General features: G+C 37.8%; 6 protein-coding genes across 9 annotated transcripts; 3 read left to right on the forward strand and 3 right to left on the reverse strand.

Moving 5' to 3' along the window:
• The first annotated feature begins 2,247 nt into the window (after window positions 1-2,247).
• Window positions 2,248-4,279, forward strand: LOC122667581 (ribosomal RNA processing protein 1 homolog). 2 transcript variants are annotated; one of them, XM_043863912.1, is made up of 2 exons: window positions 2,249-3,487; window positions 3,548-4,279. In XM_043863912.1, the coding sequence occupies exons 1-2, from the start codon at window positions 2,314-2,316 to the stop codon at window positions 4,087-4,089; spliced, it is 1,716 nt and encodes a 571-aa protein (XP_043719847.1). In that variant the 5' UTR covers window positions 2,249-2,313; the 3' UTR covers window positions 4,090-4,279. The 2 variants fall into 2 exon arrangements, with proteins under 2 accessions (XP_043719846.1, XP_043719847.1); XM_043863911.1 differs by having other exon boundaries at window positions 2,248-4,279.
• Window positions 4,280-11,655: 7,376 nt separating this feature from the next.
• Window positions 11,656-64,792, reverse strand: LOC122667190 (villin-4). Of its 3 annotated transcripts, XM_043863420.1 has the most exons (24): window positions 64,670-64,792; window positions 62,933-63,054; window positions 61,227-61,326; window positions 59,796-59,864; window positions 59,438-59,674; window positions 59,164-59,341; window positions 58,948-59,080; window positions 45,448-45,610; window positions 45,187-45,334; window positions 44,982-45,082; window positions 44,700-44,855; window positions 42,357-42,425; window positions 42,178-42,246; window positions 41,920-42,057; window positions 35,539-35,667; window positions 27,342-27,489; window positions 27,207-27,217; window positions 22,892-23,032; window positions 22,449-22,574; window positions 22,310-22,375; window positions 12,760-13,084; window positions 12,452-12,672; window positions 12,188-12,377; window positions 11,656-12,084 (listed from the first exon to the last, which is right to left on the reverse strand). In XM_043863420.1, exons 2-23 carry the CDS (start codon window positions 62,986-62,988, stop codon window positions 12,264-12,266), a joined length of 2,898 nt encoding a protein of 965 aa, XP_043719355.1. In that variant the 5' UTR covers window positions 62,989-63,054; window positions 64,670-64,792; the 3' UTR covers window positions 11,656-12,084; window positions 12,188-12,263. The 3 variants fall into 3 exon arrangements, with proteins under 3 accessions (XP_043719355.1, XP_043719354.1, XP_043719356.1); XM_043863419.1 differs by lacking the exon at window positions 64,670-64,792 and having other exon boundaries at window positions 12,213-12,377; XM_043863421.1 differs by lacking the exons at window positions 12,188-12,377; window positions 64,670-64,792.
• Window positions 64,793-75,824: 11,032 nt separating this feature from the next.
• On the reverse strand, window positions 75,825-89,497 carry LOC122666681 (ABC transporter I family member 17-like). The gene is made up of 4 exons (XM_043862725.1): window positions 89,482-89,497; window positions 77,858-78,190; window positions 76,221-76,408; window positions 75,825-76,127 (listed from the first exon to the last, which is right to left on the reverse strand). The coding sequence occupies exons 1-4, from the start codon at window positions 89,492-89,494 to the stop codon at window positions 75,873-75,875; spliced, it is 789 nt and encodes a 262-aa protein (XP_043718660.1). The 5' UTR covers window positions 89,495-89,497; the 3' UTR covers window positions 75,825-75,872.
• On the reverse strand, window positions 84,799-89,401 carry LOC122667227 (ABC transporter I family member 17-like; the record flags this gene model as incomplete). The annotated part of the gene is made up of 3 exons (XM_043863473.1): window positions 84,799-85,133; window positions 85,224-85,411; window positions 89,068-89,401. Coding segments are annotated over 3 exons (777 nt in total), but the record flags the coding sequence as incomplete, so codon positions are not given.
• Window positions 89,498-109,039: 19,542 nt separating the features above from the next.
• Window positions 109,040-110,497, forward strand: LOC122668247 (zinc finger BED domain-containing protein RICESLEEPER 2-like). Its single transcript, XM_043864837.1, has one exon. The coding sequence runs from the start codon at window positions 109,040-109,042 to the stop codon at window positions 110,495-110,497; it is 1,458 nt and encodes a 485-aa protein (XP_043720772.1).
• A 16,022-nt stretch (window positions 110,498-126,519) lies between these two features.
• Window positions 126,520-129,585, forward strand: LOC122668248 (1-phosphatidylinositol 3-phosphate 5-kinase-like). Its single transcript, XM_043864838.1, has 3 exons — window positions 126,520-126,610; window positions 127,682-129,056; window positions 129,168-129,585. Exons 2-3 carry the CDS (start codon window positions 127,717-127,719, stop codon window positions 129,583-129,585), a joined length of 1,758 nt encoding a protein of 585 aa, XP_043720773.1. The 5' UTR covers window positions 126,520-126,610; window positions 127,682-127,716.
• The last annotated feature ends 1,080 nt before the right edge of the window (window positions 129,586-130,665 follow it).

The following is a 130,665-nucleotide window of genomic DNA, read 5'->3' on the forward strand; positions in this document are numbered from 1 at the left end:
ATTGCCTTTCTTCTATTATTCTCTCGTAGGGCCCCATGGTGGGCGCCAATCTGCTGCGATCGAAAAGTCTCCTGGTGACGTGTACGACCTGCAAGGGGAGAAAAGACAAAAAAGAGGCCCGGAGCGGACTCCGAGGGGGTCTCTCCGATGCACAAAATATTTGTCAGAGAAGGGGTACAGAGAGGAGTAAGTGAGTGAAGTTGAGAATATCATACCTAGGTCCCTCTCTTCTCTTTTTATACCTGGCATGGTTATCGAGGCGATTGATAGCTTCCCAGTCTTCCACCTTCTGACACGTACGATAGTGGGGTTGGTTACTTGCCTCAAAGAGGGGAACGACTCTTTGGCTCGTGCTCTGAGTAGTTGCTTGCCCCCCAAGCCAAGCTCTGTTACACGTGTCGCACGATCCGTCTTGTTGGCTGCCGACTAGGATCCTACCATGTGTCGACCACTTGTTGGTCGGATGTTTTTTGGTGTATCACTACCCCACGTATCATGGAAGTCAAATGAGAGGTATTATTGTAAAAATATTACAAGAGGCATAGTCTCATGTCAAGTATAGGTTTAAGAAAAAACTAGAAACGGAGACGCAACTTCAGAGTTGATTCATTGCTTTCGATGCAATCACATCATCATTCAATTGGAGGTTACAAGTTGTTTAGAAATTTTTTTATTATTATGAATAGTTGATCATACTAAAAAAACCCAGGGAAGATGTACAAAAGATTAGTAACGAATCTCCCAAATATGGGTTTAGTAATAGGTATTAAGTGCGGTATCGGTCTCGGCTAAATAATAATAGCACCACCAAAGAACCACCTCAAAAATTAAAAGTAGCTAATTCTAAAAGGTTTGATACAAAAGTGTCACTACGAGCAAACTAGTCACTTCCCATCATGCGATCTTTTGAAAACAATATCGGATTAAATTCTTCAATGTTAGGTGGGTTTTCAAGGGTGATAAAATTTCAATGTTTACATTATGGCGCAAGGATCAAGATATAGTCAAAGAATAGGAATAAACAAGTCATCATGAATTTAACAAATCAAAAAGAATAAGAAAAGAAAATGTTATGAAACGAAACAATGAGTGTCAGTTAACTAATTGATATCGAAAAATAGGATTTACGTGTAAAAAAAAATAGAATGAAATGTGAAGAACCACGAGATGTCGAAAATAGCACATGTTCGATTATCGATTATCGGTGTAATGAGATTAAAAAAAGACAAATTAAAACAAAATAAACAAGAGAAATAGCTTGGAAACAACACTATTGCTTACCTCAAACCACCATCACAGCCCCCGGCTAGAGTTATGTGAAGAAGATGGGGAGTTCTATAGTAAGTTGTGTTCAACCCAAACAGAGCCACTCTAGCTACTAAAACTCTTAAATGGTAGATGCTGTTATCTTTCTCTTTGGGTGAATTGGAGGTGGATGGAGGCTAAATTGGTAGGGGCGAAACAATTTCAGGGAGTTTGCATGTCTTCTTCCTCTATTCTTTTGACGACTTCGTTATAATATTGACCATAATCATCTTAATGGTGTAACCTTGTCCCTCTTTTTGAATTATATTGTCCAATCTCTTTGTTGCATTCACACATGTGAAAAGGGAAATCAGGATTTTTAGAGACAATTGAATGAACATACATTGCCCATCTCGTAAACATGAGGTATGACAAGCGCTATCTTGGTTAGATTTGTAATATACCTTCTTAATTAGAGAAAGTTTTCCTTCACCACATGATCAACTTTCACCACATTATCCTAGGATTCACAAATCCCTATAGAGATTTAGTATCTTCTCCAAAATACCCTCTCGATTGCCTCCGGTGTGGTGAATGAATTCCCATTCATATAAACTTTTTTTTTTTTTTTTGGTAGACCCATTCATATAAACATAAAGTGGGTAGTTTTGTAAACTCAAACCCAGTATTAGGTAATCCTGTAATATCCCCTAACTTTGGTACTCTAAAATCTAAATGAACCTTTTTGATTCCTACCCGTGGCGTACGTCGTGGGGAAGTGGGGAATCCTCTCCCTAAGGCCTAAACGAAAAGCGTCATTACTCGTTACGCGCCCACGCCTAGGGTTTCAAAAAGAGGGACCCTCTTTTGTTTTCAGAGATTATTAGTTTTTAGTGGAAAGTAAGAAAAGCAGGAAACAAACGTCTTTTCTCCTTCTACCGTTGCAGTTCGCTAGTATCCATCAACAACGTCTTCTATCTCATTAGCTTGCTTTTAACTCTCTTGAAATCTAGGGTGTTTTTTTGTCTTCTTTTACCAGTTGCAGACATCTAGGGTTTCTCTTTGTCAATGGACTGTGCCCTAACCGGCTCGTTCATAGCGAAGCAACTCGCCTCATGCGACAAAAAAACCAGAGACAGGGCTCTCCAAACCCTAAAAACATGGCTTCCTTCGCAGCACCAAGTGCCCGAAGAAGAGATGAAGAAGATCTGGAAAGGGCTCTTCTACTGTGTCTGGCACGCGGACAAGCAACCCGTACAGCTCGAGCTCATCAATCGTCTCACTTCGTTGCTCGTAAGTCTAGATCTCGTTGTTTCTTTTCAATACATTGAGGTTTTTTTGACTACAATGGGTCGTGAGTGGAGTGGTATCGATTTTCTGAGGTTGGATAAGTTTTACCTTTTGTTTAGGAGGTTTATCCACAATTTGTTCTTTCTGTTGAAGAAGAATTCATGGGATATTGAGCTTTTGAGTCGTTTTATGGGTGTTTTGGAGGAGAAGACTTTGTTGGCTAATGATAAGTATCCAGCTCAGGGTGTTAATTACCATATCTCTGAGATTTTCTTGGATGAACTCAAGCCTTTTCTTCCAATTAGGAGGGAAGCACTAGATGCCTTGTTGAGTCCTTTCTTTTCTGTGATGATGAAATCTGCAGACAAGGTTCAGTTGAATAAGATTAAATCCAGCATGTTTGGGTGCTTGCTTAGAAATGGAAGAAAGCTTTTGGATCTCAGAAAATCAGGGGATGATGTTGATTCCAGTGATGAAGTGGTGTTATTTGGGACAATAGCTTTGAATTTGGGACTTTCCTCAAAGTTCTTTGATATGGGTTCTTCTTCAGACTGTCTTCAAGGCAATAGGAAAGTGTTGTTTGCTTTGCATAAGGAGTTTCTCAAGTTAGCGAAGGATTTGGAAAATGCTGGGATAGAGATTCCGTATCCGCAGGTTGAAGATGGCAATGCAGATGAGGTGCCTGATTTGATTCCTATTATCGGGCAGGATGTTCAAGCAGCTGAAGTCTCCTCAGAGCCAGTTGAGGTGGCTGCTGTAGTTGCTAATGGTTCAGCTGACAAACCTTCGAAGAAGAATAAGAAGGCCAAGAAGGCATTGGTTGGAAATGGGAAAAAAGCTAAAAAAGTTAAAAAGAATAAGAATGTTGTTCCTGACTCCATGGTGTTAGAAAATGGCACCACCTCTGATGACCAGAATGAGGTTGTAAATGTAAACAATGGCGAGAATTCAAATGATGATGGTGAAGTGAAGGATAAGGATAACAGCGACATTGCAGATATTGATATTTCAAATGGAAACCTGACACATGATGGAAATTTGATTGCATTCAGTGAATCTGTGATATCAAATCTACAGATGCAGTTTGAGAAAGTTGCTGCTGAGGTTGGCATGGGTGTGGATGGTATGAGCTCACTTGATTCACCTACATCAGTGATTAATCGCTCTGTATCAAAAAAGAGAAAGAGATCAAAGAGTACAGATGGGCAGGTTTCTCATACTCTGGGTTTGTGTAATCCGGGAGTTGTCGGAGGTAGTGCAGCTGGAAAGAGTGGGGAAAATAGTGCCAAGAAGGTCAGGTTTTCCATGAAAAATAATTTGGTGTGGAAACCCCACAGTCCCTTACCTCCACAAAGTTTGAGGTTACCACCATCTGCGACTCCTAGAGGTAGTGCACTTAAGAAAGGGATTCCTGCAGGCCCTATTAGAGAGATTCCACCCACAACAAAAAGGGTGAAGCTGAAGACAAGTTCTGTCAAGAAGGGGCGGAAGGCTAAAAAGAGTGTTTTGCCAGCCATCAAACAATTAAGGAAGTTGCGATCCCTTTCTGTTTAATCCAATTGTGGTATCAGGATTGTATTGTATCACTTCGAGTGTCAGTGCTGTTATGTTTTAATTTATCAAAGTTTAAACCTCTGGCAACAGGTGCTCTGCTGTTCCTTATTCTACATTTCAGTGGAATAAGAAATATTGATGTGATTTCATGAATGATTCTTTTGTCAAAACAGTAAATGTTGGCTTTAGTAAAACACGCTTTCTGGTTGGACATGATAAATTTTTTTCCTAAAATGTTTTTGATAAATAAGATGAGAGATATGTTATTGCTTGTATGCCTTGCTTCTCCTTGCTCTGCATATCATGTTTTTTACAATGATTACTGCATGATGCTGAATATCCAAAAATAAATGGTGTGCTAGTGTATAAATATTGAAATGGTACTAATGTGTTCTATCGTTTCTGTGCCTCTTGATGCATTCTTCTGGAATTTTTTTCTTCCTTGAATCACTTCAAAAGGATTCACAATTTAATAATATCTCGGATTTTTTAGTTATTGAATGACATAATTTCTGATATCTGTATGTACTAATATGACTAGATTTTTCAGGGCATGGTTTAAAATAAAATTACAGCACTCTGTGCTACCTGTTTCCTAAAAATAGGCAATCTGCCTGTGTCTGGCAATTCATTTAAGTAAAAAAAATGAGTTTTACTTCCGTACCTGATTAATATACATAACCTAGAGGGAGCAGAGGATGCTGTCATGTTACCTACTCGAAAATTTCACTATTTGCTTTTCTTTGTCAGGTCTTTTCTATCTTGTTCTCGTGGTCTTTGCTTTTCTTGATTGACTTCTATTTAGTATTGGACAAGATTCTTTTGTGACTCATGAATACTTACGTACTCTCATTAGGTCTAATGTCTTCAAACCAGAGCTATAGCTTGGTGCATCCCAAGAAACCCTAACCTTAAACATAGAACTTAGAGCTAAATTGCAAATGGACTAAAGTCTGAATTGGGATAGATCAAGTAGGAAAAAATTAGGGGAAATGGGGGATATTCTGTATCTCAAAAACCAGATATCCGAATAGGCTGAAACTCAAGTCGAGTAGCCCTTCTAGACTGTCAAACTAAACCCCAAAATTTAATTGGAATCCAATGACAATTGAAGGGTGCGATTGGCTAAGTTTTGGATCTCGGGTACAGCAGGGTAGGGGGTTACCCGCTGTTAGAGAAGGATTTTAAACTGAGGTTCATTTGTTGGTAATGATGGGTTTAGATGCTGGTGACTGATTCCAAGTTTGGGAGCAGTTGGAAATGAAAATTTGAAGTTATGAAGAAAATAAATGATCCAGATAGCTCACATAATGGGCTTATTTTATTAGTAATAAGCCTTGGGTTGGTTATGTATGTGTTGGGCTTTTGATTCCATGTGTTTTCATTGTAATAGGCCACTTTAATGGGCGTAATATATGGGTAGAAGGTAGGCATACAGGATTTACAGTATCACTTTAGTTAGTCTTTTATTTTAAGCTGTTTTCCAAGTTATTTAGACTTTAGATACCTTGGAACACTCTCACCTATGTGTGGGATGTTTCTTGTTAGGATTATGTTTCCTTTTTTAGCTATGTTTGCTATTAGCTATTTGGATTTTAATATCCTAGTCCAATTAGGATTGTCTTCAATTTCTCTATAGATAGATTGTAAGAGCCAAGGCCCATTCACGATTTGATGAATAATAGACTTGAGCTTTTGGTTCAATGGAGTGTTGTGCAATTCAGTAGAGGGTGAGAGATCCTTGGAGGGCAGTGAGACGCTGTTCCTTGTTCGTAGTGGAAAGCCATAGTTATCGATTTTTCTTCTTTACGCTGTTTTCTATCATTCAAGTAAGCTTTAATGCATCTGTTTTTATTCAAACTTGCTGTTAACTATTTAATCTGATTTTTGATAAGATTATCGTCTCTTCTATTTGCTGATTACCTATTGTTTATATTGATAATAACATCACAGTCATAACCCTCTCAAATTGATCTAGCGGCTATTCTTTTTTTTTAGTCCTTTTGATCAGAATCGGGATTCCTTATAGTGAGGAATCTGATGGTCAGATTCCTCCCTAAACCCTCAAGAGGCACCTTTGAACAAGGATTGGTGCTGATCTGATTTAATTAAATTTCTCATGATTCTGCTTATTTTCTGAACTAGATCTGATTCTTGTCTAATTACCTTAAATCCAAGCCATTAGTTTTGAATCATATTTTGGAGATTGAAATAGCCTACTAAGAGTAACACTTGATCAGCTGTTTAGGCTGATCTGATTTTCTGATTTCGAGTACTTTAATTTCTCATGTTTCCTGAATTTTTGTTTCAGATTTACTCATTCTCTAATTACTCTTAACCTGACACTTGGATCATTGCTCAATTTTGGGAATCATCTGTTCTAATTGTGTGAGTGATCGTCAGACTTTGACCTGTATCTGAGAAGGTTGGCTTTCCTATTTGGGTTTTCTATTTTTTGGTGAACTATTTGGGTTTATTTGGGATCTTGTAAGGTGTTTAGCTTGAACCTAGGGTTCATCCTACCTTCTCCCCCACCAATAAAGGTGGCTGAAGTGAGGGGAAACCGTGGCTATGTAGAAGTAAGAAGGAAAGAATATAGAAAAGAGAATGAAGAAGATGGCAGGGAAATACAAAAACTAACTATAGATTGAAGAGATGAACCAGAAGAAGAAATCGGTTATGATGAAGAAGATATCAGTACATCACAATGCTTACAAGTAGCTATCAAAGCCAAAAAGAAAATCAACTTTCATTAATTCAAAATTCACTCTAACCTTCTTGGTACAATGCTATGGTGACCTTCTTGGTACATTGCTATGGTGAGTGATATGATTAGATACAATAACTGTCATGTACATATTCTATTTTTCGGAGAGCCACTAAGAATCATATATCTACTATGCATGCTATTTTTAACTTGTTTCAAGATTTATTTGATCAACAAATCAATTTTAAGCAAAGTGGTATTCTTTTTTGTAGAAATGTATATATTGAAGTTAGGAATATGGTGAATTGTAGCTTGGAGCGAGCTATTTATTAGGTACCCCATGTTTTCCATATTTTTTCAATGTAACAGATCTCACACTTGGATCTGGAAGATTCCTTTACTTTCTCTGTCTTCACACTTAAATTTGTCTTTAATTCTATTCCAACTTATTGAATGTCCTATTTTTTATTTTTCTACTAAAATATGTAATATATTAGATTCTATTAATTTCTGATTTTGGAAAGGGATTGATAATTCTGATAAAAAATGGTTTATTTCTTGGAGTTCTATAAAATGTCATAAATCTCATGGTTTGGGTTTTTGCAGTACTCATTTATAATAGAAAAAATTACACTGCCACCTCCTGAGGTTTGTACCAAATATAGAGTGACCCCATGTATTTCTAAATTATACAGTCGCACACCCTGAGTTCCCAATCTGTTAGGTTGGTGTTACGGTGTTGATTAAATTTGCCGGCAAATGATTAATATACCCCTTTCAGGGTGAGTTTACCATTTCGCTCATAAGGCATCCCTAACTTCACACCCCTTTCCCCTGTTACTCGAATCAGAAAGATAACCATGTCGACAGCTTCCTTCAAGTTTCCAGTAGACTTGGATTTAGCCATAATAATCTGCAAATCGATATGAGAAAGAAAAAAAAAAAGAAAGAAGCAAACACTTTCAAATCGATACCTGCCAATAATCTTCCAAAGAGGATCAATCAATGCCGTAAAAAAGACTGGAATTTGAAACTGATTCTGCCAGCAACCTTCAATTGATTCTGCCAATAACTATCAAAAAAGCAAAGTACCACTGGCCTATTGGGAGATTTTCATTTGCAGAAACTCAGGCAGAGAATTGCAGCAAAACCCAGGTCGAAGGACCAATATAGAAGTGTCTTCAATACCCCAAAATTTCAGTCAAATCCAACGGAAAGATCTGAATTAATAGCAAGAACAGAATCTGCCAGAAATTTCAGAGATAAAAATTGCAGCCAAGAGGAGAACAGAAATTACTTCGCATCAGATACTTGGATCAATAGCACACATAGGTTGAAGGACCTATCTAAAGTAACCTTCAATGCCCCAGATTATTGGGCTGGTCTGTTGCAACAGAGAAGTGTGTTTTTCTGGATCAAGCAGAAAACTAGACAGAAGTATCTTATTTACGCTTCTCGATCGGAAATTTCGCCGAAATGAGGGGGTTTTCCTTCATCGGCCGAGCTTCCAGAGCTCTTCACGACCACCTTTCTTTGTCGAAGCTGCTGGTTCTTGTCACTGTCAGGTTCCGATCTCATTTTCCCCTGGATTTTCTTGAAGTTTTTCTTTTCCTCACTTTAGTATGACTGACCATTTTAATCTATCCTATTTCATGTTTGTGGATCTTACGAATTATTTTCATCTGTTAAGTGAGTGTTGAAGCTCACTCTTGCTACTGCTTGATTCTTCTAAGTCTAAAATTTGATTTTGCTCGTCTTGATTAGCTCTGTGCTATGCGACATTGTTGTTCTCTCATCATCGTAAACACACAGTATCCCATGGCTAACCTCACGGACTGGGTCGTAGAAGAATTCAGGAGAGAAGACGCAACCTCAAAACCAGCAGCTTCTGTTGCTGCTCATCCCCCATCGTCGTTGCCGCTGAACCACCTCAACATAACCCTAAACCCTCTTTCCAATTCGAGTAAAGGGGAAGGGGGGTTGTGAAGTTTGGGATGCCCTATGGGCAAAATAGTAAACTCACATCTTGAAAGGGGTATATTAGTCATTTGAAGGCAAACTTAACCAACACCATATCACCTAATGAATGGATTGAGAACTTAGGGGGTGCGACTGTATAATTTAGAAACACAAGGGGGTTGCTCTGTATTAAATACAAATTTCAGGGGATGACAGTGTAATTTTCCCTTTATAATAGTAAGGCTTTGTTATTACAACTTGTTTGGTGTCTCCTCGCGAACTCATCTTAGTTATGGATTAGAATTTTTAAATGCCATTACTTCAATAATAATGAATTTGCTGGATTCTTTTACTTTGTTTAAGAAATGTTCTTTAATTTGGAATAATTTACTTAAGGGATTTTCTTATTGACAACTCTCAAGGTGTTAAATAAATTATAATCTTATTTTTTGCCCTTTTGGTATGACATACAATTTTTTTTTTTTCCATTGAGGGTTAAGTGTCATTTCACGTGTGCACTTAAAAAATGTGCATGATAATGACACCGACATTCACATTCAATTTATTTTTAAAATCTCTTTTATACCCATATCTTAAAAACCTTTTGAGAAAAAGACGACGATTCAAAGGTGTTAATTTCTAAATGCACCTATAGAGAGGTGTCATTTAGACATTCCCTTTAGTTAAAGTGTTACTTTTAAAACAAAAGGAAAATCTTGTTATAACCAAGGTAGGTTACAAGAAGATTGTAACCTTATTTCTATGTCACAGTCTTATTTTCAAAAGTTATTTTAATCATGCATAAAAAAATAATTTTAAAATAAGAAGAACGTGACTTATCATTAATTTTTTTTCTTTCAAAAATTGTCATTGTCCATGTGAAATGGCAAGATTACTCGTACATTAAATAACTTTTGAGAATAAGATAAGGAGTAAAAATTGAGGTTACAACTTCTTAGTTCACCTACTTGGGGACAACAAGATACACCCTAAAGCAAATGGTATGTTAGAGGGTTAGAGATGGATCCTAATATATCTCCGTGGCATGATCCTTGAATCCCATACCTTGATAATTTTTGTGCTTCTATACAGTTATCTATTAATCCATTATTCTAAGGTGAGCGAGCTTATTCATAATGGTAGTTGCCTAGTTGGTATTATAATCTAATTCCTTCTCTCTTCCCAAATCAAATTGCTAATGCTATCTTACTTATTCCTTTTAAGTAGACAACCTTTTATGGAAAGTTCTTATTGATGCTCTTAATCCTAGGACGAAGTTCTTCGTTTTTTTAAATTTGGATTCAATGAGTGTTTTTTTGCAATAGGAAATTAGAATTAGATTGACATTTATTGTTATCTTGTGAGTTTTTTAAAAGGATTTAGACTGCAGGACCATTAAGCATATGAAGAGAGTATTTCCATTCTTCTTCCATTTCAATCTAGTTGAGTCACTTTCACTTGATTCATCTATATTCTGTAGATGGGCTTATGATCTGAATGTTTTTAACCCTGTTTGTCCTTGAATCAATTCCCAATAATGAGTATATCTCAACTATGGTTGATCACCAGAGACTATCATATATAGGCAAGAGATCTCTACTTAGTCGCCTAGTCTCTATACAAGCGCCTGGACCAATGGGGGGAGCACGCCCGAGTATCTACCCAGGAGGTAGAGGCGTCATTTCATGGTGCCCTGTGAGAGGGCGTAGGAAACACCATCAACTAGGGATCTTTTTCCAATCATATATGTATCAACTTATTCTCATATGTAATGGCAGCTTTGATCCTCTAAGAAGAGAGGCATGATAGACCTCTATATCTTACTATTTAACTCTCAATTTTTTTAGTTTATGGTTTTCTAAGAGGCACCAAGGATACGAAAATTAAAGGATTGCAGGGAACGAAGAAGAAGAAGCAAGGTTGAAACAGCTTAAAAGTCTAGACCCATTGTCAAAATCTGGTGACTTGATTGTATCAGGGAAATTGAGAAGGCTGACATTGAGAACTTTTTGTTGTACTTTGTTTCTTGTTTAATTACTGAAGTTGGAACAATTTGAATTAAGAAGAATGATAGACAGGTTATTTTGATTGTGCATAGACTAGTTAACAAGGTCAAATCTAACAAACTTAAAAACAAAAATCCCCTTAATATAAGACATTATCAAGTTTCGGGGACTGAGCAGCAATCCACAGATCCTACAACTGCAAACCCTGCTTCTGCTTCCTGATTTGTAAATAAATAGTGAAAAAGAATAATTTAAAGAGAAACCAGCAAGAAAAAAAGGTTTTTATTTTTCAGCTGTTCCAATTTTTTAAGGAGGGGGGGGGGGGGGGTGTGTCTGCTGGATGTCTCAAGTTTTTTTTTTTTTTTTTTTCAGCTCTTCTTGTTAATGAATCAGGATGTCCAATAGAGTTCTATCTCATCTTTCAGAAGAGTATTGGATGCCATGACTCATTGAGCCTGAAAACAAATAGAGTTCTAACTGTATTTGATGTTGACACGGAGATTTTGAAATTTTCAACCACCATCAAGCTCCCATGAAAATACAATGGAAGTATATGCATTTTATTAGATCTCATCTGAACCATTGCAAACATGGAGAAAAGAAAAATTCCAATAACACCATAGCGAGAGAAGCTTTGGCTCTCCAAAGATTGAGAAGTAAAAGATCTGAATTTCTGATACTGTCTCAAATATTAGTGCTACAATTCCAAAGTAGAAGAGATGAGGAAAGACTTTTTTTTTTTTTTTAACTCTTGTTACCAGACTCACCAACCTATGCCAAACTACAAATGTGAAACTAACCGGTTTCTGACAAACCCCATGAGGAGGAAAGTGATAAAGAAGAAATGAACACAAAGGGAAAACCGGACTACGGGAGATGAAAATTAGAGGGAAAAAAAACCACAACTTTATTATCAAAACAAATAACCGGGCGAGTATTTGGAACAAATGCTTTTTTACACTCTGCTGTACACACTTTTGCATCCTCGATTATACAATACAATCTAAGTACTCTGCAGCAACAAGCCCATTAATCTCTGGTAGAAACAAATGTTAAATGAGGAGAAAAATAGAAAACAAAAAAGCAAGCTCACAACCAACCTGTGCCCATAAAGAATAAAACTGGCTAACTCGGACAAAACCAAAAGGGGAAAAAAGTGAAAAAATGGAAAAAAGAGACAAAGTTGGACATGCAATCAAAAGAAAAAAATTGACAAGAGAAACCTGGTCCTGTCCATCAACCATGAAAACCAGCTTCTGGGGAGCAGAAGCAGCTAAAAATGCACTGATGCTGTCCCCTTAACCCCTAGGAGTTTTTGAGTCCCTGCAGAAAGCAAGCAAGCATTTAAATTAAGCACAAAAAAATCTACATATATATTGAACAGCAACTGAAAGGTCAACTGAAATGGGGGGGAAATAAACCATACAGATCTATAACCATGGTTTCTCAACCTGCAAGTATATTACAGGGAGCCGAAGAAAATCTAGAGACATGAAGGCAACTCAGAACAACTGAAGAGACATTTTGAGTTTGTTCTGCCTCCATTTTGGAAACTTATAGAAAGCATCCTTTGCCATCCCAAATTTCTCCCGGAACTCTTCTGAAGACAGGTAAGTCTGCAATCACCAAATTACAGAATCTCAGACGTGCATAGTAGGCATCTGATGAAATATCTTTTTCAAACGTTTACCTCTCTCTTGGTCACATCAATATCTGTAACAGGATCAGTTGATGATGTTTTAAGGCGTTCATAGGGGTGTACTGGAAGCCCTTCATCATCTTCAGCTTCACCCTCCTTCACGTCTTCCTGTATGGTGAGTGCTTCTATTCTACTGCTCATAGAATTGGTGTTATCCTTTGAGTTTGCCTCTGGTTTTGGTTTTGGTTTTGGTTTGGGTGACTCAGAGTTCCCTTCACCCATAAAACAAAAAATATATTAAATTTCAATTATGCGGATGATATATGTCCCTAACTTTCAATAGTCATACAATACAATACCTCGTACAGGTCTTGGTGCAATAGTTTCTTTTGCCACCGGTTTTTCAAATGTAGCAGTTAGTGCTGCTATTGCTGCTGATTTTGACAACAGTTTTCCAGAATCTGGCGTAACAGATTTTGGATAGATCTTCCTAACCATAGGAGGTGGAGTTGATAGATTCCTGGCATTTGCATTCTCAAAATTAGCAGCTAGAGCATTGAAAGCTGGGGACCTGCCTCTCACACGAACCCGATCTGGGCTAAAAGACATGCTTCTGGACCGCTGTGACTTGTCTGGCACACTAGACCTTCCTCCATATGATACAGGAGTCCTCCTCTTGGGCTTCTGCTTGTACAGCAGATATCTATTAGAAACCAACTCTAAATAACAAAGTCGTGTGAAAAAACAAGACAATCAATACATAGGGGGTAAAAAGCAAGAGTTAGCTTATTCTGACTTAAGGGGTCTTAGACAATTGTTTAGCAAGAACTGTAAAACAAAGTCCTGTACAATCAATAACCAGAAATACAATATTTCAGTCACATTTATTTTAGGATTAACTGCTTTATCTGGAGGAAAACCTGCTGAATCAGATCTGCATGTACTGATTAAGGATCTATTTTAGGCAATTAGATAGCCAATTTGGCAGGAAATGTTCCACTTACACCGAGATTTAAGAATTTTATAAAAAGTAACAATGAGAAACACAGTTTGCATTAAAACATAAACACCCTAAATCTACACAGATGGGAAGAAATCTTCCTTTCCTTGATACCTTGTAATATTTTTTTTTCATGACAATACTGAAAGATTTTGCAAGTCAAACTTTTTTGAAGTCAAACGAAAAAAACAGGGGCGTGGGGGAGCTTTTATGAAAAAAATCAACAAATAACCCAAAGAAATCAGTCTCTCGATGCATGAGGAAGAACATCAAAGCAAAAATAAGCACTCAGAAACCATGATTTGAATTTTGGACTGGAGTGGACAGGGAACTTGGACTTCTAGAAGTAGCGAATATCCAGGATTCAGATTGAATTTATACCCTGAACTGCCTTTTGCTCAATAACCATTACACCCCCCCAACTAGAGAACCATCATAGAAGGATGTTTTAACTGTCAGACTCTGAAGTTCACTATGGATAATATAATAACAGTGCATGGTTAGCATATAGCCACTTGAAAAGCATGAAGTCACCGTTAAGTTATGTTTGTAATTGTTAGTTTAGTCATGTTTTAATTGTTAGTCGGTGGCTTATTAGTCTTCTATTTGTTGTCTACTTCTATTGGATAACTACTACTGTGATATTGTATTTGATTTATATGTATAAAAGGCAATGAGGGGGAAAGGACTATCACATGAACTGTGTTATAATATCAGAAATTAATAACCAGACTAGAGGAAGAAGAAGAAGAAGAATGAAGAGAGGAAGAGAAAGAGGGGAACACACAAGCCCTGAGAGAGAGAAAGGGACCTGGGTTAGAACCGTATGTTCTCACGCAGGTCAGCAACTTGTATTATAATAAAAAGAACCTTTTGAACAGAATTGCCCTTACATCAAACCGTCATACCAAGAGAATAAAAATAAACTAAAAATAAAGATACTAAAAGACTTTTATGCCCCTAGACTAATATTTCAACACTCCCCCCTCAAGTTGGAGCATATATATCACCCATGCTCAGCTTGTTACAAGATCGAAAACTAGGGACAAATAAGGATTTGGTGAAGACATCAGCAACTTGATCAGACGAAGTGACAAATGGTGTCTCAATTAGTTTCTTCAAGACTGCACTGCGAACGAAATGACAATCTACCTCAATATGCTTTGTCCTCTCATGGGAGACTGGGTTACTAGCAATATAGATGGCTGCCTGGTTGTCACAAAACATCTTCATAGGGGTTGGAATTGGAAACCCCATCTCAAGTAGGAGAGATCTAACCCACATCAACTCTGCAGTAGTATGAGCCATAGCTCTATACTCTGCTTCGGCATTGGATCTGGCAACAATTGTTTGTTTCTTGCTTCGCCATGTAACCAGATTTCCTCCAACAAACGTACAATACCCTGTGGTAGATCTATGATCACTAGCTGAACCTGCCCAATCTGCATCAGAATAGGCAACGAACTCCATATGTCTATTGGGACGATAAATAAGCCCCTTCCCCGGAGCACCCTTCAAGTACTAAAGAACCCGAATAGCGGTATCCTAATGAGACTTGCAAGGGGATTGCATGAACTAACTAAGAACCCCAACAACATAAGATATATCTGGTCCCTAGTGACAGTCAAGTATAAAAGCTTTCCAACTAAGCTTCTGTAAGAGTGAACATCCTTAAGATCCTCACCATCATCATTGCCAAATTTCTGATTAGAATCCATAGGAGTATCTACTGGTTTTGCAGCAAGCATACCAGTTTCGGTCAAGAGATCCAACACATATTTTCTTTAGGAGGCTGATCCCCTTTTTGCTTCTGATGACCTCAATCCCAAGAAAATAGTGAAGCTGGCCCAAGTCTTTAGTCTGAAAGTGTTGCTATAAGTAATCGTTCACCTCTTTGATCCCACTCTCATCATTTCCTGACACAATGATGTCATCTACATAGACAACAAGAACAACTAACTTCTCTTCGTGACGGCGAACAAACACAGAATGATCTGAGAAACACTGAGAAAAACCAAAGCCGGTCAACAATGGAACTAAATTTCTCGAACCATGCTTGGGGAGACTGTTTCAGCCCATAAATGGCCTTATGCAGCCTACATACACGTCCACTACTCTCCCCCTGAGCAACATACCCGAGAGGTTGCTCCATGTAGACCTCTTCGAGTAATTCATCATAAAGAAAGGCATTTTTAATGTCCAATTGACATAAGGACCAATCAAAATTCACAGCCAGAGAGATAATGAGATGAACTGAATTCAGTCTAGCCACAGGAGAGAAGGTCTCAAAATAATCAACACCATAGGTCTGGGTGTATTCCTTAGCAACCAGGCGGGCTTTTAGCCGCTCAACAGACCCATTAGAATGATACTTAATAGTATACACCCACCGACACTTGACTAGGTCTTTACTAGGAGGTAAATCCACCAACTCCCATGTATGTCGAGTTAATAAGGCATCCATTTCCACATCCATGGCTTTCTTCCAAGCAGGAATAGCAAGAGCATCGGTATGGGTGCGAGGAATGGTATAAGTAGATAGGAAGGTAGCAAGACTATGAGGGCAAGATGGAAGGTGAGACAAAGAAACAAATTTTTCAATGGGATAGGCAACCAAAGATTTATGAGTGCATAAACGTTTACCTTTCCGAGTGGCAATAGGTAAGTCATCAGGATCCGGATCAGCTGGTAAGTCAGGAAGAGCAGGTAAATTGGGATCTCCACCAAAGGTTAAGGAAGGTACAGGAAACGATGTAGATGGACATCATTATCTGTATCGAGCTGCCCAATGTGCCTCTTGCGCCGATACACCTGTAGTGGAGAAGTAGAAATAGGAACAACAGCTGGAATGGGAGGAGGTTCAGACACAGGTAACAGATCACTGGACATCGTGGGCTGACCAGAAAAATAAGATGTACCTTCAAAGAAGGTTACATTCGCGCTAACAAACTACCTTTGGGTCAGAGGATCATAACACCTATATCCCTTTTGGGTCCAAGAGTAACCCAGGAAGATGCATGGTTGACCGAGGGTCTAATTTATCAACAGGGAGATGAAGGTTATGAACACACCAAGCTGAAAATTGATATGCCAAGAAATAAAATAGAAAAGGAGATTTATCTGCAAGGACAGATGACGATATTCGGTTAATAAAAAAACACGCAGTAAGGACTGCATCACACCAAAAACGTTTGGGCACCTGCATATGCAGCATGAGAGCCCGGGCAACCTCAAGTAAATGCCTATTCTTCCTTTCCGCTACCCCATTTTGTTGGAGTATAGGAGCAACTAGTTTGATGAATCATTCCGTTAGCAACACAAAAAGAAGAGATCTCATTTTGAACAAATTCCAAAGCATTATCAGACCGGAAAATTTTAATAGAAGCATTAAACTGGGTCTTTATTTCATTGCAATTGAAATACATGAAAAAATTCAGACTGATCTTTTAAAAGATACAACCATGTAGTTCTGGAATGGTCATCCACAAAAGTGACAAAATACCGAAAACCATGTCTATGACTTGCACGAAAAGGATCCCATACATCTGAATGTACTAAAGAAAATAAGGAAGGACTACGAGGCATAGTACGAGATGGATAAGTAGTACGATGATGCTCACCCAACTCGCAGCCCTCACACTCAACTTATCTAAAGATTTAAATTGCAGAAACAAAACCTTTAATCTAGACAAAGATAAATGGCCTAACCTACAAAGTCATTGGAAAGGGGACTCTCCACCAACAGTAGTAGCTGCAGCCGAAGCAGGCGGAGCAGCACCATTCAGATAATACAACCCATCTTTCTTACACCCTCCACCAATCGTCTTCCTAGTGTGAAGACCCTTGGTATCGGATGTAGACACGGACAGCTTGTGCCCAAAGTAAATAGTTGGAATTCCTCTTCAATTTTATAGATGTGATCTGGACATTCACATTATCACTGGGAGTCTTCAAATCAGCCATATTAGAAACACTACAAGAATCGATAAGGATAACCAGTAAAATCCCAAGGCAGCAATCGATTCTAGAGAGAGTGAAGAGGATAGCAGCAATAGAACCAGCTTCAAGGAATAAAAAAAAAATTATAATCTGCAGCAGAAAAAAAATTCGAACCAAACAGCAGCAATTCCATACCAAAGGAGCCAGCCAAGAAGAGAAATCGAGAGCAGAATTTCTGGGCAGAGATCAAAGCCTTCGAACAAGCAGCATAACCAGCATATTTTAATTGCAATCGATCATCAAACCCAATGAACAACCATATAGTTGCAGGCCTTCATCGCAGAATTCCCAAAAAAACCCCTTCCCAGATAAGATTGATATTTGTCAGAGTTTTACCCTAAAATCGATATCTGAAAATTCGAGTGTGGTTGATGTAGAACTCCAATCAGCAAGGAATAGTAGGTAGATAAAATTAAAAACACTCCATTAATTTTCGAAAGGAGTGGATTTAAACCATGGTAAGGGCAGCTATGGGTGGCTGCACACCACAAGAAGAAAACGAAAAAAAGAGATCAGAAGAGAATCGTGAAAGGCACTCCAATCTGATTATAAGTGCTCTGATACATTATTATAATATCAGAAATTAATAACCAGACTAGAGGAAGAAGAAGAATGAAGAGAGGAAGAGAAAGATGGGAACACACAAGTCCCGAGAGAGAGAAAGGGACCTGTGTTAGAACCGTATGTTCTCACGCAGGTCAGCAACTTGTATTTATAATAAAAAGAACCTTTTGGACAGAATTGCCCTTACATCAAACCGTCATACCAAGAGAATAAAAATAAACTAAAAATAAAGACACTAAAAGACTTATCTGCTTCTAGACTAATATTTCAACAGACTGTTTCTCTAACCAGTGATAGTCCTCTTTCTTCCTTTATTCTTTTTCTTCTTTAATCCTTGTTGTTAATATTGGTTTTTTAGTACCGATACTGTCACATTTTATCAGAGCATTCTTAATCAGCGCTAGCAACCTTTTCCATCTTTTTTTTGATAGGTTCTACTTAGTTTTCTCCATTGACATGAGCAGCCACCCTTTACTGCAACTATCTACTATGAAGATCTAGTTTTATATCAATGAGAAACTAGTTTCTTATTCAGTTGTGAAGTCTATATGAAGACTACTACCTACTGATGGCTTTCCATGAAGTTGTTTATCTACAGGAGTCGATTTCTATCAATATAAGAGCTGTCATCCCTGTTTCTGGTTTCTCACTTGTGGCAGCATTAAGATCCACTATGACATTGCATAAAGCCAGCAACTTCCCCTAACTTTTTAGGGACTAATTGATTCTACTGGTAAGCACACTAGATTCTGGTTTGGGGCTGATCATAGCCCCTGATTTTCAACAATCAGTTTTCTCCAACAGCAGATGTGGTACTCTGTTTTTGGGGATTCGTTTTTTTCAGAATCTACATCTACAATTACTTTGGATCTGACCAGCAGATCCTTCTGAGATTTAAAGGGATTGTTTCCCTAAAATAGTAGGACACTAGATCCTATTTTGGGGTCCATCTGACACCCACATTTCTTGCTATTGAAAATCACCCTTGTTTTGGGTTTAAAAGCTTCAGATTTGAATTTGTGTGCTGCAGCTTCTCTAAGTTACCTCCAGATCAGTGTTAATCTATGGGGTTTGTATTGGATTCTGATCCTCAACGGCCGGGCAGGTAGCGACCATTGTGCTGCCTACACCTAGACAGGGGGGAAAATGACCTCCCTACCCACTGCCCGAGCACCCTGCCCGGTGGGGTCCACGCCCCTGTCTGGGTGTAGGCAGCACAATGGCCGCTACCTGCCTGGCTGTAGAGGATCCAAATTGGTTTGTATAACCTACTATTGTTCTACATATCTCCAGGCTTAGAGACCCATCTGAAGTTGCATAGAAATTGTTTTGAAGAACTATTCTTGCTAGGCAGAGCGTTCCCTTCAGTCTGAATTGTTTTCTCGTGTTGATTCATACAGTGCATGATGGCTGATCCCAAATATACTCGGACCATGTTAATGTCCAGATCACTACTATCAAACTCAATGAAGTTTCTAATTATCTGTTATGGGCTCAGGCAGTTACGATTCACATTAATGCTAAATGAATCAAATAGCACGATCGGAGGGTTGTTTGAATGGATGTATTTTGCTCCGCTTTAGTTACCTTTGCTTCTGCCTCTGGGGAGGGACAGAAACTTCATTTTTTTAAATCCCTCTGCAAAGTCAAACTCCCCCCAATCAGAATAAGTCTGGCACATAAGGAGGAGCTGATTACCCAAAAAATCCCTAGGAACAAAAAAAAAAGATACCTCGGTAACAAAAACAATAGGGGGCTGTATTGGTGAGATCCAACAGTGAACAGCAAGCCTAAGTAGAAGACCCTATTGATCCGAAATCAGCATTACTAACCACCCAAAAAGAAGATTTCTATGCTATTCTCCCTTTCTGGTCATCCAAAAGCAAATGATTCTGATATTTACAGATCATCAAATTGTAACAGGAAAAAATATGGGCCAAGCTGATACGGACTCTTTCCCTCTTGCATAGATAACATAATTGAAGGCACTAACTGGATCTTATACCAATCTTCCATTAAACTTAGGTGTTTCAGTGTCCATGATGGACTGAATTTTAATTGGATAACCATGACTGGCCAAATACAACATGACATAATTTCTTAGGAATCATGTTATGTCCAGTTGTAATTTTTTTCTTCTGTCTGATAATACAAATAAATAATACCAGATAAAGCTGCTTGAATTGAGGCCCTTCACCTCTACTTTGATCGCTATTTTAGTTGGTTCGTAATCCACTTCCATCTTCATTTATGGTTCTCTAACATTCCTACAATTTATCTCCAAATTACCCTATGTCTGGAATAAGTTATAGTGAAGTTCTCCATTATTCACAAATTGCTCATTTTTCTTCATTAAGACCTCTTCCATCAGTAGTCCCCTCAACCACCATATTTCTCTCCCTTAATATCTTATATGTCTATTCTTCCCAAACTTATAACAGATGGGTTTTGGGTTTACAAGTCATCAGCCTACCCGATGAGGAGCCTTCCTTGGTCCGGGTCGAACCCGTTTGAGATCCTTGACCAAGAACCGAGCCCGAATTGGGATTTGGGTCTAGTTGGAAAATTAGATATTTATTTTCTATATTAGGAAAATATGTAATCTTTAGTTTATTAATTTTGGTAGGAAGTTGAATACATAGGAATTTGGTCAAGATTAATTTCTTTATTGAGTTTGTTTCCTAGGTTGAGTAAGTTTCTTTATTTGTGAGTTTGCATTAAGATTAGTTTCTTTATTGAGTTTGTTTCCTAGGTTGAGTAGGTTTCTTTATTTGTGAGTTTGCATTCTTCTTATTTAAAAATATGTAACCCAATGATTGGAGTAGTTGAAGAATATATAATGAAAATTGATTAGAGAAGCCTGTGCGGCTGTGCTTGTGTGCCTGTTGGCTGGTTGTGTGTTCTTCCTCTTCTCTACTCCCTCTCCCTTCCATAGTTCCATTACCAGGTACGACATCTTTTCTTTCTATGTTTCTTCCTTCTTCTCTTGCTGTTTGTTATTTTCCTTTCTTTATTCTCTCTTATTTCCTGTTAGTCTTTTTTCTCTTGCTGGTAGTCGGTCTGGGTACACTTGCTATACGTGATTGAACCCATCTTCTTCTTTCTTATTTTCTTTCCCTGCTTCACAGCCTTTTCTTCTCACCCCGTTACTATTTCCTTTCCTATAGTGGTGTTGTTAACTTGAAGAGAGTGCAATGGAACTCCACTCCTGAAACCCCCTCTTGGACAGATCTTTCAGGGATGAAGTCGCACTCCTAGGGAGATTCAAATCATAGGACTTCGAGCCCTAGCACCCTTTCCCCTGCTGTGAGATTTAGTGAACTCATCCCTAGGGTTTCCGCCCGCGAAAACCAGAGTCTTGACTCTGTTGGAAGGGTGGGACTGAGTTCGTACCCAAGTTTTGAGCTCTTAGTTGCAGCCAAGTCCTCTCCCCCATGATATATTTCTTTTAACCCCTATTTCCAAAAGTGCCTTCCCTTTGTCTTATTATTCCTTTTAGCCTTAATTTATTTATCTTCCAGGATTACCCCTCCCCATTTATGCGTTCCATTCCACTTATTTGTTTCCCTGTTGTAGCCTTGACTCCTAATAATTACAGCATTGCCACTGCATTTATTATTTGAGTTATTTATAGCTTGGGTGGGCCCATAGCAACCCCAACCTTAGGGTTTCGACCCCGGGTTCACACCACCCAGTCTTCATGATTTCTTGAAGTTTTGCTATTTAATGATTAGTTGATTCCTGAAGCATATGATATTTAGGGTTTGAAAAATCTTCTCAAGTTTGCCCCCAAATATAATAAATAAATAAAAAAAAACCTACTGGCTTCAGCCACAAAGTTCACTCATAGGCTCAAAGTTCTGCAGTTCTGGCTCACTACTGGCTTCAGCCACAAAGTTCACTCATAGGGTGGATTTCTTTCATCATGGCAAATTCACTGATTATTATTGAACTGATGTTAACTTCAAAGGTCAACTGAACAGATCCTGCAACAACCTAGCCTTGTTGAAGTTCTACTATATTCTTTATAAGAAAACATAGGTAAGTAAAAGAAACATGTCATTATCATATAAAAACAAATATGGGGAAGAGAAAGAAATGCAATAAACATATATAATATGGGAAAATAAATTGAAATAACAGAGAATACATTCAGTTCTGCACCTCCTCCAAAAACATGTCATAAGAACCTAGAATAACCATTTTAAAAATAAAAATGTAAAAGGTGTGACAGAAAAGAAAATGAATGGAGGAATTTTCTAGAACAGAATAAAAGATGAAGGACTCTGGCCTAATTAGAAACATCTGCATGCAACTCAAGATGTTCATTATTAAATTGTTCTTACATCAACTATCGGAGTGACTCCATTCTTCACTATTGCAAGCTTCCTCTGAAACGAATTTCCATGCATCTGCACCCAACAAGAAATATTAAGATACACCTAATGATTGGTCATATGAGTTTCATGATTAGATAATACTTACTGCAGACTTGGCAGAGTCCCATGAGAAGAAACGTGTGAAGAAGGGTGGCTCACTTCCTTCCATGACAATATAAATTGGAGCTTCAAGAGATAACTTTTCCAGAAGAAAATCATGTTCAAGGAATTTCTGTGAAATAAGAAGAAAGAATTAAGAACCTGATCAAGAAATTATTTTGGAAATACACAGATCATAACTAATGGTTGATATATTCTTCAAACCATGGTTAATTGGACACTTCAATAATTTAGCAATGGGAAACCAGGTCAAGGACTGAGGTAAGTTTGATTATGGTTGAAAGAATAGGCTAAGTAAACATGTTTTCAACAGTCTTATGGTTTCAGTAGCATCCCACGTCAACTTTAGTCATAATATAGTTATGATCAGCCAATTCATACTTAAAACTAAATCCACTGGAGTATTGTGACTGGAGCAATAAACCATACCTCACCAATAGTCAAAGCTTGTGACCTGTTCGTGGAGTCCACCTGTTGCCCAACCCAAACAAAGATATCTGAACGACAATCCAGGATAAATATGTCTTCTGTCATCAAATCATCTTGGCTGAAGTTGAATATCTCAGCAACCTGCAATTGCAACATGACTTAGACTAACTGCCATGGGTCAATGTTTGTCTGGGTTTGCTATGAGAGGAAAAATGGAGGCAATAAGATATTTTCATGTTTCTTAGGATTATTTAATTTTTAAAACGTCTCATTGAATCAGAGAACAAAGTTCTATCCACCGCACCCCCCCCCCCCCAAAAAAAAGAAGAGAGGTGAAGATAGCAGTTAAAGCTATACATTTAATTATCATCAACGTACAAACGTAAATGCATACAAATAGATGGCATGGAAGTGTATATAAATGTAAGAAAACTAATGTAGACTAATCTCCAACCAGAAAAATCTAACTAAGACTAGTATTTAGAATATAGGATATGAACTAATAGAGCATACTATGAAACTACATCTATAATCAGGAAACTTCAGATTTAACAGAGAATAGGAGAAATTGATTAGCACAAAAAGGTCCTCTAGATGAGGGGTATCTACTGGTGAGAGATCTCAGAAATATGAGGTCAGAATAGTAGTGAACAGAGATAGTCCTAACAGAGTAACAGTAGGAAAACAAGTAGCGGAGTGAGAACAGTTTTGTTGACTAGAATTCTTTAGGAATCAGAATCAGATCTTCAGAGAGACTAAGATCAGGAACTCCGAACTCATATCTCAGACTTGATCCTAATCAGAACACTAAACAGCATAGTTTTCAAGACATCGCCTAGGCAACACTTGGGCGTCCAGGCATATTTTTTTGGATGGGCGCCTTGGTCACCTAGGAGCGTTGCTGATGTCACCATAACTATATGTAATATAGCAATGATAAATTTATATAATTATGCTTATATGCAACATAGATGCCAATCATGCCAGATCAATACAATATGATATAATTATGCTAGTATTGACCTAATATAAGAAAACCAACATATAATAAACAAAGTATAGGATATAATATAAAAATATTCATCAAAAAACAAAGCAATTAACATAAATCAATGTAAACTCATTAAAGTGACCTATACAACAAAAATTCCTTGGACCAAAAGCCCAACACATATGTAACCCAACCCAAAGATTATTTCAACTAAAATAAGCTCACTTCTCTAATTTATCTGCATAATAAATTTTCATAAATGCTCTGGAGGATCTTTAAGACTGTAAAACTTGAGGTGTTAATCATTGTGTTCAAACCATAGAGCAAGATATTTCGAGGAAGTAAATGTATCTATAACGTTAAAACAAACATTACATAATTGTTCCAAAACAAAATCATTCTACCCTTTGATTTGAGACAAATTCCCCCACACAAGCATGAAGATAGCACTTTAGCAAGTACACCTTCTACTCTTTGGGAATAGTCTTCTAGGATAGGGGGTAAGGAAGTATCATAGTTACTGCTACACATTTACTGAAATTAAGAAGATTGAAGGTATCTTTGCAATTTTATAAAAATAAAAATTTGGCCTGATCACGAGAGAAAAAATTCTTTCTTTTCCTGACGAGCAAGTTGCCTTTCTTTCTACAATTTTTGGTTAGTTCCAGAAGGGTATAGAGTGGTTTAGGCATTAAATATATACAGGTTGGTAATAGGATTCCTATTATAGGACTTCTATTTTCATCTTTGACTTTGTTACCAATTCAAAGTGGTTGAAATCATACAAAGAGGATGAAAACATTGGAAAAATTGTAGTTGAGTTAATAATGCATTAATCTTGAGAAATTGAGAAATCCTTAGGAACTATGTTTTAAGAAAAGGAGAAAATTTTGAAAAAGAAGAGGGAGAAAGTCTTCACATTTAAATGTGGAGTAGAAGCAACAAGTTGGGGAAGATTAGGAACTATAATCATCTACTTGCAGCAAGAATTTAAAGATCAGAACCATAGTTTGGATTGCTCCTGGTCAATACCGGTCTGGAACGGCACCTGGACGATCCAAGACCAATTGAGTAGAAGATCAAGACAGAGAAATTATTAAAATAACGTAGATAGGCGATCCATTCCCATCCCAGATTAGACAGTAAACACTGTTCCAGAATATACTGTTCACAATTGCCAAGGCACCGGCTAGGCGTCCAGGCTCTTTCTTGGGTCCAAGGCAATAGCACTCCTCGTTGACATTTCACTAGTTTATGTTGCTTTATGTTTATTGTTTTTTTTTTTTTTGGTGAATATGCTTTTATTATATCCTATGCTTTATTTATTATATGTTGGTTTTTTCTTATTAGGTTATTACTAGTATGATATATTGCATTGATATGGCTTCTATGCGGAATATAAGCATAATTACATAAAATTATCATTGTAATATATAGTCATTTATGCCTAGAGCCTAGGCAAGACACCCTTCCAACGCCTTAGGTTGCCTAGTTGCCATGAGTCCGTGACAACTATGGTACTGATGCGATAAACAGGCAATCCGGATGATCAGATATCAATCTTTGAAACCATGGATTACAGGTTCTGATACCCAACCTAGACTTGTACAATTGAACTGAAACCTTGGAGATTAGTTTTTCTATGTCTTACATCAACCCCTTCAAAACATTTCAAAAGTGGTGGTTTTCCTGTAACAGACTTGATGGTTTAGGCTCAGTCTGATATTACCCTCAGAGGTTTCTTCTTCCTTTTTTTTTTAAATCATTAAGAATACCAGCAGCTATAATACTACATCAAGTTCTAAAAAATGTTCCAAAAACTACCAAGGGAAGAAACCTCAATAGCAATGCATATAAGGACTGTCAAACTGGATGGTTGGACCACAGTCTACTGTTTGGACAGTTGCCAATTTAAGGACAGTCAGTACTTGCAGAAAAACTGAAGTTATTATTTCATAAATTCATTTCTGAGGCCATAGGCCACAACACATGTACAAATAGAATTTATAAACCGATTCTCTTTCTAACAGTCCTAAACTGCTTTGGAACTCAGACTACTACTTGGAGCAGTAAAATCAGACGTATTTGACACTCCCACTCAAACTGGGACTATAAAAACAGAATGTAAACTTAGAATAAAATCTGGACTCAAGTTCCCAATAATTCCAGAACTGGACTAAGATAACTTGAACCTTAAAAGGACTCAAACAATCCCCAAATTTGGACTAAAATAATCCAACTTTACTACTCTCATGGTCCTAGCTCCTACCCATATTAGCCCCACTAAAGTGGCCCATTACATTGAAAACTTAATAGAATAAAAGCCTAACAAATGTGAAACCCAAACCAAGGCTTATTTACCCTGAAATAATCCCACTTGTGTGATTATCTGCATCACAGGTGGTCTGGAAAGACCAGTGAATGTTCAACAAATTATCCGGTTCCAAGTTCCAACTGCCAGACCATTCGGATAGTACAGACTGTAATAAAGCATTGGACCACTGACTGTAATATTAATTTCAGTGAAAAGAAATACAGTTGAGATGTGAATATTGGTCAGTTTGGACCTCACAGCAAATGGAAAACACTATGCTGGACCCTTCTAGTTGGACACAACATGACAAACTTAATCTTTAAAGCAGAGACTCACAACCGCCACAAAAATGCCACTGAAGTTACTCGATCCCAGAACACAAGGCTAATTAGAAATCTTAAAACCAAAAACAGTGCCACAGTGCCACAAAATATTTTTCATTAAATTTTTACATTGTCTAGTGATTCATAAAAATTGATGACCATTAATCTAAGTTTTTACCTAGTCTCCTAATCAACTTAAATTTGCTATGTTTCAAGTTCATTTGATTATATTCTTCTACTTCCCCTTAGTATTTCGAAATCTAAAATCTTGCTTTTCTTCTTTGGATTTGAACAGCCGCTAGCTCAGTTGGTTGGAGGCTTGCCAGTTGGAGTGCATGCCCCCAGGAGGTCAAGGGTTCGACTCTCCTGGTCACATTTGTGCAATTAAAATGACACCCTTTCCCTCTCCCCCCTCCCCCTTGGTAGTTGTAGGTTCTGTTGGCTTGTCTTAGCCTTCCCTTTTTAGTTAGTAGATTAGGATAGACCAAAAAAAATCTCCTTTCTACTCTGCATCAACTGATCATAATTAAAGAGGAAATGTTTCATTGTTGATAGATATAAGAAGAAATATTTATTGGTATAGTGTCAACCCCACTCTGATCTGTTGAACACATTACCAAAATTATAATTGATGATACTCTCATGTTTGCATAACAAAATGGGTAAAAAGAACTCAAAACTACGCACCTTCAAATCACCTGCAGACCAACGAGCATTTTGGCACGGTTTGTTTCAGATAACACAAAGTATGTCAGTCATACAGAACATTAAATATAGTAAAAGCACTGGAAAGAAAAGGAAGGTAATATAAATTTCCTTTACCTTTCGAGAAAGTGCAAGAGAATAAATGAGGATCACTTTCAGCATCTCTTGCAATCTTGTGGCTGGGGTACTCAGATTTACCTCCAAGCAAACTCCAAAATTGTTCAGATTCAGAGCCTTCTTTTTGTGGTTTTGACTGCACATTGGGCTGCAAAAAATTGAAAGCATATTGGTATTGCATGACAGTAGAGATGGATAAGAACATGATGAAACAGTGTGTTTTATATGGAGTGATGAGATGAAAGCATTAAGAACAATCATGTGTACACTACAGAATAGAAAACAAACCTAATTGCAAAAATCCAGTAGAATATCCAGTAACTCCACCGACATACACCCAAACATGCACCCCCACCCTCCCCCCCCCAACACCTCACACACCCATAAACACCCTGCCCCATACAATCAATCCAAGAGAGAAGGGAATTTCACTATTAGTTTGTACAGGGTACATTTCAGAAGGTACAAGTACTAGTTAGCTTCTAACTAGCCCAAGCCTACAACCCCGCCAAAAAATATAAAAATATAAAAACCCTTCTAACTATCTAATCGCATGATCCAGGACAAAATGACAAAAGCCTGCAGTGCTGTAGTAGCCAATTTTGGAAATAGGAGGCCAAAAAAAAGGTTCCTCAAATAAGATGCTCCTAATAATGAGATGTTCTCTCAGGAATATTTTCTCCTGGGAATCTTGTCTATTTTAGTATACTAGTATAGTCATGGATTAGAATTTTAATATTTTGCAACTAAAGATCCTCAGGGAGGATATAGGCTATTAAAAATACCAAACTTTAGGATCTTCTTGTGTTAGTCTCAATTTATTTGTTATGTTTAGAACTGATACAGTCTTTCAAATTTGGATTGTTGGTCCCTTTAAAAGAAGGTGGTACTGCATGAAAGAGATGAGCTGGAAATTTATCCAAGTCAATGAAAAGATAACAGCAGCCAAATTAATTTTCTATCGTATATTCCCTTTAAACTAGATTACTAGTTAACAACTTAACAAATTAGTCTAAATCAGAAGAGACGATGCTATTAACTGGTCACATGGTTGCATAGTCTGGGTACACCTCTTGTGCAACTAATGGACACACTCAAGCTAGAAAATATCATTTCACCGATCGAAAAGGGTTGTCATCCTATTCCTAATAAAGAAGGAATAAAACAACAACAACAAAAACTCAGCCTTATCCCAACTAAATGGGATCGGTTACATGGATCCTTGCAAAGACAAAGTATTATATTAATAGTAAAAAGAAAGAATATAGCAACAACAACAACAACAGCCTTAGCCCTCCAATCAGCTTTATTCAAGATCATACTTGAAACAAGACCTAAGCAATGCATGCCTTTCCTCACCATTTCTCCTAGGGTCATTTTAGGCCCCACCCCTAGCTCTTTTAGACTTTTAGTACATTCAATCTGAATCAAGCCACTCCTCCGGACTAGAGCATCCCAAGGCCTCCGCCGAACATGGCCATGCCACTTCAAATGAATTTCTAGTAGCTTATCCTGAATCGGGGCTACTCCCAAATCAGTTCTAATATGGCCATTCCTTATTTTATCCTTCCTAGTTTTGCAACAAGTCCATCTCAACATCCTCACCTCCGCTACACTTAGCTTATCTATATGAAGCTTCTTAACTACCCAACATTCTGCACCATACATCATGCCTGGTCGTCTGACAATCTAATAAAATTTTCCATGGAATCCATTGATCACATAGAACTTCGGATGCACCTCTCCACTTCAGCCATCCTACTTTAATTCTCAGAGAAACACCATTTCTATACCACCTTCTTTACTTATGGTTGATCCCAAATACCTAAAATAATCACTTTGTGGAATTTCCATCTCATCAATTTCCACCCCCTCATTTTTTGTCTTGGAGTTACTAAAGTTACACACCATATACTCCGTCTTCGTTCTAGTTATCTTAAAACCTTTTGATTCCAAGGTTGATCTCCATAAATCCAGTTTGGCATTAATTCCTGCTTTTGTCTCATCCATTAGAACAATATCATCAGATAAAGAAAATGATTCCAGCTTCTCCACCTCCCAGCTCCTCCACCTAAAGTTTACTGACAACCTTGAAAATTCCAGCTTCTTGTTCATTGATACGTATGATTCTAATAGTTCCTTTGAGAGAAGCATTCTTTGTAATGATCTTTGTTGACTTGCCAACCAGGTTGGGTCTCTTCCCTGGGCCTTGGGGGGAGACTTCAATGTCGTTCACTCTGGTCATGAAAAACAAGGTGGTGACTAGTTAGATATGGCATATGTTAAAGCATTCAATGACTGTATAGAAGACATTGGTGTGAATGACCTGACATGGTCAGGTTTCAGTCTCACTTTGGCACAATAGAAGGCATGGTGAATCCCGTATTGCTTGCAAGCTTGATACTTCATAGGGTCTTGGACAATGCCACCTTTGACTCCCCTGGTATTCTGACCATTGCCTCGTAACCCTTCTTGTTCAAACTGTCATCTCCTTTGGCTCCAAACCTTTCAAATTTTTTGATATATGGTCCTCCCACCCTGAGTAGGCAAAACTACTTGGGATAAGCTAGTTCAAGCTTTTTCGTCCCCTCTCATTGCCTTTGCTAGAAAACTCAAGAATGTGAAATGCGCCCCAAAAGTTTGGAACTCCAACACATTTGGGAATATATCCTTGTAGGTTAAAGATTGTAGAGATAACTTCCGGCCATCTAGATAAGTCTCCAAACAGATACTCTCAATGTTCAATTGGAGGAAGAAGAAAAATCAGCATCTTCAGTCCTCTCCTCTCTGCTTGCTCAAGAGAAAGTTTCCTAAGGCAAAAATCAAAAGTAAAATGGTAAGAGCTTGGAGATACCAATTCAGCTTAGTTCCACAGATCATTAAAGTCAAGAACAAACTCCAATTCCATTCCCATGTTTGTAGCAGCAGATGGGTCCTTCCTCCACAGTGTAGAGAACATCAAATCAGAGGCTGCTAATAGTTTCAAGAATTTGTTCAAGACTTCTTAAGTTTCCTCTGGTCCTATCCCTAACAACCTGCTCAACAAGTTCATCCCCATTCATCTCATCAACTCCCTCCAGAGGATGAAATTGTTGTTGTTGTCCATTCCCACAAGGCTAACAGATCCCCTCGTTTTGGTGGCTTCGGTATGGGATCCTTCTCCTCCTCCTGGGATATCATTAAAGAAGACCTTATCTGGGCCATCAAGAGCTTCTTTAACAATCCTAGTTATGTCAGATTTCAGTTCCTCTATCTCATCCCCAAGAAGGAAGGCACCTTAGTTATGTCAGATTTCAGTTCCTCTCCCTATGCAATCTTCTGTACAAGCTTATTGCCAAGGTTCTTGCTAATAGGTCAAAATTAGTGGTCGACTTGCTTGTAAGTGATAACCAGTCAGTTTTCATAGCTGGCAGAAGCATCTCGAATAATATTCTCCTTTGCAATGAGATCATATGAGGTTTTGATAGAAAATCCCCCCATAGCCCTCATGAAGATTGACATCCATAAAGGATTTGACTCCTTGAGGTGGGACTTCATCCAAAAAGTCATGCTTAAGATGGCTTTCCCTCTTGTGCTAGTAAATTGGATTCCTCACTGTATCTCAACTCCATCCTTCTCAGTTTTGGTCAACGTCAATCCAGTGGGGTATTTTGCCTCCTCTGTAGGAATCCGTCAGGGATGCCCTCTCTCGGGAAGTCCTCTCTAGAAGTCTCCAAACTTGCACAGATCAACAGCTCATCTGTCCTATCCCAAAGTGTAAGGCTCTCAAGATCTCCCACTTGGCCTTTGTGGATGACCTTATGATATTTTTAAAGCTTCCATTGCATCTCTCGAGACCATATGTCTTGTTTACATCTCTTTGAAGACCTTTTGGGTCTCCGTATAAACCTAGAGAAATCTCTCTTGTTTTTGGGTGGTGTCTCTGATGTGTACAAAGCTAGCCTTCTTGAGAAGATAGGGTTTCCCATTGGGCATCTTTGGTCAAATATTTGGGCTTGCCTCTTATCCCCGCCAGATTGTCAACTCACCATTGTACTCCCATGTTAGATCTCATTCAGAAGAAACTTCAACTCTAGAAAGGCAAGCTCCTCTCCTATGTAGGCTGATTGGTTCTTATCAGATCAGTTCTCGAGTCTTCCTACATGTATTGGTCAGGTATTTTTGGCCTTCCTTAGTCCAACATCAAAGATATAGTCTCTTATGTCGGACTTCCTTTGGAAAGGAGCGGACACCTCTAGATTTCTTCACCCCATCAGCTAGGCTGCTGTCTGCCTTCCCAAGGAGGAGGGAGGCCTTGATGTGAGAAGAATCAAATAAGTCAACTCAGCCGGCATTATCAACCTGATCTGGAACCTTGTGACTAGAAAAAAAGTATTTAGGTTGATTGAGCCTACTTGGGTTTCCTCTATTCTGACTCTATTTGGACTGCTCCTACTTCATCTAATGCATCTTGGGTTTGGCGCAATATTCTGATGCTTCGTCCTATTACTATCGGTGCCATATCCATCCATATTGTCGATGGTGCCTCCACCTCTCTCTGATTGGATCATTGGCACCCTATGGGAGTCCTTCACTCAGTCAATGCTAGAGCCATATATAGTTTGGGGCTCTCAAACAATATATGGTTGCTGACATCATTTCCCTTGGTGATTGGGCTCCTCCGGTTTCTTCATATCCCATGCTCTCAGCTGTGTGGAATACCTTACCCACCATTGGTAGAGGGCCTCAAGGTAGGGGTGACGTTGTTTCCTGGGTGCCATCCTCTTCGGGTCTCTTCAGCTTCAAAATGGGGCTTGGATTTCATTCGTCCTTTGGGGCCCATAAATCTTTGGTGCAACCTAGTCTGGTTTAAATACCATATCCCCTGTCACAGTTTTACAGTTTGACAAACCCTGTCCAACTACCTCCAGACGCAGTCCTTCCTCATCCATCATCAAATTGTTGTCTTTCCCTATTGCTGACTTTGTTGGAATGATGTGGAAGACATGGATCATCTCTTCTTTGCTTGCCCCTCTCCTCTTCTATTTGGAAAGGGGTACTAGCTAAATGTTGGCCAAGAAATAGAAGGATCATTCCTTTTCAGAGATAATAGATTTGGGTAGACATGTCCTTCGCCGGTTCTTCAATCTGTGATTTAGCAAGTAAATACCTTTGCTTCCACCATCAATCAGATTTGGATGGAGCAAAAATAAGAAATGGACTTTCAGATCAAGACCTTTCAAGCAGATTTGGGACTCAATCTCCTTTGACATCAAGAGCAAGTTATCTTCTGTCTATTCTCGTTGTACTGACTCTCCAAGGAAGAAGCATATTGTTGTGTGACTTGTGTCTTGGGGTCTTCCCTCTCTCCTATCTGCAGCCCTCCTCCCCTTGAAGATTGGGTTTTCATTTGTTATGTTGTAGTCCTGTATTTTTTCTTCTTCCCTGGATTTAGGCCACCCTGTTTCCTTCTTTTCTCTTGGTAATGAATTACTTATTCACCCAAAAAAAAAAAATTCGTCAGCAAAAAACATAGACCAACGAACTTCATCTTGGATGCCTCAGGTTAAATCATCCATGATAAGCGCAAACAAATAAGGGCTTAAAGCTGATCCTTGATGTAACCCAATTGTAATTGGGAATTAACTACCTTGACCCCCCATGGTTCTTACACTAGTCACCACACCATCATACATATCTTTAATTATGTCCACATATTTACTTGAAACACTTCTTTTCCCTAGCACGCAAATTAAATCTCTAGGGGCTTCATAAGCTTTTTCAATCTCTTGGCCCTGAGGGCGGGTTAAGGCTGGGCCGGGCCAGGGTTGAGGCCTTGGGCAGAACCCAACCCTGCCTTCTTTTTCTTCTTCTTCTTCTTCCTCTTCCCGATCTGACCCAGCCCCTGCATTTCCCTTCCCCCTTTCCTGAAAGAGTTGAACCACAAATTCAATTTCAACTGTTCCTGTTGAATTCTGATATGGTATCTCAAGGCCTATGGTATTCTATACATATTCTAGTCCCAAGGGAGGTCATGAGGTACGTTTATCTTTTTTGGCAGATGTTTGAGTGCTTATATTTTTGCCTTTGTAATTGGTAAATCCTTTATTTGAGTTACTGAGTTCTGATCAACCAACCAATTTGGCGGCTTAGTCAGTTCAAAGGCCCAGATAGTACTCCTCATACCTAAGGTTCTTCATTGTCAGGGCCAATAAGGGTCAGCCCAGCCCCAACCTGACCCTGCTGCAGCCCTAGTATGACTCATTAGTTTTATGGTCTTTATAGTTATTACAACTTATGGACATCGCCTTTCTTTTGGAAAATCAGGACCACAATGCTTCTCCTCCATTCATCTGGCATTTTCCTAGTGCCCGTGGTCTTATTAAATAGTTTGGTTAGCCAAGATATGCCACAAATTCCTAAGCTCTTAAAAAACCCTAATTTTACGTATATACCTACAACAGGTGGTGTTTTGATGCATAATGCCTTCTTCTGGTCCACTACAACTCAGAATGTCTTCATTAAGTATGCTGTAGAAATAACCTTTCCATCTCTCCTTGATGTCCTCATCCTTTATTAGAATCTACCATCTTCACTTTTAATACATCTAACATGGTCGGAATCTCTACTAATCCTTTCCCTCATTCTAGCTATCTTAAAGATAGTTTTTCCCCCCTCCTTTATGCTCAGATTATTATAGAGCTCTTCATATTTCTTCACCCTTACTTTCCCCACAATTTTCTTAGCTTCATTTGTGGCAGATTTATACCCTTTTTAAATCTTCTACATCCTCAATCCTTTGCCATGATTTAAAACTACCTTTCTTAGTTTTAATGGTTGCTAGGACCTCATCATCCCAAGACCAAGTATCCCTTAGGGAATGACGTTTTCCTTTCGATTCCCGCAGGGCCTCTTTAGCAACCTTCTTTATACACATAGAAATCTCATTCCGCATCGGATTCGTGTCTCCCTCGATGTCCCAATTTCCGTGTTTGATCACTTTGTCAGTAAATGACTTCAAGGGGTCTCCTTTTTAAGCTCCACCACCTTACATAGGGCTAATAAGCCCCTATCTTACGATCCTGTGTAATGAGACATATATCCATTACTTCCAATCTATGTCCACAAAATCCAAAACTGAGATACCCTCCTCATTCCTCTCTTCAAATCCATAACCTCCATGAATGCCTTCATAGCCTCTACGATCTCTCCCAACATGTCCATTCAGATCACCCCCTATAATAATATTTCTCCTCGACTACAACCTTGCACTAATCCATCCATGTGTTCCCAGAATTGTAACTTACTACTTTTGTCCAATCCTACTTGGGGTGCGTAGGCACTAATAATATTGACTACCTCTTTCTCCAACATAAGTTTGATGGATATATTCCCATCTCCAAGTCTTTTAACATCCACCACATCATTCTTTAGAGCTTCCACTACTATGCCCACTCCACCTCTATTACTTTGATCTCCCGTATACCACACTTTAAACTCGTCCAACTCCTTAGCTTTTTTACCCAAAGAAGGAATAAAAAACAAAGTATGATAATATGCTTTTCAAAATGTTCCTTGATCACTATTAGATCCGGACCAACACAGCTTGAAAAATACTAACATGCTGTTGGAAATATAGTTGCATTGATAACGCACAGTGCACTAGGATTGCATGAGAGAGAAAAGAAAGAGATAGAGAGAGTAAAAGAACTCAAAACCATCAACGCCTAATATTTTTCTCTGTTAGATCTCCTTGGAAGATATACCCTACAAATTAAATACTCAATAACCTCATGTCCTCACCTATTGACTGATTTTAACACATAACCACATAACATTAAGGGGCAATGAAGCATAACAGAATCCCATGATATTAAAGATATAAAGTACCCAAAAGTAAAAGAAGTTGGAAAAAGAATTTCCTACTCAAGAAAGAGCCTTCCCTCAGAGATGTTATCGTAGTAATGATTAAAAAAGGCAAGAAAATTGATTTCCTAGATGCCCTAAAAGTAGAATGGACATTGAATAATTTCGCTAGACAATCAAATATGATTTTAGAGTGACACTAAAATATGCAAAAAGAGGTCTATTCAGTAATTCCAACTCCATCCATAAATTAATTCAAATAATAGAACAGACAACAGGTAAAATAGCAGAAAAAATGTATAAATTTCATTTGAAATGTTTAAAAGGGAAACAGCCATTATAAAGAATGAACCTTTATCAGATCTAGCTGTCTCTCAACAAGCTCCTGGTCCTCTGGAGTACTTAGGCTTCCAGACCATGTGAAGACGGTGGGATCGCTAACTAATATGTAACAGTAAGCAGAATTCAAAGATGATGCCACCTGTTTGAAATAAGATGGGATGTAAGAAAAACAATTTTTTTTTATAATATAATGTGTTTGGCATGGTAAGGTTGAGATCAATTTGAACCAATTTTTTTCACTAGGATATATGACAATGACATTATTATGTTTCACAGACAATCAATTTGTTTCACAAGGATAAGCTATATGTTCCATAGACAATTATCAAATGACACAGGAATGAAATATTATCTCAGAGTTACAAAACTCACCACTAATTCAGGGGGTTAACATAAAAATTCACCATGTTTGGTTACAAATGTTTGACAAGATATAAGGCATTGCATTACTTGATGACAGCAACTGCGATAGCATGCACATGACCACAAAAAAAAAAGAGGTGGGGTCACCTTTGGTTGCCATACTGGCTTCAAATTAAGGGAGCATCTGCATAAGAACATGAAAGAGAGGAAAAGGAGAGAGGGTAAGATCTTGAAAAGACTTAAGTGAGGTGATACCCCTTTTAAGGTCATATACCCAAGACTTTATTCCATCTCTAATGCTAAGAACTTTCCGATGGCGACATCTGTTACCACAAAGTTTAGGGTAAGGAGATTTCAATGGTGCATGAGCTCATTAAGAAAATCCAGGAAGTTTTCCTTTCACCTTCTCACATGGGCAAAAAGAATTTATTGCTTTGTGTATTCTTTCCTTACAAGGTGCTTTTGAAGCCCAAAGTCCAACTGAAACGTAAGGGCATTGGATTGGGAAATCACTACTCGTTAAGAAGTGCTAACTTGTGACTCGTATTGAAAGACGAGGCCAAAATGGTTTCTTATGCCCCACATTTGTCTTGTATGCAATGAGGAAGGTGAATCTGTTGACCACATGTTCCTTTATTGTTCTTTTGATAGGCTGGTATTGATGCAAATTCATCACCAAATAGGGCTTATTTCTAGAAATAGGCCTAGGGTTGGGTTATATACATGTTGTGCCTTTGTTCCCAAGGGTTTTCTATATATTAAGCCACTTTAATGAGCCTAAACTAGCGGTATATAGGTTGCATACGGGATTAGCCTAATACTTAGTTTATTTTTATGTTTTTTAATTGAACCGGTTCAAATTGGTTGCATCCAATTGGTTCAATTTAAGTGATCATGTGACTTGGTTAAGTGGTCATGTGACAACTTAAGTGGTCATGTGATGTAAGTTGGGCTGGATTAGGACTCTATAAGTCCAACCATGTTTGGAGTCTATTTCTTTTAGTATTTTAGTTTCCTAGTTGGTTTAAGTTACCTAATAGGTTAGGGAAAAGGTTAAGCCATTCCTTTTTAGTGTCTAAGTCTATTTTTGAATCTTCTATATAAGTTTGTAAGGGAGGCCAGCATTGGATACGAATTTAATTAATGAAAAAGCTTTTGTTTGCTGCCATAACTGCTGCTCTGCTCTGTTGAGTGAACCTTGTGAGTAATATCAAGGCTACCTTGTGGGTAATATCAAGGTGAAGGGATTGGTGGACTCCGATCAACTCCTTGCATCTTGTAGATCGGGAGGTCCTTCTTCTTATTCAATCGAGCTTCTTCAAGCTGCTGCTGCTGCCTTTGAAGGAGATCAAACCAGTAAGTAATTTTAATTTCCTGCATATATCCTTCCCCTCTTCATCCTCTAACCTAATCCACACACCCCTCCATCCATCAAACCCTAATTCTCCATTAAACCTGCAACTCCTATCTCAACTAGGACTCCCTCATAACTCCAGATTTAGCCATCAATTTCGAACCCTACTTCCACCCTATATCCCCCACACCTTTCCCTACACTCGACCTTAAACCTAGCCCTTAGTCTCCATTATAACCCCTTCGTTCCTCCACTCCATTAAAACCCAAAACCTGCAACTCAATTCTGTCCAGAATTGCAGAATTTTAAAACTTTCCCAAATTTAATTATTTTTATCCCATAATAATCCCCTAGACCTGCATATTAAAGCCATATAAGACCCATTACCAAATTCTCATCCTAAACCCTAGAATTAACCTAAATCCTAGTGCTGTCCATTTGAACCAGCAACCCCTTTTGCGATTGATCCTGCTGTCTGGCTCCTAGTAGGTCTCCTACCTATCTAGGACTACATTAGGTATTTTCTGAAGGTATTTCATATGGATTAGGATTTCCTGGGGAGTGGAAAACTCGATATTAAGTCGGATTCTTCATAGAGGAAAGCTTTAATGATAGGGGGTATTATTGGCTTGTTTTTGGTGCATCCATGAAGAACAGAATGGTCGATTATGTAGTGTAAGGAAGTTAGTGCTTATTCTGGGCGCACTAGGGAATGGAATTCTAATTGGGCTGAAATACTAGCTTTTAAATTTGATCTGGGCTTATGAAAAGAGTGGCCATGGAAGAGATTGGTGCAATTGCATTCGAATGGTTGGATCAACAACATCCCATATGGAGACCTAGGTGCACGCTTGGGAGGACCACAAGGTGCCGGTGGCAGTCCAATGGGTTAACAACAAGCTTTAGGTAATTATATTTTAGGTTGGACTTTTTATTTCTTTGGGTTTCATGGTAACAGACCTTATTTATAAGTCCACAAAGTGGGAATAAACTTTAGTATACAAGATTAGTAGTGAAGTATTTGAGTTAGATTAAGATACTTAATAGTTTTTAAAAGTTCTGTTTTGAGTTTATTTACTTTAAGTCAGTGTGTGAGAGTGATTAGGAGCCCATTTAGAAGTCAGTCTGGAAATTTAAAGGATTGTATTCATGTATACATCCTCCCCCATCAATTGGACATGTTTTGAGTAAAGAATTTTGAGTTCTTTCAAGAGTTTTGGAGCTGTTGAGCTGTGCATGTATGGATTCGTATTCCAGATCTGATCTCTCTCCTCCTCCTAGTTCTGTTCATCTTTCTTCTCAGGTGTGATCTTTCCTCCCTCTTCTCTTCTATTATTCATCTTTTTCCTACTTCAATTATTACTTCTACTAATCTGCAGTTCCCCTATTTTTTCCAAGTTTCAGGTTGCCATTAACTAGAACATCAGTTGCTGATTCGAAGCTAGTTCTTAATCTCTCCTATTCTGATTTCAGTTTACTATTCTAGTTTCTAGTTTAGTTTCTGTTTTAAGATTTTCAAGTTCTAATCGAAATCTGGTTTCCTCATTAGTCATTAGCATCAAATTCTGCTAAACTTCAGATTTGGATTTGTTTACTGATTCTGGTTTTCAGATTGCTGTTTACTGACTGATTACATACTTTAACCGAATTCTGTTTAAAGTTCTTTAAAATCTTCCATCAATTCTGCTGTTCTGAAATGTTTTCTGTTTTCTACTCAATAGAATTTTTCTATAACTTGAAATCTAGTGATGCAGATTAAACACTGAGTTGGGCCTTTGGTCACCCAGTCGTCACAGAGACTGGGTGACCCAAGGCAACCAAGGCGCCTGGACGCCTAGGCATGGCCTTGACAACTATGCTTTGGCCCAATGGGGTATTCATTCATTCACTGTAATGAGTCACTTTAATGGGCCTAAAATATGGGTAGAAGGTAAGAATACGGGAATTACTTTCTTAGTTTAGATTCAATGTTTTCTTTTATTATTTTCTTGCTTATCTTTCCTTGCAGGTTGGATAGAGCCTTGTTTGATTAAAACTCTTTTCTTACTACGGATAGAGTTCTAACTTTGTGGGACACCTAATATACCTATTTATTTTAGATAGAGTTTTACTTGGGAGAAATCCTCTAAGAGGACATTTCCTACATTGTTTTTTTTTTTTACTTCTTAAACCTATTGTAATATGTTTTAAGTTTTCTATTGAAAGATGAAGGCTAAAGAACCTCCCACGGTTTTTATAATTTTGAATAAAGCTTTATTCTTCCAACATGGCCTGTGGGATGCAGTTGCTGCCTGGTAAGATTCTGGGTTGATCAGTGGAATGCTGACCGAGGCTTCAGTGAGATGCTCCGGTCATATCCTTCCTTTATATCATCTTCTTCTACTCTTCTCCTTCAGTGTTTAGTTTCTGCCAACAGGTCAGTGATTAATCTTATTTTAATGCGTAAGTTATTGGATTGAATTGATATTATTCCCTTGGATTTCACTGGATATTCAGATCTGTTTTATTTTCTACAGTCGCAATTCTTATGCGTCTGTTCTTTGATTTAAGATCCAATCTGTGACCTTTTTTGTCAGTTCCTTCAGCAACTAAAACTTTTTGATACCCTGAGTTTTGAATTAAGTTTTTCAAATCTGAATATATATTTAGAAATCGCATTAGATGTTCTTTGGATTTCAGTTTTCAAAATCTGATTTTGATAATAAAGGTTCAACAGTCTTATTCTGTTAGTACTGGTAAGTTCTTGAACTTGCTATTATTGCTACTGGTTACTGTTTAACCCTGTCTATGATCCATAGGTCAGAATATAACTGTGCTCTTAAATCTGGTCTCTGATCTATTGTTGTTGCTTGGTTACATTTCTGTTTAATCATTCTTCAATACTGTTTTGATTTCCCTAAAGACCTGAGATTGATCCCTTGATATGGAAAACCTAATCAAGAGTTCTACCCTTAGTAGCATTCCTCTGTTGATCCAAATCCAACCGTTGGATCAGAATCATCTTTTGAGGGATTGCTCCTCACTATAATACAGACCTTCAACCAGAATATTACCTGCATCTGAACTTCAGATTGTTAGTTATCAAATTTCTCTTGAATTCTGGTCATACATCATTCACTGCGATTCTGGTTTAAACTGAGTTTCTGAAACCGAGTCTCTTAGGCTTCTAGAAACCCATCAAGTGGCATCAGAGCTATGGCCAACAGTGATTTAAGTAACCCTGATATGGCTAGTCTTCAAAACACTCTCAATCAATTGGCTGAGGTGATCAGGAGATTGACAGGAGTTGTTTATGCTGAGATGCAACAACGAGGACTCACATTTGGAGACGACATCCATTTACAGGTGGTACAAAAAACAAACTGAGCTGACACTGAGTACAGTCTCGGCTAAATATTGCACCATTAAAGGAAGATCAAACAACACCAGTCAACGAAGAAGAGCCTGAATTTGAGATAAAGCTGAAATGATCACACTGACTTGCAGTGACAAAGAGATATTGCTTGAAGATTTGAAGATGGAAGATCGATAGGTAGAAGATTCTAATGAAGAGGTCTACATCACGGAGCTCAAAGCAGATAAGGTGAAGGAAAGGTTGACATAGTATTGGAAGATGAGGCCAAGAGCGAGAACACAGTAAGCATAGTTGTCAAGGCGTTGCCTAGGAGACACCTAGGTGTCCAGGCAACTTGGATGCCTTGCGTCTGGACCCCCTCCAACGCCTTACCAACTAAGAAGTCAAGGACACACTACAAGAAACCGTCAACATTCACAATATTGTTCTTGAAGTAGACTTCGTTTTACCATCTCACTTCTTCAACGAGAAAATCCCGCGCTTGAGTACTTTATTCTTACTGTTTGTACACTATAAGGGTTCTATTTGGGAATGGTCAAAGCTGTTAATCACATGTTGTTTCTCCCTCATCGCTACAAAACTCGAGGTTGAGTTTTTCCAAGTTGGGGAGAGTTGATGCAGATAAAACACAGAATTCGGCTTAAATGGAAATAAGCCTTGGGTTGGATCCATTTGATGCAAGGCCTCGAGGCTGGAGCATTATTCTCAATCAAAATCAAATGTGGTGAATGAAATGACTGATAATTTGGCTCAGCAAGGTCCTCAGGGGGAACAATGTTCTTTTGTGAGGGTTGAGACTCTGATCTTAGCAAGGGCCAGGTGCTTTTCCTCCTTTTTCTACCTTACTTGGATTTGAGCCCTTTGGAGGCTTGCCATGTCCTTTTCATCTGATTTCAATATATTGTTACTCATTCAAAAATCAAAATATACATAAATAAATTAAAAATAGTAATAGGGCTAAAATGGCAACCTAATAATAATAATAATAGTAGTAGTAGTAATAATAATAATAATAGTAATAATAATAATAATAATAATAATAATAATAAGTACTCTAATATGAGAGAAATAAAAAATAAGAAAAGCAAAAACTCACAAGGAATGAAGTACTCCTATTACTCCTACTCCGTATCACTAGATGTATGCCTAGGAATGAACAAATACACTTTATGGGGAGAAAAGGCCTAGTTACTCCTACTGTTCCGATTTAAGATCTTACCAAAACACATTTTTTAACGCATGCCAGAACAATCTTCTAGCTTTTGCAAATTAATCATTCCAGAACTGAAAAGTAACGACAAAAGTAGGACAGTATGTACCGATTCAACTTGGATTGCTTGCATGTTGTCAGGTCCAGAACCTTGAACTCGAAATAATGCAATACCATCTTCTGCATAGGTGTCATCTGGGATTTCTTTCTCCATGATGTAATTCTTATACCCAGAACTAACACCACCCTATTTAATTGCAAAGTGAGTTGATATTTCTATAATTAAGGATAGTATACCTATATCAATAGAAACAGAAATAGCATTCTGGATAAAGTTCCTTTCCACATTAATCAAATAGATACAAACCTTAAATACAATAAAGCTCTGAAAGATTGAAAAGAATTGAATAGTTTCGTTTCCTTCAAAGATACGAGCCTGTAAATGCAAAATCAAGATGGTATTCAGAAAATAACAACATACAATGTAATGTTTATCAAACTGGTTCACCAATTTTAAGACAGACTCTATGTATAAGGTAAAAGTACCCGAGTGCCCTGAGACTTCAATGACTCAATCATCTTGCTTGCCAGAGAGATTGCTGAAGCTCTTTCATCCTGTAATAAATAACCAATATAGAAATATAAGGATTCATAATAGGTGAAATATGATCACAAAAAGCAATGCTGCCAGTACAAAAGACTGAAGATGAAAAGATTGCTTAGTAGCATAGGAGGAATTATACAACAACAATAACTCAGCCTTATCCCAACTAAATGGGGTTGGCTACATGGATCCTTGCAAAGACAAAAAAAATAAAAATAATAGTAATAAGGAAAGCACACAACATCATCGACAAAAACTCAGCAATATCCCGCCTAAATGGGGTCGGTACAAGGATCATAGCCCTCCAATCAGCTCTATTGAAGGCCATACTTGAGACAAGGCCCAAGACTATGCACGTCTATCCTCACTACTTCTCCTAGTCATTTTAGGCTTGCCCCAAGCTCTTTTAGATCCTTCAATCTGTATCAAATCACTCCTTCGTACTGGTGCATTCCAAGGACTCCTTTGAACATGACCATAACACCTCAAACGACTCTCTTGAAGCTTCTCATGTATAGGGGCCACTTCCACCTCAGCTCTAATATGTTCATTCCTTACTGTATCCTTCATAGTCTTGTCACGCATCCATATCAACATCCTTTCTCCTCTATCATCATAGCCATATCCGCACTAAATGGGGTTGGCCACATGGATCCTTCCTCTCCAATAAGCTCTATTCAAGGTCATAAATGATACGAGGCTTAAGCAAAAAATGTCTTTCCTCACTTCTCCTATGGTAATTTTAGGCCTGCCCTTGGCTCTTTAGGTTCCCTCAATCTGAATCAAGTCACTCCCGTTCATTAACATAAATTTGGTCATTAAAAGTAGCACTGCCAAACATGATGAGGAAGTTTCATTTGCATGATAAAGAGAATCTAGTTCTATAATGGTTATGAATGGGTTAAGGTGTTTATTGAAATTCAGTCTCCTATTCCTTCAGAAGTGTGTAGTTACATTTTTTTTTTTCAGGTTTTATGAAGCTCAGATAGATAACGGAGAAGAGAATACCGAGTACAGATTTTGATGAATTACTTTTTTGTGTTGAGGTGTATGAGTAGCAAAACCAGAGAAGATAAGAAATGAACACATTCGAGTTGATTTAGGAATGGCCCTAATAATGAACAAGCTAAAGGAGAGCCATTAGAGATAGTTAGGGCATGTGTAAAACAGAGGCCACTGAATGCAACCAGTAAGGAGGAATGCAGTTTACACGTTAGAGGAGCTAAAAGAATAAGGGGTAGAGAAAATATTACCTGGGGAAAAGTGGTGAAAAACCATCAGCCAAGCAATAAATATGCTTTCAACAGGTTTAAATGGCAAAATAGGATTCATGTAATTAACCCATTTAGTTGGGAAAAGGCTTAGTTGAGTTGAGCATACTACTTCACTGTGATGAGAAAAGTCCTTCTATCTATGGGCAACATAATATAATTCAAAAACTTAGTAGGCATATGAGAAATATGCATTCCAGCAGATTCATTCATGGCAGAGAAGTATGCATTAACCACAACCCTTGTCCCTCAACTTCTCTAAACACATCATGAAAAAATAATCGAGGAAGGACACCTAAAAGAATATATTTACTACTACAGCCAGCAGATGAAGAAGGGACCCCTCTATTACTTAAAACAACAACAGGAGGCTACCAACCAGTAAACACCTCCACTGCACTAGAAAATTTAAGTGGTAACACCCCCTTTTCCATCTGCTGTGCCCTCTTCCACTTGTTGAAGGAAAGGACTTCCATAAATTTGGTGATGGGACCTATTTAAATGATCCATGGTTGCTTCTGGAACCTTGTTTCCTTGTGGTGCATCATAATTAAAGTAAGTAACATTTAGTTAGAGTTAGCAAAAATTAATCAAAGTTCCATGAAGAGCTGCAAATACAGCTTTGGTGACATAGTGAGTTTACAACCACTTATATATTAACTAATATACGTGCATCCACTCATATTGCAGATACAGCTTTGGTTCCTTCCATAATTAGAAGTTTGACCCCTGTTTTTCGATTTTTCTGCTTGATCTTTCTTGTGCCATTTGTTTTCGTTACTTTTCCTTTCAGTGACTCAATTTTTTGTCTGACTGTATAGAGGAGAAATTAGAGACAGGTCAATGCAAGATGGTTTAATGTTGAGGAGTAAAGAGCATAGGAAAAAAAAAGTCAAAGAAAAGAAGAAACTCCAGAATACAGCACAGATACATAAGCACAAGAACATAATAGAGATGGGATTTTAGAAAGCATTTGAGCTCTCCAGTGTAAGGTAAACTCCAACAAGTTCTCACCTCCACACTTCGTTTCCCAAACCAAGTGCCAATAAGGTATTCCTCTCTATCTTCTCCTGGATATGAGTACTGAAAGATATAACAATCTCCACTGTAAAACTTTGACTGTTCAGAAGTTGGAATAAGAGTCTTTTCCTGGCCATTCACACGCCAAACCTGTGCATTCAAGCTGGAAACTAGGGTCAAAAACTAGACATAAAATTGCAACCCAGATGTTGTTAATATACGAATATATTTTTTGCATGAACTAATGTGTGTATATGAGCAACATTGTAACAGCACCTGCAGATTGCCTGTGCAATCAATATATGGTTGTGGTTCTTCTTTGGCAGGTGCAGCCTTCAAAAGTCCTTTGACGTTAACTCCTTGGCGTTTCAGAAGTGCTACAAAATCATCAGGAACAAAACAATCTCAAAATTTGTATAAAAAAGGGAAATTGAATTGTAAAAGCAGGGTCTGGTAAACGACTGAAAGCAGGGTCACTGACCAGCAACTTTGCCTCTACCATCATCCGATACAGTAGTATCACTTGTTTGAGGCCATGAATCAAACTTTGCACGGAACAACACTGTCTCAAATCCCTCGATAACACGAATTATGTGAGATTTGGGTCGATCAGGGCCACGAACTAACTCCTATGGTGATTATGCATGATATGACAGAGATAGAAGAATTTTCATTAGGAAAAAACAAAAAGACCCAAAAAAAAAAAATGAAAGAGCATTTTTGATAGTGGCATAGGTATTACTTCTGCAGCTGAACTTGCACTCTTTCTCTCATCAAGAGATGTATTTCTTCCCATCCACACAAAAACTTCCATTCCACAATCCAGAATATAGCACTTATTTGTGTCGAGCAATTCCCTTGTCAAGGAATCAGCTTCGACATGCTGGACCTGATCTTTCTCAACACTAGATAGACAAACACATATTGTTACAACCCAGATGTAACTTGAAATATACATGTTTATGCTTGAATTGAAACTTCATTTTCATGAAATGAAAATCTAAAGAGCCGGAAGTAAGAGAGGGAAAGAATTTTGGTGCAGAGTTACTTTCCATGCCTTCTTTTAGTTAGACCCACTCCTCTTTGATTAGTTGTTTAGACTTGACAGAACTGCTCATATGACTCGTAAAATTTCAAAAGACAATTGAATTTCGCACAGCAGAGAAACTGTAAGAGCCCAATAGTATCATGTAGTTCATAGGTTACGTGAAAGGCTCTTGTGCATAACATATAAGCAATATATTTTGATTGTTCTGTAAATGTTCTCTTTTGTATTTGTTGGGGTTTATTTGGTTGATCTACTGATCAAATTTATTTGCATGTGTATCACTATGTGATTCTATGTATCTATATGTATCATTATGCTTCTGTGTTTCGTTACAATAAATTTATTATTTCAAAAAAAAAAAAAACATATTAATGCAAACCAATCTCAAACAAAAAAAATCCAGCAAGAGACTAGCATTGACAGGATCGTTTATATCTCACAATAAAAGAATCAGATAGGGCAAAAATTCAGGTCGAGTGGTCTATTAATAGAAGAACAAACCTGCTGAATCTGAAGGAAATCGGGCAACAGAAAATAGACTTATGGTGAAGTCCTAGTGCCACTAGGAAAGCAAGTAGCAGAACTGGAACAGTTCTGTTGACAAGAATTATTTAAGAAACAGAACCAGAATTTCAAAGAAAATGAAATCAGAAACTAGTGTGTAAAATTTGAAGCTCAGATCAGATGACAGAGTCAAAGAGAGTAGAAAGCAATCTGAAATATGTAGCAAAACCAGGGATGCCGCACATTCTAGAAAGTAGGAATAACTGACCTGATGTCAGGTAAAAAAAGATAGAAGAATGAAGAAGATAGAACAGGCCAGGAATCCACCTGAGCCCCTACTTGGAATCCACCAAGTGCCACATGAGATTACACACAAGCTTATACTAATTCCACAGAAAAGTCTCAGAAAACTAATAGCTTCTATAAATTAAATTGGGGAAGAGGCTGTATGCTTTTACACAAATTAGAAGATTGACAGGAACAAAAAAGGACCAAGTTAGGAATGGCTCAACTCAATCTTGAACTGAAAAGGAAAAACAGAAACAGAACAGAATTAAACACTACCAATCAACCAGCTTACTTGACTGTCCTAATCCATCCACCTAGGACTCAAAAAAAATAAAAAACAGAACTGGAATTACTAACTCCTAATCCAGACATGAATAATATTAACAGTTGAGAAGAATAGAATGGCTTGTCAGAATGCAGAGGCCTTTATTTATTTAATTATAGAGGGAATCATGGATACAAATAAGGCATGCTATCTAAGGTATAAGTTATAGTCCTTATCTAACATACAGATACAACGAACCTAGACAGTGTCTTGTCAATAATTATCCTTAACACTCCCCCTCAAGTTGGTGCATATATATTCATCATGCCCAACTTGGAAACAATAGGATGGAATGACTTAGTAGTTAGAAGTCAATCCCTTAGTGAATTCATCAACTAACTGATTCTCTGAAGTAACAAAAGGGATGTAGATCGAGCCTTGTTCAAGTTTTTCCTTGATGAAGTGTCTGTCAATCTCAATATGTTTGGTCCTGTCATGCTGGACTGGATTATGAGCTATACTAATAGCTGCCTTATTATTGCAGTAGAGCCTCATAGGTTCTTCAGGCATCACCCCTAAATCTTCAAGGAGAATCTTAAGCCTGATAAGCTTACAAACATCTTGTGCCATTGCTCGATACTTTGCCTCTGCACTGGATCTGGATACCACTGACTGCTTTTTACTGCGCCAAGGAAAGTACAATATCCCGAGGTAGAGCATCTATCATCAATGGAGCCGGACCAATCTGCATCACTAAAGCAGTCCAACTTCAAATGGGTATTGTTGGAGAATAGAATACCCTTTCTTGGTTCTGATTTCAGGTACCTCAATATTGGTGATTAGTCTGAGGATCATGCAAGCAACGGCTCACAACACCAAGTCGCTGATATCTGTCCTTATCTACTGGTTCACCTTCATCGCAGCTGAGTTGATGATTAACTTCAATGGGCGAGTCTGCAGGTTTATAGCTAAGCGTCCCCATCTCACTTAGAAGATCTAGGACATACTTTATCTGGGAAATGAAGATACCCTAGTTTGAACGGGCTACTTCGATCCCTAGAAAATATTTGAGAGGTCCTAAATCCTTGATCTCAAACTCTATAGACAATTGAGTTTTTAGCAAGGAGAATTTGTATCATCATTCCTTGTTATCACAATATCGTCTACATAGACAATAAGGGCAGTAACCTTTCCGTCCTTGTGTTTGATAAACAATGTATGATTGGCATGGCTCTACTTATACGCAAACTGTTGCATAGCCATAGACTTGGGTTGAATCCGGATCTTCTACAAGAATTGAAGCAAGTGATAGCCAAGTTCAAGCCCGATGATATAATACGCCTATTGCAACTTAGAGGTGAGTTCTGTAGTTCATTAGTAATATAATGAGTAACTACTCCAACTAGTATTGGTTCCTAACGTTAACAATTTTCCAAATGGGTATAGATTAAAAGTTTTAAGGATGCCTTGGGGAGTTTTGGAGCCCCCACTGCAATGGCTGGTTAGGCAAATACTGATGCTGGTACCATGGAAAGAGAACTCGGTCGAAATCACCGAGATATCTCAGTTTCACAAGAAACTGAGACAAGAGGTAAGTGGATTTTAAAAAGTCACTAGTTTCGACCAAAACTACCTATATTTTGTAAGTTTCGACACTCATGCCCATCGAAACTTGAGGAAACCTAGGTCGAAACTAGGACAGACAGTTATCTATGCCAGAAACCATGCCAGACACTTATTTATGCTTAATATCATTTAAGTAAATGTTTTTGCCATTTACTTAAGATATTATTCATAATTAAGCAAATACCCCCCCTATTTGAATCCAATAAAAATAGTTAAAACATCAAATTCCAAAAGGATAAAAAGTCAACCCCCCAATTCAAGAACAAAAATTGGATTTTCGGCTATAGGTGAAATTTCCAACTTTCTAATGCTGGAGTTTTTCTCAAATGCTATAAATTCCATAAATCTTAATATGGTAAAACGTTGCTAAAAACCAAAAGTGCGGTAAAATATTCATTTGTTTTAATGTCTAAAAAATTATTTTCATTCAGAGCCATTTTGACAGCATTCGCACAAACCAAATTAACTTTAACCATAACATGACTCCTTTAATTAACTTCTGGTGTGAAAACAAAAAAGAAAAAAATTTGTGACGCTGAAATGGACCCCCGATAGATACGATCAAATCAGAAATAACCTTTGTCACATACTACTCTCTCGATACATAATCTCATGTTATGAAAAAACAATAAAGGTTTGCTTCTATCGGACTCAAAGTGCCATGCTATTATTACTTATTATTCCATATGGCAAAGGCATAGTCTTCTTTTTTTTTCCTCAAATACAGCGCCATAGTGCCTGGTACTCGAACATTGGCTCGAGACATTTTGTCTACCCCTTCTTACCCTGAAAAAGCAAGGTCTCCTTGCGTCCTTGAACCGATAACCATTTTTCGACTAACCTAGCCTCCTCCGTCCCTCTGGACCAACAAGGGGTAGTACAGGAATATTCACCTGTTGTCCATCGACTACGCCTTTCGGCCTGATCTTAGGCCCTGACTCACCCTCCGTGGGAAGTAACTTAGACAACTCTTCTTTGTCGACAACCTCGGACCAATCAATCGAATATTGATTAATACGTAATCGATCGAAGACTACTTGAAAACGGCTCTTCTGTTCAGAAACGAAATGTTCCAAATGTTCCTGAAAATTCTTGCTCCCATTGGACCATTAACAAATCTAAGATTGCTTAAATCTGATTTATATTGAAGAAGTCATGTTACGGTCAAAGTTAATTTGGTGTGCGTGAATGCTGTCAAAACGGCTCTGAATGAAAATAATTTTTTGGACATCAAAACAAAGAATATTTTACCGCACTTTTGGTTTTTAACAATGTTATACCATGTTAAGATTTATGAAATTTATAAATTTGAAAAAAACCCCAGCATTATAAAGTTAAAAATTTCACCTACCGTAAAAAATCCAGTTTTTGTTCTTGAATTGGGGGGTTGGCTTTTTATCCTTTCGGAATTTGATGTTTTAACTATTTTTCTTGGATTCAAATAGGGGGGTATTTGCTTATTTATGAGTAATATTAATGTAGTCCTAGATAGGTAGGAGACCTACTAGGAGCCAGATAACAGGATCAATAGCAAAAAGGGGTTGCTGGTTCGAATGGACAGCACTAGGTTTTAGGTTAATTCTAGGGTTTAGGATGGGAATTTGGGAATGGGTCTTATATGGCTTTAATGGGCAGGTTTAGGGGGTCAATATGGTATAAAAATAATAGGATTTGGGAAGGTTTTAAAATTCTGCAATTCTGGACAGAATTGAGTTGCAAATTTTGGGTTTTAATGGAGTGGAGGAGTGGAGGAGTGGAGGAATGGAGGGGTTATAGTGGAGACTAAGGGCTAGGGTTAAGGTCGAGTGTGGGGAATGATGTGGGGAATGTAGGCTGGAAATAGGGTTTGAAAGTGAAGGCTAAATCTGGAGTTATGGGGGAGTCCTAGTTGAGGTAGGAGTTGCAGGTTTAATGGAGATTAGGGTTTGATGGATGGAAGGGGACTGTGGATTAGGTCTAAGTAGAAGAAGGTTTAAAATAAAAAACAGATTCAAACTCACTATATTGCAGGAACAATGGCAGCAGCTTGATGATTTGAAAGAACCTCCCGATCTTCACAATGCAAGGAGTCGCAGGAGTCCACCCACCCTATCCACCTTGAGATCCACAAGGATATACACTCACAAAGAGCAGCAGCAATGGCAGCAAGCACAAAGCTAATTTTTATTAATCAAATTCGTATGTAATGCTGGCCTCCCTTACAAACTTATATAGAAGACTCAAAAATAGACTTAAACACTAAAAAGGAATGGCCTAACCCTATCCCTAACCTATTAGGTAACTTAAACTGACTAGAAAACTAGAATACTAAAGGAAATAGACTCAAAACATGGCTGGACTTATAGAGTCCAAATCTAGCCCAACTTACAGCACATGACCACTTAACCAAATCACATGATCACTTAAATTGAACCAATTGGATGCAACCAATTTGAACCGGTTCAATTAAAAAACATAAAAATAAACTAAGTATTGGGCTAATCCCGTATGCAACCTATATACCCATATTTTAGGCCCATACAAGTGGCCTATTACATTAGAAACCCTTGGGATCAAAGGCCCAACATGTATGTAACCCAACCCTAGACTTATTCCCAATGAAACAAGCCCTATTTGGTGATGAATCTGCATCAAATATCTTAAGTAAATAAAATACAAATACAATTTATGAATGATATTTGGCATAAATAAGTGTCTGTCTTGACAACTATGATTTTCAGTACACATTGTGCGTACACTAGTAAACTTGAGTATAAAACCACAAGTACCATTTTGAATGTTTTTTTTTTTTGTGAAAATAGTTCATGCATTGTGTTTAGAATGTCAAAAATAGGTTGTATACAAAAAATAGATTTTTAAAAAAAAAAAAAAGTATTTCTGGGCCTCGAAACCACCAACTCGAGTTGGCTAGGAAAAAATCACAGGTTTCGACCAGTTGCGACCATATCTCGGTTTCTAGCTGGTCGAAACCCGAGTTCTAGAACCTTGGCTGGTACACAATTCAATATCTTATTCTCTTACTTACATCTGTATTAAGGCTCTCTTTGGTATCATTTTTCCTTTTGTTTCTGACCAAAAAAAAAAATGTTTTTGCATGTGTTTGGTATCATTTATGAACCCTATTTTTATTTAGAGTAAATTACTTCCCCCTCCCCTCGATTATGCCCGAATGACAAACCCCACCCCTGGGTATTGTGTAATAACTCTCCCCTCCCCTGAATTCAAAAGATTCTATCAACTGTACCCATTCTGTTAAAAATCGCCATTAAGTGTTAGCAAAAGACTATATTACCCCCCTCTTCTTATTCTTCGTCTTCTTCATCCTCTGCAACCCCTTTCCTGCAACTCCTCCCCCACCCTGCTGCCAACACAACCCATCTCACCGCCCGACTCATGCTCTCTCCTCACCCTTTCCCTGCTGCTGATCAGAAACAACAATAAATTATCTGATTTAAAAAAAATAAAAAATGCAACAAGACTCAACCGTAATGATAGAATACCAATCTGAAACCATATTTCAGGATTCGATTCAAAACAGAGAGAATTAGTGATATGGGTAATGGCATCTCCAAGAAACAATGCCTTGTCCATCTTTGAGATGTTGGGAACAACCACTCTTAATGCATAAAATCGCTGATTAAGTTTCTACTGCCTTTGCCTCTCTGCTTCCACATGGTTCAATGGCTCCTCTCTCCCATTAGCAGGCTTTCTCCCTCTTTTCCTAGGTTTTCGCTCATCAGGCCGAGGCAACATGTCATCCTTGGATTGTTCAACAACCCTTAAATGGGTTAGAGGCCCAATGATCATCTGCCTAGGCTGTGCAAACAGTTTAACTTCATTTTCTTCACTTCTACAGCCATTGGGGAAAGTTCCAACGACTCGATCAGCACCCATTTCTTTGCTCATAGCTATGGTTTTACCATGTCTAGGGACTGCTGCTTGCACTATGTAGGATTCTAATTGGAAAGTGGAAACCCTCATCATCTTCTTCCACCTTTGGAGACAAATTAATAGTGATTGAACGAGGTTTTGAGCTGCCCAGACTAAGGTCACGGCCAACGATGGCCGTTGGTGTTGACTAGTACTGGAATGCCCAAGTAAAGTTTTAATCATCTGCAAGCCATTTTGATCTTCTTGGAGTGATTTAACAGAACCAAGTTCCACCAACCCTGAATCGATTGGAACAGGATCCTAAAGCCAACTGATTTTGCCAGATATGATCTTGACTGATAATAATCTGCACAAACCTTCTGGTCCACAACCCAAATTGGTCTACGGGAGGCAAACGAAAGTGCAGGACCAGCCTGGGCATCCTATTTGAATGAATAATACATAGATGCAAGGTAGAACATCTTAACATCCGATACAGAATCCAACCGTGCAGCATAGCTATCTTCCTTTGATCCACCAAAGGAGTGAAGCTTCTGAAGCACCTGCTTTCTCATCTCCTGCTCTTTCTCTCCTCCTTCAACCTTCTGTGATTCAGAATTCCCCGAGGTTCCATCTTCTTCTCTTTCGTCTCTCTTGGGTTCTATGCAGTGTCCATCTCCCCATATCAAGGCCAACTCACCAAATTTACACCTTGGGGAAGTCAAGAAGTCACAGACTTCAGCACCCAAAACAGCTTCCGCCATGGCGGGGGTGGTGGTGACCGTTACTCAAGCTGGAGAAACTAGGGTTTCTAGAGATGTTTTTAGGGTTTTGATATGGTTAGGGGTATTATTGGAATATCAAAAACATAAGGGCATTTCGGGGTTTAATTGAATATATTTAGGGTGATGTCATCACTTAACAGCGACTTTTAATAGATTGGGTACGATTGATAGAATCTTTTGAATTCAGGGGAGGGGAGAGTTATTACTCAATACCCAGGGGTGGGGTTTGTCATTCGGGCATAATTGAGGGGAGGGGGGAGTAATTTACTCTTTTATTTAAAATAAATCATAATAATATGAAAACCATAATAGGGTCAAAACCCATTTATCTTTTATGGCCAAAATTCACTTTTGGCCATTTATGCGGAAACTTTAATGAGCATGTGCTCATAAGTCCCAAAATTACAACAACAACAACAACCATAACCTTATCCCAACTAAATGGGGTTGGCTACATGGATCTGATAGAGGCTATGACAGTAAAAGAAATAAGAGAAGTAAAAAGAAGAAGATAGAAAATAAGTAACGGAAAAAATCAAAACATTAGTCAAAGCAGCATCCCAGGAACATTCCCCTACAAGGGGTCTGCTACATGGGTCATTGTCCTCCAAACAACTCTATCTGCGATCATACTAGGATCAAGCCCTACCACATGCATATCCTTTCTTACCACTTCTCCAATAGTCATCTTAGGCCTGCTCTTACCTCTTTGAGGGGTACAATAGTAATTTGATTTTGTTATTAGAGACGAGAAAAACCCCGCCCCTTCTTCTTCTTCCTGCAACCCCACCGCCCCCCACCCTATCCCTGCAACCTTGTTTCATCCTCCCCACCTCACCCTATTCCCTTAATGTAGTCCTAGATTGGTAGAAGACCAACTAGGAGCCAGTAAACCAGGATCTGATATGCATTGGTGATCCGATTAGGTCAAAATTAGGGTTAGGGTTAGGGTTTGAAGTGTTGGTTATGCTAGGCAGGTGTGGGGGAGTCTATCAGTGAAGGTCCTAAGATGTTTTGATGAGCAAAAGTGTGTAAACTAGAATGGGCAGCAAGTTAGGGTTAGGGTTTTGGAAAAAAGGAAAAGATGGATTTCTAGGGTTTGGCTGGACAGAAGTTAACCAAACTTGAATGGTTTTCTTAGGAGGATATGAGGGATAATCGATCCGATTTGTATGCTGTTCTGACGGTTGGTTTGGGTTGGGCAGAAATTAGGGTTTATGGGGTTTTAATAGAAGTGGGGTTTTCTAGGGTTTGAGTGGGAGGATGGGGCTAATCTTTGGATCGAGTTTCCCAATATGGCAGGGGAGTAACCGATTCAAATATGACAGGTTTTGGCACGCTGGTTAGGTCTGTGGAGATTTTAGGTTATGGGAAATTGAAAATAGAAAAGGGGGAAAGCTAGGGTTTGGGGATGTAGAGGATTAGAAATAGAATTGTGGGATGGGGAATGTTTCAGACTTGAAATGGCAGAATGTAATCGGCAGCAGCTTGTTGTTGAAGTAGCTTGAATAAAAATTGAATTTTTGACTGAAACTAGAAAGTAGAACTTGAGAGGAACCACTCGGGCTTCACACCGCAGATTGTGGATTGGTTCAAACACCAATCCCACTAACGAACCACCCGGGCTTCACACCGCAAGGTGTCGATTGGATCACACACCAATCCCACCAGCTTTGATCACACACAAAGCAGGTCTTCAATAGAAGAAAAGTTGCAGCAGCTTGCAAGAGCAGATTTCATAAAACAGTGAGGTAAAGAGGAGCCCCACGGTTAGCTTTATTTATATTGGCCAAAGGCCTAAATTCCTATGCAGCCTAGGAATAGGAAATCCCAGGCTGAGTCTAAATACAAAACACTCCCTCTCTAAAATTCAAGGAGAGGTGTGGACCCTAAAACATAACTTAAGTTAAAAAGATTCTATCCTAAAAGAATATTCTAATATCACTTAAATTGGACCAGTGGTTCAACCGGCTCAATTTAAAACACTAAAACATGAAAAATAAACTAAGTACTAATCCCGTATGCAACCTAGTACCCCTACTTTAGGTCCATAAAAGTGGCCTATTACAATGAAAACCCATGGGATCAAAGGCCCAACATGTATATAACCCAACCCTAGACTTATTCCTAATAAAAGAAGCCCAGTTTGGTGATAAATCTGCATCATCCCTCCATCCCTAACCATGTCCAGCAGCCCCACCCCACTTACTCGCCACCCCTGCAATGCCCTGTGCACCTGAGGGACAGGTCAAAATCCGTGAGCATGGTCATCCTCTTGAACCAGAATGTTTTCGGGTTTCAGATCTCGATAGATAACCCCAAGCAAATGCAGATACCTCAATACCCTGAGCCTCAACCATCGTTTGACTGTTGACGAACACATCTGGAGATTTCCAAATTGGATCTCGCAAAGAAAAATTACAAAACTATAACCCCTTCCAAACAAACAACGATCTTCCAGATTTCTTTTTCTTTGTTATGTATGACAAAGACTTCCATTTCCTTATGATATGGAACAGTTTGTCCCCAAGTTATTAACTTCAACCCCAGAGTCCATTCTCCATTCACACGAATTAAGAAACAGAAACAATACCCAAATCAAAGAAAGGATCTTTCATAGTTTCATCTTAGTACGAATAGAAAGACAGAAATTTTATTGTTGAACAAACATAGATTTGGAGTTTTAAGTCAGAGAACTTCACACAATGTGGCGATAATGCAACGACTTATTCTACATTTACATCCGTAGTTACACACCCACACATACAGAAGTATCAGTTCCAGATTGGAGATTTCCACATTTGACAGCAATATTAGGCTTGTTTAGCCCAATTTTGTAACCCAGACATGCATCACACCCAAGATTTAATTTGCCACAATCTGTAGTCATAAACCACTTTCATCTGCCCTAATTTCTGTTACAGTTTTGTGAAGGAATTGAGATGGAAGATGGGTAAAGGGATTCCCCCCTTCACCCACTACTTAAACTATATATAGGTTTTGGGCCCATGTCTTCATAAAAGGCTAACTTACCATAGTTTGGGCTCATTTCTTCAAAAATGCTATAAAATTATTCACCTAAATAATTACCAAACAGTTTCTCATTACACTGTCTAATGTTTACTAAACGGTTTTCATTTTTTGATAAAAAATGGCTTTCATTAATGATTTTTTTTTTAAATAGGCCATGAACAAAAATAAAAATGATACCAAAGAGAGCCTAGGACTTGTGAAAGTGAAATGTGTAACAGACTGCACCAATAGAAAACCAGAACCGAGAGAAGAAATGAGAGAGGAGAGGAGAGCTGTCAAGGAGGATCGAACTTGACAGCCTCCCTCAAACTGCTTGTATTTATATGAATAGATTAAAGCAAAAAGTGGGGATTCCTAATCATATTAGGAATCCTAGTTACAATAGGAAAATAGAAACAAAACACGAATTAGAACTAGGACTAGGTGACTGACTCGAACTAGGACTAAGGACTTCTAACTATAACCAAAATAGAAGAGACACATAAGGGGGAGGATCCCGATCAGAATAATGGAATATTCTAATTGAGATTGCCCTTCTCCCTATGAGCTCGATACACTTCAACAAAATGCAAAATGTCTTATTGTTGTAATGCAGCTGATTGGTGGGTATGGGGGTAACGTACAAGAATTGAGGAAGCTAGCAATCAAGGTGCTCTCCCAGACATGTTCCATCTCCAACTATGAGTGAAATTGGAGTACGTTTTCACTCATCCACTCCAAGACAAAACCTATTGGCTTCCCAACGTCTGGCAGAATTGTTGTATATCCACTACAATATGAGGCTGAAGATGCAACACATACGCATGGGTATGGAAAACGAAAGGGACCAGATCGAGCTTGCTGACATTTTCTAGATGGAGTTAGAGGAGACGCGGATCCCTTGGTGGAGTGGATGAGGGATAGAGGTCAGGCGGTGATGGATCAGGCTAGGGGTAGGCCTGACCCCCAGATAGCCAATCAGATGGGTGCTGATGTGGATGAGTATATGACTTCAGAGGGTAGCATACACTCTAAGACACCTTGACAGTTCGAGCCCATACCTGGCAGGGATGATGAGAAGAGCCTGACTGGTCCCGTTCCAGTGGTCACACACGCACATCGTCACCATCTACTCGTGGAGATGATGGCGGCGACAAAGATGATGGTGGTGATGGTGATGATAGATATGCAAGAACCCAAGAGGAGTATGACCAGGCAAAGGAGGAGCGAGAGCGGGAGCCGGAGGCCTAGAGCTGATTCAATTCACTAGGGAGACCTAGTTTGATCACGCCACACAAGGAATATGGACCACAGTGCAAGTCCATCCTCCTCACGTGTAGGCTACACGAGAGGGCCTCGTCGTCGGTTCTGACCAGATGAACAGGCTGATTGTATGAACATCGATAGCTTGTCTAGCACAATTGGAGGATTGAGTATAGGGAACAACAAATTGAGTTTGCGGAAGAGAACAGCTGGTCGGAGTTCAGTGCATAAGATGGCGGCTATGGTCATTTCACTGGCATGGGGGAGCATACATCTTCATCTGTTCTCAATGCTTCTGAGTATGATGCCCACTCACAGGGACAGACTGGATCGTCCTTTGAGGACAGCTTCTCCAACCCAGCCCACCAGCCGCACATGCTAGCAACATCATCAAGTCATAGTTGCTGGTTCTTCATACACAGTACGATGACCTAAACCCTAAGATAGGTTACGCCCACTATGTAGATGAGGCCATTTACAGGGCAGCTGTGGAGGACTACGAGCATTTCTTCCAGCACACCATGATGTGGCCTGCATTTGTCATACAATAGGAGGAAAATGCACATCAGTTCCATCGGTCCATGAGTGGGCTCGATCCTCCATGTCATAGTTCATGGAATTAGCTATCTAATGGCCCGAGGGGGTCTACTTTGTAGTTTACTCATGTATTTGCAAACAACACTGTATTGTTGGGACTTGGGTGTCTATTTTACATATATTTTGTACTATTTCATAAATAATTAATCAATATTATGTTTCTTCATTCATGGTACAGAATTTACTTGTTTTACTTACCTTTGCTGTCTTCTAGTACTAAAACAACGTGTTGAATAGGTATTATTACACAAGGTATACTGGTATACAATAGGGTTTAGTGTATTCCACCAACCAAGGGTGCAAATTCAAACCATCACTTTGTGTGACATTTCTTGTAATATGAGGTTTACATAGCCATCGCTGTTAAGAACAACCGAGATCCAAAAGAGATAAGGTTTCCCTGAAGTATCGGAGCCTAATATGGCTGTTTGCCTCCAAAAATGGCCAACCGAAACAGTCTGGCAAAAAATGCACTGTTTCAGTCAAATTTTGCCCATTTCGATTTGTTTTGGTCCGACCAAAACGAGACCGAAATGCAAGTTTTTGAACTTTGAGTACAACAGTTTAGCAAAACCTTTTGAACATGGATCCTGAATAATCGCAGTTGCATGAATGAATCAATCAATGACAGGAACTAACAAACACTGGCCTTGGAATAATTATCTACAAGTGGAAAAGATAATCTTATAGAAAAATCTTCAGACCTTTAAATATTTTCTTTGGATTTTATTTATTTATTATTATTTTATTTTTATTTTTTTTGGGGAGGGGGAGTTAAGAAATGTAAGGTAGGAGAATCTAGAATGATTTATCATAAATGAACCATGTCTCTATCTAAACTGTAGGCACCAAACTCAATACCTCAAAAGACAAAAAAGCATTACCAAATTTAGATAATCTACCGATGCATTTACATCAAGCACTTATTAGAAGTGTAAAAGATATTTTTGGCAGAGAATTCCAGAAGTTAACCCATGATCTTACCAAAGCACTTTCGTGGAAAAAGCTTCGACAGTTTTATCATCTTCAGTGACTGCCTTTCTTGGAAGTGGAGCAAAGCCACCAAAGAAACCCCAGAACTCTCCCGTTTCAGCATCGGCCATCAATTTGCCATCCTCTACATATAATAACAATTTAACAACTTATGATATTCAATGTTCAAATATAATCTCCAGCTTCCCAGTAAAGATGTCAACTTACCAATGGCAGCTATCTCACATTTCCCATCATGATATGTATCTTTAATGTATTGGACAACTTCTAGGGCTTTAGCCCTCTCTTGAATAGATGAGTTGGAACCATTAAACTGAAAAATTTTGGACTTGGTATCCAAAATGAAAATGTCATCATGATTGAGTGAGGATCGAGCAAATGGCACCTGTCCAACATGAAGGAAGTTATTATTACACACATCTAAATTTGATCAGTGTAAATCAATCCATCTTGAGGAGATCAGCCAGGTACATAGACTTGCCTCTTTTACATGGACTACATGTTTCCCTTTGCAGACATATAAGCGTGTCTGGTGCTCTTCAGCCTCAGCATGCTTGAACCCCGATGCAACTCCTCCTTCTTGAGGTATGATACATGGTTTAAAATAAGATAGGAACTTCTCTGTTTCATGGCCCTGTACCTCCCGGTACTGAACAGCACGTCCGCCTAGAGCTGCATCCAATTCTACTGTCTTGACTGCTGCGGTACCAGCTTCATCCTAATGATTTAACACCAATAACAGATAAAACAAAATCAAATGAGGGCTATCTAACTGCAGACAGGATGCATATACTCTCAAGAGAATTAGTGGAAGAAATTCTGCAGTAACAGCCACTAACCTGACTGGTATCTTTACCAAGCCAATAATGGATATCATGACGTAAGGAACCACTTTTTAAGGCAGTGGTCTGCACAAGGTATCACAGTCAGAAGTTATAGAATACTGATTAATATCGCCAAGTAAAGAACAGAACATCACACCCAGTAATTGAAAAAGGAAAGAGAAAGAAAAAGAAAAAGAAAACACTTCCTAATTAAACCCATATCCAAGGTTTCTGTTGCTAGCACAGCCATATTGCCCAAAGATCAGTTGTAAGTGAAATGAATCAAGCATCTTTCCCTTAATCCTGGAGGAAATTGTAGGCCAACATATGAATTTGAAAAGTTTTGTTTACAAATGTAAGTCTGATCCTGTCCTCCTCGAGGAAATTTCATATTTATCAGCAGTAATGTACTCAACCTTCAAGTACCTAGGCCTCCACATTATTTAGTGAACATAATAGGGTTAAAATTTCTGAAGACTCTGAACAAACTACAACACTGATAGAATGAATCCTGTCTAACCTGCCCAGTCAATTTTCTGCATTTTCAACATTGCAGCCCTAATTGCATTTAAGATGAAAATTGAAAAAGAAAATTATCATAAATTAACCCCATCAAAAGAAAGGCCCACAAGGGGCATTCAACCAGACTATCCAGCCAAAAAGGAATTATAAGGCATCTGGAGTACAATTTCTATGAAGATGGTTCAGGGGAAATGTAATAGCTTTCTCTTTAAGCTGGGAATTTGTTTTTATTTAATTCCATGATAAAACTGTAGCCCTTCTAAATTCTAATAATCCGTTTGATTTTTCAATAAGTTCAAACATGCCAAATAGTTATCCTTGAAATGGTGCAAATTCAAAATTCTCTAGAGAAATAACTTCATTGAGAAAGTAGAATTTCTGCACTTGCAGAGACACTGCTAAGAAAGCTTTGCAATCTGCCACTAATACCCTCCTTTTATGGAAATGGTGATGAAGTAATGCAACTAATTAACAATATTCCAAAATTATCATAATAAAGTAACTGACCACAGAAGCTCTCCAACTAAAATATAGAAGTTGATAGAACTCCACTTTCAGGAGGGGGTAAGAAGTGTCATATAAATGGTAAAACCCATAGTTGACCCCAAAAAAAAGTAATAAACCCGTAAGCAGATAGCAATATCAACATCACAAACATATAAAAGTCTCTCCTTAAACTAGAGAAGTTAGAGAATTTCTGAAGTAACAAGTTTTTAATAACATTCAGTCACTTTGGATGCACATGAAAGAAATTATGGTGCTGCTACTCTATCAAATTGAGGCTTACACAATCAACTATCAACCACCAATGAAATACAAAACAAGCATCAACATATTCTTTCAGATTTGAGTTTGCAAATAGGGAGAAAAATAAACATAGGGAAATTAAGCAACATTCATCTAAATCAGCACAAGACCACATACCTTCAAAATGACATATGAATCTCCAGTGAAAAACTTGCCATAGAAGTTCTTGGGTACAGACACAGGACGGAAATTTACGATGTGCCATATCTCTATTCCACTACACATTGTTAAGGATTTTCAAATGTTTTATGTAGACAAACCCAAGTACAAAACATAGAAAGTTCAGACTATTGAAATTGAAACAATAACAACAACAATAGTACCACAAGCACTATTACACAACATAAAATCTGTGAGAAGCTTTATTATTGTGAAATAGTTATGAATGAACCATGTGCTAAGAGCATAGTTGCATTTTAGATCACTTATTACTGAAAAAGTACATTGCGGACAATAATCTGTTCAATAATAATGATAATGATGATGAACAGTAAATAAATGAGCGCCAAAATAAAGGACCACATTGATTATGCATCATTTCTTGACTGATAGAGACTCAATGATGGTTCAGGCATAGCACTGCAATATTATCATAGCAGAAAGATGATATTCTACTTAACAATAAATTTAGCTGATGTCTCATAGTAGGCGAAGAATTTAGTAAGGAAAAACAGATAGGTGATCGTATGCATTGAAGTCGGTTCTGCATCCAGTTAATGCAACATTAGTTGAGGAGTGTCTATCCTGATATAGGTTGCTCAAATGGTTATGAAAGTCAATTATGTCTTTTAGAAAGTGATGCACAATGCACTTTCAACATTGACTCCTCTTTGTAGTAGGGTGGTACAGCAGGTTATGCAGCTCATGACCTTTCTCAGTATGGACAAGCTGTGAACCTGTCATAGGCAATGAATTTGGATATTGTTGGGAGCACACATAGGAGCAAAATTATATAAAATACCTAGGAGATACATACACCAACACTGAAACAATTTCTACCATTCTATTACTTAAATGCAAAGTCCGCTGAATACAAAATACTGTCCCATAATTTACCAATCAATAATGAGGGATCTCACCAAATTATAATATGGAACATTTTCAAACTTATACAAAATACCTCTCCATAATTTAAAATCAACCATGAAGGACCTAGCCAATTTTTAATACAGAACATTTCCAAAAATATATATATATTATTCCAGAAAAGCCAGCACTTTCTCCAATATCTCCACTGAGAAACCATGAAGGATCCAAAGAACAACTTTTTCAATCTGCAGGTACTTGGCAGTAAACAAAGATCCTTTTTCTCCCAAACTGGAGCACAAGAATCTAATCAAATCTCAAAGCATCACTCTGTCCAGCAAGTCTGCTGTCTCTTAAAAGACAGCAGATTAATTAAATGTCATGAAAAACATAAATTAAGAAATGTTTACAATGGAACGAATTTCTGGAGTCGCAACTCCTCTCATTTCCCTGTTCTTATTACTACACTAAATTAGTAAATTACTAATGTGGGAAGTTCATTGAACAGTTAGTTTGCACCTTCTAGTTCTATTAGCTCAAAAGATAACTTTTTTTTTTTTTGTTATTCATTTTCTTAAAAATCAAGTTGAAGGTTATCTACTTGCGGATCTCATGCTACAAACAGTTATTTAAAACTTGTCTGAATTCAATCAAACAGAAAAAAATATTTGAATGCTTTTCTTCAGAATGCAACTGCATGAGTTCTGTAGCATACTTCTCACTCAAATATACAAAGGGGCTGAAAGCAACCCAAAAAATTTCATACCAAAAGCAAAAGTAACCCTAAAGAAGGATACGCCTTTTGTCCAGCTCCCTGGAAAGCAGGATCCAAATCCCTATTCGAAACAGCCATATTGTTCTTTTGCTTTAAGATTTTAATTTCTGTCCACTTTGGCTTGATAGAGGGAGAAGAAATATCCTGTAAAACAATTCTCATCAGTGAAAAGAGCATTAGGCTTATTAAGGATTCTGGTTCAAATGCATAATGATAATTCATGAATAAACTGGTGAAGAAGCAGGCATGTCTCACTAATAATGCATCATGCCCATCAGTTATCATACAACTGGTCCAATTCTGAACATCCCCAACCATCTAGGTATAAAGTGTGAAGTCATTTTATTTAGAACTAATCTTCAGAAAATTCTATGAAGGTTTGCATTTGCAGACATGGTTGACTACTTAATTAAATCCCTTATTTAAAGCTGAAAGCTTTTAGCTTCATTCCTATTGCACTTCAAATCAAGGTCTAAAACAGCCTACGGTATCAACAAGACACTGTCAGCTCCTAGAACTTGATAAGCAGTATGCCTAACCCAACTTGTTATAACTTCAGGCTTCAGGATCATTCCAACAATCTCAAAACACAGTGAAAGCTACTTTTTTAATTTGAATCTACAGCATTTGGAAACACCTCTTTGCTTAGAAATGCTCTCCATCCTCAAAACAATCCCAAAATTTAACTAATGCAAACTCAACGAAGCAGGAAAAAAATCTTTTAACCATTATCATTCCCATGTTGCGGGCTCTTGTGCTAAAGAATTCAATAAGTACCCAACATAAATAAACGAAAACAGCAGACACCTATGGCACTCCAAGAAACAAGTACACTCTTAACAAGGATGATCAATAATACCCAAATGCTTAGGAACACAGACAAAACCATTAACCCAAGGGAAAACACCATTAAGAAGCATAATGTTTAGGATACCAAATATGAGAAAGCAGATAGTAAGTCAATCGTAAGATGAGATGGCATGTCCGACTTTCATAACTGCTTTAGATTTTTAGACACAGACTCAGCAAAACAAAGAGAAAATATGCCCACAAAACAGATGAGGAACAGCTATAAACATTAAGCACAAAAAATATATAAACTTGGAGATAGAGGAACAGGGGAAAAGAAGTCGTATGATGTATGTGAAAAGAACAATTAAAGAACTTCAGCGAATAACCTATATCACATCTCAAAATGAAAAAATGCCAGATTAGAAATTGGAAACAGAGCAAAGAAAATATCAAATAAAATAGAACAACTGAAACTGCTTTTTGAAAATTAATGACTTTAGACCCCCTTCAAGAGATGAAAATATTCAAAAGCAAGCATCATAACACCAGCCCTATCAATCAAAAACATCAGATTCCAATGCAATTTTGCATTCAGGTACAGGTGTAGCTCCTACCTGAGTCGCAGAGTCCCCCATCAGAATTTAATGAGAATTGAATGAAAAATCAAACCAAGCAACAAAAGAGATCCAAACCAGAACCAAAACAGAAAGATAAAAAACCAATCTCTTTCCCTTCGTCAACAAACCAAAATCTCAATTTAAATCAACAAAAAACGAATATCAATCAGATCAATTCCTTCCCAATTAAAAATCCAAAACAATTCCACACAGAGCCACCTCTACAAATCACGATCTTATTGAACCATATATCTTCCTTTACCACCGAACAATTCAACAAATAAAAATAATAAAATATATCAAAAATGAAAATAAAAAATAAATAACACGTTTTCTTGCTCCCATCGTACCTGGAGTAGGAATCAGCCCCCGAAGAAGAACTACCCAAATCCAATCTTGACTGAGACAGAAAACCCTAGAAATGAATCCAATCTGACCCTCAATCTACCAGAATGTTAAATCAAAAGGTAAGAAATTGAAGCAAGAAAAAAATAAAAATAAAAAGTAAAAGTGGAAGACCAAGAACAACAACAAAACCAGATACAGTAGAGAGAGAGAGAGATTCTTACAGAGACAGTGATAGAGACGGAAGGTTGGATGGAATGACGAATGCAAGACGTGCTTATCACTAATAGGGAAAGCAAAAAAGGACCGCCCAAGAGACAAAGAAATGATGATGATGAACTGTGATGGACTGTAATTGAAATTAAAAAAATATTAACTAAATTAATTAATCCCTCACCTTCTAAATCGAATCAGTTTAATTGAATCCAAAATTTTCTTTTCTTCTTCTTTTTTCTTTCTACTTTCTCACATTTGCAGGTGAAAAAAAGTGAAATTAATAATTTAATTTAATTTTTCTGTCCATTCTCCTTTTGTTTGTTTCTTTTTTAACGGTCGTGGTTGTTGGTGTTGTTAGGCCCATTTTATGCGTGGCTTTCGCCTTTCTGTGAGACTGTGTGACTGACTGGAAGGTCGGTTACTGGCCATCGTCAAACATAAAAAGGTGACCGCAGGTAGGAGCAATTGTGGTCCCCTCTTCACCCCTCTTATTAGGTTGTATCCATTTTTCTCTTTTCTGTTTTTTTGGATAGAAATCCATTTTTTTCAATAATTAAAAAAAAATGGAGCTTTTTAAGGGATTTAATGGCAGGAACAGTGGTTTGAGATTTGAAATCGTCTCCATCTTCCTTGAATGCAGGCAAGGGTAGTGGTGTCAATTGGAAATTGTGAGAATCATGGCTTAAAATATCAGTATCGGTATCGATATCGGTATCAGTATCGATTGATCCCATATACGATCCATATTGGACCATTTTGATTTTATCTTTTATTAAATTGTTATTCTGATATCAATTATTTAAACTATGTTAAGAGCGTCGGGGTCCTCTACTGCCAAGTTGCCCCTACTACCATGCGTGCCCCAGACACAACAAGGTAGCGAAAAGACCACCCTACCCCTACCCAAGTGCTTTGCCCGAGCGATGGTAAGGCAGTTACTATGTTTGGGGCGCACGACAGTAGGAGCAACTCGGAAATAGAGGATCCAGATCCATGTTAAGAACCACATAAATAAAGTTCATTCCATTCTTATTGGTCCGACTAAGATATTAGATCATGTCAAATTAAGGTTAGACAGCCAAATCCATTTGGTAAAATCTAATTGTATTTACTTGGTATTTTCTCAAATAATAAAGGCAGTTGTAGTTTTCAAGCACGGAATGCATTGAGTATAGTTGGATGGGTATTCTCAGTCTTGTCCCCAGTAATAAATATTTCTTAAAAAAAAAAACTAGGACGTCTGTATTAGAGATGAAATAAAAATAATATATTGTAAACTAAATAAAGAAAAGAACATTACACCAAAGATGAGAGAGAATACGTCTACATTAACCATAATTCTAGAAGGAAAATAGAGCAAACAAGCCATATCCAAGACATCATCAACTGGTCATGTTAGATTATGAAAAAAAATCACGTAATGAAGATGTGCTAAAACTACCTAACATGCGAGATTTAATCCTAGATGCAAAACATGCATGCAAAAATTATTTAATGCCAAAGTAGACCTAAATCAATGTGGTTCTAAAGTGCAACGTGAAAACAAACTAAATCCCAAAAAGTATGCAGGAAAAAAAAAAATTGTGTCAAAATGACCGAAATGCCTCTAGTATCCATTGTTAGAAATTCAGGTTTTGAGCGATGAATTAAGTGAAATATTTGCCCTTTTTTTTTTTAGGATGTAAATTGATAGTCGAAAATTCGAAATCAATTTGTATTTGTGTCCGTTTAGAGGTATCCGGATCCGACTTCAAATAATCCAAAACAAAATCTATCTGATTCGAATAGTTATCAGCTAATAATAAAAATATGGGAGAAAGTTCTCTGGCAAAGAGTGTGGCCTACGCCAGCACTCCCATGAGTCTATCTCTCTCCTCCGCATATGAAAAGATATCTCTGCCCCCTTGTTTTGAGGAGGAGAGCGGTAGACACATGGGAGTGCTGGTGTAGGCTACACTCCCAAACAGAAAACTACTTTCCTAAAAATATATATGTCAAAATATAATATCAAAATGACCAAAATGCCTTTATTATGCATAGCTTAGAAAATCAGGTTTTGAATCGGACGACGAGTCAAGGATAACATTTGCAAAACCTAGTAGTGCTAATAATGATTAGACTCGGCTTGTGCTAATAATGATGTTTTTTTTACCAGAGTCACGAATAACTCAACGAGTCTGGTAATTTTTATAATAATCCACTTTAGTCCCTTCTCCTCACCCTGTTTCAATTTTGATGAATTTAGAAAAGAAAACCCCAAGGCGCTAGCAAGTCTGCAACTCCCTTGCGGCTAACAACTTTGAAAGCTTCAATTCTCTGTTTTGACTGCAAGTCTTCAATTCCCTGGCGGCTAACAATTTTGGAAGCTTCAATTCTCCATTTTGACTGCAAGACTGCAACTCTCTGGTGGCCACAATAGATTTGGTGACTTTCCTCTCTCCCTCTCTCTCTCTGCGCATCAATTCCATGTTAGTTTCTGTTTATCTTCTTCTTTCTTATCTCGGCAATACTTTGTTTTCCCATTTCATTTCTCCCCATCAATTTTGTTATAACTTTAATATCAGTTAATATCTGATTTTGAAAATTTATACAATATTGATTTTCTTTGTTTTAAATATTAGTTATGGTCACTGGTCATACTAAACAATTCGATATCTACATGTCAGACCCATATTTTATTCGCCATTAGTATTCTCCATAACCCTAAAATCTCCCTTTTCATACGCCTCTCTATCTCATCTTTGTATTAATCTCAAATTTTATTTTTTATAGGTAGGCCCCAAGTAGAGTTGAAATTTTGATCCCTTCATTGTGTGGAATTGGTCTTTGCCCGCTGAATTATTCCCTTATAGGGTATATTATTTTTGGTATATCCTATCTAAATGTCCAATGGGATCTCAACTGCAAGTATAAAAGATTTATACCCATGCCTAAAAGGGGAAAGGAGGAAGGGTGCTTTATACCATAAATGTGAAAAATGAGAGTCGATCCTGTGACTTCCTTGGGGCATGCACTCTATTGACAAGCCATCGACCAACTAAGGAAACAGTTGTTCACCCTTCAAGATGTATTAATCCAAACTTCTGATCCCGTCGGGACTTGAGATCTCTCTTAAGGTTCAATTCTATTGTTTTGTTTTGAACTCTATGGCACAACCAACATATTTATCTATTTCTTAAAAAAAATGATACATATATCTATCTTTTGAATTTCAGGTTTTCTAATTCTTATGTTTGGATAACTTGTATATTGAAAATGTTTGCATTAGTAGAAAGTCAAAATTCATTGATATGTGATCCCATGTGTTTTCTCTGTTTTTCTTTATAATTTTCTTGTATTTTTTTTTGTTAATTTATATATATTTAATATATTTCAAAATATAAAAAAAAAATAGAAAGGGTGGACATGTTGTCGGGGTGCCTACCTTGTGTCTATCTCTCTCCCACTCCTGTGGAAAGGATCACCTTGCCCCTCCCATCCCACCAGCTTGCCCTTTGGTCAAGGCCGCTCACATACCTAGAGTGTGCAGAGTGCCCTGCCCAACCTCTACCCTTCAAAAATAGTAAAAAGATGACTCACCCAAACCAAGTTTGACTCATATGAGTCACTAGTTTTTTTGAGGTGAACGAGTTGAGTAAAAAAATTTGGTTTTCCTACTATGCTACTATGCACAAAAGATTGTTTGAAAACTGACAACTTAAAAAATTGAATATGAATAAAAAAAATATATAACAGTGCTCGAAGATTAATGAATAAAAAAAGGACAATTGATATTTCAGAAAATAAGTATTTTTTATGCAATTTAATAAAAAAAATGCTCTTAATTAAAATAAGATAGAATTTAAAAAATTAAAAGAAAAAATCATATGAACATCTTAGATCAGAGAACAACATTAAATAATGATCAAAACACAAAAATACTTGACAAACCATAAGGAAATCATTGAGTGGGGCACATCACTGCTACCTGGTTTAGGGTAGCAAATATAAACCCTCACATCCAAGGTTATAATTATGAGAACATGGTATGTTCCTCATGGGAAACATCCTCCTTTTAAGAAAGAATGAGTTAATTGAGAGTTGCTACCTACGTAGGGTCTATGACTCCAAATATGACTCTAATGGGAACATAGGTCAATCCAAAGAATTGATACGTGTCAAGTTGCGGGTTAGGAAAGGTGTGAGGTGTCTCAGTCCACCCAATTGAATGGATCTTCTTAATTATTTGGTATTCTGTAAAATAATAGATATTCTAATGTAAACACATTATGTCAAAACCTAAACATGAAACTAAAGATGATCGAAAAGAATAAGAAATTAATGGAAAAAAAGAAAAGAGTAGCTCGGCTGAAAAATCAAGTTAATAACCATGAATAATACGTAAAACTATAGAAGAAACATTAAATTAAAAAAAAATCAAACAATAGAAAAACATGGAATCACTCTGTTTGTTTTGGGGTAAAATTTTACCTGGAAATTTATTTTTGGTAAATTTGACTTCGTAAATGTAAAATTTTTGAATACTTTTTTCAAAAAAAACACAAACACTGGAATACTTTTCAACATGTAAAATTTTACATGTCAATTTTTCAAAAGTAAAAATTTCAAGTAAAATTTTACACCAAAACAAACAGAGCAAAGTGAAACTAAGAAGAATAAATCAAATAAGATGGAATTAGGAAAATCATAAAATATATATAAAAAAAAAAATTTAGGCATTGGCATGAAAATAGCCTAAATTATGAAGCAATGAAGAACAAAAATGTACCATAAAACTAAAAGCTTGGATTAAAGCTTAAACTAATGAAATCTAATAATGTAAGAAGGTAAAATGTACCTTGTTGAAGCGAAACAATGATTTAAGGTGGAGAACACACTAAACTGAAGTTGAGGGGAGTTAGGGTACGTGAACGTTGAAAAACCTCGTTTCGGCATAAAAACGACTATTGTCGTGCACCTTATCTGACCCAACTTGGGTTCAGATCGGGTCCAATTGGACTCAATCCTATTAAATTCATTTAAAATGCTTAAAAAGTCATGTTTTCCATTTTATTAATCTAAATCAAATTATTGAAAAGGCAATTCTAACCCGGCCAACCCTCCAAGGGTATTTTGACCACTTTCCAAAGAATGATTCCAAACAATTCCATGAATCATGAGTCTCTTAAGCCATAAAATTGGACTTCTTCTTCCATTGCTCAAAAGCAACTGGTCATCATTGTCCAGTATGCATTCAGAGTGATTAAATGAACTATCTACAAAATATCCCTCTTTGACTGAGGTTGTATCATGACGAAAGTCGAAGAAGTGATCATTCTCCTCAAATTATCAAAATAAGTGGGAATCCTCATAAAATACCTTGCTTATGGGTATCAGAGAAAAACAATCGATGAAATAAACACTTCAATGGTTTGAAAATATCGAATGCAGCAAGAATTTGGAAGAAATAGACGAGGGCCTATGTAGCCTACAATTGTTGGGTCGTAATAGATGGAGCTTGCGTGGCCTACAACCATCGAGATATATAAACCCTTGTTAGACGTATTTTTATCTGATTCATTTTCTGCATGCTCCATTTCCCTAAGTTCCTCTAATAGAGGGGGGTGGACCCCATTTGGGCAGTGTGTTCGGGCAGGGGTAGGGTGGACATTTCCACCCTCTCTATTAGAGGAACTTGGGGAAATGAACCTGCCCAAGAAATTAATGGAGTAGATAAAGGTCCCTCGTTAGGCATGACTTTCAATGACTTGCAAGGCTGCAATGTCTAATGGCTCAGTCACATCCATGTTATAGAATCAGTATCGGGCATAATATCGGTCTCAGCTCATATTGTCCTGTATCAAATAGTTTTGCCATTACTTTTTTTAGTTGTTTTTCTTAATGTTTTTGCCCTTGGTCCATACCGTTACAGTAATACAGGATGGTTATAGTAACAGGATCGGCCAAGAATTGGTATCATCCTCCACTGATACCGATACGGATTGACTGATCCAATACTGATTCTTAGAACCACGGTTACATCAGATGGGGCATGGTCTTCAACCATTTGAGGGTTCCAAAAAAAAAGAAAAAAAAGAAAAGAAAATAAAATACATTCCAGAAGTCAATGAAACCTTAATGATAAAATTAAAAATCTTTATAAAATACGTTTAATTAAAGAATCCGCCAAAATTGGGCTACATGCTAAAATATTTTGATTCAAGGGTTAAGATTGATTGAAGACCTTTTCCTTCTTTGATCCATCTCTTACAGCCTTTGAATTTCATTTGTAGTCTCTCACGGGCTTTTGCGATGGGCTTAAGCACCATATGGCCCATTTCTGGAAAAAAAAAAAAGAAAAAGGATTTCCACGTTTAAAAGGGAATTTTCAATGTCTAATATTCCGTGTCGATATCGAAATAGCTTTTGTGATGTAAAAATAGAACTCTTTAGATGTCGAAATCTTCTCATAAAAAAAAAAAAGTTGTCGAAATCAGTTTGGGATGCAATGATGATGTAAAGTCAGTACAAACAGACCACCATAAAAAAGAAAGGACGGTTCACCACTGCACCCACTATCCTAGGGTTTACAAATCCCTCTTAGGGTTTTGGTTTGTTCCAAAATACTCTCCTAGTACCTTTTCCCACCCTCTCCCACCCTTTTAAAGGAAAACTCGATCAAACTAAAAGAATATTTACTATAAAATAAAACACCAAACACTAATCTGAAGTATGAAGTTCTTAGTCAAGTCACCACTATGAGAATATAGTATGTTCTTCATAAGATACATCTTCCTCTTTTTTTTATTCATTCATGCGCGCCCAGCGCCAAAGAAAGGAAAACAGAATACATAAAACATATAGATAACATGATAAGCGCAAGATAAGGATATAGAATATCCAAAACCAAGGAATGGAAATTGACCCGGTCTCACATGCCATTGACAGGATCATCCAGGCTAGGAGTTGGTTCACAACCACTTTCCTAGTAAACAGGCTGTAGACACAGCTCGATTTAAGCACATGCACATATGTGCCAATAAAGGGATCCTCACACGTGCCGAGTAAAACTGTGGCTGGGGTTTCAGAGCCGAAAACATCAGGCCCAGAAAAAAAGCTGTCGACACAACAAACAATACCATGACAAAAATCCATGATATTACAGGGATCACGATGGATGGGCATGGTTGACAGAACCATGTGCTTTCCCACCAAGGTGACCAACAAACCCAGGAGGCAACTTGGCCGACAAGGCACCACCCGTACCTGACACCTACTGACGAAGGCGATGGCGGTGGAAACCAAGAGCAGAGCCGGCCTAAGTTTGTATCCCACCCATCTCCGGGATTCGGTGTCGCTCAGCTCGGCAACGGGAGGATCAACCACGACGAAGTCGAAGCACAAAATATGGATGGAGAGCTCAGATCCTGCTGCATTCCTACCCTTGCATTTCATGCCAACAGATGCCTCCTCTGCAACTTTTCGACGAGGCAGAGCCAAAGTATTGGACCCGACAGACATCTCCAGAGACTTCAAAACCAACACAGTTGCTGCCCAAATGCAGTTCCATCTGGATGCACTCATAACAGAGATCCACATCTCCAAAACACACATTACCAGAGAGCTAGAGAGGCACCGGAGAAAACAGGGAAAGCGAGGGAGAAGGACGAGACGGCAGCCCACCGAGGGAGTATGAGGCGGAGTGGCATCACTGAGCATCTGGCTTCCTGGGCAGCACCGAACATCGCTGCATCCCATTGCCGTGGGAGTGGAAACGCCTACGGGAGGATGCTTGGTGGGTGCTCTATCGGGGAAGAGCAATTGGACAGTGATGGTGTTTGCTTGTTGATTTGGCCATGGACTCCATTCGTTGACCGGACTGGGATGGATGAAGAGGGAAAGGAAGGGGAAAGGAGCTGCGGCAGAGGGGAGTTGCGCCGGTGATACAGCTGGGTCCCCATTGTCGACATCATCTTCGTCATCAGCATCTTCGTCGTTGGCTATTTCGATGGTCTTGGCGGAGAAGCTAATGAGGAGGTGGAAAAAAAAGGAGATAACACGCACTAATGGCGGAGAGTATACCACGCTCAGAGGCGGAGAAAGTTAATCATGCACGATGGCGGAGAAGGGTAGACGCACGGCGGCGGAAGATGAAACAAAACGAAAAGGAAAAAACCCTAAAAAAGCGAGATTAACATAATTGAGAATGAAGGAAGTGAGGGGACAAGCTCGGAATATTTGGATTCTGTCACTGCACCCTTTTCGCATTACATAATTGAGAGCCAATCATGATACGTCAATGAGTGATACATCTTCCTCTTAGGAGAGAAAGAATTGATTGACAATCACCACATAAATTAAGGTCTAGGATCCATGAATATGACTCCAATAGTGAAATAAGTCAATCCACAGAATGGGTATAGATTTAGAATTTTATAAAATAATAATAGATTTTCTAACCAAACACATCAAATGATCGAGAACCTAAAAATAAAAGGGTAAATTACACCTCACCCACTATTTTTTAACAAAACTCAGATCACCCCCCTGGTTTTTGAAAAAACTCAAATCATCCCCTGGTTTAGACCCCAATATGACAAACTAGTCCCTATCGTTATTTTTATGCTATTAAGCGATGATGTCAGCCAGTTAAATAAATTTAAATCCCTAAACTACCCTTGACCAATGTTGAAGATGAAGGAAGAATAGTATTATAAATTTAATTCTAATGTTGTAGTACAAGCGCAAAATAGTCCTTTCACGCCAATAACTAACAGCAGACTAACACCGTTACTGTAGAGGGAGTGATTTGAGTTTTTTCAAAAAACAGGAGGTGATCTGAGTTTCTTTTGAAAACTAGGGGGTGACGTGTAATTTACCCAAAATAAAACCAAACATGATTATATAATGATTGAAAGAATAAGAAATTAATGTAGAAAAAAAAAAAAGAGACAACATTTGAGTTTAATCATTATGAACAGGATTATATTTACGCCAAGTAGAACCAATAATTCTCATTGACTTCAACAGAAGAAGTAGGGAGACCCAAACAGACTCGAACTGCCAAAATTATTAGAACAAAAAACTCAATGAATTAGGTATTTTATTTTGGCTTCAAAATGAAAAATAGTTGGGATTTCAAGCCAAGAAGGGCTTACAAGAGTCATTTTGGATCACTTATATAAAACACACCCAATTACATATGAATGGCAATCCACAACCCAATTACACTCTTACAATTTTTGGATGGAAGCGGATACAAAACTGAATTACATTAATTATGGGTGCATCTTATTGTCATCAAGTAGTGAATTAAGAAGTTGTAATCCTATTTTTTTTTTTGGCCTCTCTTCTTAGGGCGTCTTTGGTATAGTTTTTATTTTTGATTTTTGTTTTAAAAAACGTTTTTGATTGTGTTTGGTATCATTTATGGAATCTGTTTCTATTTAAAACAGATTGAAAAAAACCAAAAATAAGAAATAGATAAAAAATGGTCTATATTTTTTTGACTAAAAATCACTTTTGATCATTTATGCATGGACTTTAATGAGTACGTTCTCATAGGTCTCAAAATCGAAGGGCAAACACGTCATTTCATTGTTTAGTTAGAAATACCGACCTTCCTCCTCCTACGACCCCATCCGTCACTTCCCATTTTTCTTTTTCCTGCAACTCCATCCGCCACTATCTTCTTCTTCCTGCTTTCTTCATGTTTCAGGGTCCTCTTTTGAACAGTAAAGCCGTGTCAATGTTCTGTTTATCACACCTGGGAGCTGAGCGCACATTGCATGCAAGAACGAAACAGAGAAAAGAAAAGTCCTCGAAAATGGGTTCGATTTGCAAGATCGGTTTCTCTTCCTGGGTTCGATTTGCCCCTCATCTTCTTCTTCCTACTCTCCCTCTACGTCTTAAAAAAATTTATGCCTGTAATGATGAAATCCAAATGGCACCTTATCCCAATTTGTAAGATCGGTTTCTCTTCCTGGTTTGGTAAAGAAAAGAAAGTCTCTGGGTCTGAGGTTGTCGCACACGCATATACTGATTTGCTGCAACCGTGGGTTATAAAGAAAGGATCTAAACCCAGATCCCCAGGTTGCGCTCTAATTGATTGTAGTCTCTCTACACTCAAAACCAGTCTTCCTCCCCATGTCTTCTTCTTCCGCCATGACCAAGAACGTACTTGCAGAAACAGAGAATAGCCCCAAAAAGCCCTTCAAAGAATGCAATTCCTCTTCAATTTCTCTCTACTCACCTAAACTCTTTCTACTCATTCTTATCACCTGTGTCATTATCTTTATTTTCCTCCAAACCCATTCTTTAATACAATCCACACACTCTTCCCCATCCTCCCCTTCCTCATGGGATTTCCTACGCAAATGGGAGAACGTAGTCAACACCACAATTAACTTCAAAAGGTAGACTACTTTGTATATAGGGTCACGACACACACGATGGTTCATGAAAAAAAGGAAATCCAAAGAGATTGATACCCAACAAGTTCTGAGTTTATGCTTTGGGAAGATGGGTAAAGGTGGCATCTCTCCACCCACCCACTTCAAAAAAACTATTATGCACATAAGTATTCCAAACATATTTCTTTTTCTACAATCTATTCTGTGTAATGGTTACCAAACGATTTTTATGTTTTGACAAAAAATAACATAAAAATCGTTTTAACAAATGATTTTTGTTAAATAAGCAAAAATCAAAATTAAAAAGCATATCAAAGAGAACCTTAATCTTAAAAGGTGTTTAATATAGGGATAATTTTGTCATTTTACATGGACAATGAAAATGGCATAATGATAAGTTACTTTCAATATATTTTGAAAACCCTAACTTATGAAAATAAAAGGAAGAGCAAAAAAAAATAAGGTTCTAACATATATGTACAAACTCTTCAAATTTATTTTAAGTTACAACCTCACATATATTGTAGTAATAGTAGTAGTAGTAGTAGTAGTAGTAGGAGCAGTAGTAGTATCTATCCTTGAGGATTAATGAGAGAGCACACTAAGAACTGAGCTCCAAGAACCTTAGAGCCATTGGATGCTTGGCTTCAGAGAGGTTCTCTGGCTTTAAAACTTCGACAATCTCTCCATTAACAAGGAGGCACACCACATCGGCGATCCTTTGGATCTGTTTGACACTGTGAGAAACCATCACAACTGTCATATTCCTGGTCTTCTTCAACCTCACAATGGCATCTTCTATGTTCTGAGTTGATATTGGATCCAGAGCACTTGTTGGTTCATCCAACAACAGCACCTTCAAGTTTAAAAAAAAAAAAAAAATTTTTTAATGGTCAAGACATCAATTAAATTCTTGAAACAGGGCTTCATAGTTATGTAATATATATACCTCTGGATCGTTAGCTAGGGTCCTTGCAAGTGAGACTCTTTGAGCTTGGCCAACCGATAATTCGTTTACATTTTTAGAGGCAAAAGTAGAGTCCAGATCGGCAAGGTTGAGCAGCTTCTCCACCTCTGTATCACTTAACTTCTTACCTCTCAATTGTGGTCCATAACGAACATTATCTGCCACTGTGCCTGAGGGAAGACCATGGTTGTCATTGTGATGATCAAATCATGTTACTATAGAAACCAAAATAATATCTTAGCCCAACCTCAGCTGGGCCAGATCTATGCAGGGATGTAAGGACCCGGGCTGGGCCTAGGTTAAAAAAAACCCGGCCCACTCCAGCCCGGTTACACCCTTAGATCAGTGGCACCAATGCAGGAAGATAAAATCTAATGAATTCAGTGGATCTCTCCATCTACAACATACAATATATAGATCCTATTTTTACTCCTTTAATCAAATAAGGTGATGGGTTTCCTATACACACATTGTAGGAATATTTACTTCCCACATGTTCTCCAGAGTCGCCACAGCTAGGTTAACAGTGGTTACCCAATGGCCAAGTTGCCCAAGGCATCATGTAGTTATGCTTTCAAAAAAGTTTTTTTTGGGTGCCAAAGTAGGTCCACAACTATGGTTGTCCGGATGGGGATTGGACGCCTGATGGGGGGGGGGGGGGAGTTCCCTGTCCAGCCCAATTCCCCAGTTCCTCTAATAGGGGGGTGGTGGACCCTACCTGGGCAGAGTGTTCGGGAAGGGGTAGGGTGGTCATTCCAGCCCCCCTTGTTAGAGAAACTGGAGAATTGAGCCGGGCAGGGATCTAAAGGGAATAAACATTCAATGGCTGATTGGGCACACGCCAAGATGTGTGCAGCCCAGCCCAGCCGTCGGATGCCTCATTGGGCACTCATTAGACAATGCCCTCCAATAAGAGGAGCCAAATCCCAAGACGCACGCCGGGCACATGCCTCCTTAGGGAATTTAGCTCGCCTCCAGGGAGCCCAGCATGCCCAGGGTGCTGCCAGCTGTTGGGCTATGCTGCACACATCCCTTCAACTAGCCGTACGCCGAGTTGTGTGCTAGCTCAACCGTTGGATGCCCCTTGGGCGCGCCCTGGGCGTTGGGCTCCCTGGAGACGATCCTGATCCCTCCCTGGGTGCTGGGGTCCCTAGAGAGGAGCCCGACACCAATAAAAATGCGTACATGAACCAATTTGGATCCTCTACTGCCAAGCTGCCCGGCAAGACCCTACTACCAAGACACAGCAAGACGCTAAATGATCGCCTTACCCCCACTAGGGCAAGGTGCTCGGACAAGGATAAGGCGGTCATTCCCCGCCTTATTGTGTCTTGACAGTAAGGTCCTGCCGGACAGCTCGGTTAGAGAATACAGGTCCCACATGAACTAGTACTTGTGTCGCCACTCACCACACACTCCTACAGTTCTCCCTACCGACAGGTCTTTTGACAGTATATTACGTTTTTGACACGTGGCAAAAAAAAAAGGAATAGATAATCATTAACCATATGATCCATCCGTCCATACAATAACATTAAAAAAAAACAGGTTCCATTTTGTGTCATTTGACAGGTAGTTGGAAAATAGAGTAGGAATACGTGTGAGTTAACCAAACATACCGTCGAAGAGAACGGGTAGCTGAAACAGCATCCCAACCTTACGGCGAAGGGAGTACACATCCAACTCACATATATCTTCACCGTCGAGAAACACCGTTTTCGCCGGCGGTTCCCAAAGCCGATTCAAAGACCTTAACATCGTTGATTTGCCGCTACCGCTGGGCCCAATAACTCCCACGATCACTCCTTTCTGTATATCTACATTCACTCCGTGCAGTATTGGCACGCCCTCGTCCGATACTCTGGTTAATCCTTGGATCCGAAGTTTCGGTTTCGTTTCCGCTTCAGATTTGCCGTCGATGTCTACCACCAGCAGATGCTCTCGCTCATCGCCTGCAAAACAGAAATCCCCAATTTAAGAGATATATATATATATATATATATATATATATATATAGAGAGAGAGAGAGAGAGAGAGAGAGAGAGAGAGAACAGCGTATTGGTTTTGGAAATTACCAGTCGATTTGGTGACTTTCTCCTCTCTGTCTCTCTCTATCTGCATCAATTCCATGTTAGTTTCTGCTTATCTTCTTCTTCTTCTTCTTTCTTACCTTGGCAATACTTTACTTTCCCAATTCATTACTCTCCATCCATTTTGTTATATCTTTAATTTCAGATAAGGTTGCATAACAGAATTTTCAACCGGACTTTTGTATCCTTCATACAATGATGTGGCACTAGATTACGAAGGTTAATAATGTGATTTCACAATTGGAGGGAGAGAGCACCTCACTATGAGACCAAATGAAACGGGAAAGCTAGCGGAAGTCTGGAGAGAGAGATGCAGCGGTGTAGGCATGAGGCGGCTCTGGTTCTTCCTCTTCCCAAATTCTTGACCTCTTCTCTGGATACAGCGACACCTAGCGAGAGAACAACCTTCAAAATTCAAGCCCTCCTCTCCAATTATGGACAATTCATAGAAAAAGAGGGCGTCAGCCGATCTTCGGCAACTGTTCCAATTCCAGGTTTCAACACTTGTTTAGTCATTCGACTTTTTTTCTGTCTTCTCATCCTCTTTAAGTTACAAAGCATCGGCCATGGATTTTGAAGGTTGGAGAGGAGAGATTAGCATGGATTTTGTTTAGGTTGGATTTAGATCGATGGGTTGGATTATTGTTTAAAATGGAATGTAGATAGTGATAAGAGTATAAAATTTGATTGGTTTACGAATTGCACAAAAGAAAACAAAGAGAGATTATTTATGAGGAGAAATTAAAATGGATGGATGATTAAGACAAATCATACCCGTCGAAATACTTGGAGTGTTGGCACAAACAAGGTTGTTGAATCGTAAGTTGCAAGTTGGCTACGCTTTACAAAGTTGTTGCTCACTGCTTGGAAACAATTAAAACTCTTTGATATTAGAGCCTATTTTGTTGGATTTTTCTCATGTGGAGCCTATGATGAAATGATAGAAATCGTAGAAGAATCTGGTTCCCACCATTCCCCTCTTCTTATCCATCTCAGAGAGCCTGAGGCAGAGAGGGGAAGAGGGAGGAGGAGTGGTAAATCACATAAAAACATCCTGTCTAAAATGCTTGGTAACAGGGATAGGATGGCCAAAAGTCCGGTTGCCATAATGTGTTGTAACCGGTCTGGTTACAAACCCTTCAAGGGCCCAAAGGTCAACTACAAGCTAAGGGGAAGGCTAAGACAAGCCCACAATCTACAACTAGGTGGGGGGGGGGGGGGGGAGGAGGGGGAGAAAGATGCCTTTTTTTGACACAATATGCAATCCAGGAGAGTCGAACCCTTGACCTCCTGGGGGGCATGCACCAACTTGCAATGCCTCTAGCCAATCGAGCTAGTGGTTGTTTGCGAGCTATTTCCTTGGGGTAAATATATATATATCTATATTTTTTCTATCCTATCTAATTGTTTAATGGGACTTCAACTACAAAAATAAGAGATTTTTAACCACGCTTAAAAGGGGAACAGGGAGGGGGAGACCGGAGGGGTTCCTTATGAAAAAAATGTGAAAAATGAGAGTCGATCCTGTGACCTCCTTGAGGCAATGCACTCCACTGGCAAGCCACCAACCAACTGAGGAAACAATTGTTCAACCTTTGGGGTTTATTAATCCCAACTTCTGATCAAGTCGGGATTTGATATCTCTCTGACAGTTCAATTCTATTGTTTTATTTTGAACTCTATAACACAACCAACATATTTATCTATTTCTAAAAAAATGATAAATGTATCTATCTTTTGAATTTCAGGTTTTCTAGTTTTTATGTTTGGATAATTTTTTATTTTTTGGTAATATATGTTTGGATAACTTCTATAGATTGGAGAAGGTGTGAGGCATCTCGGACCACTAGTTAAATGTTTAATATTTTATAAAATAATTTTAACCTAAACACATCACATGAGAACCTAAAAATAAAATTAAACATGATTATATAATGATTGAAAAGAATAAGAAATTAATGGAGAAAAGAAAAAGAGACAACATTTGAGCTTAATCATTGAACAGGATTTTATTTTACGCCAACTAGAACCCTAAACCCTAAAACCCTTGACCTCCTGAGGGGCATGCACCAACTTGCAATGCCTCCAGCCAACCGAGCTAGCGGTTGTTTGCGAGCTATTTCCTTGGGGTATATATATATCTATATTTTTTCTATCCTATCTAATTGTTCAATGGGACTTCAACTACAAAAATAAGAGATTTTTAACCACGCTTAAAAGGGGAACGGGGAGGGGGAGACCGGAGGAGTTCCTCATGAAACAAATGTGAAAAATGAGAGTCGATCCTGTGACCTCCTTGAGGCAATGCACTCCACTGGCAAGCCACCAACCAACTGAGGAAATAATTGTTCAACCTTTGGGGTTTATTAATCCCAACTTCTGATCAAGTCGGGATTTGATATCTCTCTGACAGTTCAATTCTATTGTTTTATTTTGAACTCTATAACACAACCAACATATTTATCTATTTCTAAAAAAATGATAAATGTATCTATCTTTTGAATTTCAGGTTTTCTAGTTCTTATGTTTGGATAATTTTTTATTTTTTGGTAATATAAGTTTGGATAACTTCTATAGATTGGAGAAGGTGTGAGGCATCTCAGACCACTAGTTAAATGTTTAATATTTTATAAAATAATTTTAACCTAAACACATCACATTAGAACCTAAAAATAAAACTAAACATGATTATATAATGATTGAAAAGAATAAGAAATTAATGGAGAAAAGAAAAAGAGACAACATTTGAGCTTAATCATTGAACAGGATTTTATTTTACGCCAACTAGAACCCTAAACCCTAAAACCCTTGACCTCCTGGGGGGCATGCACCAACTTGCAATGCCTCCAGCCAACCGAGCTAGCGGTTGTTTGCGAGCTATTTCCTTGGGGTATATATATATATATATATATATATTTTCTATCCTATCTAATTGTTCAATGGGACTTCAACTACAAAAATAAGAGATTTTTAACCACGCTTAAAAGGGGAACGGGGAGGGGGAGACCGGAGGAGTTCCTTATGAAACAAATGTGAAAAATGAGAGTCGATCATGTGACCTCCTTGAGGCAATGCACTCCACTGGCAAGCCACCAACCAACTGAGGAAATAATTGTTCAACCTTTGGGGTTTATTAATCCCAACTTCTGATCAAGTCGGGATTTGATATCTCTCTGACAGTTCAATTCTATTGTTTTATTTTGAACTCTATAACACAACCAACATATTTATCTATTTCTAAAAAAATGATAAATGTATCTATCTTTTGGATTTCAGGTTTTCTAGTTCTTATGTTTGGATAATTTTTTATTTTTTGGTAATATATGTTTGGATAACTTCTATAGATTGGAGAAGGTGTGAGGCATCTCAGACCACTAGTTAAATGTTTAATATTTTATAAAATAATTCTAACCTAAACACATCACATGAGAACCTAAAAATAAAACTAAACATGATTATATAATGATTGAAAAGAATAAGAAATTAATGGAGAAAAGAAAAAGAGGCAACATTTGAGCTTAATCATTGAACAGGATTTTATTTTACGCCAACTAGAACCCTAAACCCTAAAACCCTTGACCTCCTGGGGGGCATGCACCAACTTGCAATGCCTCCAGCCAACCGAGCTAGCGGTTGTTTGCGAGCTATTTCCTTGGGGTATATATATATCTATATTTTTTCTATCCTATCTAATTGTTCAATGGGATTTCAACTACAAAAATAAGAGATTTTTAACCACGCTTAAAAGGGGAACGGGGAGGGGGACACCGGAGGAGTTCCTTATGAAACAAATGTGAAAAATGAGAGTCGATCCTGTGGCCTCCTTGAGGCAATGCACTCCACTGGCAAGCCACCAACCAACTGAGGAAATAATTGTTCAACCTTTGGGGTATATTAATCCCAACTTCTGATCAAGTCGGGATTTGATATCTCTCTGACAGTTCAATTCTATTGTTTTATTTTGAACTCTTTAACACAACCAACATATTTATCTATTTCTAAACAAATGATAAATGTATCTATCTTTTGAATTTCAGGTTTTCTAGTTCTTATGTTTGGATAATTTTTTATTTTTTGGTAATATATGTTTGGATAACTTATATAGATTGGAGAAGGTGTGAGGCATCTCGGACCACTAGTTAAATGTTTAATATTTTATAAAATAATGTTAACCTAAACACATCACATGAGAACCTAAAAATAAAATAAAACATGATTATATAATGATTGAAAAGAATAAGAAATTAATGGAGAAAAGAAAAAGAGACAACATTTGAGCTTAATCATTGAACAGGATTTTATTTTACGCCAACTAGAACCCTAAACCCTAAAACCCTTGACCTCCTGGGGGGCATGCACCAACTTGCAATGCCTCCAGCCAACCGAGCTAGCGGTTGTTTGCGAGCTATTTCCTTGGGTTATATATATATCTATATTTTTTCTATCCTATCTAATTGTTCAATGGGACTTCAACTACAAAAATAAGAGATTTTTAACCACGCTTAAAAGGGGAACGGGGAGGGGGAGACTGGAGGAGTTCTTTATGAAACAAATGTGAAAAATGAGAGTCGATCATGTGACCTCCTTGAGGCAATGCACTCCACTGGCAAGCCACCAACCAACTGAGGAAATAATTGTTCAACCTTTGGGGTTTATTAATCCCAACTTCTGATCAAGTCTGGATTTGATATCTCTCTGACAGTTCAATTCTATTGTTTTATTTTGAACTCTATAACACAACCAACATATTTATCTATTTCTAAAAAAATGATAAATGTATCTATCTTTTGAATTTCAGGTTTTCTAGTTCTTATGTTTGGATAATTTTTTATTTTTTGGTAATATATGTTTGGATAACTTCTATAGATTGGAGAAGGTGTGAGGCATCTCGGACCACTAGTTAAATGTTTAATATTTTATAAAATAATTCTAACCTAAACACATCACATGAGAACCTAAAAATAAAACTAAACATGATTATATAATGATTGAAAAGAATAAGAAATTAATGGAGAAAAGAAAAAGAGACAACATTTGAGCTTAATCATTGAACAGGATTTTATTTTACGCCAACTAGAACCCTAAACCCTAAAACCCTTGACCTCCTGGGGGGCATGCACCAACTTGCAATGCCTCCAGCCAACCGAGCTAGCGGTTGTTTGCGAGCTATTTCCTTGGGGTATATATATATATATATATATATATATATATATATATATATATTTTCTATCCTATCTAATTGTTCAATGGGACTTCAACTACAAAAATAAGAGATTTTTAACCACGCTTAAAAGGGGAACGGGGAGGGGGAGACCGGAGGAGTTCCTTATGAAACAAATGTGAAAAATGAGAGTCGATCATGTGACCTCCTTGAGGCAATGCACTCCACTGGCAAGCCACCAACCAACTGAGGAAATAATTGTTCAACCTTTGGGGTTTATTAATCCCAACTTCTGATCAAGTCGGGATTTGATATCTCTCTGACAGTTCAATTCTATTGTTTTATTTTGAACTCTATAACACAACCAACATATTTATCTACTTCTAAAAAAATGATAAATGTATCTATCTTTTGAATTTCAGGTTTTCTAGTTCTTATGTTTGGATAATTTTTTTTTTTTTTGGTAATATAAGTTTGGATAACTTCTATAGATTGGAGAACGTGTGAGACATCTCGGACCACTAGTTAAATGTTTAATATTTTATAAAATAATTCTAACCTAAACACATCACATGAGAACCTAAAAATAAAACTAAACATTATAATGATTGAAAAGAATAAGAAATTAATGGAGAAAAGAAAAAGAGACAACATTTGAGTTTAATCATTATGAACAGGGTTTTATTTTACGCCAACTAGAACCAACAATTCTCATCAACTTCAACAAAAGAAGTAGAAAGACCCAAATAGAGTCGAACTGCCAAAATTATTAGAACAAAAAACTCTATGAAATAGGTATTTTATTTTGGCCACGAAATGAAAAATAGTTGGGATTTCAAGCCAAAAAGGGCTTAAAAGAGTGTGTTTGGACACTTATATAAAACACACCCAATTACATATGAATGGCAATCCACAACCCAATTACACTCTTACATTTTTGGATGAAAGACGATACAAAACTGAATTACATTAATTATGGGTGCATCTTATTGTCATCAAGTCGGTGAACTAAGAAGTTATAATTCTCTTTTTTTAGTCCTCTCGTCTTAATCTTAAAAGTTATTTAATATAAGGGTAATTTTATCATTTTTCTTAGACAATGAAAATGACATAATGACAAGTCACTTTTAATTTATTTTGAAAACCCTTTTTTATCTATGACTAAAATAACTTTTGAAAATAAAATGATGCGCAAAAAGAGTAAGGTTACAATCTTGTTTTAACCAACCTTGGTTACAACAAAATCTTCCCTTAACATTACATATGTATGCCAAGAAGTACGAACTCTTCAAATTCATTTTAAGTTACAATCTCACATATATTGTAGTAGTAATAATAGTAGTAGAAGTAGCAGTAGTATCTATCTTCGAAGATGAATGAGAGAGCACACTAAGAACTGAGCTCCAAGAACCTTAGAGCCATAGGATGCTTGGCTTCAGAGAGGTTCTCCGGCTTTAAAACTTCGACAATCTCACCGCTAACAAGGAGACACACCACATCGGCGATCCTTTGGATCTGTTTGACACTGTGAGAAACCATCACAACTGTCATATTCCTGGTCTTCTTCAACCTCACAATGGCATCTTCTATGTTTTGAGTTGATATTGGATCCAGAGCACTTGTTGGTTCATCCAACAACAACACCTTCAAGTTCAAAAAACAAAATGGTCTTAACACATCAATTAAATTCTTGAAGCAGGGCTTCATAGTTATGTAATATATATATATATATACCTCTGGATCGTTAGCTAGGGTCCTTGCAAGTGAGACTCTTTGAGCTTGGCCAACCGATAATTCGTTTCCATTTTTAGAGGCAAAGGAAGAGTCCAGATCGGCAAGGTTGAGCAGCTTCTCCACATCTGTATCACTTAACTTCTTACCTCTCAATTGTGGTCCATAACGAACATTATCTGCCACTGTGCCTGAGGGGAGACCATGCTTGTTATTGTGATGATCAAATCATGTTTCTATAGAAACCGTTATAATATGTACCAAAAACATTTGATATTGAAGAAGGAAATGTCCAAATTCGGGCTCAGCCCAGTCTGACTGTGAGCTCAGGCCAATTGGGCCTGGACTGAGGATATATTAGCCCGACCTCAGCTGGGCCGGATCTCTGCTGGGATGTCAAGACCAGACTAGAAATGGGTTTTTAAAAAACCCGGCCCAGTTCAGCCCGGTTGCAACCCCTAGTCATGGGTTAGGGTTGTGTCACATATTTTAATAAAATTATGCTTTTGGGTCCACCACTATGGTGGTCGGGAGGGGATTGGACGCCTGATTTGAGTTGGGGGATGGGTTGCCTCCGTTAGGCACCCAAAGATGATAGGGCATATAGTTGATATGGACCACTCTAACAGTAAGCATATAGGAACCTTACTTTTTACCAAATAATACAATTCTTAAAAAGCCCAAAAGCCCAAAGATGATAGGGCATATAGTTGAATGGGACATCACAATCTTGATGGCAAAATTTCATCCCAATATGAGTACAAATAGTGCCTCAAAATTCTATAGATGACATTTTGTGCTTTTATAATTTATTTTCTTCTTGTGACAATTATGTACTTTATTAAAATTTTGGATGCAATTGTAATTTTTTTAATTTATTGAGGAGACTATTAATTTTGAATTACTTTTTTATTTTATGTTAAAATTTCATCATTAAAGTCACTGCAAGTTCTTTCATTTTTAAATCAAAGAATGCAAACTCATCTAACGGATTGATTCATCAATCTATCATGTGATATATCATGCATGCCTTAGGTTTTCCAAGTCTATGTGAGTTGTAGAGTCTTACATGTGCCTAGGGTAGGTTTACCTAATCTACCAAATGAGTGAGCCATGGTTTCTCATTAAAAAAAAAAAAAAAAAGTTTAAAAAGGTATTCATATTTTAAAAATTACATTTTGAGTATCCTAGAACAAACGATGTTAAGAAGGTGATCCAAATGCTCCAAGTTCAACATTACATATTTATATTTTTTGACCTTTAATTTGGATCATGATTATTCATAAAGCATTTTAAATCATGATAACCATCATGCTATAGTTTGATTTAAGATCATACCATCAATGGTTTCAAAAAAATTATAATCGAAAGGATAGAACTTAACCATAATGTTGAGTATTTTTAAATCATAAAAAAACATAATGGTACAATTTGATCTAGGATCAAATCGTCATAAAATTCTTAAGGAATCCAATTGGTCATTTTATTATTAAATGTTTACTCTCTCTTGAACAAAGTTTGTACTTGGGTACCTTAGGGATTTTTACCCGCTCCATTTCAGACATGCTCCATTTTGCTCCATTATCCCCTTAGATGATTGGCACATGGCAGATAAAAATCCAACAGTCAGATTTGAACCATGACTTTTACCCACCCAACCTTAACCTAACCCTGGTTAGATATCCATTCTCTCTCCTCTCTCAACCATCCCTCTCTCTGCTGCTGCAACTCAATACGGAAAATAGCGCCGACGAAACTAACAGTGAATGCCTCACTACTGTTTCAGTGTTTCTATTTCTCTCTCATTCTCTGCACAAAAAAACAAAAAAGAAGAGGATGAAACAGATCCCCGAACGGCCTGAGTACGACGGACCCTTCAGAGCCGTTGGAAAACGACCACGCATGCCGGCGTTGTCTGAGGCGGAGGATGAGGACGAGGAGGAGATGTAGTTGGCTGGGTTTTCCGTGGAAGAAGAGACGCTAATGTAGGCGATGAAGCTGTTGGAGGAGGAGATAAACTGCCCTGCTAATGCTAATAATGATGTTACTAATGCCAATCCTTCGTCTTCACCGATGCACTCTCAGTCATCGTCGTCGATTGTGACGATCAATGGCAACGAAGAGAGTCGTGGACCTTCCTTCTCTAACTCGTCTTCGACCGTGATGGCGAGTTTCGACATAAATGTTATTAACATTTCATACTTCATGGGTCCCGATAAGGGGTTCCTTTTTCCTAGTGGGACCCTAGATTTAACGGCGGCGGTGGCGGCAGCGGCAGCGGAAGAGGGGCAGTTGTTGCCGGAAATGGGGGAGGTCTCTGTTTTTACCGTTTCAGAGGAAGGGATGAACAGGGGCTGTGAGTTTGAGGTTGGAGAGATTGACGACGAGTGGTTGGCTCGCGTCCTGAGTGGTGCTCCTTTTGAAGAGAAGAAGAAGAGGATTCTATGTTCATGTCGTTTTTTTTTTTAATATTTTTTCCTGTTAATCCTTGTGAACATGTGAGGTGAACAGAAATGAATGATACAATAGAATAGAGTATGGTTTCTTGCTTCCTTCTTCTCAAACAGCTTTTCCTCTCCTTTTTTTTAATCTTTTCCCTTTCCCTTTCCTCTTCTTACGGAGATTTTTATGGAGAGAGAGTGTGAGGTATGGGAGAGAGAGATGCAGTCTACAGTTAACATTTTCAAATCCTCTGGATAATCGCCATGAATATCTAATCTGTGATTTTTTTTTTGCAGAGGAGGAGAGAGAAATAGAAACACTGAAACAGTAGTGCGTGAGGCATTCACTGTTAGGTTCGGCACTGGTTACCGTCGAGAGTTGCAGCAGGGAGAGAGAGAGGAGAGAGAATGGGTATCTAACCAGAGTTAGATTAGGATTGGGTGGGTGAAAGTCATGATTCAAATCTGACTGTCGGATTTTTATCTGCCATGTGTCGACCGTCTAAGAGGATAATGGAAAAAAATGGAACAGATAAAAATCCGTATCTTAAAAGTTGCTTTTAAAACATTGGATATATCAGGTGTAATATAACACAAAAAATTTATCAAAATACCCAGAAATGAGTTTTGATTTAACAAATTGCCTAGTTAATCAAAATATCCAAAATAAAGACGTTCTATGGCAGACCCTCACATGTATATTTTTTTTACATTGTTGCCTTTGACCATCACAGTAAAAAGGATCCGGTTCCTCTCCAGGGAGCCCAGCATCCAGGGAGTCCCCGGTGCGCATCCAATGACGACGCAGAGTTGTTGGACGTGTTGAGATGCACGCCGGGCACACATCCCCACACGCCTTGTGGCCCAAAGTCGTTAAATGCCTCCCTGAGTGTTTGGTCGTGCTTGGAGAGAAGCTCGACGCCAGTATTATCTGTGTCACCACTCGCCACCAATTTGGATTATCTATCGTCGAACTGCCCATCCTACGCCGTGTTACGTAGACACCGCAAGGTGCACAATGACCACCTTACCCCTACCTGAGGGCCTTGCCTGAGTGAGGGTAAGATGGTCATTGCATGCCTTGCTGTGTCTACGTAAAACGGCAAGACAGACAGGTCGGCAGTAGAGGATCTAGATCCTCCTCGCCACACGCCCGGCTACAGTTCTCCCTTCCTATAGGCCTTTTGACGCTGTTTTACGGGTATCTATATTTGACACGTGGCAAAACAGTAGGGAATAAATAATCATTTATCCTATCATATGATCGATCTGTCCGTACAAGGGACAGTTGGCATGCTAAACTAGCCTTAAAAACATTTAAAAAAAAAAAAGGTTCCATTTTGAGACATTTGATAGGCAGTTGGACAAAGGAGTGGGAGTACGTGTGAGGTAACTAACTAACATACCTTCGAAGAGAACGGGTAGCTGAAACAACATCCCAACCTTACGGCGAAGACTCAGCACATCCAAATCACATATATCTTGGCCGTCGAGAAACACAGTTTTCGCCGGCGGTTCCCAAAGCCGATTCAAAGACCTTAGCATCGTTGATTTACCGCTACCGCTGGGACCAATAACTCCCACGATCATTCCTTTCTGTATATCTACACTCACTCCGTGAAGTATTGCCACGCCCGCGTCCGATACTCTGCTTAGTCCTTGGATCCGAAGTTTCGGTCTCGGTTCTGATTCGCCGTCGACGTCTACCACCAGTAGATGCTCTCTCACATCGCCTGCAAAACAGAAATGCCCAAATTAATAGATATATATAGAGAGAGAGCTGCGAAGGAAGAGAAAAGCGTATTGGTTTTTGAAATTACCAGCCGATCCCATTGGTTATGGTTGAGAGAGAGAGAGAGGGAGAGGGAGATTTTTCGGTTCTTGAAATCCTTAGAATTGTGCACGAAAAAGAAGAATAGGATAAGAGATTCAGGAAAAGGAAGTAGTAATAATATGAAGCACAATACGGTAGGGAAGAAGAAGAAGAAGAGGAGAAGAAAAGGGAGGTTTTGGGTCGTCTGTGGCTCTACGAAGGCTTAATAAATTCTTGATTTAGTATTTAGAGAGAGAGAGAGAGAGAGAGAGACGGTTTCTGGGGAGATTGATGACTAAGGAAGGGCGAGAGGAGAAGAGTAGAGAAGTGATCTGCACCAGAGAGGTTGACGCCTGGATGTCACCGTTTTCTCGAATCTGTCTTCACTGTAAAGTTACCAAAAAAACATAAAACAATATAAAACGATTCTGTTTGGCTTACGAGAAGCATTTAATTCATTTCATTCCAATATAAACGCATCGTGCGCATCGTATCATGTTGCGCATAAAATAAAAATAGATTCTTCTTTTTAATTTTCAAACTGTCGTGATACAAGTATACAACACAACTTGCATATTATCGTGACGTTAGGCTTTTTTTTTTTCGGTTTTTGTTTTTTCCAGAAGATCCCATGGGGTTTGTCCTTAAGCATCACAAAAGGGGAAGTTCTTAAAAAGTTAGGGATGCCCTTCCCGTGATTTTGTCTATCTTTTTCTTCGTCTAGTGGTTCTCGAGTATCGAGACAGAAAAGAAAAAAAAAGAAGAAAGGAAAGAAAATAAAATTAAAGATTCACCCTACGGCCCCGTATTGCTGTGTACTTGTTGTTGACAATAAAGTCAAGGCACGGCACGGCACGGTAAAGGAAGAGAAACTTGACAGGTGTTTGTTTACTTGTTGGGTTTTATTGTGTGTGTGTTAGGGAGGTGTTTTTTAGGGGAGGCAACATTCTATGAACATGGCTGAGAGAGATTGGGTACCCACCTGATTACTGTCAATCTTTGTTGATAAGCTGTAGTGGGCATTATTCTTTCTCTCTGATAAGTAACCTTGGCAGGAGGAAAAGGGAAAACATAAACGGTTTACCAATGCATAGGATAAAGTTGGATCCGGGCCAATGCATGAATCGACGTACACCGGGATGTGTGTCACGTAGTCCAATCGTTGGATGTTTCATACGGCATTTATTGGGTGATATTCTCATTGGAGAGGATCCTGATTTGATAAAGTTTTCCTCCACTTATAGAGGACGGTTCATCATCATTTTAGTGTTCACAAATCCCTCTTAGGGTTTTAGTATCTTCCCAAAATACCTTTTAGATACTCTTTTACATTCTCTTAAGTCCCACGGTGAATGAGATCCCATGCACTGTGGGTGGAGGAAAACTCAGTCTGTATGCATATGTATCTCATAGTAGACAAATATTATTTGTTTTTTGTCCTGATTCTTGTTGTGCTGCCTATTTTTGACATTTTAAACTCAATCCATACATTAGTTTCACATAGAGAACACTAAAAATATTACTTGTGGTTTTGATCCAAGTTTGATACTATATATTGTTCTGGGACAAGGTATCAAATAAGGTTTGATCGGAACATAACTCCTTCAATATAAATGAGATTTAAGCAATTTTGGATTTGTTAGAAAGCTTTGTTTTGATAGCTTTCCAATAAGTCTAAGATTGCTTAAATAGGATTTATATTGAAGGAGTTATGTATCGATCAAACTTAATTTGATGTGTGCGAATGCTGTCAAAATCACTCTAAATGAAAATATTTTTTTGGACATCAAAACAAATGAATAATTTACCACACTTTTGGTTTTTAGCAATGTTTTGCCATATTGACATTTATGGAATTTTTAGATTTGAGAAAAATCCCAGCATTAGAAAATTAAAAATTGCACTTATTGTCGAAAATTCAGTTTTTGTTCTTAAACTGGGGGGTTGACTTTTTTTCCTTTTAGAATTTGATTTTCTAACTTTTTTTATTGGATTCAAATAAGGGATAATTGCTTATTTATGAATAATATCTTAAGTAAATGAAACATTTACTTAAATGATATTAGACATACTGAAGTGTCTGTCCTGATTTCTGACAGTTTCTAACATAAATACCTGTCTGCCAGATTTTATAAAATCTCTTTTCAACTCGTCTCGAAAACCTGAGAAATCAAATTAATTCGATGATTTCGACAGATTTTGATCGAGTTCTTGTCCCATGAGTGAAGCATTATACTTCACTAGAATAGTGAGATCTTAAAAGGATTTTTTTTTACATTATTATTACTATTTTGGGTATCGAAGTAAAGGTAAACAGGTAGGCGTGGCCCCATTGATTTGTTTTTTTTGTCAGAGCACCAAATAGCTCGACCTTGTTTTAGTTGACTAATAAAGGAGAGAGTTTTCTTTACTCAACTCCCTTTCTTCCTTTATTATTATTTTTTTTAATAACATTCGTTAGTTTCAAATCAATAATGAATACTGAGTAATGAAGAGTGGAGAGTGAAGCGTGGCATTAACTAACTACCACTAGTGACTAGCAAGAAAATGGATGCTCATCACCCATTTCTTATTTTTTCACAGCATAATAAACCAAATTTATGTGACTTTAGCTTTGGGTTTTTCTTAGAAAGCTCTCTTTGATTCTTGATATGGAAGACCGCAAAATGGTTAAACTCTAGTTTTAGGGTTTAATGTCTTTTTTATAATTAGTGATTCAATAAGTATTGAGGTAATTTCATATTGACTGTGGGTATTTCGATTATAAGAGGCTATCCTATTTTGAATCAAATGATTTTTAGATAGATATTTAATATGGTATCAGAGCAAGTATGTTAGACTTCTGTCGATGATGCGCCCCCCAACCGTCCTCCCCCCTCCCTACCTACATCTACGAAGACAAATCCCACAAAAAAACTTGAATACTCTAACTATCAATTATAAAAATCATAAGAGATCACCCCACTTTGAACCAATTGATTTTAAGATAAAAGTTTAATAATAAATTCTTGAATATCATGAGGATGGCACATTGTTATCCATCAACTACAAACTTGAAACCACGGTCAGAATCGTACGGTGAAATCAAGATAGATATCTTGGATATCATGAAAATGACTCATTGTTATCTATCAACCAGAAACTTGAAAAGACGAGCGATCGTCCGGTGAAATGAAGAAAACAAAATTCATGAATATGACACATTGTTAACCATCAACCTCAACATGTCCTTGTACGAGTTTAATGTCTTTTGTTTTTTAATTCAGCACATGTCCCACTCCTACGAAAAAATATTGTATGAAAAAATAGTGTTCATAATCCTTTGAGGATCTTTCAGATATATTTTCTTCACACTGTTTTGGATTGTAGTTAGGGAGGATCCCACACCAAGTTGTCTTTATAGTACTCCTATCTTCATTCACCACCTTTTCAGGAGGATTCGGCTCCTTTCCAGTGCACTTGTGCATCAGACGGTGTATCAGCGTACATCATGCAATTGGGGAGCTCTGATCTACATCGTTGCACGTATTGCAATGCAATGGTGTGTGGATTGAGGTTTTCCCAACTGAATGATGTGCGTTGAACATGGTCCCGCATGGAAGAGGAGCTCAATCCCTCTCTGGAATGGGGCAGTATTAATCTCTATCCTTGAGGAATCATCTTTTGTTAAAAGTTGGGATACCCCTTATTAGTAAAACTATATATTGACTTCTTATTGAAAAAAAACTCTGCTCCTTTAGAGTTTTGGTGAAAATATCAACAACTTAATTTGCAGTTAAAGTCAATCTTGATATCACCTTTTTGCATATGTTTTCTAACAAAATTATGTAGGGTTTTTCGCAAAATTTACAACTGTATTATCACACAATATGCATGGGCACATCTTGAAATCCTCAACCAGAAAGTCCTTTAAGGTCTATTTCATCCATACGATTTGAGCATCACAAATTTCAATTTATAATATACTCAGCCTCAATACTAGATATTGCTATTGATTATTTATTTATTTATTTTTTTGAATATATCTGAATTTTGTTTTTTGCTAAACCATAAGTCTCGATAATATCTTAGGAAAATAGGCCAGGGTAAAGATGCATTGACTAATTCAACCTTATACAAGTTATTGGCCTCCCATGATGAAAGACTGTATGGTAGTACGAAGGACACTTCGGAGGAAAACTACAAAGGGGGTTCCCATAAACCACGTAAGGTTTATACAAACCCATTGTGGATTGGGATCCTCTCCAATGAAGAGATTGTCCAATGAGGCATCCGATGGTTAGATTGTTTGGCACATATCTCATATCTCGATGTATGTCCAATCAAAAAACCCAGGCTGTACTCAGGCCGTTGAATGCTCATTAGGCGATGCTCTCATTGTAGAGGATCCGGATCCACTCATTGTATGTAGATCCTTTCCAACACAGTCCACTACAATTGCCACATGTTGGCTTCTCACATTCGGTGCGCCATATGTTCTGTATGCAAAGAACAAAAAGAGAGAATGGGGATTATTTTTTCTTTTTCAACAGAATAAGATTTACTTGGAATGAAGAATATTCAGAGATCACAATCTAAGCGAGCTGTAAATAAGTCTTCCTCAGTAGCTACCAAAAACAATAAAAGCCTTCCTAGGTAGGATCTTAGTCAATGGGAATAGTAGGCATTTATGTTGGAACCTCGTTCCTGCGTAAATAAATTACTTCTTTTATCAAAAAAGAAGAAGTAGGCATTTATGTTCACAATGCTCTACCCTACCCCACCTAAGTGAATGATAAGGACTTATGGGTGATCGATTGAAATGGCCTGGTTAGGACAGAGGGTACAAGGGGTCACATTCCTGATGCCTTGTGACAAAGAGGTAGGACCATTTCTGTGGATGTTTTTTTAAAAGATAGTTATTCATGTAACAAAGGTACCAATAGATGGTGATGTTTCTGAAAATCACAAATAAATCTAAATTATCTATTTTTGTGGATTTTTTAAATTTAAACAGTCTATTCTCATTCAAAATTGTAAGAAAAATTGTAAGAATGCATAATAATGTCTGGAGTATTGCTAAATCTGCATGGACATACACAAGATGTGTATCAATATACAACAAGAAGTTTGATTGAAGGGAGAAAGAATGCCACCTAGGTGTGTGTGGTGCGCTACCTCTACGCCTAGACACAAGGATGGGTAAAATGACCATCGCACCACCTCTTATGTAAATGCTTTTTTTTTCTCTTACTATAATTCACTTTAAGTCCTGATTGGTCTTACGTAAAAGTCATATGAAAGGAAAACTACTTTCAATTAGTAACCTTAATATTTTGGAACAAAGTTTTCTCTAGCCAAGGTGAAGGATTCCTTCACAGATGATCGACCTTCGTTTCACTATGATAATTCTAAACACTCGCATGTGTGTTGATCGAAACCATCAACTGCATTGCCTTGGATTCTCTATTTCTATCTGTTAACCAAGTCTGGGCAGACTCGGTTCGGGTTTGACACCCACCCATGGGGTAGTCGATTGGACCAGGGTGGTTCAACCACTTAAGGAAGTGGCCTTCTCTCTTTGAGTCTCTTTCCTCTTTGTGTTTCCTATTTAAAGTGGGATACTGTGAGGAGGTGGAGGCTGATTATATATAAATATAATCAAGTCATCCCAAAAACCTAATTGCATTCTTGCAACATTGAATAGTTCTCTCTCACTCTCATTCTGATTTACTAAGTTACTAGTGTGTTATTTGTGGGATGCCATTGTTCCCACAACAGGACCACTTACAGCATCAGTGTCATGAAGCCAACTTAGTTATAATTATTTTCTCATTAAAAAAAAAATAAAATAAAATTATAATTTGCTTTGATTTTCATGTTTGTCTTTCTCTTAAAAAAATAAAACAAATAAAAAAGAGAAAGAGAGACCTACTGAAGTGCGTAATTGCTTATGTCAATTAGGTATTTCTTTATTTATTTTCATTTTTAATTAAGTAGGCAAATAGATCTAAGTAGTTCCAGACAAGTATTCCCCGGACATAACTTATCATATGCTCTCATATCTAAACTACTCGATCTATAGATCCAATCTCACTAATCTTTTACCAAAAAACTTATCTAAACTACTCTATAGATCCAATCTCATAAGCTTTTACACTGAAAAAAAAAAAAAAAAGAGAAAAGTATCATAGACATTTTAGTGTGGCAGACTGGTAGGTCTAAAGTTGTATTATTTTATTTATTATTTAAAAGAGATTCTTTTGTTTATTCTCATATGAATGTAAATTCTGTATATTCTTTGGGGGGATCATTAATTAAACAAGATAGTCAATTTTTTTTTATATATATTTTTTTTGAGGGGTTGAAACATGAAACACGATAGTCAGTCTATCAGATCATGAAACGGAGTTTATCAAAACTGAGTTTTGTTTGGGAGTTGCTAGCGATTTAACCCATCAAAGTTTATCGAAATTAAGTTTAAATTTTCAGAGTTGAGATGATGAATTCAAGGAAAATTAGAAGGGGAGAGGAGATGAAGGGAGGTGAAATTTTTGTAATCATAAGTTCCGAATCCCACTTGATTATGTCATTAATTCTAAATCATTTTATATTTACTATTTTAATTATTAATTTTCATTCTATTTTGTATATATATATATTTTTTCAAGATACAAGGTCCGGCCACTATGGCTATAGTGGTAAATTTCACTCCACTTTATTTTTCAATTCCAAATCTATATTGTATTTCAATTCTTTGGATTTGAAAAGTAAAATGAAAATTACATATAAAAAGTAGGGCAAGAGTCAAGAGATCGCAGCTAATGAGAACACATGTATAGGCATCAATAGAAATGAGATTTTTGATTTCACAAGAAATGCAATGGTAATTTAATTTGCATGCTCTTATATCTGGGCGCAGCAGGATCCGGGTAGCAATCTTTATCTCCGAAAATTTTAACTTTCCCTTGAAAGCCTTTAGCTCCAAAAGTATGGATTCATTGAAATCCAATTTGGTAGGAGGCCCATAAGAGTCTGGCAAAGCATCCTCTATTGCCCGGACCTTCTAATGGAAAACTTTTAAAGTTGAGATGATGACTGCACATGTAATCATGTATATAACCTACTGAATCAAAAGATACTATCGCCTCCACTCAACAATTTTGTGGTTTGAATGTTGTTGCAGATTTGATTGATGAAGACACAAAGCATTGGAAGAATGATATCACCCAAGTCAGCTCTAGCTAAAAGAGGGGTCAAATTGATGTGATTAGGGGCATAGCTTACCGAATCAGGAGTCAACTCGGGAGTCGTGACTCAGCCGAGTCGACTCAATTGCCAAGCTTCAGGAGTGAGTCAACCGATGATGGTTTATGGGTACAATTGAACTGAGTCAATCAAGTGATTTAAGTGACTCCAGTGAAGATACAAAGCTTTGGAAGAAAGATATCATCCAAGTAAGGGTGCCAAACGGTTGGTTTGGCCCGGTTTCGATCGATCTGAATCGGTTCTAGCTTGGGAATAAATGAGAACAAAACCAAATCACTAAGCGTTGATTTTCAGTTGGTACAGTTTTGGTTTTTTTGGTTTGTTAATATCAAATTAATATTAGGTTAGATCGATTTCGTTTATTAGATTGAATCACAATAAAAGTTTGTGTTTATAATTTGTAATGAAGAAAGATTAAATAAAAAAACACTGTAAATAATTTTCCCCTAGTCAAACAAGTAAATAATTAACAGTAGGGAAACTGATTTGAGAGGATAACGATTCGTCTCCATCACTTCTACACTCCACGAAGACATGGTCTCTACAACCGTCATACAATATGATACTACACCGGATAAAAATTCGGTAGGGACATAGTTTTAACCCACCAGGCCTTTGACATCATCGCATTTTCTAAAGACTAACAGAATCAGTACTATCGTTGGTACCAACATGAGGTGCACGTGGCAAAGGAAGACGGAATGTTGGGAACTTGTATTTCTTTAGGAATACGAGCCAGGTATCCCAGTGACTGACTGGTGAGAGTCTGAAAGAGGCGTTTACCTGCCCTAGGTTGTTCATCCCCGGTCGTCAACATCTCTCCTACTGCACCTGTCCATGTTGAGTCCCGATTCCGGGATCTTTGCTCACATGGAGTGCCTTTTATATGTTTGGATTTTACCGCTTATAAGATGTAGGACCCACGTATCGGAGATAGGATCTACATCTTATAAACGGTGAGGTGAGAATGTGAGATCCACATGGGATGGCACCTCATGTGTAATGTGTTTGTAGTCTTGTCTTCTATCAAGTTGCCACTTTAACAATATAAAGTAATTAAGATGATAAAGAAAGAAGGAATATGTGGCTCTCAATTCATTTTTGTGATGTCAAAAACCCACAAAAAAAAAAGGGTTGGGCATCCCTCCCGCTTGGTGTAAGCTAGTGGCGTATAACAATGAAAATGTGGGACACATTGAGACATGCATGTCTTTTTTCACCATTTTTTCTAAGATTATTTTAGATATTCTCTTTGCTTATTTGGTCTTTTCAATCTGAATCAAGTCACTCCTCTATACTGGAGTTTATCAAATGTTCTGTTGAACATGACCATACCACCTCAGACAACTCTTTCGTACCTCATCGTATAACGATGCTATTTTCAACTCAGCTCTAATATGATTATTCTTAACTTTATCTTTCTTAGTTTTACCACACATTTCTCTCAACATCTTCATCTTCGCTATACTCAGTTATCCATATGATATTTTCTAACTGTCTAACATTCCACACCATACAACATAGACAATTGTATGACAACATTATAAAATTTTCCTTTAAACTTTACAAGAATACACCATCGCACAACACTCTGACTACACCTTTCCACGTCATCCATCCTAGTTTAATTATCTAAGTAACACTATCATCTATATTACCTTTTGTATTTATGATTGAACCCAGATGTGTGATAGAAGTTGTATATATAGGTGGGATGACAAAGAAAACTAGGCTTCTTTCGCCCAACACCAAAAAAAAAAAAAAAAAGGTGTAATTAAAACACTTAATACTTTCACATTTTCTTATATAGTGTAAATGGTATAAAAGTTGTCTATGCGGAGTCAAAGTAAGGACATCATAGTTAGGAACAAAAGAATTAACCAGCACAACAAAGAATTTACATCAAAACAAAGAGTTGATAATTGTACTCAATACCTTAATTAAATTATTTATCAGAAAGTCATTGTTGTTTTGAAAACTTTGATTTCCTCAATTTAAATGTTCCTTGTGTATACGATTTTTATCCTCACTCTTTTTCCTTTCTTTGGAGCTTCTCACTTTGATATATAATGGCGATTTAAAAAAAAAAAAAAAAAACACTGCTAAAGTCTCTTATTGGCAATGGTTTTTTAATCTTTCTACCCAAAAAAGAAAAGAAAAAGGCAATGGTTTTTTAATCCGTTGCTAAATGCTCTTAAAAAAAAGAAAAAGAAGAAAAAACGCTGCCAAATACTCTGTTTGTATAAAAAAGATGACCTTTCTTGTAGTGTGTATTCATCTTCATCTTAGAAAAGAGGGGCGGGGGCGGGGGCGGGGGGGGGGGGGGGGGAGGAAGCATACATTATGCAAAAAGTTCATTTTATGCCCCTACTTAGTAAAGTTATCCCTTCATGATCCACCTAGTTGTGCCATATAGAAGTGACATATTGTAATTGAATCAACAAATAGATGAAATATTGTTTGGATTGCAATTTTTCAAATTTAGAGATAAACTCAATTTGAATTTGGAAATAATTATGAATTTGTAGTGGTATGCAATTTCCATGAACTTCGATAAAGTAACTCCTCTTTGAATTTTAGGATCATACCCTATTGCAACCTTTTTTTTCTTCTTTCGTATATCAAACCTCTGAGTAAGGGTGTCAATTTGGGAGCGGGATCGGGATCGGGAACCGGGAACCATCTCGCTAAAACTCGGTACCGGACCGTCCCATTAGTAAATGGAACGGTATTGGTATCTGATTTTGGTACCGAATGATAAATGGGACGGGACGGTTCTGGGATGGGATTCCCAACGGTACCAGTACCGAAATACTAATTAGGTACTGGATGGTACCAAAACTACTAGTACCGTTTAAAAAGAAAGAGTAAATAAGATGTTTTTTTTTTTTTAAAAGAAAGGGTATAAGAATTACGACTCATTATGGTTTCACTAATTGTCTTTTGAATATGAAGAGGAACAACAGGTCAACAGCCATAGCTTGAAGTCTCTCCTCACAGAACCTACTACAGTGCTACTCCCTCCTCCCTCCTCCCTCGACCAACTACATCTACCAGGTTCTTCCTTTTTGCACTTCGTACTTCGTATCATACTACCATGTGACATGTGTGATAAATAGAGTTTTGTTTGGGAAAATCAAAGAGGAAACACAACGGGATTCTTCCATTTTGTAAGACTACTCTAGATTTAAAAAAATTAGAAGCTTATTACATATGATCTTAGGGAGTTTGAAGAAGTAAAACTATGATTTCATAATTTAAGTTGCTTTATAAAAAGCAGTAGACAACTTAAATTTTATGATAGTGAAAAAATTCCACAACACTAATAAACCCGCCTTGTTAGAAACAATTAAATTTCGTCTCCCTTTTTCTACAATGCCTAGAACCGTTTAAGAACCGGTACCATCCCGTCCCGCTAGTAATCGGGACTGGGATCTAGGTTTGGTCCCTTTAACTAAATGGGACGGTACTGGGATTGACACTTTTAGTACCAGTACCGGTACCGTTCGATCCCAAATACCAGGAACCGTCCCAATTGACACCCTTACCTGTGAGAGATTTAATTACCGAAATCATGTGCCACTGGGGGTCAATCCTATCAAGCCCATTTGCATTTACCCTTGTATTTTCAGTCATTAATTGTTTTCAGCTAACTTTCAAAAACTTTGACTTAAACTTGAATTGCAAGGTCACTAGAGGATCCTACACTCCACCAAGACAAAAGAATATCTCGAATTGCATTGTGGCAGATATTTGCATATTTGGGTCTACTATAGGGAAATTATCACTTGTATATCATATAATCATAAGTACAAAATTAGATAAAGGGAGAGCACAGGGCCACGCGTGCATGTCAACCAATGAGAGCGTGCGTTGACATCTCGGAGGACGAGAATTCCACCTTTCATGGGGGGACGGTGGTCATTTCTCCCTGCACTGTGCCTGGGCGTGGCCCTTGTACCCCCCACAAAAAAATCTCTAAAAAAGAAAAGAAAACTTTATTTTCTTATAGAAATGAAAGAAACTCGCAAAAAAACGAAAAGGAAAATTTCAGAAAATAATTTAAATCATGTTTCCTCTAGGCTGCATATTCCAGTTATAAACATTTGCACTACAGTCTATGCTTTCAAAGTTCAAATCTTTTCATATAACATAAAGGCTAGGAAAATTTAAAAATCCCCACTATTAAGATACAAAATGTGTCACCTTGATATTTAACATGATTAGACCAAATCTATTGTGTTGCGTTGGAATTGAAATATAAAACTTTTGAAAAAAGATTAGTCAACTTAAAAAATTTTTTGTAACTGAAAATAAAAGGCAACAAGTCATATACATTCACCTAAATATCACATTTAAGCATGACTACATCTCCATTTAAGCATGTAGTCATGTGGTAAGTGTAGCCCAAATCAATAGTGTTGCTTTGCAATTGCAATTTAAAGGCAACAAATCAAATACATTATTTAATTATCCCTAACTTATTTCAATATAGAATAAGCTAGTTTTATTATATAAAAAGTTAATTTGTGTCACGATATTTTTTGGTATCTTTAAATAGAGTTCTATATAATGTCTCTAATTTGGGTGCACCTTGTGGTCACCAAGGTGGTGAAGTGAAAATTTGTAATTTTCTTTGGATTGTCCTTGTCTTATTCTCAAAGGTTATTTATGTAAAGGGTAAAAAGGAATTTTTAAATTCATTTGATAGTATCTTATCATTATGTCATTTTCAAGAACTATTATTATCAATATGAAATAACACGATTTGTTCTCATTGAAAAAAAAATGTATTATTCTTAAGGCAAAATGTTATGTGCACGGTCGCACAGTCGCACAATAGATTTTGGATATTTTTTGGGAGAAGCATCTTGATAGATGATCAAAGCTAAATATTGATGGTAGTGCAATTGGGAACCTAGGTCATGTGGGATCCCAAGTGGTAGTTTTCTAGATTTTCATGGTATCCCATTATATTGTTTTTCTTAGTAAGGATGTCAATTGGTACGGTTTTGGGACACTGGTACGATTTTGGTTCGGTACAATGTCCATATGCCTATATTGATACCGCACCGAATACTGATTCGATACAGATATCTCAAATTGATATTGTACCGAATTGGTTTGGTATTATATGATACAAATTATAACATGTACTTTGGTACAGAATCTGTATGGTATGGTGCATTTTCAGTTTTACGGTCTACACCATCCTTAGCAAACAAAAAAAAAAGTACATGATCGTGCATGGTACGTGCACATGACCTCTTTTTCACCTTATACTTAAAAGAGTAAAAAACTAAGATTACAATTTCTCTTACACCAACCTTGTTTACAAGTTACAACAAGATTTTTCTTTTAAAAATATGTTTCACTTTATAGATTTTTATTGGGCAAGAGATCATTATCTGGGTTTGTAGCACCTACACCAATGCTGGGGCCAATAAGAGCACGTGTAGGAGCATTTGACTGAATGAGATTTTTTAGTTCACTGAGGATATAACGTGGTATTGTGTCTGGATCCAGGAACCACACGACCGATTAGTGTTTTTTTTTCCATATTTTTATTTGTCTAGCTTCTAGTCATTCAATTCTAGCATGCGACATGCATGGAGGAAAATATAGATGAATGGCATGCAGCACGAGCACATAAGGAAACATGTTTAAAGAATTGCCAATTGTTAACATGAACCTACACAACATATGCTCCCCTCTCCCCAGCCTTCCAAAACTATATATATATCTGATTAGAAATTTCTTTCCTTCTCTCTTTCATATAAACCCATCAATCCATTTGAAGTGGCTGAAAATTCAAAATTGTGTGGGCAAAATGGAGAGCAATAGCCAGAATGATCTAGAATCAGAATCAAATCCAACCATATTATTATTGCAGGAGGAAGATCCCCTTGTTCATGTTATGTGTTGGCAAAGAATGCTTGAGTTTTGCAGTTTTCTCAGGAAGCTAGTGAATGAAGTGATCATAAAATGGGAGAGCTTTTGTAATTGCAAGCCACCAATTTTTTATTATGATGCTGTTAGCTATGCTAAGAACTTCGATGATGATTTGCAGAAAGAAGAATTTGGAAAGAAGTGGTCTATTATTGGTTGCAAATCACAAGGAGGGGCTGTTCGGGTGCATCCAACTGCTTGTGATGAATCTCCTTGAAGTAGGAGACTTCGATAACAGCTAGGAAAATTGTGATTTGTTAGAGAGGTTGGTTACTCTTTGGATTGCATAGCTTGTAAGATGGTCTATCATGTATTGAACTTTTTGTCTCGTACTTTCATAAATGAAGCTAAGAGAAAAGGTTGGGTATGCTAATGGTATACTGTATGCTAGCACCATACGTGTTTATCTTCCTCTTCCTCTCATTGAGGGGTAAGGGAGTCATTTCAAAAAGAGGAAAAGAGAGATACACACATAGAGTGCAAACATATATATACTGCTAGCATACCTATATTCTCTCTCTCTCTCATAGATTTTTTGTTTTTTTTTTTTTTTTAGTATTAGCAACATGGTAGATATTAGATTCATAAAAACAAACTTGCCTTGACTAGCCCTAAAGGAAATATCTCCTCCATATTTTTTTAATAAAGTAAGGGTTCAAGTCAAGTGGATACATTCACTGTTCAAGTTTGCTATGCAAAAAAAGATTCTCTTATTGACATCTCAAGGTGTCAAATAAATTGTAACTTTATGTTTTTGTCCTTTTGATTTGACATTTAATTTTTTTTTCAATGAGATTAATAGTGTAATTTTATATACGTATTTGAAAAATGTACATGACAATGACACATTTTGATAATGATATAATGATATGTCACTTTTAACTTATTTTTGAAAATCATTTATATCCTATCTTAAGAACCTTTTCAGAAGACAAAAGGGCAATTAAAAGAAGCAGTCAAGGTCTAAAATATGACATAATGATATGTCACTTTTAGCTTATTTTGTAAAACCCTTTTATACTGATCTTAAAAACCTTTTGAGAAGACAAAGGGACAATTAAACGAAAGTGTCAAGTTCTAAACTACGGGAAAAAAACGATTGGATTGTGTGTTGTAGGGGCAGGACAATGATGGCAAGACGGTAGGGAGTGTTGGAGCGCCAAAGACAGGGGGAGAGAAAGCAACGATCGGGTGTGTGTTGTTTGGGGGGGGGGGGGGGAGGGACAAAGATTGGGTGGGAAAGAGTCACACAACATTTTAAAGTGACAATTTCTTAATGGAAGCAGTTTTCTATCCTGGAGTGCGGCCTACACCAACACTCCCATGTGTCTATCTCTCTCCTCCTCAAAACAAGGGGGTAGAGGTGTCTTTTCATATAGGGAAGAGAGAGATAGACTCATGGAAATGCTAGTGTAGGCCACACTCCCAGACAGAGATCTTTTTCTCATTTCTTAAATATACGAGATAAGAAAAAAAATTACAAAACAAGTAGGCTTACAAGACAAAGTGTTAACCAAAGTCAAACCTATTTATTTTGTAATTAATTTTCCTAACTCGTAGATATTACCAATGTCCCTTATTTATTAAAACCATGGTTCAGGTCAATGAGTTACATGATTTAAAAAATAAATAGTGAGAAATAGGATAAAGTATAAGACCAATAAGCATATTTTATCTTCAAAAACTCTGCCACATGCATTTTAGATAGAACTAAAATTTTGTGGGCAGATAGACCTCAAGGTCCACTATCCACCTGTTAAAGTTTTAGCCTGGAGTTGACCTAGTGGTAAATAAAAATTTTTAAATCCAAATATACATACCTATGATGATGATAGGGTATATGCCAATACATGGAGGGATGAAATTACATGGTTGCATGACAAACATGGAGGGATGAAACTATTTGATTGAAATCTAGAATTTGACATGTGGCCAATTTAGTTAAAATCACCGCACCATTGTACCACCATGTGGTAGAATTACATGGGCCAAACAAATAAGCTTATTTGGTTGAAGTGTTGAACCATGAAGTAACAATTTTTTTATCCCTACAAAAAAGGTCAAGTTGTCCATAAAAATAAAAAAAAAGAAAGTTGAAATTGTCCCTTAATTTGCCAAAGTTGATGCTCAATCAATTTCAAAATCACTTTACCAAAAAAAAAAAAAAAAAATTTCAAAATCAAACTACATGTTTCCCTATTTCAAAATCAATTAATTAGAACTCTGGTCTTACGTCTCAAGAGCAATTCATGCCTTCTATCCCTTTATTAGTGCAACTTGAAATTGTTATCCCCTTCAATTTGCTGTCCCCTCCAATTCTTTCAATTCCTCAGATAGGAAGCAGAAATGATCATCCTAACTCCTTTCTTAACACACTGCCCAAGATGGGGTCCACGTGAGGTCCACTCCCTCTATTAGAGGAATTGGAAGAATTGGAGTAGACAACGAATTCGAGGTGATACTTATCTGTGAAAACCTTTCTTGATTGTAAGTTTTAATATATTTCTAGGGAGGTCAACAAAATTATAGATTCCCTAACTAGGAAAACCTTGTCAGTAATATGTAGGACAATTTATGTGGTTAACGGAATCGTGTATCTCAACAACTACATGTTCACCACGTTTGAATTAATAATTAATTAGACTCAATACGTTCATAGTTGTCACATAAATTGATGATGATGTGAACACCATGTTTATAATATTTAAGTCCCAAGAAGCTGCCATGTGGCAAAAAGCAAAAAGGTGGACCAACAGCCATGTGTGCGTTTTATTCTACCACTTTCCGGGCCCAAGCTCAGGCTGTTTTGAAGGCCCATTGCCCTACCGAGCCCATGTGGAGAAGAACATGGAATTCCCTTTCCACCTATTCTTTTTAAGGGTTTGCTCAATAGTAATGTGGTTAATTTCGGTTTTGGGACAATCCAGATGTGAATATGTTATGGCCTAATCCAAACCTTCCTGATCATTCCCATCTCTTTAGTTTACCTGTAAATTGTGATAACAGAAGGAAATCTGAATTCTTATTAGACAAAAATGAGATAGAAAGTTTGGATTTTGGAAGAGAGAGAAGGATCTCAATGGCGCCAGACGGCCAGAGTACACAGTTTCCCACTAATGAGGGGTGGAAAATTGAATCGTCCAGTAAGGGATTTAATGAGGAGTGTGTGTGGGGTCTACAGATGGAATGCGAGAGGGTGTGCACAGGAATCTACACATTGATGCCATGTTAATCTTTTTTCCTTTCGACGATAACTAGTCATTGGTATATATTTGATGCTTAAATTTTTGCTTCAGGTTGGGCTCATCATAGACACCTGAATTTTACTTTACATAATAGACAATCCTACATGTATGGTGACATATTTTGTAATTCTAGGGTTTTCTTTAGTTTCTTTCTTCTCCAATTATTTCAGTCGGATTTTATTGTCAATTCTTAGTCATATTATCAAAATAATGTTTTCAAAAAATCTAAATTAGGGTTATAATGCTTATTTGCATAATAGAGGTGTTATGTTAACTTTGATTAGGACTAAGTTTCCATCCAATTGCATTAAGGGAAGAATCCGCACGAATCAGATTTTTTGAAGAACGTATCAATAGAGAGTTGGATTTCGTTACACAATGCATGGTTTGTAAGCAAAAGGATCGGTTTTTTCAGCAAACTATGAAATATATCGTCATATAAGGGATTTTATCCAATTGAAAGGATCTTCTGATTAATTCAGAGATCGTTTCGATTCCATTAGGATGGTTCACCCACCATCGAGGTTCACAAACCCTTCGTTGTTTGAATGTTTCAAAATACTCTCTCGATACCCTTTCCCACCCTCCTTCATTTGAATTTATATATATATATATATATGCATGAATTTTAAGAGCTATCTTTTGGCTTTGTTTTTCATCATCAAGTAGGCAGAGTAAAGAGAGAAGAAGAAGAAGAAGAAGAAAAAACCCTTTACACAATACCTCTGCAAGCTTTCATCTTCAACCCAATTGCAAATGAATTCCACCTACTGCAACCCTGCAATATAAAAAAGACACCCTTTCAGTCATCAAATAATTGAGAGAGAGAGAGAGAAGAGGAAGAATCCAAAGTCGTTAATCTCCAGTGGTTCAGTCAGGTTTTCTTTGCTGTAGTTGCGGACAACTTGTTCCATTCAAAACAACAGCACTGGCCTGAATGCCGAGGAGTGGCTTTTGAGTTCAGATTTTCTCAGATACGAAGACCCTAATGTCTGGAAAGTTGAAAGATTTCTTAAGTATCATCTCTTCCTTTCTTTTTCGATCCATGATGAAAAAATGGGGGAGATAAAGATCACCAATCTCAGAACATTAAAATTTTCGCAAAAAAAAAAAAAAAAAAAAAAGTGCTCGGTTTCGGTCTCAAACCGTATAACGTCGACGGGACCGAGCCGTATAGGAACCGACGGGACAGACCTCTAGAGTCGATAACTATTTCGTTCTTTTTCTCACACTCACTCTCACAACTCAAAGAAACCCTTTATAAAAGAAGGCGAAAGTTTTCCTTCATCTTCGAACTTCGATTCCCTCACTTTGCGGCTGCAGGTATAATCTCAAGCTCTCTCTCTCTTTCTCTCTCTCAATCCCAGTGTTGAATGGCCAGAAAACTCAGTTGTATCAATTGGTTTAGAATGAAACATCAAACTGGGTTCTAGCCTAAGAAATTCTTTAGTTCTAGGGCTCACCCATTTGGGGTCTCTCACCTTTTTTGGGGATGGGAGGATGGGGGGATGAATGATTTATGTAGTTTCACTTACAAGGACATATGAACCCAGTCATTCTCTGTTTGACTTAGTTCTGGGGTTCACCCATTTGGGGTCTCTCTCTCTCTTGGGGAGGTGGGGAAGGGTGAAGAATGACTTATGTCTCGCTCTTTCAAGTTTCACTTACAAACACATATACACCCAGTCATTCTCTGTTTGACTTCGAGATCTGTTTCTGTTTTAGGAGAATTTGTTGTGTTTCTCTTCCTTTGCCTGGTTCATTCAAGTATATTTATGCTCCTATAAAGCGTATCGAGGTCATGTTCAAAGAGGTTAAGAAGCTACAACTACCACCCAACATCCCCTCCCTCCTGGGATTCCATCTCTTGTCTCCGCTATTTCTACTTTACAGTTGCAGTTATATAGATTTCCATCTGTCCCATGCAGGACAAAATGTCCTTTGTCCCTTTTGATTTAAAATTTTAAGGGTATATGGTGAACTATTGACTCTGCACTATCTCTTCTAATTTGATTAGATTTGAGATAAATGTTGAAGAATAGTGTTGAATTTTATATAGACGTCTGAGCTGCTTTTTTTTTTAGTTTTTTTTGTTGCTATTGCACACCTTAAAATATCGTCCATGCTTTGTGAATTGGGTAAACCTAGTTTGCAATCCTGAAGCTTCTTATAACATAAATATAGGAGGAAAATGGTTTTTCAGTTGAGCTCTTTGTGGACTAAAAATATATGGAAAATAACCCTAAAACTCTTTTTCTTTTTTTTGAATTCCTTTGCTGGTTCATCCAAGGATATATCTTTATACTCCTAGAGAACTTATTGAGATCTTAGTCATTGAAGTAACGATGGTATTTCTAATTTGCTGAAGATAGAGTTTCCATCTGTCACATGCAGGACTTGTCTTTTCCCCCTTTTGTTTGAAGTTTAACAGGTATTATAAGATAGTGAGTTCTTGAGCGTGGACTATCTCTTCTAATTTGGTTAAAATCTATTTAAATGTTTTATAATAGTGTTGAATATTATATAGATATCTGAACTGCTTGCTTTGCTGCTGCACACCTTGATTTGTAGCTATCGCTTTTACTTACATTGAACTTTGGTTTTATTATACCACGCTTTGCAAAGGGGTGCATTTTGTTTCAGTTCTGAAGCTTCTAATAACAAAAATTATGGGAGGACAATGATTTTGCAGAGGGCCTCTTTATGGACTACAAAACATGGAAGAATCACCCTGAAACTCTTTTTTTGACCTTACTGATCCTTTTTGGTGGACTTCACTTGCTCTAAACAACTAAAATTTGGATCTATCTTAAACTAAATCTTTTCAAGAAGTGCATTTCAAATAGAAGCAATGGAATTAGATAGCAATTGATGAGTTTTAGTTCCATTGACCCTAGAGCTCCCAACAAAGCAATGGTTGAAATTATGGCCTGAACCCGACAAACCATCTTTGTTCTTCATTGAAATTGCTGGTTTTTGAGGTCAATGGCTTTGATGTTGTAAGAGCTTTAAGGTTCTATTTTTTTCTTGCACTAGTTATTCATTGAAACTGCTGGTTTATTTATTTTCCTTTGATACTTTGTTTGCAGCTTTATTATTTGAATTGTTTTATTCCCTTCCGAAATGGAAAATAAATGTGATCTTGAGATGAATGATAGTGAAAGCGCCCAAAACTCAAAGAATAACCCTTCTGCAGAAGTTTCCAAGAGAAGGAAGATTTGGGATGAGTTTCTCGAACAGGATGATGAATTTCTCGAACAGGATGATGAGTTTCTCGAACCCCCTCTGGAAGAAAGGAAGATTGATCCAGAGTTATTGCACGATGAGATCACAAGACTAGTTCTGAGGAATGGCTTGCCTTTAAGATTTGTTGAATACGATGAATTTAGGGATTTGATGTCTTATCTTTGCCCAGGTTTTGATCATATTGACATAAATACTCTAATGAAGGACGTGCAAAAGTTATATGATAAGGAGTGTGAGAAGATTAAGGATTTGTTAAAATCTTCTGTCGAGAGGGTTTCTTTGTCCACTGAGTTATGGACATCAATCACCTGTGAAGTCTACATGTCCTTTACTGCTCATTACATTGATAAGGATTGGGTTTTGCACAAGAAATTGTTGGGTTTTTGCATCGTGCCAGCTCCACATACAAATGAGGACATTTGTGATTGTATAACAAAAATGTTGGTGGATTGGGGCATTGAAAATAAATTGTTTTCCATTACTGTGGATAGTGCTGAATCAAATGATTTGTTTGTTGAATTACTGAAGAACAACTTGAATTTGAAGAATGCTCTTTTATGTAACGGTGAGCTTTTTCACAATCATTCTTGTGCGCATATATTGAACCTAATTGTGCAAGATACATTGAAGTGGATAGACAATTCTATACAATTGATTCGGGAAAGTGTAAAATATGTGGAGGGTTCTGAGGGGGGAAAGTCAAGGTTCTTCGAAAGTTGCAAGCAGATGGGAATTCCAACAGATACAGGGTTGCATCGAGATGTGTCCACAAGGTGGATCTCAACTTATCATATGCTTGAATCCGCATTGTTTTATCAGAGAGCATTTCTCAACCTTCAGTTAATGGATAGCAATTACAAGGATTGTCCATCTACTGAGGAATGGTTAAAGATTGAGAAAATTGTTAAGTGTTTAAAGCCTTTCAATGATGTTGCCACTATGCTTTCTTGTTTGAAGTATCCCACCTCAAATTTAAATTTTCTATATGCCTGGATGATCCACAAATATTTGTTGGATGAGATTTCATCCGAGGATTGTTTTATGAAGAAGGTTGCAGAAGACATGAAGAAGAAGTATGATAAGTATTGGAGTGATAATAATCTGATTTTGGCCATTGCTATGGTCTTTGACCCTCGATACAAATTTAGTTTTGTTAAATGGGTTTTTAGTGAACTATCTGTCAACGGGTCAAAAGCGCATGAGATGTTCTCCCATGTTAAAAGCAACTTGTCTCGGTTTTTCCAAGAATATGAGAACATGGTAGATGTAGGAGGCCCTTCAAACAATGATGATGGTGCTGTTGGAGTTGAACCATATTGGGCGGTAATGGTTTGAGTTTTTTTATTTGTGACAAAAATTTTAGCTTATTATTAGGTCTTTTGGATTTTAGTTAACCGATTTTATTACTATTTTTTATTTTTTAGGATTTTCTCAGATATTTGAAGCAAGAGAACATTGAAAGAGGAACGACTTCCCTGCTGGATCAGTATCTGGAAGAACCATTGTCCCCATTGAGAGCAGAATTGGATGTTTTGGCCTTTTGGAAAGCAGCTCAGTATCGGTATCCTGAGCTGGCTCGGATGGCATGCGATATCTTGGCTGTTCCTTTTTCCACAGTTGTATCAGATTTGGCTTTTTGTGTGGATGGTAGGGTTATTGATAAATGTCGAAGAAAACTACTAGTTTCAAATGCTGAGACTTTGATATGCCTTCGAAATTGGATGTTTGATATAGATTTTAGAGGTACTTTTTTTTGACATCATAAATTTCAAAGTTGTGTTATTTTTCATGACTTGTAAATTCCTACTGTTTTATGTTTATATTTTTATAATTTGTCTCTTCCTATATAGCTGAACCTATTGATGATGCTGAGGAGTTGGCTGATGCCCTAAGAGATGTGCTTACAACTAAAGAAGAAGAGAATGATGTTGATATCTAATGGTTAGATACAGGTATTCTCCAAGTCTCAGTTACTATTCTCCAAAATCTCTAGAATTAATGTCTCATAGCTATAATTTTCGATGGTGTTGTTGTTCAGTGATTGTTTGGAGGAAATGAGGCATGTATCTTTAATATGACTCTGGGTGTTTCTCTTCCAGTTTGGTGGAGGTCCCGGAAGCTGTTTATTTTATTTATTTTTAATCAGATTTGCTGCTGTTTTAGAATAAGTAGTCATATGCTAAATATTAACTTAGATTGAATAGATTTGGATTATGTAGTTGAGTTGTGGAGGCAAATTGGTTTGAAATGGCTGGTTCAACTATTCTACATGTTTAATAGAATCTGGACCTAGATTTCTGAGGGTGTATTTGGATGCAAGAGTTCTGTTGTTGCAAGATTATCGAAATTGCTGTGTCACTGCTTTGTCTGTGCCCATGCTCTTTGATGAATATCATATTCGACCATGACTCACCCCATTGGACTTTCTATGGCAAACTAGGAGCAAACTTCTAAAGTTTGACAAGTTAAGCAATGGTTATACACCTTAGATGAGGGTCCTCAAGAAACCATTTTCTGGTTTAATGGACCAACCGGTTCCAATGTCATATAAAGATCTTTGGGGAAGTTGTCTCGTATGTATGTGAGCAGTTGCTGGGATTTGTTTACTTTAATTTCGCCTATTTGGTTGTCAGGGTATTTTTACAATCATTGTGTTTCTGAGTCTTGGTACTTAATTTCTAGGTTTGGGTTTTATTTAGTTGGTTGGGAATAGATTAATTATGGTTTTCTTATTTCAATTCGGATTTAAATTAGAGATGAATACCTGGACATTCAAGGATATAAATCATTTTGAAACTCTATTTCCATGTTTGAAGTGAGCAGTCTGTTTATTTGCTACTGTTCTTAATGTGGAGCATGTGTCATAGAGATATGATATCAGCCTTCAACAGTTTGTACTTAATGCCCATAGTAAACCCAAGAAATTTGATAAAAAGAACCAGATTACCTTCTAAACCTCGAAAAGAATGTAAAAGAATGCATCTCGGAAATTTGATATGAAAGAAGAGATCCTTCTCATTTTACTACTATCCTTAATTGACATGTCTGTGTTTTGAATTCTCTGTAATACTTGGATCAACAGATCATTTTCTATTTCATTTTATACTAGAATAGCATCAACTTAATTGCTTTTAATTCAAATACTCTTTCAGTGTTTTTGATTGCTTTGTTATTGTAACAGGTTCAACCTAGCTAGTGGGAGTGTTTGTAAAGGGGAAAAAAGAAGAAAACTGCTAGTCTTAGGCTTGCACTCCTCACTCATCAAGAGATATGTCACTTTTCTCTTTTCATTATGCATGTATTTGATGTCTGGCAGAAATGAACTCATGAACCAGGCAGTGGGTTGTCGTACTCTATAATTTAGTCTTAGGGATGCTCTATGCTTTATGCTTTTTATTTCATAGTTTGTGGGAAAAAGATTGCTTATTAATCATGAATATAAATTCACTTCTTATATCTTTTTTCAAGTCCTTTTGGCCTTCTTGTTTCATTAGTATGTTTTTTATGATCTTTTGGGGGCAAAGAATGCTCTCTGGTTGTGCGGATTCTACGTCCAAGAGGAGTGTGAAATTACCATACCATCCCCTGCGAAATTAAAATTAGGGAAAATTTCTCGGACACCCCATGAAAATATCCAATATCTCAGAAATTTACCATACTTGATCAAAAGGGCACAGACTACCCTTATTTTATGAAGATATATGAACTTAGTCCACACCATTTTTGGGGTTAAGTAGCCATTAGTTTTATAATAATGGCAAAATTACGCTTACCACAGGTGAACTTCCCATAATACCCTTAAGGGTAAAACCCCAGAGAACAACCGTCCTCTCTTCATCGTCTTCCATGGTCTGGAAGATTTGAGGAAGACTCCAAATCCGTTCTATGTGGAATCAAACAAGATGTCAGAAAATGGGTATAACTATGTGAGAACACCATCCCCTGCACCGGGTGTTGATGAATCACCTTTTATTACTTGGGGAGAGATCGAAGGGACACCATTGAGATTGGAAGCAGAAGACACTCCTATGGGTATTGGTCGTAGCTGTGAGTCCCTATAGCTGGGCTTCCACCACGATAGCTAGCACGAAGACTTTCATCCACAGAAGATGAAGATTTGGCATTTGCAATAGCATTCCTCACAAACTTCTGAGCAGCAGGAGAAAGCGTCCGAACACTTGGACTAGCACTTCCCCATCTCATAGTCACAGGCGAGGGCAGTGGTGGGATCTTTATCACCTCCAATTTGCTGACCGGCCCAGTTCCCCAGTTCCTCTAACAAAGAGGGACTGAAATGACCTCTCTACCCATGCCCAAACAGCCTACCCGGGTGGGATCCACCATCCCCTATTAGAGGAACTGGGGAACTGGGCAGGTCAGCAAACTGGAGGTGATAATTTTCCGCAGTGGTGGCTTCTGAAACATTTTGGACCTCTCCCTCAGTTTACGAGCAGCTTCCCTTGACAAAGTGTAAGCCTTGACATCTCTTGATGGTGAGGTGAGGTCGAGAGTTTCGTCCTCTGTCTCAATCTCACCTCCGGCAGCGACCACGGCGGCGGCACCACATCAGCCGTCAGGGAAGAAGGGGGAAGGTTGATATCTTAGGGTTAAAATGGATATTTCAACTTTGGGGTTAAAATGGATATTTTATTTTGTTTTTTAAAATAACTAAGAAGGTAAAATCGACATTTTATCTTGGGGGTCACCCTTCTTAACGTCAGGGGGAAGTTTGCTATTTCGACCAAGTATGATAAGATTCTGAGATATTAGATATTTTTAGTGGGTGTCCGTGAAATTTTTCCTAAAAATTATATCCGGAGGCGTTTGAACATGCTCTCATTGACAGCCACGCTGGTACAGGTACTACACGACAAGACTGTGATGCCTATTTTTTGATTCAGTTTTCCGGTTTGTCGTGATATGACAATAGGTTAAAGTTTTACAAAAGTGATATTATTACTATGTTTTGATATATTGTCACCAGCATGTAACAGTCTAACAACTCCTTCCCCCACTCCCTCTCCACCCCAGATTTTTATCATTTCAAGTGCAGTGCACTGTCCAGTACACCTACATGGTGCATCGGACGGGGCACCACACAAGAAGAGTGATGGATTTTTATCTTCTCAAGTGTTGTGCATTATCGAATACGCCATGTAGATGCATTGGACAATGCACCACACTTGAGACGATAAAAATCCTCCCCGCCTCCTCCCAAAAAACAAAAAAAAAAAAAAAAAGAAAAAATTCCACATCGGCCAACAACAAAGGTGGTTTTGGGCTTTATAAGTGGGGTTGGGAAGTCCTCCTAGATGCATCTTTTGGAGTGCGGACCAGACCCATGGCAAAGTGGTTTTAGAGCCGACCAGGAGCATTGTGGGTATGTGGATTTGGGGCATTTATAGTATTGGCCTATGTAGGGGTATGGGTCTCTTTCGTGAGGACACTAGGGATTGAGGCTAAGGAGATGTCATGATCTGGTGCCATTCTTTGGGGGTGTGGACAACATAGCTGGTTCGCATTCTTTTTCTTATGTATAAATATATTTAAAAAAAGAAAACACTATTTGGGTGCATGTGATGCGCTGCTCCTATGCCTAGATACCGGGACAGACAAAATGACTACCACACCACCATGGAAAGACAAAAAAAAAAAGGAGACAATATCACCCTGTCTCCATTTCAACCCTTTGATTTTACATATGCACCTTTGAATCTAGGACTCATAGTTCCTCTATTGTTAAATTCAGCATTCTAAAAAATCACATTCAAAAGAAGTTAATAAAATTCTATTGAAAAATAATTTTAAAGCCAACAAATGCAGAACAAATTTAAATATGGACAACACATGTTATATCCATCTAATCAGATTCAATTATGTTATACCTTGTCCAAGTGAAACCTAAATGTAGTTAACAAAAACGTGGCATCATGGTAGGAGTTAATAGAAGTTACTTGAACGATGGATTCATCGAGGAGAGGGTGCAATTTTATGTAATATTGTAACTAATTGTCATCCTATTTAATAAGAGTCTATATGAATGAATGGGGGACTTTTGAATTCTTAAAATTTCTATTAACTAGAACGAGATAGGCTTTCTCGTCCAAGCTAAATGTCCTATTCGTCTGTAAAGCCAAACTTTTCTATTTTCTCACTTGTTTTTTCTCTTTAATTTGATCTTTTTTCCTATTTTCTCTCCACCCATACGATGTGTATGTATCAGTTTTAACTCCAAAACTTGACTGATGAAACCCCTAAAATTACCCATGTCATTGTTTAACTTTTGTTTGCGTTCGAAATTTTACCAATGATTTGGGTGTGATTTGTGAGGTACTTAATCACATGGCACGGTATCCCTTAAAGATGGATTTGGATTGAAGCCCTAAAAAGATTGGGGGTTTTTTTTTTTTTTTTGTGACATTTTTACCCCTAGTCTGTACCATTCCACCAATACGGGATCATCAAGGTATAAGGATCAACAGTATTAGATACCTTGAACTAGGGGTGTGAATTGGCCGGTTCAGGCTGTATTAGTTTCAAAATGGTAATGGTGAATCTGAAACCAAAACAGTAAGGAAAGCTGTGGTTTCGGTTCAGTTTAATTTCGGGTTATTTTCAGTTTAATTTTGAATTCAATTCAGTTTGACATATTTATGTATGCAAATTATGAGGAAAAAACAAACTGTATTTAATAAGTTTCGGACTGAGTATCGGATTATATCGATTTGGTTTTGGTTTTGATCCGATTTTTTTCACCTGATTTCGGATTTGGTTAAGTTTAAGGTATGCAACATCCCAGCCATAAGCCCATTCGCATAAATGTTGGCCCAAGCATTGGCATTGTACGTCAATCAATCTAGGGTGATTGGTGGTGCTGGTGGGTTTTTTGGTTTTTTTGGGGGGAATTGGGAGTTTTTATATATACCAGCTAAGAGATTCGAACTCGAACTCGAAACCTTCGGGTGAAACGGCTCTGCTGGTGGATCTTTCCTAGGCTACGATTTGCGGGCCGCACGCAGTACATCAACACGTGTCGACTTTCAATTCGCCCACAAAGCTTAAGGGAACTCCACTCTCCCCTATAAAACGACAGCAATAAACCCTACTTCTCGACCTCACGAGATTCACAAACTTCCTCTGAAACACAGAAAAGAGGGAGATAGGAGGTATTAGGGTTAGGGTTTTAAAGTTTTAAGTTTCTTATGCTTTGTTTTCTCTCTTTTTGAATATCTGAGGTTTGTTGATTGAGAGTACAAGAGGAGGAACTCATTAATTGTCGGCTCCATTTCTGAGTCTGCAGCAGGTGCCCCATCTATGGCGTCCCGTCTGCCGCTTGGAGCCGAAACTAAATCGCCGGTGGAAGATTGCTTGAAACCCAATGTTGTTTCATGCCACAAGATCTGGCTACACAACGTCTCCTCTTTCTCTTCAACTTCTTTCCTAACAAATTTTTTTTATTTTATTCTTATTTCCAATTTGTAGGGTTTCTTGATTCGATCCATCTTTCATTTCATAACTCCCATTTCTAGGGTTTTCAAAAAGGGTGGGGGAATGATTCTAAAATTGTGCTTAATAGTTTTTGTATTTATTCGGGCGATTTGACCCAGCGAGTCTTACCGGGTAGCTATACTTGTGTGTGTTGTCAAATTGATTGGCCCTAATTCAGACACGGGTGCTTCGTTAATCTATAATACTAAGTTACCTTTTGCATAGTGCCTAGAGTGAAATTCCAAAGCTGCTTACACGATTGGAGGGAGCTTTTACTATTTTCCGGTTTCCTTCGAATTTACAGCAGCTACATTTCCTTTTATTTAATTTTTTTGTAATTTATTAATGAATATTTCAATTTATTATTATTTTTTATTTTGATGTTGTTGTTCTAAGGGGGGCAACTTGTGCTATGGTTTGTTGAAGACTGACCAACTGATGTGTAGGATCTTATTGAGGGCTGATGTTCTGCAGTCTGATTCCGGTCTGTTCAGGTACCAATCCCAATTACTTAAACCACTTGTTCTTTTGGTTTTGATATTGATCTGATATTGATCTAGACCAATCAAATTGGGTAAATATGATCAAAAGTTGGATTTTGCTGGATCAAAAAGAACCTGCCCGGTTGTGTGCCGTGTGCAGTGCGTTTTCCCTACAACAAGACATAGGGGTGTGCGCAATAAGGTCTCGAGATCGAGTCTTAGCTGGTACCTTTAAAACCTTTTAAACAGGTTTTACCTTCAAATATTATGCCCAACCATTTAGCACCCTTCTTTCCATTTAACTAGGAACCTAATTTTTTTAGAACAAGAAGGAATACACAAATACCCATCCATGGAATAATGCAAGCCAATTGGGGAAAATTTACTTCTGCAGTTCTCTGCCCAGATGGGATCTGGGCAGAGTGTTCCTCCTTGTTAGCTGAACTGGCAGGACTGGGAACCGGAGGAGATAAAGATCTGCCAATGGGTTTCCTCGGGAGGCGAAATTATCCCTCTTACCGTTTAAAACCCTAATTTTACAAAGAAGACTGTGTAAGAGAAGAGAGAAATAACCACCACCATCTGTATACATTGACCCTACAAAATCTCAAAAGAATAAGAACCTTAATAAAGAGATCATATGACAAGTGATAGGATCATATTGATGATTCAATTAGGATTTCAGCCTAAGCGTTGGACTCAACTTACAGACGTCACATAAAAGGTTTGTGGGTTTGGAGTATAAAAACCTAGCCCATAAGACGACTTTAGAAAAAATTATTTAAATGTAAATTTGGTTGAATGAATGTTTCCTGGTCGTGCTGTGTGCTGCCTTGTGCCCAAACACATGGTCAGGTGAATTGAGCTCCATGCCCCCCCCCATTGGAAAGGTGGAATGTTCATGGGGTTAGAGTTAGTCCATTTTACATGCCTTTGTGTCTTGACGAAGTGCAGCATAGTGCTTCACTTATAGCTCGCTGGGCAACTTTGGCTGCATGTTCCTTCGTTTGGTGCGGCACTAAAGCGATTTCCTAAAGGCCTAGTAGGCCTAGAGGATGCCATTGTTGAGGTTGTGAAAACAATCTTTTTTTTGTAATGTGAGCACTATATGAAATCGGTATGTGCAAGATCAACAAAAACAAACAAAAGAAAAGAAAAAATAAACAATCACATAAGAGATTTACATGGTTTTGTAATACCGTCTACATCCACGGAATGATTTATTTTTCATTAAAAACAAGAAAAGAAAAATAGGAATGAAATTTTACAATTTGATATCCAAACCTAAGTCCCTTATACATCCTATATCTCTTTTTTTTTTCTCACTTGGACGTTCACTCACCTCTTTTTAATCATTTCATATTTTTTCTCGTGATGTTTCTACACCTCTATCTTTGCATTTTATTTTTTTTTGCATGTTTTCTCCTTAGAAAGAAAACCCACTAATTCTCTATCCTCTAACTTGTTCGAGAATATTTGATTTTTTCTCTCCTTAGAGAAAGCCCATTCACTTTATTTGTTGAAGACTTCATTATCTTGAAAATTCCAAAACTTGAATCTTTTCATCACATTCAAATGGATGACTAAAACTATACCATTGGACTAACCCATCAACCAGTCTAAATAAAAGCCAACCAAAGATCCCTACAGTCATGTCATGCTAAGCATATCTTCCATTCACAAATGAACGAATATTATATACCCAGTTTATTATATGGCCAATTTAGGCATCAATCTTTAGTAAATCCAAATATACAATGACTGAAATAGTAATTAAGGACCTCTTAGATCCAGGACCAATAGCTATCACAAAAGAATGTTGTTACTTAAAGTAGACTGAATTCAGTTTCTGATTGAAATGGTGTAATGTGTTGGTTGCAGTCCCGATTTGCACCACCGTTCAAAATTCAGAGATGGAGAGTTGGATTAAGGGTTACACAGAACGGCAATACCAATTGAGCTTTCTTGAAACTATCAAGACCAGCTCAATCGGTAAGGCTGAATTTATTTGTACCCTCAAGTGCAAATAAATGTTCTTTCGGCATGGAAAATGAAATATTTATTTCGTACAAAGAACACTAGGATTTGCTACAGCTAATATTGTAGTAACATTAGCAGACCTCTTACCAAACTTGAACCTACAACAAAACCTGTGAAAATTTTGAAGAAAAAGATGAAGAAAGTAGTAGCAGAAGAGGAAAGATGGGACATTGATAAAATAAAAACCCAGAAATGAAATTGTCATAATTTCTCTTGTTTGGGTACAGTAAACGTTAAATTACATTTGTACCCATCTTTTTTATCTAGTCAATGAAAAAATAAGGTTAAGAAAAGAATAATTTCACTTCACTCTTCACGGTGACATATAGAAGGATCCATAAAAAAAAGTGAGAAGAGAGATGGTCACCCAACCCGTTTACCTTTGGCAAAATATAAGCCAAAGGGGGAGAACAAAAGCTGATTGGTGTCAGTTCCTCAATAGGGCCCTAGGGGTTCACATCATTAATGATAAGGGACGAAGGAGAAACTGAAAGAGGAAATATATTGTGACATTGTGGATCCGGCTCCTTGGACACCCAAGGAGTGCCCAGGGGGCATCCTACGACTAGGCTGTATTCCACACATTTTGATGCATGTCAATCAATTGTTGGAATGTTTGTGGTACAATTCAACCATGAATCCGGCTCCTCTCTAGGGAACCCAACTCTCAGGGAGTGCTCAGGGGGCATCCAACAGTTGGGCTATGCAGCCCACATCCCAGGGGAGCCTAGTCAGCCATCGAATGTGTGTGGCACAATCCAATAGCTGGATGTCCCCTTAGGTAGTCCTTGGGCACTAGGGTCTATGGAGAGGAGCTCGATCCCCCAACCATTGGATGCCTCCTTGGCACTCCCTGGGCATTGGTTTCCCTAGAGAGGAGCTCGATGCGTATATTGTGCAAGAACGTATTAGCGTTTTTCCCATTGAGATAAATGTTAATTATCTTTACTCAATTGTTTTCTTTTAGTAAATATAGAATTGATGAACTCAAATTCACACCAATCAATCGGAGATTGCCATGTGGCATGACCCAGACGAGTGGGTCAAGACAGAGTTAGTGAAGCACCATCCACCAACACCCATGGGCGCCAACCCCCTTGGGGTGCGGACTCTTTCCTTGAACATGTCATCCCCGGGCATGGTTTCCCCGAACACGTCATTCCCAGGTAAGTTTCCCTCGAACACGGTAGTCACCACCACTATCAATAAGGCACAGATCGCATCACCAAGGACTCTAGGCCACCGCCTATCGAGTCACGTAGTTTGAACGGACTCATGCACCAGAAATCCCATCTACCACGTAGATGAGGTCTATCCATCAAGGACGCCAAGTCTATCAGGAAACTACTTCTTACAAGAAGATAACTATCAAGTCTATCAAGGACATCATGTCTCTCAGGAAGACGACTACTAGGTCTACCGTGACACTACGTCTCACGGGAAGGCAACCTATCAAGGATAAACTCTGCTATTTAGGGACTCTATCACCTACGGCAAAAACTCTATATCAACTAGGACTCTCCACACCGCCATACACTATTATAGAAGGTAAGGTACACAACCCTATCAAGGGGACATCTTAACTCATATTGAATACTACTATTCATTTGTTTGCTCAGAGAGATCTAATTTAGGCATCGGAGAGTCCTAGGCCGGAAACACACCAGTTCTCCTTACTCAAGGTCTTTTGCAGGTTACGGCGCTCGAAGAACCGCTGAATGATTTTTTGACGTAACAAGAATCATACCACATGGGCTATAATTATTTTGGGGTGGGGGAGAGGACAATAAAATGCCACTTGGTTACAGTTTTTTTTTTTTTGGGTTAAAACATGGCTACAACTTGAAGGGGGAAGAGGGAGGAAGAGTGAAGGCATATCCCATTTGGTGGTGAACAACAACTCCCCGCATTGAACGCATGGCCAGTAATGTACAATTCTTCATTTCCTGGTTCAATTATTCTTCATTTAACTATCCCCAACATATGCGATCCACACTCCACTGTCAAACACTTTGAAGAATCAATTACGGCTTTGTTTGCTTGTTTGGGAAGTGAGGGATAATATGAACAAACACGTTGGTCTCATATGTTTGGGGTAGTAAAGTGAGGGTATATGTGCATATTTTACCCCCTTTTTTTTTTTTTTTTTATGTTTTTTTTTGTTTGAGCATAGTTTACTTTGTTTGTATGGTTCTCAATGTAAATCTAAAGGAATAACTTGTTTTATTAGGTGAAAACGAAACACAACTAGTCTATGTACATCTTGAAATACAAAAAATATAAAGCTTTTGGGGGAAAATGAGGGCAATTTGATTACTTTACCTTTTAATTTTGGTTAATTTTTGTCACAAGGGCATTTTGATCATTAGATTCCTTGAAATTAACGTCTAATGTCTCCAATTAACGGACTAGACTAAAGTATTATAATATTTTGAAAGTAGAAGGCACGTGTAAATTATAAAATTATAAAAATGCATTTAGACAAATGGGCATTTTGACGGAAGCATTTGACAAATACCCAAAATATAAAGTAGAGTAGTAAAAGCAAATCGTTCACTATGGAATGATCTATGTGTCCCGTCTTTGAGAATCACCAACAGTTGTAGGCTATGGAACCTTAAGGTTTCTCTCTCTTCTTTTTCTTTCATTTATATGAATGCACTAAACCTGTTAATAGACAAGAAATACCAAGAAAATCTCTTTGTTGGGTGATCCATCTAGGTCCATTTGATCCATTTGATTTCGGGTGGGCACGACCCAATGGGCACCGACTCGGTTAGTTACATCAGTGATTTATTTTCCATGAAATAGCTAATATTCATTCAACCATAGTAGGTCAGTCTTTCACATGGGTTCGAGCCTATGATTAGGCCAGTGGGGCTCACTCAACTCGATTAGACGTTTAGGATGAGAGAAAGATAGAGAGAAACATCAGCCAAAGGATTAGCATGGCACGTCACTTGTCTTCATTGTTGTGGACACAACATGAACGAATTGGTCTTGTTTGGCTTGGAACACGCACGTGGACTCAACTGCCCCTCACCTGACGCAAACCAAATAGAAAAGCTGGAAATTAGAACCCCACTTATACACAAATTAAATTTTCTCTTTTTTCCTTTCCGTTCCCTTTGGGTTGCAAGGAAAGTTGAAAGAAAGAGAAGCAAAATTTTCAAATCTGATAAAAGAAATTTTTGTTCTGATGTATAATTATGTCACTAAGGCCAAATCATTCTATATTTGACTAGTTGACTATTAAATTTCATTTATTTTTGCATTTAAATCCCTTGATTTGAAAAGTAAAATAAAAATTAGGGCTCAGGATGGCTATCAGATTGTGTGCAACCTAGCACCAACGCCCCATCCAATGGGACAGTGCATGGGGGCATTCAATAGGGGGTAGCTTGATCATTTCACTGCCCTTGTGGGAGAGCGTAGGGGAATGCGATTAGACAACATTCTTTTTTTCTTAAAAACTATTTGAAAAATGAACTCTTAGGAGAGCGTGCACGCTATGTCCAAACACAAAGGAGACAAAATGACCGGATCACCTTCAATCCCCCCATGATAGGCAAAAATGTCAGCCTTTTATTTTTTGGGATGAAAAAATAAATGATACAAAGGTGTCAGCCTTGTTGATGCTTCCGCACACACACACTCCCCTCCCCCAGAGAACTCTCTCCAAAATTATATTTAAAAAATATCGTTAAGGTTTTTTTGTCTTACAAGGATCCGTGCAGCCAACCCCCTGGGTTGTTGTTGTTTTTTTTTTGTTTTTTTTATTTATGAAAAGGATTGTTGTTGTTGTTGTTGTATTACTAAATATGGTGAGAAATTTAAGTAGTTTATACATTCATGTTGGATAGGATTACAAAATTTTTTTTAGGTTGAAAATTTTCATTTCCCTTCCTTTTAATTTCCCTTCCCTTGAAATCAAACGGAGCCTTACCCATTTAACCATTCATCCATCCATCTCAATACCATTTCTAAGAAAAAAGAATAATTGAAAAAAAAAAAAGTTGGAGTTCAGCTTACTGTATTGGTCTTGGATCTTTCTCCTTCACATATTAAGCAGAATCCAAAGCAAACGAAGAGACATGTTTTCCCCACCCACCAATCAATTATTGATAATTTGTCCTTCTCTTTCAAGGAAGAGCTATTTATTACTCTCTCTCCCTCATTCTCCTCCCAGGAATTGAAGCAGGCTTCCATTTGAGCTATTTTATAATGAAGTCTCTCTGTATTGTTTTCTTCTTCCTTCTGACTACTGTTTTGTATTATTTATCATCAAGAAGCAACACACACCCTTCATCCTCCACTTCTTATACAATACAACTCATAGCAAGGCGAGCAATGACAGCATCAAACACTTTCATGTCAAACCCACAAGCTGAAAGCTGGAAAATCAAGGTGAGTTGAAGATGTCTTGGTAGGATTTCTCATCAGCTCTCAAATCATTTATATAAACTGTTCTATTCCTTCTATTTGATGAGATTGTGTTAGTAAGAAATCTGATTTAATTGATTAAGCCAGGGTGGGAATAAGAAGGCAATTACATCCACCATTCAAAGGGGAGGAGGAGGTTCTTCACAAAGAGACTCCGAAAGCAGTGAGGATGGAGATGAGGTGATTTACCACATTGATTACCATGGTGTGTCAACACATCCCAATCCAACACCAAAACACCCCATACCATAGCATCCTTCTTCAACATGTACAATACTTCTAGATCTTAAAGTGATATATCATTACAGCTTTGTAATAATACTACCATGGAATTGCTCCATTTTCTATTGTACCTAGTGCATCAAGCTCTTGCCACTGCTGGGTCTAAGGAGGGTCATAATGTATGCAATCTTATTCCTGCTTTCACAAAGATATTGTTTCCAGACTCGAACCTATGACCACTTGCTCCATTTTCTATTATATAATTATGGATTTGACTTTGGCTTCAACTCTGGGCCATGTAATCAAGCCATATCATTTTCCACACACAAAAAGAACAGTGAAAGCAAAGTAAAAGTCATCAAATGCTTCTAATTTTGCTTTCAAAAAGTACTTTTGAACCATAATTGCTCACAAAAAAAAAGTGCTTTTGGAACAAAAGAAAAAAATATAGAATGACAATCCGGACGTCTAATCATATAACGATGAAACATGGGAATTATTTGAAGTAACCCCTGAATCGTTATCCTCTCCTATTACAGCATGGTGTTGTACTGCATCATGCGGTACTGTAGAGGTCATGTGACACAGCGGGCCCCACATGATGCACATGGCATCTGCAGCCGCCGCATGATGCTGTACAGCATCATGCTGTAACATGAGACCCCCGCTCGAGATGGGCACGAGAAGTAAGGAAGGTTTCAAAGAACCACAAGTAAAATCTCTTACACGCAACATTTGGTGGTTTAGGAAAATCGTCATGGTATACCTACTTTTAGCGGCAGTCCTCGGTAATCACTACCCGTAGACGTCCGCCAAAGCGCAGTAATTGAGCTCTTTTCTTGTAGTGCTAGTTAGGGGTGTCAACCAGTTGGGCTCAATTGATTTCAATCGGGCTTAATTGGTCCACACCAATTTAAGGCCTCACATCGTTTCTACTCGTATAGGTAATCAGGCTTCGTAGGCCAAGGCATGGACACGTTTCTATTTGGTTAGCCGGTTAATAGTCTATAATTAGGTTCAAGTAGTTGGCTTTAAACAGACTAATTGACTAATTGGGCTATAAAGGGTGCCATAAACGGGCTATAATAGAGCTAAAATTTGTTTAATCAGGCCCATAAGGCTATAAACAGTTGGTTACTAATCGGTCACAATATTCAAATAGTCCCAGTTAGGTGACTGTCAGGCCACTACCTTGCACCGGGAAATGTCCAATTAATCGATCGATGCTTGAGCCCGACACATTTAATAATCGATTGGCCAACTCTCGGACTTCAACCGATCGGTTCAAGTTGGGCTATTGCATGTCAACTTTTGACACCCCTAATTAAAGGGTTTCAATTGGCCCAGTTCTAGGCTATCAGTCTGGTTCCTTAACAGTTCTAGACATAAGGGGTCATGACCAGAACCAGAGCTAATCGGGTCTAAATCTAAGATCCAGGAACATTAACTAATGGGTGGGCCGGTTCTGACTCCTAATCGGTTCCAAACAGTCCAAAATTGTTTAAAAAACCTCTCTAACATATGCTACATATATTCAATAATATTATAATAAGATACGAATTTCAATCGCATGAGATATGCAACTACCATCTTTTTTTTTCTCAAATGCAACTAGTCCATATTGAAAAAAAAAGAAAAAAAGAGTGTACCCAGTGCACAAGGCTCCTACCACTATGGAAGTTGGGGAGAGTCATAATGTATGCAGCCTTACGCCGTTTTGTAGAGAGGTTGTTCGCAACTCAAACTAGCGACCACTAGATCACAATGGAACCTTACCATTGCATGGAGGTCTATATTTCCTCTTGTTTATTTTCAATTAATAAGAAAGAATACCACCATCCTCATAAGTAGTAGGATTATTTTAAGATATGTTCTTAAGTTAACATTCCAACAATGGACTTTTAAATTAACAGCCGAATTTTTGGTAAAATAATATATTAAATAAGCAGTACCAGTCAAAATTGAAAGACTAAAAAAAATAAAAGACTTGGCCTTAACTATTAAGTCTTAAGAATTATATAATATATAGTATTAGGTTGTAGATTGTTTTTTGGTTTCTCTGGTTCCAACGGCTTTGAAAATGTTGGGAGACCAATGACTTAATAGGTAAATCGAGAATCAGACCAGTAATTTAATCGGTAGATTTGAAATCAGACCAACAAGCTATTGAGTGGATCAATTCTGGTCTCGATTCTCGATTCTAATCCAAATTTGATATTCTCACCCTCAATTAATGCCATTGTGTACTATCGCCTTCTCACAGGGTTTTTTTTAATCGTTATCACTTCTATCTTAACCATATGGGCCTCATATGAATGACACTATTCCCCACGCTACCATTGGTGTGGGCCATGTGGGGGCAGTGAGATTCCCTCTTTCCCATGAAAACATGCCATCAAGAATACCCCCCCGTATCGCGGTTTTAGTGTTTTACAAGCTAAGATGGTGATGAATGGACCACTGTAGTCTTGAGGACTATTCTAACCTTTTCTCCCATTGAGAGGAAACAGGAAAACGGTCCTATTGACATGGTCAGCCACCTAACGGTCTGTGGTTTAATTACAAGCAGTTTTCGTCCACTACCTTTTAACAACGTGCGCGCTACTCGCACCTATAATTTAATTGAACTTCCCTCACCCATCCTTTCCATTTCTCTCGTCTCCTTCTTTCATAACAATCATCTCATCTGTGAAGAACATTCCAACATTGTTCTTCTCAGAATCCTCTTTTGAGATGGGAGGAAGGCAATTCACTAGCTAGCTTTTAATCAAAGGTGAGGAACATGACCTCTCTCTCTCTCTCTCTCTCTCTTTCTCTTTTGTTTCATATATTGTTTGATCTTTTCTATGATTTTTACTCTCTATTTGTTATTGCTAGTAATGAGATGATCTCTTTCTTTTGATAAGGCCATCATCTGTTTTTGCTGGGTGTGCTTAGGTATTTGGGTTCAAGGTGGATAGTAGATTGGGTTGGATCCTTTATAAATCATGCATCTTAGAGACTATTGAACCCTTGAATTCAAGGAATATATCAATAATTAAGCTTACTTGTATGCTTGAGTTGGATTAAATCTGGGGAAGAACTCGATTATACAAGTGAAGATTCACATTCGAGCAAGGTGGTGAAAGATAATGGTGAAGGCCGAAAACGAAATTATGTACACCTCTAAATTTTCCTGTTACTCACGTTTAAAATTATACCAGATCCAATTTCTTATTTTTATGGGATTTTCTTTGTTGCCTTTATTCAAATAATTTGTAATCTTACTTTTTTGCCCTTTAGGTGTAACACATTTTTTTTAAAATAAAAATAAATATTGTCATTTCATATGTCTATTCAAAAATATGAATATGCATGACAATGACACCTTTTGAAAATGACATCATTAACTAATATTAAAAACGTCTTGAGTATACGTCTTGAGTATAAGATAAGAGGATATTAAAATAAGGTGTCAAGATCTAATTGCACATATTAGGGTGTCATTGAGAGAAAAATTATCTCCTCCGGTTCCATGTCCGACCCAGTTCTCCAGTGCCTCTAATAAGGAGAGTGGACCCCACCTAGATTGAATGTTCGGGAAGGGTTAAGGTGTTCATTAAGCCCCCTTATTAGGGACACTGGAGAATTGGGCCGGATAGGGAACTAGAGGGGAAAAAGATCCGTCAGTTAGACAATCCCTTTTTTTTTTAATTGAATAATGAGGTTTTCATATTCAACCACATCTCTCTCTATTTGTGCTTCTCTTTTTTTTTTTTTTTTGTTGTTTCTTTTGGTAAAGCTCTATTTGTGCTTCTAAATGCTTATAAGATTTACAATTTCTTTTTTCTTTTTATTTATGTAGCATTTTCAAGTTATACGCTCCAACACTAATAAGTCATGGCTACAACAACAAAAGGAAAGGAAGCTATAAATGGGGAGGAGAAGAGAAGTTTATTTCCATCAGGCCCTAAAAACATAGACCAAAAAAGAGGTTTATCCCCAGTAGGTCCTAGAAACATAAACCAATCAACTGGAAGAAGAACTCCCAAATCATCAATTTCAAGCTCACCTGATTCAAATCATTCATTCTTATCACAGAAACCAATACCCAATTACCTCAAACCTACATTAAGCTCTCGCCTTGATTCTTCATTGAAGCATGGGAAGAAACAAACTCCTGAAGATCAAAAGCTCCTCAGAAGAAGGTCTTTTGATAAACCCCCATCACCCTCTCTGCTTTACTCAACTAAGTCTCCCTCATCCTCTCAAATTCAAAGAACACCACTATCTTCTGCTACTACTTCTAGGGAGAGAGCACTGATCAAGTCATTATCAACATCAACAAAGACTACCAGTTCTCCAAGAATCACCACAGAGAGAATAATCAAGACATCAAGAAATGGGAAAATGCAACAGATAGTGTCCAGTTCAAATTCAAAGATGGTAAAGAAAATCCCAAGCAGCACCATTAAAAAGGAAGCTAAAGTGGAGAAGGTTAGATTCAAACAGTCTGAGGTCAAGAATGAGAAAATTGATAAAGAAATAGTATTGGAGAAGATTGAAGAAGAGGTAGTAAAGATTGAAATTGAAGACCAAGTTCTTGATGACCTACCAACTCTAGATTTGAAATCTATAGATCTTCCAGATCCTGAGCCAGAGTTTCTTGATGAAGTGAAATCTGAACCTTGTATCTGTTCCACATTTTCAGAAGAACAAGAACAGGTAATATCTGAAACTCCCCAAATAGAAGAAGCTGAAGAGAAGACTTTTGATCATCATGAAGATGTAGATGGTAACAACAACAACAACAACAACAACAACAACAATGTTACCAACAATGGATCTGATGAGAATGCAGAACAACCAGAAGAAAAATTGATCAGCAAACCACAAGTGGAGGGTGAGGCCAAGGAAGGAGAGAATGCAACTGAAAGCAGCCCAAATGTTCATAAAGCAAAGATAGCTCCTGTTGAAGATTCTGGAAATTATCAAAATCCAACAACAAAGGAAAGAAAAGATGTGGAAGTGAATGAAGAGGTAGTGAAGCCAGAGGTAAAGAATGTCAACTTGAATCAACGAGTTGTTCATGGGAAGAAGGAATCATCACCAGCATATAATGATGTGATTGAAGAGACTGCTAGTAAACTTGTGGGCAAAAGGAAGAGCAAGGTGAAGGCATTGGTTGGGGCTTTTGAAACAGTTATTTCTTTAGAGGAAGCTCAAACTCCTAGGGCTAATGAAAGTGTGAAAGTAAAAGATGATACCACAATGGCTCAAACTCCTAGGCCTAATGAAAGTGTTAATAAGGTTCAAGATGGTGATGCTAAAATGACTCAAAATTCTAGGGCTAATGAAAATGCCAAGGTTCAAGATGGTGATGCCACAATGACTCAAACTTTTAGGGCTAATGAAAGTGCATATCAGGTTCAAGACGGTGATGCCTCAATGACTCAAAATTCTATGACTAATGAAAGTGCACATCAGGTTCAAGATGGTGATGCCACAAGGACTCAAACTTTTAGGGCTAATGAAAGTGCATATCAGGTTCAAGATGGTGATGTCTCAATGACCCAAAATTCTATGGCTAATGAAAGTGCACATCAGGTTCAAGATGGTGATACCACAATGACTCAAAACTCTATGGCTAATGAAAGTGCTAATATTGATCAAGATGGTGATACTACACTGACTCAAACTCCTAGGGCCAGTGAAAGTGCCAAGGTTCAAGATGTTGATACCACAATGACTGAGTCTCCCTCCATCTAAAGGAGTCAACTTTTGTGTTAGACTCTACTTCTTCTTCTTCTTCTTCTTCTTCTTGTCTTCTTCTTGTTGTATAAGCTCTGATGAGAAGTTGGGTTTGTTGTTGTAATGACCTCAACATAGAGGTTGTGATGTATTTGTTCATCCATTTGTACTGTTATTTTGTTCAGTCAAGGCCATTAATTGGGATCCTTATGCTTGACCAAAGGACCATTATTGTCCTTTAAGAGCCATTGTAAACCATTTAGGTTACTTTGGCCTTTTGTTTTTGTTTCTTGTAAATTATTTAAAAGTAATTTAAACTGAAATGGTACCAATGAGCTAGATGCTTGTGTGAGTCTCTATCCCATGTACTAGTAGGGGTGAAAGTTTGGTCCTGTCGGCCCGAACCCGCCCTAGCCCGCCTTGAACCCGAACAAGGCTTGGGCTGAGATATCTTGGCCCTAAGGGCGGGTTAAGGCTGGAAATTTCTAATCCTGAGTTAGGGTCGGGTCGGGTTAGGGTTGAGGCCTCAGGTCGAGCCTGGTCCAAGCCTGTTTTAAGTTATACTATAAAATATATATTGATATAGTATATATATTATAAACTTTAAATGTCACCCACATTTTGTTATATAATGTATTATATATGAAGATAATAAGTGATATATATATATAATTATAGTGTTATTTTAAGTAAAATTGATAATTTTCTCCCCGGCTTAATCCAACCCATGCATCTCCCTTCCCCCTCCCCATGATCAGGGCCAATCAGGGTCAACCCGGGCCAACCCTGAGGGCGGGTCAGGGTTGGATTTTTCAGGCCCTGAGTCAGGGTTGGGTCAGACCTGGGCTCAGCTAAGGACACTCAAGGTTGGGCTAGGGTTTTATAAAGCCCGGCCCAACCCGACCCTATTGCACCCCTCAATACTATCATGTGACAAATAGTGAAGTGTTATACTTCACTAGACATAGTGACAAGAAGAAAACCCTTTATAAAAAATAGGCTACAACCTTAACACCATTTTCTCTTTTGGTATTTTTACCTTAATATCACGGTCCATGGAGCTAACTTTTATGGGAGGGGGAAAAGAAAAAGAAGATA

Source organism: Telopea speciosissima, chromosome 7, assembly GCF_018873765.1.
Source record: "Telopea speciosissima isolate NSW1024214 ecotype Mountain lineage chromosome 7, Tspe_v1, whole genome shotgun sequence".
NCBI classification, from domain to species: Eukaryota; Viridiplantae; Streptophyta; class Magnoliopsida; order Proteales; family Proteaceae; genus Telopea; species Telopea speciosissima.

Excerpts from the sequence above, each read along its gene's own strand:
- LOC122667190 (XM_043863420.1), bottom strand. The coding sequence starts at position 62,988 with ATGGCTGTTTCGAATAGGGATTTGGATCCTGCTTTCCAGGGAGCTGGA. Across the intron at positions 59,675-59,795 it reads TTGGTAAAGATACCAGTCAG|GATGAAGCTGGTACCGCAGC; the intron begins GTTAGTGGCTGT and ends TTAAATCATTAG. Across the intron at positions 22,376-22,448 it reads GGGACTCTGCCAAGTCTGCA|ATGCATGGAAATTCGTTTCA; the intron begins GTAAGTATTATC and ends TGTTGGGTGCAG.
- LOC122668248 (XM_043864838.1), top strand. The coding sequence starts at position 127,717 with ATGGCTACAACAACAAAAGGAAAGGAAGCTATAAATGGGGAGGAGAAG. Across the intron at positions 129,057-129,167 it reads GCTCAAACTCCTAGGGCTAA|TAATGAAAATGCCAAGGTTC; the intron begins TGAAAGTGTGAA and ends AAATTCTAGGGC.
- LOC122667581 (XM_043863911.1), top strand. The coding sequence starts at position 2,314 with ATGGACTGTGCCCTAACCGGCTCGTTCATAGCGAAGCAACTCGCCTCA.
- LOC122668247 (XM_043864837.1), top strand. The coding sequence starts at position 109,040 with ATGGAAAATAAATGTGATCTTGAGATGAATGATAGTGAAAGCGCCCAA.
- LOC122666681 (XM_043862725.1), bottom strand. Across the intron at positions 76,409-77,857 it reads GCTACCCGTTCTCTTCGACG|GCACAGTGGCAGATAATGTT; the intron begins GTATGTTTGGTT and ends GTCTTCCCTCAG. Across the intron at positions 76,128-76,220 it reads CCCTAGCTAACGATCCAGAG|GTGCTGTTGTTGGATGAACC; the intron begins GTATATATATTA and ends TTAAACTTGAAG.